The 138,902-nt window shown below is 38.3% G+C and overlaps 17 protein-coding genes, 2 long non-coding RNA genes and 6 pseudogenes across 22 annotated transcripts; 14 read left to right on the top strand and 11 right to left on the bottom strand.

The window, feature by feature from the left end:
- Nucleotides 1-3,696: 3,696 nt before the first annotated feature.
- LOC112173506 (patatin-like protein 2) lies at nucleotides 3,697-6,353 on the top strand. The gene is made up of 7 exons (XM_024311139.2): nucleotides 3,697-3,972; nucleotides 4,404-4,585; nucleotides 4,706-4,895; nucleotides 5,022-5,183; nucleotides 5,277-5,579; nucleotides 5,690-5,862; nucleotides 6,035-6,353. The coding sequence occupies exons 1-7, from the start codon at nucleotides 3,838-3,840 to the stop codon at nucleotides 6,123-6,125; spliced, it is 1,236 nt and encodes a 411-aa protein (XP_024166907.1). The 5' UTR covers nucleotides 3,697-3,837; the 3' UTR covers nucleotides 6,126-6,353.
- Nucleotides 6,354-8,473: 2,120 nt separating this feature from the next.
- Nucleotides 8,474-10,874, top strand: LOC112170479 (patatin-like protein 2). Its single transcript, XM_024307787.2, has 6 exons — nucleotides 8,474-8,955; nucleotides 9,073-9,260; nucleotides 9,364-9,553; nucleotides 9,657-9,818; nucleotides 9,917-10,219; nucleotides 10,427-10,874. The coding sequence occupies exons 1-6, from the start codon at nucleotides 8,821-8,823 to the stop codon at nucleotides 10,706-10,708; spliced, it is 1,260 nt and encodes a 419-aa protein (XP_024163555.1). The 5' UTR covers nucleotides 8,474-8,820; the 3' UTR covers nucleotides 10,709-10,874.
- Nucleotides 10,875-18,864: 7,990 nt separating this feature from the next.
- LOC112170478 (patatin-like protein 2) lies at nucleotides 18,865-21,700 on the bottom strand. Its single transcript, XM_024307785.2, has 7 exons — nucleotides 21,401-21,700; nucleotides 21,042-21,247; nucleotides 20,705-20,891; nucleotides 20,419-20,583; nucleotides 19,708-20,010; nucleotides 19,243-19,415; nucleotides 18,865-19,091 (listed from the first exon to the last, which is right to left on the bottom strand). Exons 1-7 carry the CDS (start codon nucleotides 21,575-21,577, stop codon nucleotides 18,977-18,979), a joined length of 1,326 nt encoding a protein of 441 aa, XP_024163553.1. The 5' UTR covers nucleotides 21,578-21,700; the 3' UTR covers nucleotides 18,865-18,976.
- Nucleotides 21,701-22,700: 1,000 nt separating this feature from the next.
- Nucleotides 22,701-25,627, bottom strand: LOC112174510 (patatin-like protein 2). Its single transcript, XM_024312293.2, has 6 exons — nucleotides 25,358-25,627; nucleotides 24,430-24,611; nucleotides 24,142-24,331; nucleotides 23,852-24,016; nucleotides 23,237-23,712; nucleotides 22,701-22,986 (listed from the first exon to the last, which is right to left on the bottom strand). The coding sequence occupies exons 1-6, from the start codon at nucleotides 25,487-25,489 to the stop codon at nucleotides 22,896-22,898; spliced, it is 1,236 nt and encodes a 411-aa protein (XP_024168061.1). The 5' UTR covers nucleotides 25,490-25,627; the 3' UTR covers nucleotides 22,701-22,895.
- A 4,932-nt stretch (nucleotides 25,628-30,559) lies between these two features.
- On the bottom strand, nucleotides 30,560-33,589 carry LOC112171787 (annotated as a pseudogene).
- Nucleotides 33,590-36,057: 2,468 nt separating this feature from the next.
- On the top strand, nucleotides 36,058-39,140 carry LOC112174181 (26S proteasome non-ATPase regulatory subunit 14 homolog). The gene is made up of 6 exons (XM_024311913.2): nucleotides 36,058-36,260; nucleotides 36,502-36,679; nucleotides 37,145-37,226; nucleotides 37,642-37,818; nucleotides 37,898-38,065; nucleotides 38,733-39,140. Exons 1-6 carry the CDS (start codon nucleotides 36,119-36,121, stop codon nucleotides 38,922-38,924), a joined length of 939 nt encoding a protein of 312 aa, XP_024167681.1. The 5' UTR covers nucleotides 36,058-36,118; the 3' UTR covers nucleotides 38,925-39,140.
- A 126-nt stretch (nucleotides 39,141-39,266) lies between these two features.
- LOC112174180 (probable carboxylesterase 2) lies at nucleotides 39,267-40,586 on the bottom strand. Its single transcript, XM_024311912.2, has one exon. The coding sequence runs from the start codon at nucleotides 40,442-40,444 to the stop codon at nucleotides 39,500-39,502; it is 945 nt and encodes a 314-aa protein (XP_024167680.1). The 5' UTR covers nucleotides 40,445-40,586; the 3' UTR covers nucleotides 39,267-39,499.
- A 2,330-nt stretch (nucleotides 40,587-42,916) lies between these two features.
- Nucleotides 42,917-44,482, top strand: LOC112174182 (succinate dehydrogenase subunit 5, mitochondrial). Its single transcript, XM_024311914.2, has 4 exons — nucleotides 42,917-43,171; nucleotides 43,374-43,687; nucleotides 43,782-43,967; nucleotides 44,231-44,482. The coding sequence occupies exons 1-4, from the start codon at nucleotides 43,000-43,002 to the stop codon at nucleotides 44,285-44,287; spliced, it is 729 nt and encodes a 242-aa protein (XP_024167682.1). The 5' UTR covers nucleotides 42,917-42,999; the 3' UTR covers nucleotides 44,288-44,482.
- Nucleotides 44,483-44,724: 242 nt separating this feature from the next.
- LOC112174183 lies at nucleotides 44,725-45,882 on the bottom strand. The gene is made up of 2 exons (XM_024311915.2): nucleotides 45,534-45,882; nucleotides 44,725-45,434 (listed from the first exon to the last, which is right to left on the bottom strand). Exons 1-2 carry the CDS (start codon nucleotides 45,708-45,710, stop codon nucleotides 44,940-44,942), a joined length of 672 nt encoding a protein of 223 aa, XP_024167683.1. The 5' UTR covers nucleotides 45,711-45,882; the 3' UTR covers nucleotides 44,725-44,939.
- Nucleotides 45,883-46,775: 893 nt separating this feature from the next.
- Nucleotides 46,776-47,814, bottom strand: LOC121050266. The gene is made up of 2 exons (XR_005802512.1): nucleotides 47,643-47,814; nucleotides 46,776-47,541 (listed from the first exon to the last, which is right to left on the bottom strand). It is a non-coding gene; the product is annotated as an uncharacterized LOC121050266 (long non-coding RNA).
- A 580-nt stretch (nucleotides 47,815-48,394) lies between these two features.
- On the bottom strand, nucleotides 48,395-49,881 carry LOC112174233 (DPH4 homolog). The gene is made up of 2 exons (XM_024311972.2): nucleotides 49,741-49,881; nucleotides 48,395-49,101 (listed from the first exon to the last, which is right to left on the bottom strand). The coding sequence occupies exon 2, from the start codon at nucleotides 49,062-49,064 to the stop codon at nucleotides 48,537-48,539; it is 528 nt and encodes a 175-aa protein (XP_024167740.1). The 5' UTR covers nucleotides 49,065-49,101; nucleotides 49,741-49,881; the 3' UTR covers nucleotides 48,395-48,536.
- Nucleotides 49,882-55,047: 5,166 nt separating this feature from the next.
- Nucleotides 55,048-56,142, bottom strand: LOC112172971 (annotated as a pseudogene).
- Nucleotides 56,143-58,014: 1,872 nt separating this feature from the next.
- Nucleotides 58,015-60,199, top strand: LOC112173994 (patatin-like protein 2). Its single transcript, XM_024311679.2, has 7 exons — nucleotides 58,015-58,203; nucleotides 58,307-58,488; nucleotides 58,617-58,806; nucleotides 58,949-59,110; nucleotides 59,194-59,496; nucleotides 59,592-59,764; nucleotides 59,880-60,199. The coding sequence occupies exons 1-7, from the start codon at nucleotides 58,069-58,071 to the stop codon at nucleotides 59,956-59,958; spliced, it is 1,224 nt and encodes a 407-aa protein (XP_024167447.1). The 5' UTR covers nucleotides 58,015-58,068; the 3' UTR covers nucleotides 59,959-60,199.
- A 774-nt stretch (nucleotides 60,200-60,973) lies between these two features.
- Nucleotides 60,974-63,330, bottom strand: LOC112173369 (annotated as a pseudogene).
- Nucleotides 63,331-66,954: 3,624 nt separating this feature from the next.
- On the bottom strand, nucleotides 66,955-67,541 carry LOC112171788 (annotated as a pseudogene).
- A 5,296-nt stretch (nucleotides 67,542-72,837) lies between these two features.
- On the bottom strand, nucleotides 72,838-76,442 carry LOC112172724 (annotated as a pseudogene).
- A 1,313-nt stretch (nucleotides 76,443-77,755) lies between these two features.
- On the top strand, nucleotides 77,756-80,352 carry LOC112171789 (annotated as a pseudogene).
- A 1,329-nt stretch (nucleotides 80,353-81,681) lies between these two features.
- On the top strand, nucleotides 81,682-85,505 carry LOC112173837. The gene is made up of 7 exons (XM_024311525.2): nucleotides 81,682-82,129; nucleotides 83,008-83,065; nucleotides 83,323-83,403; nucleotides 83,521-83,556; nucleotides 83,860-84,099; nucleotides 84,185-84,326; nucleotides 84,801-85,505. The coding sequence occupies exons 1-7, from the start codon at nucleotides 81,948-81,950 to the stop codon at nucleotides 85,301-85,303; spliced, it is 1,242 nt and encodes a 413-aa protein (XP_024167293.1). The 5' UTR covers nucleotides 81,682-81,947; the 3' UTR covers nucleotides 85,304-85,505.
- Nucleotides 85,506-87,795: 2,290 nt separating this feature from the next.
- On the top strand, nucleotides 87,796-89,306 carry LOC112174457 (putative dihydroflavonol 4-reductase). The gene is made up of 4 exons (XM_024312234.2): nucleotides 87,796-88,185; nucleotides 88,264-88,395; nucleotides 88,477-88,950; nucleotides 89,040-89,306. The coding sequence occupies exons 1-4, from the start codon at nucleotides 87,916-87,918 to the stop codon at nucleotides 89,178-89,180; spliced, it is 1,017 nt and encodes a 338-aa protein (XP_024168002.1). The 5' UTR covers nucleotides 87,796-87,915; the 3' UTR covers nucleotides 89,181-89,306.
- Nucleotides 89,307-89,555: 249 nt separating this feature from the next.
- LOC112174458 (B3 domain-containing protein Os06g0194400) lies at nucleotides 89,556-92,229 on the top strand. 2 transcript variants are annotated; one of them, XM_024312237.2, is made up of 5 exons: nucleotides 89,567-90,211; nucleotides 90,277-90,372; nucleotides 90,455-90,649; nucleotides 91,088-91,294; nucleotides 91,668-92,229. In XM_024312237.2, the coding sequence occupies exons 1-5, from the start codon at nucleotides 90,077-90,079 to the stop codon at nucleotides 91,695-91,697; spliced, it is 663 nt and encodes a 220-aa protein (XP_024168005.1). In that variant the 5' UTR covers nucleotides 89,567-90,076; the 3' UTR covers nucleotides 91,698-92,229. The 2 variants fall into 2 exon arrangements, with proteins under 2 accessions (XP_040363433.1, XP_024168005.1); XM_040507499.1 differs by lacking the exon at nucleotides 91,668-92,229 and having other exon boundaries at nucleotides 89,556-90,211; nucleotides 91,088-91,623.
- Nucleotides 92,230-93,806: 1,577 nt separating this feature from the next.
- Nucleotides 93,807-96,833, top strand: LOC112174209 (B3 domain-containing protein At5g42700). Of its 3 annotated transcripts, none has more exons than XM_040509608.1 (6): nucleotides 93,807-94,125; nucleotides 94,220-94,321; nucleotides 94,422-94,628; nucleotides 95,058-95,264; nucleotides 95,648-95,719; nucleotides 96,812-96,833. In XM_040509608.1, the coding sequence occupies exons 1-5, from the start codon at nucleotides 93,988-93,990 to the stop codon at nucleotides 95,678-95,680; spliced, it is 687 nt and encodes a 228-aa protein (XP_040365542.1). In that variant the 5' UTR covers nucleotides 93,807-93,987; the 3' UTR covers nucleotides 95,681-95,719; nucleotides 96,812-96,833. The 3 variants fall into 3 exon arrangements, with proteins under 3 accessions (XP_040365542.1, XP_040365541.1, XP_024167713.1); XM_040509607.1 differs by lacking the exon at nucleotides 96,812-96,833 and adding an exon at nucleotides 96,566-96,780; XM_024311945.2 differs by lacking the exon at nucleotides 96,812-96,833 and adding an exon at nucleotides 96,495-96,780 and having other exon boundaries at nucleotides 93,809-94,125.
- A 1,713-nt stretch (nucleotides 96,834-98,546) lies between these two features.
- LOC112173081 (probable protein phosphatase 2C 12) lies at nucleotides 98,547-102,736 on the top strand. Its single transcript, XM_024310628.2, has 10 exons — nucleotides 98,547-98,765; nucleotides 99,018-99,299; nucleotides 99,843-100,014; nucleotides 100,262-100,415; nucleotides 100,523-100,586; nucleotides 100,710-100,817; nucleotides 101,015-101,140; nucleotides 101,306-101,541; nucleotides 101,769-101,974; nucleotides 102,102-102,736. The coding sequence occupies exons 2-10, from the start codon at nucleotides 99,099-99,101 to the stop codon at nucleotides 102,125-102,127; spliced, it is 1,293 nt and encodes a 430-aa protein (XP_024166396.1). The 5' UTR covers nucleotides 98,547-98,765; nucleotides 99,018-99,098; the 3' UTR covers nucleotides 102,128-102,736.
- Nucleotides 102,737-104,984: 2,248 nt separating this feature from the next.
- LOC112172937 (BRI1 kinase inhibitor 1) lies at nucleotides 104,985-105,815 on the top strand. Its single transcript, XM_024310447.2, has one exon. The coding sequence runs from the start codon at nucleotides 105,137-105,139 to the stop codon at nucleotides 105,731-105,733; it is 597 nt and encodes a 198-aa protein (XP_024166215.1). The 5' UTR covers nucleotides 104,985-105,136; the 3' UTR covers nucleotides 105,734-105,815.
- A 7,989-nt stretch (nucleotides 105,816-113,804) lies between these two features.
- Nucleotides 113,805-120,773, top strand: LOC112169640 (phosphatidate phosphatase PAH2-like). The gene is given in 13 exon segments (XM_040508635.1): nucleotides 113,805-114,268; nucleotides 114,271-115,487; nucleotides 115,716-116,016; nucleotides 116,067-116,618; nucleotides 117,895-118,202; nucleotides 118,326-118,399; nucleotides 118,643-118,727; nucleotides 118,850-118,936; nucleotides 119,027-119,099; nucleotides 119,439-119,482; nucleotides 119,777-119,905; nucleotides 120,006-120,107; nucleotides 120,227-120,773. Coding segments are annotated over 13 exon segments (3,069 nt in total). The 5' UTR covers nucleotides 113,805-114,225; the 3' UTR covers nucleotides 120,281-120,773.
- A 6,589-nt stretch (nucleotides 120,774-127,362) lies between these two features.
- On the top strand, nucleotides 127,363-127,883 carry LOC112171922. Its single transcript, XR_002925171.2, has 3 exons — nucleotides 127,363-127,477; nucleotides 127,617-127,679; nucleotides 127,774-127,883. It is a non-coding gene; the product is annotated as an uncharacterized LOC112171922 (long non-coding RNA).
- The last annotated feature ends 11,019 nt before the right edge of the window (nucleotides 127,884-138,902 follow it).

Genomic DNA, 138,902 nt, shown 5'->3' on the forward strand with positions numbered 1-138,902 from the left:
GCCACAGTGAGTCACTTGACCTTGTTAAGATGAAGACCACTTACGTGTCAAGCATCCGGAGACTCCAGAGACTTGGTGAAATCTGTTACAGTAGCTGTTTAGTATAAAAAGCCTTAGTTTTCTTCATTTGATACAAGTTAGCAATTGTACAATTACATAGAGAAAAATACCACAATACCAGTAGCCTCTCTTTTATCTCTCTGTTCTTCGTCTTCTTCCTCTAGCTTAGGGTTTCGTTCACCATTGTTGCTTTACCTTCAAGCTTTCATCATCATGACCTTGATTTTTAGCAGACCTACCGTAGTACTATAGCAATTTTTTTTTTCTTTTCATTATTCTACTTTTTTTTTTTTTTGGCAAAGTTTTTCTTCACTATGCTAACCAGAAAACAGGTTTTGTCTTTACTATTTTGAGCATACAGGCATGCCACTCGTGCTTCTCATGGGTTTTGGTCAATCTGGATGCGCTTTCACAACTTTCTTTTTTAGGTTCAAACTCACTGAGAAGTTTAGGAAGGGAAAGTTTCTTTACTATATATAGACCACGGCAGAGAGTCACAGACCACTAAGTCTATGAGAAAATAGAACTTTATTCATTTCAGTGAAAAGCTAGCTGGTGCTTAAGTACTAATCTGAAGTCATGAATCTGCTCAAGTACTAATCTGAAGTCGGAATCTGCTAAAGTACTAATTATATTAAATAATACCACTGGCCACTTCCTTAGGGCAAAGCTTAATTTCTTGGAAATTAATATTCCGTCAAAAGAAAATTTTGAGTAAATAATTAATGATGCTGATGGTGTCTTTAACACGCCAATCCTTTAATTCAAAGTAATAGGGCAAAGCTACTTATTGTTTATCAGGTGAACATCGATGGATTGAAACCTATCGATTTGCACTTTATTTTTAACAGATACCATGTTTCTGCTACAACATGTTCGCAACTTATGAAATCTTGAGACAACTAATTTGCAGGACATATATGCACGAATATATGGAAACTAGGTTGCAATATAGGGCTGCAACCTTTTCAATTTCTACATCCTCAGTTTGCCGGACATGCATGTAAGAGAACAGATCTGTAGTGCTAGCAAACTTCATCGATCAATAATATTTTCGACAAGTCATTTCCCAATCTTTCTCAAAGTACTCTTTCTTGTTCAACAAGGTTTTCACCTACCCTGGTTTACCATAATAAATTAATGGGAATTTTGAGCTAAAACTGGTATGAAATTAAAATTGAAAATTTTGAAAAATCGATTTGGATTTGTAGATATCATGCACGTAATGGAATATGTCACCGTCATGTGATTCATCGGGTGCTACCGATTCAAATGCTTTTTATCACTTGACAAAGAATAAGAAGGATATTTAATCACTAAAACTAATTGACAAACATTTAATAACAACTAGGTTTGTGGAGTGGCCCAAACCCTTATAAACATATAGGTAAGGTCCTATTTTTCCCATGTGAGATGTATATACTCTCAACACACCCCTGCATGTGTGGCGAATTTTCAAGCCATACACGTGGACAACTTTGGGTGACGTGGAACTTGTGTGGCAGCGAGGCTTGCACACGTGGGATAGCCCGCTATGATACCATGATAAAGTAATATGCGGTTCACATCCAAAACCAATTGGTAATTGATGGAGTGGCCCAAACCCTTATAAGCCCACTAGCAAGGTCTCATTTTTCCCCTGTGGGATGTATATACTTTCAACAGTTTAAACTATTATTCCATTTTCATAAAAATTCTAAAATCCCTTTCCAGTTTTTGATTTCTTAACTATAATTCCTTACAGCAAAATAATTCTATTAGATCTAATGTACATATTAGATCAAATAAGTACATTGTGTCAGAATTGAGAAATTTTATGGCTCGAATCTTTAGTATTCTCTTATTTATTACCTATGTCTAGTTACTATTTAGGCAGAATACCGTTATCCATTGTTACTAAAAAACTGAAAACTCAGAAATGGAAGAAAGGGGGGAAAGTGAGGAAGAAACAGAATATAAATTTCATCATTGTTAGGCTCTCGATCCCTATGATTCGATGAAGAATGAGAAAATACTGGGTTTTTGTCTATAAACGGGAAATGAAAAAAATGCTTGGGGTGGAAATGAGGCTTCACTTAAACGTAAACTCTAACTTGTAGAAATTATATTTTTAACTCCTCTTATTACAAATTCGGGCTACGCCACTATTCGATCATTTGGAATAAACCCAAAATTTTCATGGATGCATATGCATCTTTTCTAGGCAGAAGAATATATATATATATAGAACGTACAGTAGTATACTTGCAAAATTGCAAAAAGAACTCAACACATATCTAATAAAAACCTTTTAGATCGACTCATGTCCGGTGACCTTTTTGCGTCTTTGCATATCATTTTCCCCATAAAAAAAATTTAAAAAAAAATCCCCTTTATGGAGCATGGAGGATGAGTAATCAGCAAACTCAGCAAAGTATGACAAGGACAAAAGCTTGAATATATTTTGAGAGTTGGGGAGAAAGAACAGTTGTCATTAGGCATAACAGAAGGACATTGATATATTATTAATTAATGTTAACACTCAAGAGCTGATCGAGCTGGAAGATTAGTTTCAGCTTGCTGATTAAGCCTCTGTCGTATCTGTTCTTCGATACTTGTGACGTCCTGTGGTTGATTTTGATTACAGCTGAGCTTTCTGAGTTATTCATTTTCTTACAAAATCAATGGATGGTCAATTTCAGTTTATCTTCTGTAACTCTGAAGATAATGTCTTGATGATATCCAAAATGATTATAGTGTATTTGAAGTTTACGGTAACAAATAGACGACGAATTCAACACTAAATCAAGGAACAGGAGAAACATGTGGCAATAGAATATGATTAAATCATGAACATTTCCTGGATCTACCGTCTCACCATCTCTGTCATGATCAATTCAGATTAGAGTACACAGGCATATTACTGGAATGGTAGACCAACAATTTTTTTCAGTTTCGTGCAAGTCCTTGTATTTTTATGTCTTGATCAATTACTTTGGCAAGTTATCCTATATATTGACCTTTCCAAGCCTCTATGCCATCGTTGATCGATCATCCTCGCCGCCTTATATGAATCAAATTAATTTATTCCGCGTTAAACTTGATGATTTAGTATGATCTCCTTGAATTAGTGCAGCATCAATCTCACCATTATTGCCTTCACTGTATGTTGGCTACAAAAAGATAACTTGAAACTAATTAACAATCCAAGGCATTCGCTTCTTGGTAAAGGTTTCACTTTAGATTTAGGCAAATTTAAGAGCAGAGATTAGGCCTAACTCAATTGTCTCGTCCTTGCTAGCCTTCGGTGCTTCAGCTAATCAGTCTTACCTACAATTCTCATAGAGTCTCACCTACTATTCTGCAATTCTCACGAATGCATATGTGGTCCATAACGTAGGGGAACAATGTACGTTTTTGCTGTAGCAAAGAGGGCATGATGGACTAGATATGAACTTTCTAATAATTATATGCGAATACGTGCATGCGGTCCAACTTGAACCATATCCAAGAAGTTGTACAAAACCGGGTCAATCTTTTGAATCGCGTTCATCTATTGACATTCCAGTTATTCAAACACTTTGGGGGCAACTTGATTCAATGACTTGGTTGATTCTAGGTATATGAGTTTAGTAGGAGTCTATAAATACCGTACTTGATCTCTCAAATAGGAATTCACCAAGGAACTCGAGCTATTTTCCTAAAGCCTCTTCTCCAAAAGTTCATCAGATCAACCATCTCGTTATCTTTTGATCTCTCACATATATAGCTGCAGCACAGACTTTCTCAATCAGTCTCATGGAAAGAACCAAAAGCATCCCACTACAGCCACCAACTTATGGAAACCTAATCACTGTTCTAAGCATCGATGGAGGTGGAATAAGAGGGCTTATCCCAGGAACAATCCTTGCTTTTCTTGAATCTGAGCTTCAGGTAGCATATGAACGCTAGATCAATTTTGTACCAAACTAGGGTTATGCATTTGCATTTGCAAGTTATAGATTTGTCGTATGCATTGTCCATCATGTACGTACATGTCCGATATGAGTAATGCTAGAGTCATCACACTGGGGCACAATACAGATATATTAATTGATATATATGTAGTAGTTGAGTGCTATTAGTACATATCAACTGTCAAATACAAAGTGATCAAAATGCGTGGTCCGACTCGTGCATTTCTCCTAGGTTGATCAAACAATAAATCTAACATTTTGATCATGTTGCATAAACTACGCCAGTGCTTGTAGAGCAAATTAATTATAGAAATATTGTATTTTCTTGTAATGGCCGTCTTATATATGTCATTTCTATTGGTTAATATATTATACCATCTAGTAATAAAGTCATTAATCAACTTGCAGAAGCTGGATGGGGAAGATGTGAGACTCGCCGACTACTTTGATGTGATTTCAGGGACAAGCACAGGAGGTCTTGTGACTGCCATGCTTACAACCCCAGATGAGAATAACAGACCGATGTTTGCTGCTAAAGATATAAAGGACTTCTACCTTACTCATAGCCCCAAAATCTTCCCCCAGAAGACGTACGTAATGCTTACATATTAGTTAACTAAATTTGCTTTTAACCTAGCTATTCTTTACTACCTTTGGATGCTTCCAAGTAACTACTTAATTAATCTCTGAATCTCTTAAACCCTCGACAGATGGTGGCTGCTTCCTCGTCTTATAAACATCATCAAATCTCTAGTAGGACCAAAATACGATGGGAAGTATCTACATAGCTTGATTAGGGAAAAACTTGGTGACAAGAAACTGCATCAGACATTGACTAATGTTGTCATTCCTGCGTTTGATATAAAGAATCTCCAGCCAACAATCTTTTCCAGCTTTGAGGTGCACATTTATTATTTCTTCTGTGTAAAATTATTAATCCACTTATAGCATGCGATGGTATATATAGTTATAGCTGCAGTAAAAAGATCTAACATATATGGTTTGCTTTTATTGGGATATCATCAGGTGAAAAAGAAGCCATCCTTTGATGCTTTGCTTTCAGACATAAGCATCGCAACCTCAGCAGCACCAACTTATCTTCCAGCTTATTATTTTGAAACCAAGGACGCGGAAGGGAAAGTAAGAGAATTCAACCTTATAGATGGTGGTGTAGCTGCAAATAATCCGGTAAGTACTAGAAATAAATTATATATGTAATCCATATCAAAGATTGATAATCAAGAATATAACCCTAAATTCATACTTTTGCTTTTGTTTCAGACTCTAGTTGCTATTGGTGAAGTTACAAAGGAAATAATCAAGGGGAGCTCCGACTTTTTCCCTATAAAACCTATGGACTATGGAAGGTTTTTGGTTATATCATTAGGAACTGGCTCACCAAAAATTGAATTGAAGTACAATGCGCCGAGCGCAGCTAAATGGGGTATCTTGAATTGGTTAACCAGCGGTGGTTCCACTCCAATCATCAACGTTTTTAGTCATGCAAGTGCCGATATGGTCGATCTTCACCTTTCTGTAGTTTTCCAAGCCCTTCACTCAGAGAAAAATTATCTTCGAATTCAGGTACTTAAAATTATTACTATGTAACTTTATTCTTCCAGATAGGCATGAATTAATCTTACAAATTTTTTGACAGATACAAATTTAATGGATTAATGGAAATGAAAATGCAGGATGACACGCTAAGTGGAAAAGTATCTTCGGTGGATGTAGCCACAAAGAAAAATTTGAACGATCTCCTAGGAGTTGGAGAAGGCCTATTGAAGAAACCAGTGTCTAGGGTTAATTTGGAGAATGGCAGATTTGAGGCTTCCAATCATGAGACCAACGAAGAGGCTCTTATAAGGTATGCAACTACATATGTTACCAATATATATTGGCAGTTTCTCCGATATCGATATCGAATTTACTGTTTACAGTAAATACCATAGATATCTATGGTATTATATTCTTTGATAATCCATTAAATAATATGTATAACAATATATTGACAGAAAGTTTTGACTATTAATTTGCAGGTTTGCAAAACTACTCTCTGAAGAGAAGTGGCTTCGCCTTGCAAGGTCGCCCCACGGAAAATGTGACATGCCCATGCCGAACTCCCATTGATACATATTATATATATCCAAAAATTCTGAATGCCTCTATACATATATGTTACACAAACATACTTTTCTATTCTTTCATTTGCATTAACTGTTTAAGTAACAGTTTCTTGTAGTTCAAGGTATGGGGACAAATGATCCAACATACTTGATCATTCTTTAATTCTTTGTATTGAAATAAAACCCTAATAGGCCGGGAAATAATTGTTGTGTATATTGTAACACGTCGATATCGATAATTCTCCTATTCCATGCCAGAATAAAGGAAAATTAGCTAGCAAGCAAGAATTCTTTTGGTTTAGCTTCTATGTATGTAATCACCAAACTTATAAATTATACATTAATGTATGAACCGCTTTAGTGTAAATAAATCAATTAATCAACTTAAAATTTGCATCAATATGGAATTATAAGCTGTTTATAAAAGTATGAACCTGTTATATATTTTTTAGATGCACACCATTCAACTTTAAGAAAAGAAAAGAAAAAACTCAGTTTGTTTGTGATCTAGTTGTTCGTTGTTTAACTTAGAGCTTTTTCTATATATAAAGTGAAATTGCATATATTGCATTATAGTATTCTGAAGATTCACTGATAAGCACATCTATCTTTCTGGAAATTCCACTGTTCTTGTCATGAATTTGACCATTTGGTCAGTTAGGTTGGAGAATATATAATTCTTTAATTAACCGTCATAGATAGAATATGACTATTACCAACAAGTCAACGAACTACAAAAGCAACGACGAACTTCGCGCGAACCTAAAGCAAAATTAAATTAAAAGGGGAAGGTTAATTTAAAACCAAGGCCGCCATGATTAATCTATCTATCTTAGCCTCCTGCACCATTACTAGATCGAGCAACAGACAGTACGAAGTTATATAATCAATCCATGCACATGGGTGGTTGTTCATTGTTCCTTAGATTCTCGAATCCTTGAGTCCCTGAGTCCTTGTTAATTGATTGTTAAGAGTGGCATGTGATCGATATGAACTAAGTTAATATTGTACTTTCAATAAGCTAGGGTTTGGGCCCAGATTGAACGACATACTGACTAGTTTTTAAGTATTATTGCCAAACCACACAAGTTGGGAAGATGCCGCCTCATACTTTTATAATATTCTTGATTGACCTTAATACGTATACCAGCTTATTATCCTGGTTTTCTGGGTACTCAATTAGGGTTTGTTCCACTTGCATTCTTTTTTTTTTTAATTTTTTTTTTTTTATCATCGAATAAGAACTCTGGTTTTCCTCAGTAAACACACAGATAGAAACAGCAAACTGAAGGAATAGTACTCAACAATATATACTAAATTTCTAAAAGACAAGAACAAACTTAATTCATTTACTGCATATTAATTTTAGCAGCTAACCATATATTGGAAATACATATACTATTACAGCTAGACTCATTGATCTTATCGCATATTTTTGCATCTATCTTTATCTCCTTGAACAAATATCTCCTCATAAAATTATGGTGGTGATTCACTGCCTACTGTACTTATGCAAGTTACTGTTTAAATTAGGAATTGAGATATACCTAGCCTTGGCAAAAATCCAGATTCCAGTATTTATATTAGTAAGTTCATAGATAGTACTTGTGTGTATGCATGTGTGTGTTTTTGTATAGATGCTGTTAAGAACCATTGAGTTTGTTGAGGGACTTGAAGCAACTTTTAGGAAGTTCTGCTACCAATAGAACAAGTACTAATAAATTTATTACAGTGATCTGTACATATGCATTACCAATGGACAGTGAATATGTAATTCACTTTTCACTTTAGATTGCAGCGGGCTAGTTAGGTTAGCAAATCGATAGTTCTAATTCCTTTTGAACTTGATAAATTCAAAGTCCATGAAAAACATATGACCATAGAAACTTCTTCAAATTACGCAAGATCAAGTTAAAGTTGATATAGATAGATATCAGCTGGCAAAATTGAATGGATCCTTCAATTTTTAATTTCCTTACAAGTACATTCTGCAATTAACAATCAAACGGGCTGCTTTCTGCTATGGTTCCTCGCAGCCTTTCACGAATCAAACTCTAGCGCGTGAAGAAGAAATTAATCCTTGGAAACTAGGAAATCTTACCATGCGCGCATGTGCATTCATTGTATGAAACCATACAAAGGAACTTTGCATATTAATAACCTAAAAGTATTGTCTGCATTAATTCTTATTGATAGCTAGAGCCTGCTGCCTATACATGAGGGCAACTTGGTTTTGGCCTAACTATGTATGGTCTCACATTGTTTACCTACAAGTCTGATGGAGAGTCTCACCTAAAGTTCTACAATTCTCACTTATTATGATTTGTCCATGGCCTAGGGGAACAAATAATGAGCCTTCTTCCTGTAGAGAAGATCCAAGGGGTGTATATAGTTTGACTGGATAAGGAAATTCTCCATTCTTAGTAGACAGGCCAGTCCAATTTGAACAATATTATTGTCCATAGAACAGACAAACCATTGAAAATTCGATTATCTAATCTCTTTCTGGGTTGTTTCTTGGGACAGGAGTAGTGCAGGAGGAGTACTCTATAAGTACCATACTTGATCTGTCAATGGAAACAAAGTGAATTAAGAACTCTATCTATCTGTCCAAAAGCCTCTTCTAAAGCTCAAAGACTCTCCTTTTCTCTTCTGCTTTCTCTTTTATAGCTGCAACTAGAACTCTTAGTTGTCTGATCATGGAAAGAACCAAGAGTATACCTCTACAGCCCCCAACCTACGGAAACCTAGTAACTGTTTTAAGCATTGATGGGGGTGGAATAAGAGGCCTTATCCCAGCAGCCATCCTTGATTACCTTGAATCCGAGCTTCAGGTATAATTTTGCTGCAGAATTAGTAGATTCGATTTGATCATCTAGCATTTTTGCTAAAAGATAGACATTGATCATATATCAAGTACAAATTTAATTGTATGTTTATGCATGTTGCAGAAGCTAGATGGCAAGGATGCAAGACTAGCAGATTATTTTGATGTGATTGCCGGGACTAGCACAGGTGGTCTCGTAACTGCCATGATTGCAACCCCAGACGAGAACAACAACAACCGCCCTGTGTTTGCCGCAAAAGATATTAAGGATTTCTATCTTACACACTGCCCTAAAATCTTCCCCCAGAGGCAGTAAGTGATGTTTCTTGCTAATTAAATGGCAATTGATTTAAAATTTCAATTAATATTTCATTAGCTTGGTTACTAATATTTTCTTTAATGTTGCAAACAACAGCTGTCCAGTGTTTCCTCTTACAGTAAAGATTATCAAAGCTTTAGCAGGACCAAAATATGATGGAAAATATCTCCACCACTTGGTTGGGGAAAAATTAGGTGACAAAAAACTGCACAAGACATTGACTAATGTGGTCATTCCCACTTTTGACATAAAACAACTCCAGCCAACTATCTTTTCCAGCTTTGAGGTTCGGTCTCTTAATATTTTTCATTTTTAGAGTTCAAAACTTGTTACTTTACAGTTTTATCGACAATATATGTAAATACTATGTGCTTTCTTAATTTGGCTAGGTGAAAAGCAAGCCATGCTCCGATGCCCTACTCAGAGATATATGCATTGCAACCTCAGCTGCACCTACTTATCTCCCAGCTCATTATTTTGAAACCCAAGACTTCCAAGGCAACGTTAAGGAATTTAACCTTATTGATGGCGGCGTTTGTGCAAATAACCCGGTAAGTACATAGCATGCATGAAATAGTCCAATAGTGTATATATAGTACTGTCTTAAAATGTGCCTTGAATATGTGGTTTTTTTGTCTCTTATTTCCAGACTTTAGTTGCGATTGGTGAAGTGACAAAGACAATACTCAAGGGCAGTTCAGACTTCTTTCCTATTAAACCCATGGACTATGGTCGATTTCTAGTCATATCAATAGGAACTGGCTCACCCAAGATAGAACTGAAATATCATGCCCATGCTGCTGCAAAATGGGGTTTGTTGGATTGGTTAACCAGCGGTGGACATACCCCATTAATTGATGTTTTCAGTCAGTCAAGTTCTGATATGGTCGATTTTAACCTGTCGGTTGTTTTCCAAGCCCTACACTCGGAGGAAAACTATCTTCGAATTCAGGTATTTCACGCGGCTGCTATTAATATACATTCTAAATTTATCATCTAGCACTACAAAATTAATATTTGATTACTGTAATTATTCACGACAATAATGCAGCATGACAAAGTGAAAATAAGAATAATATCATGCAGATTTAACAAAGCACCAAATGAATTAACTGGCCAAACCAAGCTAGGTTAACTAATTAATATTTAACAATTGCAGGATGACACGCTAACTGGGCAAGTATCTTCAGTGGATATAGCAGTAGAGAAGAATTTGAATGATCTTTTGAAAGTTGGTGAAGGCCTATTGAAAAAACCAGTCTCTAGAGTTAATTTAGAGACCGGTAATTATGAGGCTTTTACCGAAGAGACTAATGCAGAGGCTCTTACAAGGTTTGCAAAACTACTGTCTGAAGAGAAGTGGCTTCGCCTTGCTAGGTCCCCCCAGGGACATGCTATACCTAAATCTAGTCATGATGGCTCTCTTAGTATTAAAGTTTGAGTTATAATTTGTTCTAAGAAATAAGGGCAAATAATCCACTTGATTCTAATCATTCTATACTATTCTTTCTTGTATTGATGTTTCAATAAATCCTGGCCTTGGGATAGAGTCAAGCTAATCGATGTAATCATTCCCTGGTCTTAATTTATCTTTTGGATATTTGATCCATAGAAGTTTTAACTTTTCAAATTTCGGATATGATCCAAATCATCACAAGTTATTAAGATCCAAGTTATTATCCAACCCGGAAATATATATATAGGAAAATTCTACAATGTGTTAACGTATGACATGCATGGGTAAAGCTATGGTATGTTAACATTTCTCATACATCAACTATTTTTACCCCTCTAAGGACTCATGTTATCACTTTGAGGACTAATATTACTATTTTGAGGACTCATGTGGTAACTAAGAAAATGTACCACTTTAAGGACTCATGTTACTACTTTGAGGATTAATATTACTATTTTGAGGACTCATTTTATCACTTTTAAGGCAATTGTATGCATGTCAGGAAAATTCTACAATGTGTTAACGTATGACATGCATACAATTACCTTAAAAGTGGTAAAATGAGTCCTCAAAATAGTAATATTAGTCCTCAAAGTAGTAACATGAGTCCTTAAAGTGGTAAATTTTCTTAGTTACCACATGAGTCCTCAAAATAGTAATATTAGTCCTTAAAGTGGTAACATGAATCCTTTAAGTGGTAAATTTTCTTAGTTTACCATATGAGTCCTAAAAATAGTAATATTAGTCCTTAAAGTGATAACATGAGTTCTTAGAGGGGTAAAAATAGTTGATGTATGAGAAATGTTAACATACCATAACTTAATACCATGAAACTGAAGTTTTCCCTAGACACACACACGGAATTGGGAAAAACCTCATCAACATAAGCAATTAACTATAAAAAAACAACGAAACCTAAGAAAAAAACCCCGATAAGAACCATGCATGCTTCTCCACTAATTACTAAACAAGGGGAGAAAGAAAATCAACGAGGACACGCCACAACCAAACACATACCAAAATTCTGTGCACATTGCAGGAACTAGTCCTCACAGGAAATTAAACCACTGAAGCTCAAGCCGATTCACCCAGAAACTGACTAGAACAGCAAAGCACACCCTAACAAAACAAGACAAAAGAACAATGGCGGCCATATCTAGTTCGCATGACCTTGTACGTGCTCTGGGTTTCTGGCAAGAGAAACATTACAGTACTTATAGTAAGTTTAATCAATGGTATCCACGTTTTGTCAATATGATCGCAGCTTGAAGCTGCTTTCTACATATAAATTTGGACGCGCGTATTTGATAAAGTAATCTGGGGTTTGTTGAGAATATATACATCCCACATGGGAAAAATGAGACCTTACCTATGGGTTTATAAGGATTTGGGCCACTCCATCCATTGCCAATTGGTTTTGGATGTGAACTCCAAATTACTTAATCATGGTATCAAAGCCAGATTATCCATGTGTGCATGTCAAACGGCCACACGGGCTCCACGTCACCCAAAAGTTGTCCACGTGTATGGCTTGAAAATTCACCACACGTGCGGGGGCGTGTTGAGAATATATACATCCCACATGGGACAAATGGGACCTTGCCTATGGGTTTATAAGGGTTTGGGCCACTCCATTCATTGCCAATTAGTTTTGGATGTGAACCCTAATAAATTTTTCCCATGTGGGATGTATATATTCTCAACACGTCCCCGCACGTGTGGCGAATTTTCAAACCATACACGTGGACAACTTTTGAGTGACGTGGAGCCCGTGTGGCCGTTAGGCATGCACACGTGGGTAACCCGCTCTGATACCATGATAAAGTAATCTAGGGTTCACATCCAAAACCAATTGTCAATGGATGGAGTGACCCAAACCCTTATAAACTCATAGGCAAAGTCTCATTTTTCCCATGTGGGATGTATATATTCTCAACAGTATTAACGCTATATTATTCTGATACTTCTGTGAAAGCAAGGTTAAAATTATTTTAAGATCGAACTAGCTCTAGACGTAGAAAGGAATATGCAGTGATAATATATGGTTTATTCTCTCACCAATAAAATCCTATAAATAAAGTTTGAAATTTCTTAAGAAGAGCGCGACTCGTGAAAATGTATGGTTGTCGCATAATGTTTGACGATTGGATCGTCGGATAGTCAACTAGATTGTGACTGATACCAGCAAGTCACTAGAACTCGAAGACGACACGCAGCCACCAAGTACCAACGACTACTTGACTAGCTACTTCGTAAAGTAATATTTGTCGAACGTCATTGGCATATAGAAAAGGCATTCCACTGAAGTTTTAGCAACGATTTCCTTATATATATATATATATATAGACTTGTCAAGAGTGCTATAATTCTTTCTAACCAGCTTTACAAAAACTAGGACGAGCCAAATTACAAAGAAGCAAAAGCACAAAAGCACAAAAAGAAAAGAAAGAGAAGCTTTTCCTTGGTCGCAAGACTCGGAACAAACCAATAGACAACGGTTTGGGCTTTAGCAACCACTGAAGTTTTAGTGACGATTTTTCGTCACATTGTTCTGTCGGCAATGGGAGGTTCTAGTGGTCCTAATAATCAAGATGGTAAATGGTATTTATTGAGAGAGACGTACATGTAAACAATTCCAGACTCAGTTACAAGACGTACTATTATGCATGAAATTTAATTTCATCTATCTGATGAGGGGGTTGTCTAGGGTACCTTGATGTATGTCATACCCTTATTTTTTAATTTTTTAATTTTTAATAAATTAATGTAGTGAAAACCTACAGAACTGGTTAACAAGTTATCCACTTAAATGTTGACATGTGTCATTTTAAAAAATAAAATTTACTATATTAACAACACATTCTATTTTTAATTCTTTATATGTAATACTGTTCAGAAACATGTAACATGTATTGTCAATTTCTGCTTAAAAATTGTCCACTTGCTCCACTAACTGTTTTTTAACCCAGTTTACCCAAAACACTCTAAGGGATTATCTCCCTAATACCCAATTAATTCTTTTTTATTAATTTTTGGGACTTTTTTGCCCTCTCCTTCTTTCTCACTTAGAGGGAGAAATCATCCTCCACCTTGCCCGACTCCGGTGACCAGTGGCCGGCCGCCGACCGGTGATCGGAATCCAGCGACCGATGACCGGAATTCAGCTACCGGACTGGTGTCGGGATTCCGGCGTATGAATTTATTGTCCCCCAATAGACAGATTATTGCCCCCCAATAATCTATTGACTCTATATTATTATTTGTGGGAATTATATTTTTGATAGCTGATACGTTTATTTGTGTCTATAGTGTGGAATTGTAGTGTACTATGTTGGTCTATTGGGGGGCAATAGACATATTATTGCCCCCCGATAATCTATTGACTCTATGTTATTCCCCCAATAATATATTGACTCTATGTTATTATTTGTGAGAATTATGTTTTTGATAGCTGATACATTTATTTGTGTTTAAGTGTGGAAATGTAGTGTACTATGTTGGTCTATTGGGGGGCAATAGAAATATTATTGCCCCCCAGTAATGTGATTTTTAGAAGTCTATTGCCCCCAATAGACATTTAACTTCTCTCTATTGGCCTCCAATTGACATTCAAAACATTTTTTTTCTTTTTTCTTTCCTTCTGCCCCTTATTTTACTTAAAAAAAAAAACCTAATTTGGGCACCCAGAAAAATGATCTGGGCACCCACATCAAGACCGGACGCGTTTCTCGCCTACCAGGTGTTGGACTCCGGCGAGGTAGGCCGACCAAAGCTGCTTTGTCGTCTTCGGGAGTGGATGCTGCTTCTCCAATCGGCGCCGTAGACTGGAAAGCCCAGATCGCCGAAATCGACCAGAAGCCCGGTCGCCGAATCGACGGTGCTCGTCGCCGTCCGATCTCAACAGAGTCCTCGATCTGCAGCCTCTGAGGCGTCGTCTTCGCCCTATGCGGCGTCGTTTGGCCTCTGTGGCGTCATCTCCGGCCTATGCGGCGTCGTCCGACCTCTGTGGAGCACGGCAACGGGCACGGTGCGGGGAGAGAGAGAGAGAGAGAGAGAGAGAGAGAGAGAGAGAGAGAGAGAGAGAGAGAGAGAGAGAAGGGAGAAAACGCAGATCGGAGGGATGAGAGAGAGAGAGAGAGATAGATAGATATGAGTGTAATTTATAAATTAAAATGAGGGCAATACTGTCAAACACTGTTGGATTGGGTAAATGAGGTTAAAAAACTCTTAGTGGACTATTTTTAGGCTATTTTTAGCCTAAAATCGGGTAAGTGGTCACGACCCCAAAATAATAAATTACACCTAGTAGAACTAAAATTACGACTTATGACCACACTTATTGTGGTTATTGTAATTGAGTGGTCAAAGATGTAAATATCATAGTTGAACAACTTTTATCAAATAGAGAACATTAATTATCAAATGGAGAACCTTTTTACAATACAGAGTACTTATATATCTTTTGGTCTAATATTAATTTTACGATGTTCACAACACAATTGTTGTCACTTAAAAAAAAAAAAAAAGAACGCCGCTCTCTCTCTCTCTATTTTCTATGGTTAGGGTTTTGCGTTCTGTGCAATTTTCAACTGCCTCATCATGAGCTCCGTTGATGCTATGGTTGCCCGACTTACCTCCTCTCTCGCTCTGGCCGAGGGGAAGAAGAAGGTAGATCTCCGTCCGTCGCAAGGCAAGGGATTGTGACAATCTGAAGTTTTCATGGTTGGAAACTCCTTACTGCCAGGAAGTTCAAGGTCCGTTCCTTCCTAGGTATGTTTCGATCTACATGGAGGGTCAATGGAACGTTGCAAGTTGAAGAGGCTGAAGGGAGTAGGGTTTTGTTTACTTTTTCGGATCCTACAGACCTGGCTAGGGTTTGGAGGGGTGCGCCATGGGGTTTTAACAGTGCTCATGTGGCTTTGGCTGAGTATAATGGATCGGAGTTATGCCAATTGAGAAGGTACGGCTGGTGAAGTCCTCTTATTGGATCACGTTACAAGGTATTCCACCTACTTTCATATCTGAAAGGGTGATGACGATGATTGGGTACACCTTGGGGGACTTTCAGGAGATTGATAAGCAAGGAAAGAAGGTTGGTAAGTATCGTATTCAGGTTGAAATTCCTTTGATCTGACCAATATCTTTTCAAAGATGGTATTGGGTGGAGGATACGGTTGAGTTCTTGTGCAAATTTAAGTATGATAAGTTGTTTGGAAGATGTGGGGTGTGGCTTGGTCACACACGTTGGCTTGCCGTGCTCGGGGCCGCCGCTAAATGAGGAAGATGATGATGTGGAGAGTACGGTGTTGGGCACGTCGGCGGCGGTGCAAGCCGGCGTCATGCAGCTTAGGGTTGGCGACCTAGGTACGGGGTCGGGCTCTGAAGGTTGCAGCCATGATGTTGCTTTCACTCCTAGGGTTTCATTCAATGGGCATATCTTGATATTCAAAACTCAACTCCCAAGAATGATCCCGGAGTAGCTTTTGGGTAACCTACTTACTTGGTGCAGAAACCGCATCGTAAGGTAAGCATTAGAGAGATTGGAGATTCTGACAGTATGGTGGAGACTTTGGCAGGTAAGCGCCGATCTAGGGTTGAGGCTGAGCTCACCATCTCTCCAAAGAAACGCATATTGAGCTTGGCAGTGGGTAAAAAAACCCTTAAACCTGCAGATATGGGTTGCAATGCCACAGAATGATCAAGGCATAGGGAAGAAGAAGAGAGGGAGGCCGGTGGGGAGCAAAAATAAACTCCCACCTGGAACGGCTGAAAAGAAAAAAACTGTGAAGGTAGATGGTGCAGGGAAGCGCAAGTCTGCTAAGAAGAGTCTGTTGACCAATCTGAATGGTGCAGATGCTCCTACAAGCTCTAATCCGAAAGGAAAGGAGCTAGTTGCGGCATAGTCTCTTTTTTTTTCTTTCTTTTTTTTTTTTCTAGGTTTCAAGCCTGTGTGAGTTAGGGGAACTTTTTTAAGTTTTCTCAGACGTTTCTAGTTATTTGCTTGTACCACAATTGCGTGATTGGCAGGCATAGACTAGTTGAATGATTTCCTTTCCTTAGAAGACGAGGTAATCCTTTCTTGTGTAGGCTTGCATAAAGCGAGCGCTTCTTAGAACTTAATTGTTTGCAATTTCTTAGATAGGTTGTACCGGTTGTTACTTGCCGGGTTTCTTATTTGAGGGTTTGTAGACTCTGGCCTTATTTTGGCTATTGATTCTATTGATATCAATTTCTATTCAAAAAACACAATTGTTGTTAGAATTGTAAAATGGTTGATTATCTTGTAAATGATGCATTTTTGAAGTAATTACTACAAATAGAACAAAAGTGAGCACTTTTACATCCATTGTTGGGGGTCGTGGTAAAATGTGTAGTCATTGTAGTAATCATTTCACTAATGATAAAAACATAAAGATTTACTATGTACGAAGTCATGGGTTCTAGTCACCATGGGGGCAGGAGTGAAACCCTTTGATCCTCTTTTATAAAATAAAATAAAAATTGTCCATAAACTAGTACATTAGTTTAGGTGGAGTAATTACTACAAATAGAAAAAAAATTACCGCTTTTACATCAATTGACGTGAATTATGGTAAACTGCATGGTCATTGAAGTAATAATTTCATTAATGATAAAACATGAAGATTTACTGACAATAAATTTAGGGTTGTCACACTTGTTAAATTGTCCATAAACTAATACATAGGTTGTAGGTAGAGTAATTACTACAATTAGAACAAAAAGTATCGCTTTTATATCAATTGTTGTAGTTTTTGGTAAATTACGTCGATTGAAACTTTGAAAGTAATTATAACTTCAATGACGGAAATTACATAATATATTACTTTAATTACGCAAGGGAGAACTTTATTATACCAATGAGGACATATTAGTTTTGGTCAAAATATAATGGTTTACCTATATGATAACACATTGTGGTAACATTTGTAATTTAGTTTAAAAAGCAGTAATAACAAGTTGTACGTGAAGTAGTTACTACATCTATAACAAAGATTATCTATTTTTATATTAATGGTTGTGGTTGTCTTAAAATGCATGTAAAAAGAATTATATTTGGTCAAGGAAACTACTTATGATATAATTAATTAGTAATACTTATGATATAATTAATTAGTAATAAAGCCTATTTAACTAATACTAATTTCGTGAGCGTAGGTTAGATGGTGTTTGTTTCTTATAAGGAAAAAATGTAATTGTCAATTGATAATCAAGTATTAATCAAACAAGAAAAAATGTTTCCTATTTAACTAATACTAATTTCGTGAGCGTAGGTTGAAGAAGATTTTATCAAAGATTATATCTCCATGTCAGAGTGCTTTTATCCCTGGGAGATTAATTACAGATAATACTCTTGTGGCAAATGAGGTATCACATTTTATTCATAATTGTTACTCTAGCACTGAGGGGGTCTTCTCTTTGAAGCTTGATATGAGTAAGGCTTATGATCGCATGGAGTGGAGTTTTCTGGAAGCTGTTCTCCTGAGATTGGGCTTTGCAGAGTCGTGGGTGGGAGTGATTATGAAGTGTGTGACTACTGTGAAGTATGCCTTTCTGATAAACGGTCAGCCTAGGGGCCATTTGACTCCTACTAGGGGGCTTCGACAAGGTGATCCTCTATCACCTTACTTGTTTCTTCTGTGCACGGAAGTTTTTTCAACTTTGCTTGAGCGTAAAGTCGGGTATGGTGAGTTGCAGGGTATTAAAGTCTGTGAGGGTGCTCCTACTATCCATCACTTATTATTTGCGGACGATAGTTTGTTGTTTGGAAAAGCTACTTTGCATGAGTGTCTTCATATCCAGAATGTTCTGCATGATTACGAGTTAGCTTCTGGTCAGTAGATTAATTTTTCTAAGAGCAGTATTGTTTTTAGTAAGAGAGTTCCAGAGGTGGACAAGTGTGCTATGGCAGGTTTCTTGGGTGTCTCTATTGACGCTAAGCATGAGACGTATTTGGGACTGCCTACTTATTTGGGGAGGAATAGGACTGAGCCTTTTGCTTATATCAAGGAGAAATTGAGTAAAAAGTTAGCTGGTTGGCAGGGAAAACTACTGAGTAGTGCTGGTAAGGACCTACTTATAAGGGTGGTGGCACAGGCTTTGCCATCCTATGCTATGAGCTGTTTTTTGCTTCCAAAGAATCGATCATACTCATCATAGGGAATAATTACAAAGATTCTTTCTTTTGAATAACAATTAATGACTAATTAATTAAAGGAACAATGTTGGGGTTAATTAAACATTGATGAAGGAGAATGACAAGTTGGAGCTGGTTGTTGTTGTGGCCTTCTTTCCCTGTGGCGATCTCATTTCACGGACTCTCCTTTCCTTGGACAAAATTCCAGCTACCCTGCACATTACTAATGCAGGTTAAATAGGAACATAAGCGTGGTTACTGGTTAGTTAACTTCTATAGTGTTTCTTGTCCTTATATCATGAAAGCTAATCATATCATTGTGTAGCGGAGAGTTTAGCGACTACTTAATCTAATACAAACGTACCTTACTAGAGCCTCTTCGTTGGTAGAATGATGGGCAGGCTCATGGATACCGGTTTCCAAGTTTACTCGGGAAACTGGTTTCTTTAACAAATTTTCTCCAACTTTTACAAGATTTTGCAAGTTTTCTTCTGTAGCAATATCCACAGAACACAATGTCTTACCCAAATCATCATCCTGCGCCATATAACTTTAATTATATTTTTTCTGCTTATATTACTATTCACTATAAAAGAAAATCACAATTAAGGAAAAAGAAATCATCGACAAAAGGTCAAAAAGTTGTCGATATGATTGTTTTAGAAATCAGATAGAGACATTGTTTTATTATATTTTTTCTCCAATCAAAATCGTCACTTATTATGCTCCTTTTACTAATGTATGTGCGTTGTTATTAGACTATCAACTTCACCGCATATTCACAAAATAGTGAAAATACTGTAAATTTTAAGCATTGACGTATGTATACCTGGATTCTTAGGTAATTTTTCTCAGAGTGAAGGGCTTGGAACACTGTAGAAAGGTGGAAGTCAACCATATCACTACTTGCTTGAGTAAATATATCAACCAACGGACAGGAACCGCCTCCGATCAACCATCCCAAAATACCCCACTTAGCTGCATTTTGGGCATCGTACTTATCATCACATTTTGCTGAACCAGTACCCAATGATACAACTAGAAACCGGGCGTATTCAGTTGCCTTCATTGTAAAAAAGTCGGGATTTCCCTTGTAAATTTCTTTTGACACTTCACTTATAGCCACCAAAGCCTGAAAAAAAAAAGTAACAAAAAATTTAACAACTACCAAATCAATCATGTCTTCGATGTAAATTGTTGCCCCTGTTCTTAGGCTCCATTAGATGGGAGCGATATTATTCTCAATTTAACTACTTTATGCCCTGTTTTATCATAAAATGTTTAGGTGTAGTAGAGGAAAATATTATTCTTTATTACGAACACAAAGTTAGTCACTTAATTATTCTAAAAAAAATAAAAATTAGTCACTTATTACTTGATGGGGAACGATTATTGTGCAATTCCTAAAGTGTTATGAGTTGTGTGTGTGTGTGTGTGGGTATCCTGTATTTAATTAGGATATTCTATATTAATTAGGAGATGTTTGAAATTGCATGATACAGATTAGGTTATATATGATCACCACTACAGCACTACTTACTGGGTTATTAGCAGCAACACCACCATCAATGAGATCAAATTCTCTTATTTGACCAGTTGTGGAATTTTCGGTTTCAAAATGATGGGCTGGAAGAAAGGTTGGGGCTGCTGAAGTTGCAATGCATATATCCGAGAGTAAAGCATCTAGGCTACTGTTCTTTCTCACCTACATATAAATATCATCATGTCTGCAAAATCGAGAACTACTATATATAAAGAGTATCGTCACGTATAAGAAATCAGATGCATATAAGAGAGAGAGAGAGATATAGATGAACAAATTAAACCTCATAGCTGGAGAAGACGGTTGGTTGAAGCCTCTTTATATCAAACGTGGGAATTATGACGTTGGTCAATGTCTGATGCAATCTTATATCTCCTAACTTTTCCTTCACTATATTATGTAAATACTCCCCATCATACTTTGGCCCTCTGAAAGCTTTTACAGCTGCCACCGCATCAGTTATTGGAGTTCTGTTCAAGAACAAGAAAGAAATGAAAATATCTAGATTATTGGCTGGAGTGAAAATATCTAGATTATTGGCTGGAGTCAAAATACATATGGGCGAGGGAACCAGATAGAAGACTGGTAGCTAAGTTATTGACGGGGACTAGAATACGTACAATGGAAGACAATCAATTTTGCAACTATCTTGGGGAAATATCTTAGGGCAGTGTTCAAGGTAAAATTTGTTGATATCTTTAGCAGCAAATAATGGACGGCCGTTTTCATCCGGGGCGGTAAGCATGGCAGTCACAAGGCCACCAGTACTAGTTCCTGCTATGACATCAAAATAATCTGCCAGTCTTGCATCCTCACCATCCAGCTTCTGCATACACACGCACCCAACAACATTAATGCATTCGCTCGATATAAGTATGAAATTTGATCACACCGAAACAATCCTCGTATATTTGATTGTTGAAGTTAGACCAATATCTAACTCAAAGCTGGACGACAATAGGATAAGTGATAATTATACCTGAAGCTCAGACTCAAGGAAACTGAGAAGAGTACCGGGGATAATTCCTCTGATTCCACCTCCATCAATGCTAAGAACAGTGACGAGGTTTCCATAAGTGGGAGACTGAAGGAATGATCTTTCTCTCTTGATGAAATTATTTGGAAGAGAAGCGGATCCGTGGATAGGCATCTCCATGGAATTAGGCAGGAGACTTGACTAAAACTGAGAGGTGTGAAGTTTCTGCTGAGAAGGATCGAATAGGAGCTTTGAGTATTACTTACGCTTTATGTAGAGATACCCTGTGAAAAATTTGACTATACAAGTGGGTTGCTTGGTGCAAGCTAGGGGATAAGTTTAAGTTGCACCCACCTAATAATCCAGAATTTTCTAACAACTGCAATTATTATTAAATCGTCCCATCTTATTACTCATTATGATTATGAGTATAAGAGTCGGTCTAATCACTGGTGTGATAAAGTAATCTGAGGTTCACATCCAAAATCAATTGGCAATGGATAGAGTGACTCAAACCCTCATAAACTCATAAGCAAAGTTATATTTTTCCAATGTGGGAGTTATATTTTATCACATTCTCAACACGCCCCCGCACGTGTAGCGATTTTTCAAGCCATACATGTGGACAAGTTATATTGGGTGACGGTGAGCATGTTGCCATCGCTGAAACCAAACACGTGGGTAACCCGCTCTGATACCATGATAAATCCAAAACCAATTGACAATGGATAGAGTGGCCCAAACCGTTATAAACTCATAAGCAAAGTTATATGGAAAATGTGGGAGTTATATTTTATCACATTCTCAACATAGCGATCGAGTTGGTCAACAGTATTAGATCGAGCCGGTTTGTAACTGGCATTGTTGTCAGAAGGCGCGGAACGCTGTTATCAATTGGCAATTAGTTATTTTTGAAGAAATATATAGCTAAAAGTGCTTTAGTTATTGAAGGATTTTTTGGTATTTTTGTTGTTAATTTTTTCTCATCTCGGTCAATCATCAATTTTAATTCAGAAGAATTCAACATGCATAATTTCATTAATTAATGCTGTCCATGGGAAGTTGTTGAACAGCAAGTGAAGATGCACGGTGCTACTCAATAATATCAATATAATCAATGCATTGGTCCAAGCAGTTGGCTGAAGATTCGTACCTGAACTTCAACGACTTGTTAGATTTTCTGGTTAACTGATGACATGAACTTACTTCAGCTTAAATTAACAGAGGCCGCCGTTATATAAATAAAACACAGAACTAATTAAAAAGAGAAAACTCATGTCTGAGTTGTTCAGTAGTACATGTGTTGGTCGGAACAGACAAATTAATTAATGACGAATTATACAACCAATTAACTGGTGTTTATTGGGAAACACAATTATTCCAGTACTATAATATTACATGAGCAATAATTAATTACTTTAATCAAGAGTGAATACTCCTATAATCAAAATGAACTAATTAAAATTAATGGCCGGATCATCAGTTGGAGCTAGTAGTATTAGAAGTAACTGCGCCTGCAGCCTTCGGCCTTCCCATGTGGTGATCTCATTTCACGAACTCTCCTCTCTTTAGACAGAATTCCCGCTACCCTGCACATGTTATAAGACAAAAATTAGACTAATTTAGTAATGCTCATTTCACTATGAAATAAGCATTTATAAATATTTATTATCATACATTAATACACTATCATGCCAACTGTTTCTCATTCTACTTAAATGCGGTTACGTATTAAAATAAATGTACAACAATAAAAGATAAGAGTCTATGAGACTGTTAGATGGACAAGTGAGATATATAGGATCCAACAAATGATTTTTCCAATTATATTATACGTACCTTACGAGAGCCTCTTCATTTGTGGACTGATGGGCAGGCTCATATATACCAGTTTCCATATTCACCCTTGAAACCGGTTTCTTTAACAACTCCTCTCCAACTTTTACAAGGTTGTTCAAGTTCTCATGCGTAGCAATGTCCACTGAAGACACTGTTCCCTCCAGTGAATCGTCTTGAATCCGAAGGTAATTTTTCTCAGAATGAAGAGCTTGGAAAACGGTGGCTAGGTGGAAGTCGACCATGTCACTACTTGCTTGAGTAAATACGTCAACCAATGGACATGAACCACCTGCGGTTAGCCACCCCAAAACGCCCCACTTAGCAGCATTTGCGGCGGCATACTTCTCCTCGCATTTCCCCGAACCAGTACCCAGTGATATAACTAGGAATCGCCCATACTCAGTTGGCCTCATAGGAAAGAAGTCGGTGTTTCCTTGGTGGATTTCTTTTGTTACTTCGTTTATAGCGACCAAAGCCTGAGGACAGTTGAATAGAATTCTATATATAAGAGATCTACCACTAAATAAATGCTGTATCATCTATGAGTAAACGAAAGTCGTTGAGTTTCGATGATAGTTCCCAAACTTAATTAAGTTGCTCCAAATTAGTGTGTACCGGATTATTAGCAGCGACTGCACCGTCAATCAGATTGAATTCTCTTGCTTCTCCAGTTCTGGAATTTTGGGTTTCAAAATGATGCGCTGGGAGATAAGTTGGGGCTGCTGAAGTTCCGATGCATATGTCGGAGAGTAAAGCATCTAAGCTATCATTCTTCTTAACCTATCAAATTAATTACCAACATATACACAAAATCAAGGCCTGGCCTTTCATAACTTGATGAAGAACACCATATATAAAACAAAAGAAATTTAAAAAATATATCCTAGAGATACAAATATACAAACCTCATAGCTGGAGAAGATGACTGGCTGAAGCCTCTTTATATCAAAAGTTGGGATTACAACGTTAGTCAATGTCTCGTTCAATCGTATGTCTCCCAACTTTTCCCTGACTATCTTATGTAAATACTCCCCATCATATTTTGGCCCTCTCACAACTTTCAACTTTTCTACAGCTTCACCAATTATTGAGGTGCTGTTGTAGGAAGCAAGATACATAAGTGATAAGACTGTTAAGTACGATATTATCAACCACGATTTGCATATAAAAGTACTGTACATTTATCATTTTACCTGTCTTGGGGGAAGATTTTAGGACAGTGTTCAAGATAAAAATCGTTAATATCTTTAGCAGCAAATATTGGACGGTTATTTTCATCTGGGGCAGTAAGCATAGCAGTGACAAGACCACCAGTGCTGGTCCCTGCAATTACATCAAAATAATCTGCTAGTCTTGCATCTTCACCATCCAGCTTCTGCATGAACATATATATAACCAAAATATATGTTAATACACAGTTCGAGTAATGTTTGGACATTTTGTTGTCCATTCATACATGGAAAATAAATTGTTTGGGTTTGAATGTAAGGAGGCATGAGTATTGAAGTTATCCAAAATCATACATGCTATTGTATAAAAAGCTTAGAATTCACTTTGGGTCAATATTGTTGAGAATATATACACATCCCACATGAGAAAATTGGACCTTGCCTATGAGTTTATAAGGGTTTGGGCCACTTCATCCATTGCCAATTGGTTTTGGATATGAACCCCAAATTACTTTATCATGGTGTCAAAGGGGGTTACCCACGTGTGTATGCCTCACGGCCACACGAGCTCCACCGCCACCACGTCACCCAAAGTTGTCCACGTATATGGCTTGTTCGCCACACATGCGGGGGCGTGTTGAGAATATATACACATCCCACATGGGAAAATGAGACTTTGCCTATGGGTTTATAAGGGATTGGACCACTCCCTCCATTGCCAATTGTTTTTTAATGTGAACCCCAAATTACTTTATTACGTGCGAGGACGTGTTGAGAATATATACACATCCCACATGGGAAAATTGGACTTTACCTATGAGTTTATAAGGGTTTGGACCACTTCATCCATTGCCAATTGGTTTTGGATGTGAACCCTAAATTACTTTATCATATATGGATCTATATATATGAAGTATATATATATATTCTAAATACCGATCGATCAATTTACCTGAAGCTCGGACTCTAAGAAGCTGAGCATAGTTCCGGGGATAATCCCTCTTATTCCACCTCCATCAATGCTAAGAACAGTGACGAGGTTTCCATAAGTGGGAGACTGAAGGAATGATCTTGCTCTCTCCATGGCCACTAGAGATAAATGGACAGGACGGTACGTATATGTAAAACACAATGAATTAAGATAGGAATCAAGTAATGAATGAGTAGTTATTGAACTACAACTGAGAGATTCGAAGTTTCAGGTTATGTATCTATAGGTTGAGGAGGAATACTTGGTAGTTTACGCTTTATATAGAGATCTTTTCTCGTCCAAATCTGACCGCAAAGTTGTATGTTAATGCGATAACAAGTTTTTAAGTTGTACAAGTATCTAATCAAGAATTTTCTAAGTACTAGACTCTAGTATTTGCAATTGAATCTTCCACACCCACAAGTCACCATTCTAACATATTAACACGTACACCTTGAATGGTGGAGTAACATATCCTCGAATGTTCATATAAAAAAATCTTACTAGTGCATCAATGAAGCTTTCTTGTTACTATTTCATGACTATTTGAGATTATTTTCCAAGCAGAAAAAAAAAATCAAAAGGAAGATGCCAAGTGAAGCAGTCAAGTCAGGATTAGAAGTATTAGGTACGTGGCTAATTAAACAGCACACAACAGAGACTTAATCTCGCGTCAAAAAGTCGTGCCCTAGACTCCTAGAGGACAATCAGTAATTTTCCAAACACATAATTAAACGGACTAGCTTCAACTACCAGAAGAATTCAACACGATATATTTCAACAATGCAATGCATCGGCAAAGTAGTGCTTGACTAGTTGTGTCTATCAATACCCTAGCTAATAGAGGTCCGTACTTGAGTCTGAAACTAGATTATACCCTAATTCTGTAAAGGATTAAATAACTGATAAATAAGCAACTATTTTCCCTGTGTTATCTTTTTACACATCGATAAAGACAACCCAGAAAGCTGGATAACTTAAAAAATATGAAGTAAGGCAGAAGAGAAAGAAAAAACGAATGGTGCAATCTGATCGTATTTGATTCAGAGAAAGTTTACATATATATGTCGAAACTTTTGACCTAATTCTAATAGCACATGTAAATATGCAGTAATGAAATAATTCCCAGAAATCCTGAAGAGTAACCAAAGAAAAAGGAGCCGCTGAATATGTAATTGGTCCAAACTCCAAATCTTTAAGTCTAACCCCGACCAGCTAGAAGCCTAGAACCAACCATTTCTGATTACGTAATAGGTCTACTACACGAAAGGGTGTCCATCACTACGTCAAAGTCAAATTGGTGTGACGCATCCATGCATGCATGAATTTCACCACGCACTTCAATGCCGTGTCCAGAATTGTCAAAGCTAATTGAGACCCAGAAGATTTGCTTTCTGTTTACTTTATTTTGATAGGAAAGCTCACACATGTAGTTGGTATTGAACGTTCATCCCAGGTTAAACATTTTTAAGTGTTAAAGCCAAAGGTGATGTTGCAAGCTAAATTCAAAGAACTTATATAAAGTACCACAATTAAGTGGTATGCTCTTTCTAGTTCTTTTGTTAAAATCAATTTTGATGGCTCAGTTAGAAGAGATTCAGCTGCTAGTGGTTTCGTTACCAGAGATCATAATGGAAGACCAGTTATTGCAGCAACTAGGGGCCCTGCCCAGCCTAAAATTAATGGGCTCGGGCCGGGCCGAGCCAAAACATATTTTTTTTATTTTTCGGGCCGGGCAGGGCCGGGCCTCTCTTAAAAATCAAGGCCCAAGGCCGCCCAGGGGCCCAGGGCCTTACGGGCTTTTTAGAGCCGGGCCGGGCCGGGCCGGGCTTTTTTGGGTGGGCAGGGCCGAGCCCATTATATTTATATGTCATATTATTTTGTTAAAAAAATACAAAAACCTATGAAAAAATGATGATATGTTAATTATTGAACAAAATAAAATACAAAATTTAAAAAACATATGGCCTAATGCAATAATTAGTTCAATATAACTAAATAAAAATATATTATTACAAAAATTGAATGGGCTTTCGGGCGGGCTTTAATGGGCATATAACGGGCCGGGCCGCGGGCCGGGCCTGGGCTTTGAACCCTCCGCCCTAGCCCTGCCTCGTGCCCAATGGGCAGGGCTTAGATGGGCTTTTCTGGGGGCCGGGCCGGGCTTTTGCCCACTGGGCCGGGCGGGCGCCCATGGGCTTTTAGGCCCGCGGGCCAAATGATGACCCCTAGCTGCAACCAAGTGTGTTGGCAATTCTTCTACCCCTGTTGCTGAAGCTACTGCACTTAGGGATAGTCTAATTGCGGCCAAAGACAAAAGTTTTACGAGAGTTGAAGTTAAAGGAGACTCAAAGGTGGTTATTGATGCAGTTACTGGAATGGTGATTCCATCGTGGAGGCTACTCAAATTAGTTGAAGACATTACAACCATTGCAACTTCATTTTCTCAAATTACCTTTAAGCCTATATATAGGGAAGCAAACTTTGTGGCTGATGTTATTGCAAATTTAGGACATGATGCTGCTTCTCATATGTCTTGGAGTGATAGGGCCCCAAATGAGGCTTCTAGAGTCTTAATTTTTGACGTTGTAAACTTTGGTTGCCCAAGAGGCTTCCTTCTTTATATAGTTTTTCTTTTCTTATCCAAAAAAAAAAAAAACTTATATAAAGTGATATTGGCCGCCGGTTTGGATAAGTATGAGCTTGGTTACTGTTAGCATTAAAGCCACCCTCAAGTGCAAGAGGTACAAGTTATAGAATAGGGGATTAAGTAAGGATGTCGAACCCACGAGGATTGGTAAATCTTTTCCTAGCTAGGGAAAACCTAAGGAAAAACTAGAAGAATATGCAAATATACAATCACAAACAAAGGCTCACAAGTGAACCAAAGTTCATGGTGAGTATGTGCAAGATGGTGTGTAGAGATTTGATTTTGATTTTGAGATTGGTTTCTATTCAAATTGAAACAATGAAAGCAAGTAATATAAACTAAGCTAAACAAAACAAGTTGTTATCAAATGGATGGGAGTTAGGGCATCGGGTTTCACCTTTTGCCTCCCTTGCAAGCATTAAAGCAATTGAATATGAATGATGCAAAGCTAATTGTCCAACTACCCTCTTAGCATCCGGATAGGACTACTAAGGCTTAAACCCCTTTCATTTTATTAACTCTAACCGGATAAGTCTAGAGCTAACTACCTAGAGACAAATTCAATTACCGGATAGGTCTCAATCCTTTGCCCCTAAATGCATAAAGCTTAGAGTTTAGGTAACCAAGCAAGCAAACCAATCCTATCTCTAGGTGATTTTAGCTCACTACCCTCACATGCACACATGGTGTGTTTTCATGCTCCCTTTTTGCCTAAAGGTAATCAATCTCTAGGAAAAACTTCATGTCATGGCAAACACATAACTCAAATTGATTAGGTCTAAGTAATGCATTCAACTATTGACTTAGCATGTGAGAATGACAACATGAATTTGCATCAATTTATAAACAAAAGCATCAATCCAAGCAAGTTTGGCTAGGGCTTTCAACCCTAGCCCCAACTAGTTCACTACTCACACATAGCTAGATACACAAACTTCAACATTCTATTAAACATCAAATACATAAAGAGATAAGGAGTAAAGGGTGACTATTGATGATGCCGGAAGAGGTGGTGGAGATGGGTCTCCAAGAACATGATGTGGTGGTAGTCACCTCCTTCTCCTTGCTCCAAGCTCTTGATATTGGTGAGAATAGTGAAATTTGGGATCTAGAAGATGAGTTGTGGTGTTGAGTGGTGAAGGAAATGGAGGATGTAGTGGTGGAAATGGAGGTTTTAGAGGTGGAGATGGTGGTTTTTGTGGTGGAGATGGTGGTCTCTTCTCTAGAGAGAAAAATGGATCTTGGATAGGATGAAGATGATTGAATGGAGTCAAGAATTCTCAATAATTCCCCTTTGGCCTCTCCTTGATCAGCTATGTGTGTCCTCCTTGGTCCCAAAGTGTGCAAGAGATGCTCTTACACCTTGTCCCCCAAATGGTCCCAAATAGACAAGGTGACAAAAGGACAAGGTGTAGGGAGATGTTTGAATTTCAAGTGATGGGATATTTTCACAACCACGGTCCTCCTTTGCTGGAGAAAAGACCCTCCATGAGTGGCGGCTCGCCGGAAAAGTTTGCCGGAAAAATCGCCGGAAAAATCGCCGGAAAAGTCGATTTGCAATTTTCTTCCAATCTCCGTGTCTTCTTCTCCTAGCTTCAAATCTCCACATTTCAAGCCTCAAATGGTCATTTTATTCTCAATGCAAGGTTTCCTACAAATAAAAGGAAATTGATTAAAAAGGGTAAAATGGAGTGGAAGACAAATCAATTTTCATAATTATGGGGCACAATTGCATAAGTAATTTGTGACTCAACAGTTACACTACTACAATAACATGATTTAAGAACATTGAAAATGAGTCCTCTATTATATTTAAGGACACCAAAAAAATGTGTCCTCTATCCGGGTGTCATTATAAGTCACATATAAGGACACTAAAAATAGTGTCATCTTTTCCCTACAAGGACACTTAAACTGTGTTCTTAAAGACCAAAGTAATGTGTCTTTGTATCCAATAGAGGACACAAAAAATGTGTTCTCACATCAATAGAAATGTGTCCTCTTTTCCCTACTATGACACATAAACTGTGTCCTCAAAGGTGCAAAGAAAGTGTCCTTGTATCCATTAGAGGACAATAAAATATGTTCTCATATCAATAGAAATGTGTCCTCTTTTCCCTACTAGGAAACATGAAATGTGTCCTCAAAACAAAATGAAAGTGTCATCCTTTGCTTGTAATTAAGGACTCATAATCTGTGTCCTTAAAAGTTGAAAACTATCCCAAAAAAAAAATTATCCAAAGCATCAAAACCATCAAAGGGACTATATTACTCACTAAAAACATTAATATACATACAAAATAAGTCTGAAGTGACTACAAAATGAACTAGAAAAAATAACTTAATGAATACTCTACTAATCTTCTGATTGGATATCAACCATGAATAACTGCAGCACTACAATAACTCCACTGATATCTCCTTGCCAAATAATATCCTAAATAAACAACCTAGACAATATACAATTAGATAACTGCTAAAATGTGTTATGTACCTAGCAGCCGTATAATATTATCAACACAAGAATCCTCAAGTTATTCCTTACTAAGAACTGGGAACATAGAAGTAAATGAACTAGAAACACCTATACATAAAGAATTGGGAAAGCATAATTAATAACAATAGGTTATAGTGTTAAATTTCAAATCAAGTGCAGATTATAATGACAAGACTTGTGAGGAATAGGTTTACCTTGAATGATGAGTAACGTATCATTATCCTCAAAAAGATTTTGTAAGGGCTGCAATACGGAAAAACAAAGTTAAGCTAGCAGTAAATAATATAACTGACAGTGGATTTAGTCTCAGAAGACAGATCTAATGTAATGGCAAAAATATCCTTGGGCAAAATCAAACACACAACTAAATATACATTCTACATGCATATTTAGCTCTCATATGAAATAGTATGCATGAGCAAACAAAAATAATAAGCACTCTATCTGTTCAATAAAAAGTAAAACCTCAGCATAAAAAGTATTCTTGTAATCTTACCACAGTGGCCAACATTTTGAAATATGAGCAGGCACAAAGATTGTTTAAGTAAAAGTGCAAGATCAAGCCAAGTTCTTACCCCATATGCATGTAATGAGAAAGAAAAGGCTGACTGGGGAGCACATCGTATTTGTGAAAGAATCGCCTCATTTATGTCAAAACGCCTAAGTAGAGGCTCTGCTCCAACTATTAATATATGGGAAGGAGATAAGCAACAATGCCTAGTGAGTAAAATGAAGTCTATAGAAATATGGAATTTTCTTTCAGAGAAATATGGAAGAAAGTTACTATGTTTTTGTATAACATTAGATAGTAGCAATAGCAGCAAATTATAATAGAGGGGGCAACCTTACTTGATTTTCATCAAATACTACATCCTGTACATATGCACGAGTTGAAGTCCTTGAAATGCATTCAGAAGCAGGAATGTTCCAAACTGATAAACTCCGACCACTACCACAAGCCTATAAAAGAAAATGAGATTAATCAGGTCACAACACGGACCAACTTGAAGAGAAGAATAATTTGAAGACCAACCAGCTTGAAGAAAAATGAGACTAATCACTTGCAGTAGTAAAATATATGCTTACCAACCAGCTTTCACTTGCATCAAGACCAATGCAACTGACACACGACCCTTTCAATTTATTATTCTTTAATGGCTTAATCACTTGAACTGACTTTCCACTTTTGCAATCTACTTAAAAAAAAGGGACTGTACTACTGTAATAACTATAAAAGAACAAAAGGTTGTTAGAGAGAATTCAGTCCCTTAAACAATTTTCTGCCATATTCCTTGAAAATAGAAATGATATGTTCTTACCTCAAATACGTGCCGTCCCATCCTCTGAACCATTTATGATCTAAATTCAATTTTCACTTCTCAGAACAAATCATAAGTGAGAGTAACAACAAATCTGAGAAAGAAGCAGAATATAGCTTTACCTGATTTGTAGAGTTTCGGGCAACTATTGAATGTAAGTAATCTGAGTGCCCCTTAAAAATAATATTAACTTGACCTATTTCCTAGAAAAGTTCCAATATAAATCATGTTGAATCAGTTGGTGCAGCAACTAGATTAAATAAACAAGAATGTGACATCATGGAAGGTAATATAAGTAAATCTTTCTACACTTAAACTTCATAATATGAGTAAAGATTCACCTTCAACAAATACATACCACGTCCCAGCAATAGATCACAAGAATCACCAGCAACAGAGAAAATGGATCCTCCCTGTTGTAATAAATGAGGTATTAATACACATGGAAAACATACTTATTTCCACTGCTCATAAGTAGACTTTTACAAGAAAAATTCGCATACTTGATTGTTAACAGCAAGAGCATTGTTTTCCGGAATTGGAGGTAAAGCCCCCCAAGGACCCCTGAAAAAGATGGCAGTAATATACAAGATATGTTAAAGAGAGTAACTTAGTGAACAATCAAAGAGCACGTCATAAAGCATAATGAGCAAAGACGATATTTAATGTCTTTCTTCCAGTAGAGTTATACAAGTGTAAGATTTCTATATAAGTAGAGTTATACAAACATGATGTTGTCCTCTAAAGAAAAGAAAACTTCTCTATATGTTGTAGGTTCATATCAACCCATCTCATCTGATAACTCTACATAGTAAACATTGACGCAACTTGAACGAAAGAGTGGCTGGAAATCAGCTGGCTTTTCAATAACTTACTTACGTTGAGGATTCACCAGGTCAAGTACTGGCTTCACTTGGTCTCCTATACAAAGAAGAAGAAAAAAACAACTTAATTGAGATAAAGTACATAAAAAAGAATCAATTTCAATATCATATACCGAACCAACATATCAAATTCAAGCAAGAATGCAAAATAATATAAATTCGCAAAATGTGGTAACCCCTATATTACCTTGCAAATAAATAGGCATGTCAAACCGTACGCAATCCTTCCACCTCCATCCTCGAATTCGACCATCATCCCCATAGCTACATATAACAATCCCACAAAATCAACTACCTCAACTACATCAAAATTAAGAAATGCTTAAACGTAAATTACAATAGTACCAGCCTTGAAAATGAAAGTTTCAAGCTAAACTTCACTGTATTTCAAATAGTGTAACATTTTAAACTGGTTGTCATAATCAAGAGGTCTTAGAACTTCTCTTATAATGTGACCAACACTTTGAAGCGACTTCAAATCATCTTCAGTTTTCCCAAACTCCTTCTTAGCTCCTCGCAAGTTTTCTCGCATTGCAAAACCCGAAACAAGCAATTCAGACCCAAACAAAATTCCTCATACCATCTAAAATTCCCAATTCACACAGAAACCCACTGCCCAGAAACTACATCAACCAACATTAACACCTAGGGCACAAAATCGGCTGAATTGAAATCGAAATCGAAACTCTAGACTAAAAATTGAACAAATTGGGAATATTTGGAGTTGGATAGAAGAGGGTTTGGAGTGTGAATCTGACCTGCACAGACTCGAGAGTCGAGCTCCTTGTGTTGGAGTAACCTCTTGCTGTAATCGGTGATGGCGGTGCGACGTCGTACGGCGTCCTCCGTCTCGGTCAAAGTCATCACAGCGGTGCTGGGGTCTAAGAGGTTTTTGGGAGAAGAAGAGATGTGAGAGTTGTCGCTGCTTCCTCCGCTGAAGCAAATCAGATCGAAGTTGTTTTCAGATCGAGTTTCTTTTTCTTTGTTCTATTACAACTAAAAAATGTAAATAGAGTAAATGAAACAACATCTTTCCTCTTCTAGTGGGTTTCAATTGAAGACGGAAGTCAAAAATTTGGGGGAGGAGGGAACTGAAATTTGGGAGGGAAGTGAAATTTCGGGAGGGAGCGAGCTTGAGCAAGTTTAATTTGGAGCATTAAAGTGAAATTATATTATTTAGGACACAAAATTAAAGGGGTCGGCTATGTCCTCCAAATAGTCTCCACCCACTAAAAAATATCATTTACATGTTAAGTGTCCTTATAACCCTTCAAGGACTCCACATAAATTATGTGTCCTTGTTTGGTGTCCTTGTATCCCATAATTGTAGTAGTGTTAACTTTCATTCCAAAACCATATAACGTACATATATGTATATGCTAACGTAATATAGTATTACAAACAAAATTAATGCAATGGATGAAGTTAAATTTTTGTAAATTCATAGGTGAGAGGACACTGTGAGATTCATATTCTCAATATAATAACATGCTCTCACACGTGCTGACGAATTTTCAAGCCACAAACGTGAGTAACTTATGAAGAGTGATGTGGAGCCCATGTGACTGCAAGATATTGACAAGTGGGATAACCTAACTCTGATACCATGATAAAGTAATTTAGGCTTCACAACTAAAACTAATAGACAATGAGCGGAGTTTACCCAAATCCCTAAGAGCATCTCCAGCAGAGTTGTCTTTTGGTTTCTATCAAATTTAAATTTGACGGCTGACATGGCAATTTGACATTTACTAGAATTCTACTCCAATAGATTGGTCAAAAAAATATTATTATTTTATTTTATGTTTATCCTTTCTTCTCTCTTTTTTCCTCAACGAATCTTCATTCTCCTTCACTCTTTTCCTCTCTATCTTTCTGAATATCAGTTAATCTTGTAAATAAGGCAGACCAAAGTTGAGAAGATTCTTATCAAAGACATCAAAGACGGTGGAGGACCATCGACCATCTTTTTGGATCTCATCTCATCTGTTTGGACTGTTCCCTTTTTCCTTCTCTATATTCCTTTCTTCAGTTTCTTGTTTGGGTTGTTTCTCTAATCTCTCCATCATATTCATTTTTTTTTCAATTACTGATCAATCATCGCCAGCCATAGACGTACTATTTGGGCGTAGGTATTCTTGATCCATCTCTCTTGCAGAGACCTTTTGACCCAACAATCATCTTCTTCCTCTGAACCCAACCTGCTTTTCCCCTTCTTGATCTTCACATCTCTAAACAATCTGATGCTTTTGGTACACCAATCAAAATTTTGATTCGAGTAATAACCTTATTGGAATCAGATTTCTACTGATATACTCTTAAAATTTCAGGTAGTATTGCTTCTTTTATGTCAAAATTGAAGATCTACAGACTTTTGCTTTGGTTTGGGTAGGAAAGAGAGAGACGAGAATGAAAGAGCAAGAAGAGAGAGAAATAATAAAAAATTAAAAGACAGAAGACTCAGCCACTATCAAATTTGACAGATTGAAACAAAACTGTCATCCACGTGGCAAATGACATATGGGTTGGACTTGTTTTTTATTTGTCATTTATAGCTGTTGGGGCTCCACGTGGAAAATAACCACTCCGTTGGAGATGGTCTAATAACCTACACGCAATGTCTTTATTTTCCCATGTAGAATTTATATTTTCAACAGTAATTTGAGAAGCATGGGCCGGTTTTTCTTCAAACTAGTTAACAAAGAAAAGTTTTTAGTTCTATCTTCTCATTCTTTTGGTGTTAAGCTGCATTCAGACACAAAATTAGTAGAAACAATATTGAAAACTATATAATAAATAGTTGAAATGATTGACATATTCGAAGCCTTTCGTCTTGAACTCATATGGCCGATTAATTTGATAAACATTAGGTCCCTTTTTTTTTTTTTTTTTGGCAGTGGAAGGATAATTTTTATTAGATAAACAAAACTATACAAACACAAACACACTTACAAACAGAAAATAAACAAAACAAGTGGGAACAACCCATCTTTATCCATCCAAGTTCTTTTGAAATTCCACAGTAACATTTTTGAATCTCCAAAAACCAATCGCAAACACACCCTTCATTTATACACAGGTAGTCTCTACTAGAAAAGCTTGGGCCTTCTTATGTCCAGGCCAGTATTTGGGCTCAAACTTTAAGAGACTTTTGCCCTTCGGCCTGCTTATTGGTTTGCAACCTAAGAAGATTTAGGGCCCGTAACATTGCCCATTATCCTAATCCTGACTGGACTAGTGAAATGACCCGAAACTTTTTTTCACCGATATAAATAATTTTACTGCAGATATAGTTTTTATTTACCCAGCGATATAAAGCTTTAAGCTAGAGCTGTCTTGCTAGAAAAGAAAGCAGAGAGCTATTTAGAACCAAAAAAGAAAACAAGAGCCTTAATGTCAGGGATGGAGAGGCTACAGAGGATGTTCGCCGGCGCCGGAGGAGCATTGGGCCACCCACCGCCGGATTCGCCCACTCTCGATTCCTCCGAGCAGGTCTACATCTCCTCACTCGCGCTGTTGAAGATGCTCAAGCACGGTACGGTCTCGTCCCTCTTCTTCTGGACTCGCGTTAGCTCGAATCTGAATCCCTAATTAGGGTTTGGTTTTGTTGTTTCTTAGCTTTGAATTGATGTGTGGGCTTGGGAAAGCTGTCTAAGCTGCTGTGGTTATGAATAGTAGCGAAATTGTGCATTACGGATCTCAATTAGGGTTTTTGGTGGATTTTAAAGACTTTGATTCGAGTTTTGTTGGTCGTTTGAAATTTGATAATTTAATAGGAAGAGCGGGGGTTCCTATGGAGGTCATGGGCTTGATGCTGGGAGAGTTTGTGGATGAGTACACTGTTCGAGTTGTCGATGTCTTTGCTATGCCGCAGAGTGGTACTGGTGTTAGTGTCGAAGCAGTTGATCATGTGTTCCAGACTAACATGCTCGATATGCTTAAGCAGACTGGAAGGTATCTCCTCTTTAATTTTTATTAATGAGCTGCAGGGTAGTTGTTGTAATTGGGTTTTGAGTAATGAACTTGTGACTGCTACTTTTCTGTGTTCCCTGTGCAAATACTATGTGCAATTGATTGCGGCAGAAGCTTGCTAGATAATGAACCGTTAATGAGGAACAGTATGAAGCTGTTGGACCCTTTTCTGTAAGGGAGCTAATCATATTAGGGAACTCTATTTAGAACAAGGAGAATCTTGTATTTGGCTTTGGTTTTTATTTGTTTTCCCTGTGGGAAATCTTAATCCCAATGAACGATTCATTATCCATGAGAGATTATGAGTAAAAAAAGAAGTTTGTGTAAGAGATGGCCACCTACACTGGTTGCTTGAATAAATCTGTCATGGCTTGCTCTTCGCAGTCTGCAGTCTTGTTAGATATGCCCATAGATTTCACTTTTGTATTCTTTTTATTGGCAATGCAGACCGGAGATGGTTGTAGGGTGGTACCATTCGCATCCTGGATTTGGCTGTTGGCTATCTGGTGTGGACATTAATACGCAGCAGGTTGTACTCTTATTACTTTACCTCTTTCATTTCACACAAGTTTATTTCTTCTTGATATAATACAAGGTTGTAAGCATGCATCGGTTTTAATTGATTATTAGTTTCTCTTGATGTTGTACGTCATATATATTTCTGTATTGATGTCATTGTTATGAAGAAAATAATTGGAGTTTGTAGGTGCTGTGTCAGGCATTGCTCTCCATAAGCTTCAGCCTACTTTCTTATCATAGTTTTCCTCTTTGGCTTTCCAAGGATTAGAATAAGCTATGCTTGTGTACAACATTCCTCTGTGCCTGCATTTTTGGATTGGTTTAATATTCTTCCTTTATTGATGATAGCTTTGACTAGAGATTTAGCTGTTTATTGGTTATGTACTTACCCAAATGCGTTATCTTGTACGGTTAATCTTTTCTAGAGCTTTGAAGCTTTGAATCAACGTGCTGTTGCTGTGGTGGTGGATCCAATTCAGAGTGTGAAGGGGAAGGTGGTCATTGATGCCTTCCGCCTTATCAACCCACAGACTATGATGCTCGGTCAAGAACCTCGGCAGACCACATCCAATCTTGGCCATCTTAATAAACCATCTATTCAAGTAAGTTCCCAACGAGTCAGTTTGTACCCCATTGTTTGCAGTAGCAACTTTCTGATCTTTAATGCAATTTTCTCTTCAGGCTTTGATCCATGGGTTAAACCGGCATTATTACTCTATAGCAATCAATTACAGGAAGAATGAACTCGAGGAGAAGATGTTGCTTAACCTTCATAAGAAGAAATGGACTGATGGGCTGACCCTCAAGCGTTTTGATACTCATTCAAAAACAAATGAGCAAACTGTTCAGGTAAGTAAAGATTTGACCTACTGCAAAATTAGTGGTTTGTACCGTCATGGGTTTTTATATTCAATTCGGCATCTATAGCTAACAATATGTAGTTTAAGTTAACAACATGGAAGAGGTTACTCTGTTGGCATTGAGTATTCTAGGCATTCTTTCTTGATAAGTTTGAGTTTATTCATTGTTAATAGACTGACTGTTGCTTGTGAGGTGAGGAGTAGGTGGCACTGTCAGATGGTAAGGAAGGCAATTTTAGGGACACCATAGACCTGAAAATCTGTGATAAGAGCTTTCAAGTTGTAGGATGTATATGGGTTCAATTATGCAAATTTTAACTGTGGAGATGTCAGTAGGCTGACCTTCAGTCCATAAACACACTATGATTATAGTTTAAGAATAACCGGAAAAGGTTCATCTCCGGTTTTCTGGTTACAAATCCAAGTCCTGACCTAAAAAAACCTAGAACAAACTGGCAAAAAATATTTTATTTTATTTTTTCTTTAAATGGAGGTTGTTATGCCAACCATTTGGCTATAGATTCCACCTCTCTTGCTCTGTAAGTTGGACTTGTTTTTCAGCAAGTTCGAAAATTGTTGCTGATTTTGATCCGGTACAGACTATTTAGTGTACAAACTACAAAGTCATGGTTCTTTCTTTCATTTGGGTTTTGCAGGAGATGTTGAGCCTAGCTGTCAAATACAACAAGGCCGTGCAGGAGGAGGATGAGTTGTCACCAGAGAAGCTTGCAATTGCAAATGTGGGAAGACAAGATGCCAAGAAGCACCTTGAAGAACATGTCTCCAACTTAATGTCCTCAAACATAGTGCAGACCTTGGGAACAATGCTCGATACTGTTGTGTTCTAGACTTCAGCATGCAAGTGTGCAAAACTGAGTCTTCAGTACTGAACGTGTAAGACTTGTTTTAGACGAACTTAAGGTGTATGCACGAAAGTTTGTGTTTCCTGATTTTCATTCCCAGCTACCAGTTTTATCATGTTTCTTTAAATTTACGGTGTGAAATTGATTGAATTGCTTCACTCATCATTCAGTATCAACTAGAATAACTCATTTTCATGGCAATGCGAAACAGATTTTCATAACATATAGATCTAGATTTGAATATACTGGCATCATTTCTGTGTCTGACCATTAAGTTAAGTTGGATAATATAAGATCCGTGAAAAAAACTTAAATTTGGACTGGGTGTAGACTACTGAAATTGCAACTGTTTATTGCATATGCAAGGCCAATCAGCTTACGAGTTGAATACCACCAAAAACCTAGAAACAGTATGAACAAGTACATTGGAATATTAGCATATTCAAGAATGACAAGGAATCCAACCCCGGAAAATTTTCTTTCAATACATTATTTTTTCATAAAGATCACTTTGTCCAAAAAGCAACCTCCTTTCCACCTCTTCTTCCATTGAATTTGCACTAGTTTTGGTTTATGAAAGAACCCAAATGCTTGATTAAGCTCTTGGCCTTTTCACAATTGGGATTGAAGATATGGAACACATGGTCTTCCCCTTCTGTTTCAATCAACTCTTTGCTTCCTGCCCAGTTGCTCTTCACCATTTCATCATAATAAAGCCTCCCTCTGTCCCTCAATATGTCATTTCCTGCAACAAGAACAAGCACCTTACCACAAGCCAACCCCTCCAGACCCGGGGCTCCGTCAAGAAACGGGTTGATAAGCGGGTCATCGCCCCCTTTCTCGGATGGGCAGACGAAATTCCACCACGTGTCCACCATTGACTTCCTGAACGAGTCCGCGACCTCCCGGCCAATCGGATCTTTCCCCCAGAAATAAGGATGGATCAGCCCAATCCCAGCAATCTTCAGCTTCGGATCCGGGTCGGACTTCTTGACCCGCAAGGCCAAGTGGTGCGCAATATTAGCCCCAGCACTATCTCCCACCAAGAACACTCGCTCAAAATCGACCTGATCCTTAACCCAATCGTCACGATCTTCACCACCAAAAACCCATTGAAGCACTGCCCAAGAATCCTCATAGGCAATCGGCAGTGGATGCTCAGGGGCTAATCTGTAATTAACAGAAACAGCAATGGCTCTGGCCTCAGCAACAAGCATGTTAAGGCAGTTGTGGTAGAGTGGGTCGGCAGCTGAAGCTATGCAAAAAGCTCCGCCATGATAGTAAACGATCAGAGGACGCTTTTGGTCGGTAGCGGTGATATTTGGTCGGTAAAGTCTAGCTGAGACACCGGTTTGTGGGAAAATCACGATGTCTTTGGACAAAACTCCGGTTTGAGGGTCTAACCCGGCCGGAACAACTTGGGTTCCGGCAAGTCTCTCAATTGTTCCATCTTTGAGTACTCGCGCGTATGGAGGAACTTCAAGAGAGACTTCACTGGAACCCATCAAGAAGGAGATGAGGAAGAGAGACACCTATGAGTTTTGACGAACACAGACACCTATGAGTTGAATTATATAGAGAAGAGGTTTTGTACACCTGTGCTAAAAGGATGAGGGGGAAAAGAAGCTTTTGTCGCCATGTTTTTGCGTGATCAGACTCTTGCATAGTTGCATTATTTCCATTCCAAGTTGTAGGTGTATTTTGGCTGTCTTCTTCTGGTGGGTACCAATAATTTATAATAAACCGGAAGCTAAAGATTAAACAAAGCGGGAAACAAATAGTTGAAACTGAGTATAACATGTTTGTAAGCACCTACCAACAAAATTCTTGATTGAATATTAGTTGGTTTGTGACTTTGAGTAAAGCGAACGAGCGCCGGTTTGTGACTTTAAGTGATCGAGCTTCATTAAATAATGTGCAACGAGATGAAAATGTGGCTTGTAGAGGTGGCAATACTAGTCCAATAAGTGATTAATGACCATCAATGTTTTTTTTGAAAGTCTGAACTTTAAAGTCTTTCTTTATTAAAAAGAATAAAAGATTTGCTTGAGATATATTATTATGGTCGGTGAATACTATATCCTACAATTATGACTAAGTTTATGATCTGATGTGAGTTTTTCATAGGGCTGGCAAATTCAACCGATCCAAACCAGCCAACCGGGTCCGTCCCGAATTAAGGTTGTCGGTTATCGAATTTGTGGTACCCTATAACCGAACCGATAGGGTGTAGTTGGTACGGTAGCGGTATTGAATCTTAAAAAATACGGTATATCATACCGTACCACATATTTAATATAATATTTAATTATTTTAAATATTTCTTATATAATTAATCATAGCCGTTGATTTCTTCAGTTTTATTCCATATTAACTAACAACGTTAGATTAAAACTTTCCAAACCCTAATCCCTAATCCCTCAGTCTCTCTCTCTCTCTCTCTCTCTCTCTCTCTCTCTCTCTCTCTCTCTCTCTCTCTCTCTCTCTCTCTCTCTCCTCTCTCTCTCTCTCTCTCTCTCTCTCTCTCACCCATGCGAGGTTCTGAGCCTCTCAAACTCTTCGAAGAATTGAATCTTTCGACCCATTCGATTTCATCTCACTTCAAATAGATTCGATTCACATCAGTCGAACAATTGCTGCAGTACTGCTGGTGAGTACGAACTTCAATTGTTTTGGATTAGAAGCTTTGGATTGTTGAGTTGAGGTTCGATCTACCCAATTTTTATGGTGACCCAATTTTTGTTCCAATTTGTTATCATTTTAAGTCATCTCATTATAATTTTCAGGTGTTCCAATCTCAACAATTCAATAAATCTTACAATCAAGGCCGGCTTAGAACTGGAGCAACATAGGAGCACTACCAGCATTCTTATTCTTTTCAACTAAAATGGATTTGTAGAAACTTCAAGTCTTTGAGTGAGTCAGGCAGCACAACAAGCAAATATGAATGACGATGAGATGAAATTTGAGTCTTTAAGTACTTTGTTTTCAACTATTGTCCACTTAGTTATTGTATCATTTGTGTGAACTATAAGTGATGATATCAAGTGATGATGATTTGCTTGTTTTTCATTTGCTTATGGTATGGGCCTTTAAATTCATATGATTATATGAGTTTTTCAGTTGCTGATAGGTTTGGGCTTTAAAATTTTCATTTGGGCCGTAGCTGAAAGCTGGCCCAGTCTTAAACTCGTTTGGAGGCCTAACCAACCGATACTCTCAATATACCGAGAAGTTGGTATAATGACTTTTGTGGTCGGTAATGGTAGCTCATTTTGTGTACCAATAAGCTCCGGTACGGTATGTGGTTTTGGGCTTGAAGGTCTGGTATTGTACCGAACCCAGCCCTAATACTTTTTCATTATTTTACTTTGCCGCTGTCTGTGAGCTGTGACATGTTGGTTTGTGACTATGAGGAAAGTGATTGAGCGTCATTAAACAATGTTCAACAATGTGGAACACGTGCCTTGTATAGGCGGTGATACTAGTCCAATAATTGATTAGTGACTACTATAACTGCTTGAAGTCTTTGATTATTAAAAGAAAAAAAGAGTTGTGTGAAATGCAGAATTATGGCCGATGAATCCTGTGTCCTACGATTTTGATTTAGTTCACAATTTGAGATGAGTTTTTCATTGTTTCATTTTGCCGCTGCTTGTCCTTTAATTTTGACTAAGTTCATATTTTTCAATATGATGTAACTTTTTGTAGTTTCACTCTGCCGTGACTCGTGAGCCGTGACATGTTTGGATAATTGACTTAACTAAGACTATAGAAGCCACGGGTTCAAATCTTACCGGCATTAGGAAAGGACCGGGTGATACTATCATACTAAGAACTCCGCATTCAATCTTAAACTCTTTCGAAGAAACACTCAGTTGGGCTTACAGTGAGCCCAAATTTATCCAAACCTTCAGTAGCCCAACCCAATCCAAAAGCCCATACTCTATTTCACCTGAACTGCCATTGTCAAAGAGTGTCACCTTCACATTCCAGTGCTGCCTCCTCTCTCCGCTTTTCCCCGTCGATTGTTTTTGGTGGCAAAACCGTCAATCAAATAATGGAGAAGATGATAGCTCTCAGATCGCTCTGCCGTTCACTCTCTTCCAGATCTTACCGAACAGCCGCCGCCACCCAGCAGCTGCCACGTCACCAACATCACCACCACTCCGCCGGCGCTGCTCGAACCCTCTTCAGTTTCGCTTCCCCAAACTCCAAGAACCAGTCTTCCGGTACTTCCCCTTATCCGTTCCACCTCAATTTTCTTTATTACAAATCAAGACCCAATTTTTATTGATCGCATATAAGATATGATGTAAAAGTAAAAAAAAACCCAATTGGGTTTCAATATGTATCTGAATTTGTGTGAGGGATGCAGAAGATTAGGGCGTTATTTCATGTTAAAGTTTGGTTCTTGATTAATATTATGTACAGATGAACATAGGTCTCCTCTTTCAACGAGTTTGGGGAGTAGGCGGTTTTCCAGCAACGATGTGGGTCATTTTCCTGAGATTAAAGACCCTGTGCTGCTTAATGCTTTTAAGGACTTGATGGCTGCAAGTTGGGATGAGCTCCCTAAGCTTGTGGTCCGTGAAGTTAAGGCAGCATTGTCTAAGAACACTGATGATCAGACTGGCAAAGAGCATCTCATGAATGTGTTGCGTGCGGCCGAAGCTGTGGAGGAGTTTGGAGGGATGGTTATGCAGTTGAAGATGGATATGGATGACAGTGTCGGTCTGAGTGGAGAGGTATTGAAGCAGGGTTGGTTAGGGGATTTGCTGTTTTGTTTTTCTTGGGTGTGTGAAATTGTTTTGATGTGTTTGTTTTGAAATGTTTGTGTAGGATGTGAAGCCGTTGTCAGATGAGTATGTGAATGCTCTGAAGACGATTTACAGTCGCTACGCTGCCTATTTGGATTCATTTGGGCCTGACGAGACCTATTTGAGGAAGAAGGTGGAGACTGAGCTGGGAACCAGGCTGATATACTTGAAGATGAGGTGTAGTGGCATTGGTTCTGAGTGGGGAAAGGTACTGATATAAATCTTGGAAATGCTTACTTTACCGGCAATATAGGCACTGTTATTTAGCACATTCACATGCAGTGTGTGATCGAATGCAAATCTGTTTTCTACTACCTCATGATTTTGTATCCTAATTTTGAAGAAAGGCATGTAGTAGTTTGTTTAGTCCTGCATTTTAGGGACTGCTATTTTGCACATTCACATGTGGCCTGTGAATCAGAGCATATATATTTGTTTACTAATTAATATGATTTTGTGTATTGATTGCAGGTCAGTGTTCTTGGAACTTCTGGACTGTCAGGGTCATATGTTGAGCAAAGAGCTTAGCCACAGAGTTTCAGATTATTTACTGTAACTGGAAGATTTCCCGTGTTTCCCAATCATGTTTGTAATTGAAATCAGGCCAATCGAACTCTCGTAGAAAACCTTGATGTTTAGGTTTTGATGGCAATTAATAAGAGCATGTTTGTGTTGTTGATCTATGAATGGAATAATGCAATCATGCTATTGCTTTTCTGATATGTTTTTGATCAGTTTCTTTTGCTTCTGTTGAGTTTTGCTTACCAAATGATGGAGCACCAGGTCAACAAATGCACATTATTGATTATATATATTTGAAAAAACAGAATGAAGAAAACCCCTCGTGTAGTTCATCTCATCTGCAATGCGACAGTTATTGTGAAACGTAACAAGCGAATCCATTCTTTAGATCTTGTTTTATCTGACAGTTTCAGCTAGATGATTAGTACACATTGCAACCAATGCTATTATCTGCTTGTAGAATTCCATATTTGATAAATATCTTATCAAAGAGTACTACAGTGTCAGTACTACATTAACTAGTAGAATTTCCAGTGATCACAATGAAATGGATCATATGGTATTACAGGGAAACTTTATTGTAATTGTAATTGTAATTGTAATTGCATTCTTATTCAGCATACGCATGCGTTTCTAAGTAGGCACTAGATTTGGTGTTTCAGCTTGTGTGTGATTTGGAGGGTAAGCTCTTCGATTTTGTTGCAATCCCTTTGCGCCATGTCCACGACTCAGATGGAGACTTGGGCAGAGGTGGAAGCAACACAGCCTTTCGGCAGAGACCAAACGGCCAACCCTCACAATGGCACAGCTGTTGAATTATGGACTGCCTCTTCTGAAAATCGTTGAAGTTGAACTCAAAACCATCAAGGCTCGAACATCTTGAAAGGCTTGTCTTGACAGAGAGAAACACATCCTTACTTGCAGCAGCACTTGATGAGCAGCAAGAGAAGCAACTTGCCACTGTTAAAAACTCTTCAGTCTCATCAGCTTCTTCATCTTCACACTCCTCTTTTTTTTGCACTCCATTCTGAGTTATGAATAATTCTCCAGTTTTCGTAGAGTAGACCCAGGAGAAGCTATCTGTCAAACTCAAACCGCTCGGCTTGCGCTTCAGCTTTTCCATTGCACGGCTCCGAATTGTAGATACAATTAGCTGACACAAAAAATATCTATGGGTTAGGCAAGAGAATAAAAACTAAAAACTTCCATGTAAATATAATCTTCAATTCTTCATTCAGGTTTGAGTGACTACTTCCTGTTCATCATCAAAGTCATCACTTGCTGGGTGACCCTCTGCTTCTGGGCTCGCAGTTTGAAGCCGTCGGGACATATTGCAGTTGGAAAACGCATCCATCAGACATGTAGCAAGAAATTTGCACCTTTTTGAAGGGTTTGGTACCTCTTCCTCCTCATGATAAAAGATGCTCATGGTTGGAGTTAATGGCGCTTTTTCCTTTTCAGATAGGAGTTAATGGTGCTTTTTTGAGTTGCAAAGCGCAAAGATTTCAGCAAAACTAGTGATGTTTAATGCTCTATTCTTACTCGTCTTGATGTACAACTTGACCTTTGCTTGCCTGATAGTGGCGTTGGAGCTTATTCGAAGGGGAATATATTGCATTTTTTCTATCCTTTGAGGTAAAGACTAAGCTAAAAAAGTAGTAGACGTTTTAACAAATCACCACCATCGATAGTGTAAACTTCCTTTTCAGGTTCAAAACGCCCCTATCCTCATAAGATCCATTAAAGACAAAAACAAATTAATTCATCGGTTTCTTGATTTTCCTGTATTTAGTGCTTCTTCTGTGGCTTGCATCTTTTCACTTTAGCCTGAAGTCATGGGGAACTAGGACGCATTACCAAACCCCAAATTGCTCTTTGTCAAATTTGCCATCAGTGATTCCCTTGTCCCTTTTAAAGCTATCTTGCTGGAAAACGACGTAATTAACAAAAGAAATTTAGCTTCCGTGCCTAAACTGTTTCATTTTCATGAAGAACAGAAAAACTTCTTGGTGTTTAATCCGATTATCAAGGATCGGCATTGTTTTCTCACACAAATAACATGAGATTTGCAGGCAGTAAAACATCTCAAACAAGAATCCTTTTTTTTTTTTTTTTGAAATAAACAAGAATCCCTTTTGAGGCTAGAAAAGACTACAGAGCCGAAGTATTACATTTCCAGACTCATCTAACATTCTAACCTCAGGATATCGAAGGAAATTACCACAGAGAACCGTCATGAGTAAATTAATCTAACACCAATGATTTCCTGGGCATTAAATTCTAGTAACTAAAGAAACATCAGGCCTATACTACTGGTTAATCAGCCGTTGAACTCTTTAAAAGCCCTATTAATGCAGAAATGACACTAAACAGAACTGTTGTCAGGTAACATGGCAGCTTCATATCAATATCATGATCTGTATTATGTATCCACATGATTAAGCCTCTGCTTTCCTCCATTTTCAATCTAACAACAGTAATGCAAATTTATTTCTTAATGACACATCATAACAGAAACCATATCATCTCAAATATAAAAAAAAATCAAACACGTCTTTGATCTTAGAGAGTGATCAACCACCTACATTGAGCTGTAATGCTCACAACCACATGAAAGCCATCACCTTCCTATCTACTTAGATTCATTTAATAGCTCCACATTCCTATTTCCAAAAGTCCAAAACCACACACCAACTTTTGTCACCAAAAGGTGCATTGCCATTATAACATTATGACTTCAAACTAGTGTTAAAACTCTACACAGTATACAATAAGCTGATCCAACAGTTCTCTGGAGCACTGATACAACAGCTGAAAAGCTGCACCAATAAATTCAGTTGGTGGGTTTGTACAGCTGCTGAGATGTGAGAGAGATAAGCGAATGAAGCTTCGCAACGGCAGAGGTCTGATCAGGTGGGCATTTCGAAAGCGAAACATTCAATGACAGAAGAGCCTCATCGAGCTTCCCAGCAGCCAAGGCAGCACAGCCTGCCTTGTAAGCCTGATCCGCTTTCCGGGCATCAAACTGAGGTTGAGCAGAGCTCTCATTCTTGGAGATTGAAGAAGAGGAAGAAGAAGGGGACGTAGATTCGAGAAGAACAGAGGCGCGTGCGTATTCAAGATTGCAAATTGCAGTGTTGATCTCGGCCATTAGAGCTTCTGGCACTGATGGGATGGTCTTGAGTTTCACGCCATCGAAGACGCTCCTCCATTGGGAGCTTTTCTGGGAAGAACCCATTTCCGGGAGTTGGGATCAGAACCTGTTTCCAATTCAGGATTGCTCAAAAACACAATCTTTAATAAAAAAAAATTGAATCTTTCTACCTTACACGAATTTGATAACCCTATGAAGAACTCTTACCCGGTAAGAGGGAAGTAGGCGTTCAAATTTCTTGAATTAGTGAAAACTTGATCGGATGGAGAATTGTTAGACCCAATTTGGAGATTTGAGACGCAAAGATGCAAAGATCATGCTTATTATTGAAGTATAAGATAACAAAATTTTCTGACCTCAATTACTTCGGCATGGGTTTTATTAATTAAATTGATAAATGACTTGTGCCGACAACTTGTTTGTGGGAAAAAGTTATCTTAGACTCTTAGGCCTTGTTTGGTTCACGGAAGGAAAATCGATTCCCTTGTCTTTCCCGTGGGGAAGGAAAACTAAAGTTCCTGTCAGATTTCCTTTCCTGTGTTTACTAAAGTAGGGAAAACATTCAGGAAACATCATTTGATTTCCCTTCCGATGTTTGGTTGGTGCAGGAAAGGAAAGTAAAAATATATCAATGTTTCAATAATACCCTTCTATTTTAAAATAAAAACAACCTGGAATGAATTTTCAACACTACCAAGGATACTCAAGCAATTAATGCTAGGATACTATTGTCTAAAATTATTGCAATTAATGCTGGGAAATAGAATGAGAAACTCAATCCCATGAAGTTTGAGTGGAATGAGTTTACCCCTAACTTTCCCCTATGTCAAGAAAACATTTCCGGACTTTGTGGTTACTAAACAAAGGAAATGAATAACTTTACTTTCCCAAGTCCTCAAATCCGCGAAACAAACGAGGCCTTAGGGTACCTTCAGATACTCTTTCTCAACTCCAAGCTCTCAGTTCAATTAATCAAAACTCAATAGCTATTGCTTATTTGCGTATAGTCACATCCACATGCCATTGACAATATAACCATTCGAAATTTTGTGCTGGCTTTTGTATTTAAAGTCTTTCAAACTAGATATTTCATCACCACATTCAGTGATGATGATCAATAGAAACAAAATCGTCTGGATTGATCAATATACGAACTTTCAAAGAACAAGACCCACAAGGAAGGACTAGTGATGCTGGCAAAGCATTTTGTGCCTCAAAAGATAGCTTGCTACCATCTCTTAACAAAGCATACCCCATTTTCTCCAACTCCAGAGAATCAACAAAGTAATAATCACCACATCGACACTGGTAAAATAGCTGAATGACGTCTCCTGCATCTTCAGCCATCACGTCTTCTAAGCTGATATCATCGGCTACAAAAGTGTCATGCCTAGAAGCTATTAGCATGTTGTCATATAGTGCACGAGACCTCGAATCACTGAGGATTTCCCAAGCCTTTTGCACCTTCAAGAATCTATCTCCCGACTCAGATGTAGCTTGTAATTTATCAGGATGACTATTAAGTATGGCAGATCTGTAGCTTGTTCGGATATCTTCGTAGCTAGCATCTTCCTTCGCAGATAGTATGTCATAGTGAGTTTCACGAATGGACTGATTGCCAAGCACCATGGTGGGGAGCTCTACTTGCTATCAGATTAACTTTCCACTGCATATGAAATGAAATTTTCTGAGTAACTTCTTTATAGAAATCTAAATCACCACCGTAACTGTATAAAATGATGGCCGGCACATTCATCTCAAAGCTTGGATTCAAATTGCCACACCACACAACTATACCTATCCTAACAATGAAACAACTGCCAAAAAAACCTAGATCAAGCATTAAAAAGAGTTGCTAAGCTAACAAGACTGCTACTAATAACAAGGATATCGACATCCAGCACGAAAATTCGAAATTTCCAGTTATACATTTGGTCCACACAAACCTAGCCCCATTTCAACACACTCCATGTTAAACCGCAGATAGGACGCATTTACGGCAAAATATATAAAAGGTTTGAGCTTGATTCATTTTGGTTTCTTTTTGAATTTCAGTAAAATTTGTGGAACAACAAATCTTACTCATTTGTGAACACACATTCGGAGGTTTTCACCTGAATCAGTGGTTAAAGCAAAGCTATAGGACAGACGAATTCATATTAATAAGAACATAATTCCAGAATTAGTAAACAGAACAGTGGATTAAAAAAAGCACCGAACTTCAGAACCAGATTCAACCAAATTACAAACGAGTTATGCAGAAATTCAAGTAAAACAGAAAGGATGAAAGAGAAGCAAACTAAACCTTCAGGTTCATCTCACGGCGACGTGCTCGATTTTCCGATCTGGAGACATTGCCACCGGTGAAATAGACGGGCCGGAATCGTGGAATACCAAATTCTCTCTGTGCTTTCGGCGGACGGGGGAGACTCGGAATAAAGTTAACAAATATGAGAGCGGAATTTTTGGGCTGGATTTTATTAGGTTTGGAGTAAAAAAAACGGTCGGGTCGGGTCGGGTCGGGTCATGCCCTTTTGACTGATGTGGGCGTCAGGGTTTTGAGAAATTCGAACCCCCCGTCGTAGGCAAACTAGAGGGAAGGTGTTGTGCTGGCGCGTAGGCCTAGCAACGTGTCGGTATAGTGTGGATACTGTGCGGGTTCTTAATGGGCCGATCCGGTAAGAACTCGTTAGCTTAACAGGTTTCACGGGCTAAACCCAATGGGTTTTGCGGGTTATCAGTTGGAACCCGTTAAAACCCATAAACAGATTTTTTTTTTTTTTTTCACTTTTTATCAAAACAACTAGAACGAGTTAAGACTTACTTATATAATTTTTTCGACAACAACATTACTATATCACAAGGCACTGCAAGTAGCTTTTTTGACATTGAGAAGCAATCAAGTTGCCTATAAGAACGAAACAAGAATATACAATTAATTATCATTCAAATAGAAAAGGGAGATTCCAACATTCAAAAGGTAACTATTGGCTCTGCAATAACTATTTGTCATAGTCAAAGTAGTATTAGATCTGAAGCCATAGTCATAAGGTGCTGTATATAAAGCAGACTAAGCAGTCCTCCAAGGACGATTTTAAGAAATCCCAAACAATTGTTCTGAACAAAGAAAAACAGTAATATTAATACGCTAAAAACAATTGTTTACAGATCTGTGAGTACAACAAACTGTTTACAGATCCATCACCAAGTTTAAAGAATCAGTCACCAAAACCAAACATTCCTCTGTAATATCAAAACCCATAAAATTCCTATATCTCTAAGACTAAACCCACATCTCAAAAGCAATCAAAGTTCCAATACCTTGAGAAATTGGGAGCACAGCAAAATCCCAAAACTGTAAGAAAGTGAATAGCTTTGGAGAGAGAAAGCAAAACAGAGAGAGAGAGAGAGAGAGAGAGAGAGAGAGAGAGAGAGAATCAGGTTTTGGGTGACGGAAAAGAAAAGGGTTGTTTGTGGAGGCTGTTGTGCTTGCGTATTTTGTGGTTGCCGAAAGACAAAAAGAGTCTAAATGGATTTTTGGGAAGGGTTTTGAATTAACGGGTTTCAACGGGTTTAGCACACAGGGCCAGTTAATTTGCGGGTTTTTTACGTGCAGACTTTTCTTAGCCTGGATTAATAAACGGCCGGGTTTGTGCTGGTTTTTAGCGTGCGGGTTTGCTGGTTACGGGTTTAAATGCCAGGCCTACTGGTGCGTCAGCAGAGGCAAGGACAAGTGCTGTGATTTTAGTTTGGCTACTAGGGTAACCTCTCATTGGGCTTGGGCTCTGATTTGTTTTTTCAGATATGGGCTTGGGCCTTTTTGGGTGGTTTAGGGCAAATTTGGGTTGAATGGTATAAGTCATTTTTTTTTTGTCTTTTTAAATAGACTCAGCAAAAATCTAAACACACCCAGCATTCACTTTTTATCCATACTTCTTCAAGTCTACCCCTATATTTCAACGCACCTCTCTAACTCCGCATCAGATTTCGCCATCGAACTTATTGTACGAAAGTCCCGTATGGAGGAAAAATAGGGGACTTTTCAAAAGACGCTCTTTGCTGCTTTGTTCTCAGGCCTGTACTTCATTAGCATCTGGAACAAGCTTGTAGCAAGGGCTTTGTCAAGGGTCTTGGTTAACTGATTCAAAGTTGGATGATCATTTTCTTCCTCTGAATCTAAATAGCCTTACAATTTAATAAATCGGGTCAAATCTCTCTTGGGAGGTAACTCCCTTCTGATCCCAAATTGCTTCGGCCGCTTCTCAAATAGTGGATTCATTGATTAACTATGCTATTGTTTGAATCTTAGCCTCCATATATGTACATTCTAGCTTATCCTTTCTTCTGAACTAGTTGAAAATATTATCCAATTAGGTTTCATTTGGAGTTTGCCCACTAACTAAAATGTATGATTGGAACTATTAAATGAACTGAAAACATGAATCACAGACCTGCAAGATATGATTGCATCATTTGCATGCATAAGACAAGAAAGTTGATTGGTTCTGGTGCAGCATTGCTACCTAACATGGGTTTGCTCCTCATATCCCTCAGATTTCATATTTCAATATCAATCTACTATCGCTAATGTTGAAGATTGCAAATAGGGTAGGAGTGGAAGCAGAAAGCCACATCAATGCTGGGTGAGTAGGGTATAATTGGAAAGTCCAGGATAATGTTATAAATGCTGGGTGTATTTAGATATTTGCTGGGTACATTTAGAAAGACTTTTTTTTTTTCTTTTCTAGTTTAATTAGGTTTAGTAATGGTTCCTAGTTTTCTAATTTGATCAGGTTCGTAGCCCTAGTTTGATGTCTTGACCTAATTTGGTTATTGTTCATTAAGTCTTTAAAATACATGCAGTAGGTATTCGGAGATGGAGATCGGAATAAGGTTAATTAAGGAGGTGCAGGGATAAACAAAGTACAAGAAGTACGATCGAGGAGGCTAGGGGAAGGGATAGACACTCTTACTAGCTGCTCTTATGCTGATACTGAAAACGAGGTATTGTACATGTCATAAAAGAATAAAGAGCAGACACTACCATCCTAGCCCTCTGCTGCCAAAGTGTAGATGATCGATCATGCATACGGTACGTAATGTAGTTCTTCATTAATATGATTATGACTAGAATTTTGAAATTTACAATAGCTATAGTTGCTGAATGCATGTTAATTATTACTTGATACAGTAGTACATGTCTCAATGACATGCTATGGAACTCTGAATCAAAGAACGCTTCTTTTGACTGATGAAAGTGATTCTTATTCGATTTTAAAATATGAATGTGATTGGATTAGTTAATAAGTATGAAGAAGGAGGAAGCTTTCCCAAAAGGAAAGATGAAATCAAGGTGAGTGCTCACTTTGGTTGATAGCTAGGAACCATATGACCAGGTCAGCTCCTCTTACAGTAGCAAATGTCAACCCCCTTTGTAACCAATAACTGAGTAACATATCTTCCACCTGCATCCAACCCCATCTTACATCATCATCATCATCATCATTAATTAGGAAAACCCAGAAACTCCCAGTTTTTGTTTTGATGCCTTAGTCAACAACTAAGTATCGATGTACATATACGCTTACCTCTTTATCTGAGCACCACGGCCTCCATGCAGCCTCAATGGGTAAGCTTACGTTGTGTAATGAGTATATCTAGATGGTATCACTGGTACTCTTCCATCAGTGTCTCCGCTGCAGGGTGAAATTTAACATAAAAAGACTAAGCCATTTATGAATGCACTTTTATTTAACGTCTGAAGGAAAATACTGCTGCATCATAAAATCTCAATCTATTCGAGGGTAGTACATCTCACCTATATATCCACGCAGTTATCCCACTTTCTAGGAGACACTTTGTCACTTTGTGGGCTGTCTGTCCATCCAATAGCACTATATATTAGAAAAAGAAAAAGAGAAGTAAAGTGAATAATATAAGAAATGAGGAAAAGAAATTGATTAAAATGTCTATTTAATTTTGTATTAATTATCTGCAAGCCGACCAATGTGTAGGTTTTACATGAACCTTGGACCTCCTTAAGATTTAGGGAGGCATCGACATAATAGTCTGAGCATGGATCAAATCCATTAACCTGCGTTCATGATGACATTCAATCATTTATACACATATATAGTTACTGGTGTTGAGAATATATATATCCCACATGAGAAAAATGAGACCTTGCTTATGGGTTTATAAGAGTTTGGGCCACTCCATCTATTGCTAATTGGTTTTGGATGTGAACCCCAGATTACTTTATCATGGTATCAGAGCCAGGTTATCCACATGGGCATGCCTAACGGCCACACGGACTCCACGTCACCCAAAGTTGTCCACATGTATGGCTTGAAAATTTGCTACACGTGCGGAAGCGTGTTGAGAATATATACATCCCACATGGGAAAAATGGGTCATTGCCTATGGGTTTCATCCATTGCCAATTGGTTTTGGATGTGAACTCCAGATTACTTTATCAACTGGTTTGTTTATCAGAATTATCCATGTTTTAGAGAGACTTACCATAGAACCAATTGAGATGTATGTGGTATTTGATGAGGATGATATTTTGCAAAGTGGAGCGTAGATGTTGTAAATATCAACGTCTCCAGGCTCATCACTTGCTTGAATTTGATATTTTGTGCACTTGCTCGAGAAAATATCAGATACAAAGTCACAATATTTGTAAATGCCTTCATAGGTTTCATCAGAGTTCAAAGCATGTTTCCACAAATATTCATAAATACCCATTTCACCATGATTATCATCGATCCAAGCATTTCCGATCTGCACATTGCTTCCAAAATAAGTAGCATATATACGTGCATACATAGGGTATGGAGTGGTTCTAGTCCATCATTTATAAGCTCGCCGCAATGCCTTTGAGATTGATTTTTTTTGGGTTTGTGAATTTGTTCTTTGTCACTATGGTGTAAGCAAGTTGAGGTACATAGTGACCAGCATAGCTTTCTCCTGCAATGAAGAAATCCCTGGTTTTGTATTGGGGAAATCTCTCTAGCCAGTTCACAAGAAAAGTGTACGAGTCTAGGGCTGTTCTCTACTTGATTCTCTTGTCAACCGGCCACATTTTCGTAGTCCGACTTTGTGTTTGAGTATGAGAACCCCACTCCTGCCGGAGACTCCAAAAACAGTAATATTTGTCACCCTATCCACACATAAAAACAACAATATTCCTTGCAGCATTATTAGTCCAAAGTACTGTATTATATTCATGTTAATCAAGTATTATCTACCGTTGTTCCATCCGTAGTCATTAGGAAACAGTGTCTTTCCATCATTAATGACTAAAAGGTCCCAATTCTTCCATGGCTCCATATCCAAAAGATGAGCATCCTGGTCCTGCATGTCCAAAAAATTAAAGAGAAACATTCAGCTACCGTCCCCAAATTATGTTGCCAAGGCCAATTTGATACCCGAACTCTCAAAAGTATCAATGTGATACCCAAAGACATATTTTGACACCAACGTGATACTTCCGTCCAAAATTTCTGACGGCGCCGTTTCTTTGCTGACGTGGCAAGCACGTGGAGACAAATTTTTTTTTATCAAGGGCAAAATAGTCTTTTACAACTAACTAATTAAAAAAAAAAAAAAAAAAGGAACCATGAACAGAGCTCTCTCTCCCAACTCCGATTCTTCTTCTTCTTCCCAACACTACCTTTTTTTTATATTTTTTATTGAACACACATTTGGATTACACAGACAACGCTGATACTAATTACATGAAACAAGCTACCACTATAGACATCGAAACCAGAGACTAACACAAACCCGAAAACAGAAACTATTGATATAACAATAAGCAATAACAATCGAAAAGCAAAGGACTAATGCAGATCATGGCCAATCGAGAAACATATTAGCAGAAGAAGCGGTGATCGACTGAGTCGAGTAAGGAAGCTGCCACGGATTGAGCAGAGAGTCATGCATCTCAGCCATGTCGTTAATGTCCTTATCGAAGACGCCGCTGAACTCCACAAAAGTCTGTTCAATCGACTCCAAGTAGCGAAGTCGATCAGTCAGCTCCTTCTCCTGAGCCCTCATGACATTGTTCCAGGCCTCCACCTCGCTGTAGGCTTTGTCCTTGGAGTCGATGCTCTGCCGGATTTGGCTGTTCGATCTGGAGCCGGCTGATCTCCGCCGTCAGCTCCTCCACACGCTTCTGCATCTTCATCCGCGATCGCTAGGCCGATTCGCGATTAGACTGCATCTTCTTCCTCTTCTTGTCATCCACCACAGATCCGTCGGAGCCGGAGCTCGATTGGCGCTGAACCGATGACATTTTAAGGAGAATCAATTCAAGAAATTAACAAATTAGAAATTAACATAGCGGTGATCGGAGATGACGGAGGCGGTTCCTGTTGCGAGGGTCGTCCTCCAATTCTTGCAATTCGAAGACTCCGATCAAGACTCTCTCTGGGAATTCATCGACCTCTCCGACGCCGACAACCACCGCCCCAATTCCGACAACCCCTGCCCCAATTTCGATAACAACCACCCCCACCCCAACTCCGACTCTGAACCACCACAAAACTCCGAGCCCATTGGGCTCAACACTTCATTCGACTCCCTAGTCGCTTCGCCGGTCGCTGACCAGATCCGAGCCCACGCCCACCGTCGTCAGACCTGTCTCGTTCGACTCTCCTGATGATGATGATGTCAAGTTTTATGAGAAAGTCCCCAGATCATCAGAGAAGAAGAAGGAAAAAGAAAAAGAAAAAAAATAATTAACCAAAGAAAAGGGTAAATTGGTCTTTATCTTTGTTTTTTGTCTCCACGTGCTTGCCACGTCAGCAAAGAAACGGCGCCGTCACAAATTTTGGACGGAAGTATCACGTTGATGTCAAAATATGTCTTTGGGTATCACATTGATACTTTTGAGAGTTTGGGTATCAAATTGGCCTTGGCAGCATAGTTTGGGGACGGTGACTTAATTTTTCTCAAAATTAAATTGGGAGTACTCGATTGAGACAAATTGTGGAACGTATTGAACTGAGAATAGGATCAAATCCAGCTAGTAAATAAATAAAGCCAATTCCACGGGAGCCAAATTCTAGGATGCTGCAGATGAAATAGAATTGCACTCACTAGAAAGTGGGTAATGATCACACATTAACAGATATAATGGCTGAAAAGTGAAAACGTTTTCACCACTTATTTTCAACCCTGTATTATAGCTTCTAGCTGGATATAACGTCTTTAGAAGTGTTGGTCCTTCAACTCTTTTTTAATCCTAGCCAATTTGTATAACATTCGATGATTCAGCTTAAAAATTATGAGCACCCAATATGTAAACCTGGGCTGCCCACATAATTGGCAGGGATGTACTTTTAGGACTAATTTTGTGTTTACACCACTTTAAACATCAAATTAATTCGGCCCTTATTTGTTCTGTCCGGCTTAATCATTATAATAAAATGCATGTTAATCAAAAACAAAACAAGCAGAAATCCTCATCTCATTCGTCATAAACTTTGTTTTCTGGGCCTTTAACGTTCACGATAGCTAACCAATTAACAGAGGTGCAAATCGAATATCTTTGTTTATCTTCGAGGAAAGAAAGGTCCCCTACATAATACAAATCTGGCTGTTTTCCAATGTTCTATTTTTCCCTTTATATCTCTAAGTGCATGGTGTCATTGTAGAACAAAGAAAATGACTACTGCAACAAATTACTGAAATTAATGATGCTATGATTTATTTATTTGTTTTTCTCGGAAACTAACTGATGATTAGATTTTAATCCGTAGGTTTTGAGTAATAGAGGACAAAACCTAACTTTTGGGGAGTTCTAATTTTATTTATTTTGTCTTGAATGGTTCTCTAAATAGATGCTCATAATCGCCGAAATCAATGCGTGGAAATCATTTGAGCAATAAGTCGACGGCCGGCATGACGAACATGATTTAATTTAATTCCAATGATCAGGGGTCTTACGTACGGGACTCCGAACTGGTAATTCTAATTAATTGTACGTGACTAATCTACACACTGACGCAGATACAAAATATTCCGCACATGAAGCCCAAAAACAAAAGTAATAGATGATGATTTTGGCAGCCTTCCATATTAATCATTATCCTTAATATTTTGATTATGTTTCTATCACATGTTCAAATTGATTTTTATTCATGGTTTACACATTTTGCTTCTATATCTCCAAGTCACTGCAGGACACATAATTAATTAAACTTAATTGGTTAAGGAATAGCTCATGGATGAACTGGAGGATTAACTTCAGCTACTATTTTATAGACTTATAGTGCTGATGTCTGTTAAGTGATGGTAATGTTTACTTATATACAAGGCCATGCCATGCTCAATTAAAACGTTTAATTGATTGACCATTTCAAATTAACCTTGCATCAATTCCAATTTTTAAATATGGTCATGCACGCATGAGGATCCGGCCATTGATTGGTATGGTGTACGTCTACTTTTCCAGGAAAATGATGAGTAGTCGATCTGTCCATACGGGCTATCTAGCTAGCTGCTAGGAGCTTTAAGTATAAATACCCCTCTACTTCTTTCAGATGGAAACTCATTCACCAAGTTAAAAAAAACTTGTTCTAGCTATTTGCGAGCTAGCTCAAAGTTCAAACTGATCGTAGCTATGGAAAGAACTGGTAGTATCGCTTTACAGCCCCCAACCTTTGGAAACCTAATCACTGTTCTGAGCATCGACGGCGGTGGAATAAGAGGGCTTATCCCAGGAACCATCCTTGCTTTCCTTGAGTCTGAACTTCAGGTAGAACATATGTCAAAATGGTGAAGATACATACAAAAATTATAAATTGTATGCTCCTACTCGTTTAATTAATCAGTTTATTAATGTTTCAACGATGTTGCAGAAGCTGGACGGTGAAGATGCAAGACTCGCCGACTATTTCGATGTGATTTCAGGGACAAGCACAGGTGGTCTCGTAACTGCCATGCTCACAGCCCCAAATGAGAATGACCGTCCACTATTTGCTGCCAAAGATATCAAGGACTTCTACTTGACCCACTCCCCCAAAATCTTCCCCCAGAAGACGTACGTTAATGTTAATCTTAGTTCAATTCTGAACTATTATTTCATTGCTACGCACACTCGATTAAATATTAATTTGGATGACTAATTTCTTCTAAGCTCTATAACATTTTAACCATTGTCGTCTACAGTGGTTGGCTGTTTCCTCGTGCTAGAAAGATCATCAGAGCTCTAGCAGGACCGAAATACGATGGGAAGTATCTACATGGCTTGGTTAGGGAAAAGCTTGGTGACAAAAAACTGAATCAAACATTGACTAATGTTGTCATTCCAGCATTTGACATAAAGAATCTCCAGCCAGCTATATTTTCCAGCTTCAAGGTTTGATCTACAGTTCTATTTCATTTTTACATCTTACAGGTATTTACTTACCATGTCGAAACTAGTTAACAAGAAAATTAACTGCAATGATATATTCAAGTGAATTGTGACGTGCATGTGCTTAAATTTATTTGATGGACAGGTGAAAAATAAGCCTTCCTTTGATGCCCTACTTTCGGACATATGTATTGCAACCTCAGCGGCGCCAACTTACCTCCCAGCTCATTATTTTAAAACCAACGGCCTCGAAGGAAAAGTTAGAGAATTTCACCTGATAGATGGTGGATTGGCAGCAAATAATCCGGTATATTCAATACTCATATTATCACATAGCCAATATCAACCATTAAGAAAAATAAACCAATAATTTTATTTTTGCCCTCTCAGACTTTGATTGCAATTGGTGAAGTGACAAAGGAATTAATTAAGGGGAGTTCAGACTTCTTTCCTATAAAACCAATGGACTATGGAAGATTTCTGGTGATATCCTTAGGAACTGGCTCATCGAAAGCTGAACTGAAATACAATGCTCATGTTGCCTCCAAGTGGGGTGTGTTGAATTGGTTAACGAGCGGTGGTTCCACCCCATTAATCAATGCTTTCAGTCAAGCAAGTGCCGATATGGTCGATTTGCATCTTTCTGTGGTTTTCAAAGCCCTTCACTCGGAGAAAAACTATCTTCGAATTCAGGTATATGCTTCTATATAGCATAAATTTGAGTTGAGTTCATGTATAATTGAGATACACATACACGTACTAAATTGGATGGAATTGAACAAACGCAGGATGACACGCTAAGCGGCGAAGTATCTTCCGTAGATATAGCAACACAGAAGAATCTGGACCATCTTCTCAGAGTTGGTGATGGACTATTGAACCAACCAGTTTCCAGGGTTAATTTAGAGACAGGCAAATTCGAAGCTTGTAATCATGAGACTAATAAAGAGGCTCTTATAAGGTAACTACGTACATAAAATGTTTGAAAACCCTACTTGCTCAACAGGTTTCAATATATAGAATGGTAAAATATGTAACCTAGCTAAGAGAAATTTGTAACTGATATTAATATGTAGGTTTGCAAAATTGCTGTCCGAAGAGAAGTGGCTTCGCCTTGCAAGGACTCCCCATGGACATATTGCAAAGTCTCACTGATATGTATGTTACAAAGTTCTACGAGAAAGTCTTGGCATATGGTTCTTTATTTTAGCACACATTGTTTGAAGTAATAAAACAATTTGCATGTTGTAATCTCATCGTATGGGGGCACATGATCATCAACCACCATACTTGATTCTTTTTATAATGTTATTTATGATCGAATAAAACCCAGGTGGCTGGATATCATCAATGTAACAGATCAAGCTTTCTATTAATTCTGGTTTGTATCCGTCAATAAAACCTGTTAGCTTTTCTCCGGCATTTGAGCGATCAATAAACACAATAATTGAGATGATTCATATATAAGAAAGTAAGATGAACTCGTTATAGAATTCATAAACATGAAGTAGATGAATTATGTTGAGAGTATGAATCCTACCGGGGAAGGTTGAGACATTGCCTATGGGTTTATATGAATTCGAGTTAACTTCCTCCATTATCAATTGGTTGTGGTTGGTAAGCCTAGATTACTACTAGAGCGGGTTATTCCAGATTCTTTCCCACATATGCCTTGTGGTCTCACTAGCTTCACGTCGCCCGATATATGAAATTTGTCGGGGGGTGGTTTTGAGAGTATGACTCCCACATGACAATATAGGGACCTTATCTATAAGTTTACAAGAATTTAGATCAACTTCATCCATCGATAATTGATTTTAGTTGTGAAACCCATATAATCATGAAAGACAATTTACAAATCAAACTTAAAAGAAAAAAAGAAAAGAAATACCGAGGAACTCTTAAATTAACTAAGCCTTCCAGCCAACCCACTGAATGAACCTCCAGATCTATGACACGTGGTGCTTTAGCTGATGAAGAAGGTTGGAGAATAGGAGATGTTAAATTTGAAAATACTTCGACTCTCAACAGCGATTAAGCTAGCTTTTATGTTAAGTCACGTACCATTAATTCTTTTACTGATAGATGTGATGTTTTGTTTCTAATTAAACTCATGAGACTTAAAGCTTCGAAATGAAGAAAAGGAAAATTATAGTGCAGAACAAGCTGATTCCATCACAAATAACATAGGTAGTAGATTGGTATTTATTGAGAACATAATCTCAGAACGCACGTACTGAGTTACAAGATAGTCGAAACTCTAGTATTAAGCATCAATATTCCACCATCACTATATATGATGGGCATTTATTTTTCTTCAATAGATCGAGTATCAAGCTTATCGATCAGCTGGCAGATGCTGGGTTTGCTTGTGGTGCTGCTGATCTGATTGCACGTTCCTTCTTCTCTTTGGAGAGAACTGCCGCTACCCTGCATATGCAGATTGATTAAGAAAACAAATAACTAATTAATAATAATAGTAATGAATATATGTTTATGATGCTTTGATACAAATCCCAGTACGTACAGAGAGTAATTTGTAATCAATAAGTACCTTCTGAGAGCCTCTTCATTAGTAATATGACGTTCATCAGGCTCATGGAGCCCGGTAACTATATTCAACTTTGAAGCTTGTTTCTTTAACAGTGCCTCTCCCACTTTTACAAGTTTTTTCAAGTTTTCGGGCGTAGCATTATCCATAGAATTCAAGTCGGTGCTCAATTGGTCATCCTGCCCACGTTAGAGAGTATAAGCGTATTACACTGGATGCCATGGAGCACTTGTACGCGATCACATTAGTTAAGCAAATAATCAAAATAATCAGATTGTTTGTTCCCTTATCAATTGTTTAAAACATGATTCAATTTAAAAGGTCATATATTTATATTGATTAGATCGATGTATATAATATATATATGTACCTGAATTCGAAGGTAGTTATCGTCAGACCAAAGAGCTTGGAAAAGGGTAGAAAGGTGGCAATCTACCATGTCACTACTTGCTTCAGTGAGTACATCTAACAATGGACATTGAAAGTTGGCTTGCATCAACCATGCCATAATACCCCACTTAGCTGCTACTCTGGCATCGTACTTGGATTTTGCTGATGAACCAGTACCCAAAGATATGAGGAGGAACCTATTACCCTGATCAGCTGCCTCAACCGGAGAGAAGTCAGTATTTCCCTTCTTGATTTCTTTTGTCACTTCGGTTATAGCAGTCAAACCCTGAGAAGTATAATTAACACATGTGACTTTTTATTTTTGATGATAAATTTTATTGCTTGGAAAGTGATCAACGATATGATCAATTAGTTAATACCGGGTTATTAGCAGCCACACCGCCATCAACGAGATGGAATTCTCTTGTTGCGGTTTTGAAATAATGCGAGGGAAGATAAGTTGGTGCTGCTGAAGTTCCGATGCATATATCCGACAGTAGAGCCGGATCTAATTTCTTGTTCCTTTTCAACTACAATAAACCAACATATAATAATTTTTTCTCATTATTAAGAATTATATATTAGTAACAGCACCAAAAATATACATTATATACACTAGAAATTTTTAAGGATCAGACCGAAACAAACCTCGTAGGTGGAGAAGATAGCTGGTTGGAGGCAACTTATATCAAAAGTTGGGATCACAACATTGGTCAATGTCTGGTTCAATCGTCTATCTCCTAATTTTTCCTTGATAAGTTTGTGTAAATACTTGCCATCATATTTTGGAGCGTATACACCCTTTGCATTTTCTAAGGCGTCACCAAACAGTGGAATACTGTGGACAGATATACAACATATATGCACAAGGAAATTAGTTAAATAGATCATGGTTAATCGTTAAGCGTAATAGTAATTACTAATTAAATTTCAATTAATTATTAGTGTTGGAGATTATTATTGTTGGAGATATAATTACTTGATTTGAGGGAATATTTTAGGGCAGTGCTCAAGGTAAAAATCGACAATCTGGTTAGCCGCAAACAAGGGACGGTTGTTTTGATCCGGGGCGGCAAGCATGGCAGTGACAAGGCCACCTGTGCTAGTCCCTGCAATAACATCGAAATAATCTGCCAACCTTGCAGCCTCACCATCCAGCTTCTGCATATATACAACATAATTGTTGAGAGTATACATCCCACGTGGGAAAAATGAGACATTGCCTATGAGTTTATAAGAGTTTGGGCCACACCATCCATTGCCAATTGGTTTTAGTGTGAACCCCAGATTACTTTATCAATAATAACCAATAATTAATATTAAATACGTGTTCAGTATATATAAATTAACATTTTTTTTTTTTGTTAATTACCTGGAGCTCGGACTCTAGGAAGCTGAGTAGAGTCCGGGGATAATCCCTTTGATTCCACCTCCATCAATGCTGAGAACAGTGATGAGCTTTCCATGTGAGGGAGGGGGATGGCAAAGGAATGCACCTGCTTTCTCCATCTCGACTAGCTAGCTAGTACTGTTTACTTAGTTAGCTAGAAGCTAATAAAACTGAGATAACTTGAAGAACTTATAAGCTAGGATGATGAGTGAAGATTACAGAGCTTGTATAGGCTTTATATAGAGGTCTCCTAACCTCCCTTACTCTGTTTGCACTTGAAATTCAATGCACGTGGAAATGATGAAGGGTGAAAACTATACTCTCACAATTATATCTCTAACATTTTACAGACACGTACCTATGTCATAGCCTGTAGGCATTAAGGGTAAAGGAGACTTCTGATATGATTTAAATTTTTGGCATGATATATATTTTTGATAACTTCACAACTTAAAGAAAGAATGGATCCTAAAAATTATGTAATCAGCTTGATCACAGTAACGTGTTGTGGTTTACCCCCTAGAAATCATTCAAATGTGGATGTTCCCATTGCAAACCGAGAAAAAAAAAAAAAAACTAGCTCTATGCATAGCATATAGACATTTAGTGCATTTTTCATCAGTCCACACCTGAACCAACTCATATTTATAATTTTCCAGTATTTTTTTTTTAATAGAGAACGGGATTACTTGGAGATTAAAGTTATGTTATAAATTTTATGATTTTTTTTTTTTACCCATTATCAATGCATTTTAGGTTATATGCGTGGAATTCGTCCACGAGTTTGATCAAGAGAATTAATTTGGGGTTTCTTTTGGTTGTTTCTAATAATGGAAATTACTTTACCTAACTTGCCAAAACAAAAATAGTAATGGTTCTTTCTTTAAAAATAAATTTTATTAAAAAAAATAAAAAATTAATGGTCCCGGATCGAGTAGATGATGACGTTTTCTTTGTTTTTGGTGTTATGGAGAACAAAGGCCCAAACGAAAGATGTTATCTCCAAACTGACATTTCTTCTTTTTTTGTTCAATTTGAGTGGACGAAAAAAATAAGTCCATTCAGATTTCTTCTGGGTACAGTTAACATCAACGTTTGAGCATCCCAACCAAGATGGGGCGCATTGCTTCAGTTCTTGACTCCCGTTCTTGTCTCTTTTCTTTTTGTGAAACACGATTTCTTTGTCTTTTTATTTGCAGGTCTTTGCATGCATGCATGCTTAAATCGTGTGTTTATTTTGCTGTGAATAATTGATCGAGATAATGGTCTTGCATGCAGAACTGGATCTGGTGTGAATACCTGATTGATCAGAGTAATGGTCCCTTGCTCGATCTGGATGCTGCTGTGTAAATGTTCTTTCCATTCAATCGTGAAAGTCTTGATGCTCAAAAAGACAAGAACAATAATGACAAACAGTTCATGTGATGCACGCAGATAACATATGATATTTGGGAATTAATATACAGTTCATAAAATTAAGTTTATAACTCCATATGCATGGAGGATCCATATAGTTTCTAGCTAGCTTCAAGAATACGCGTGGCTTATTTTTCCTCCATTCAAAATATTGCTGTATTTTTCAAACATTATCCTCGATCTGTTGAAGACACGGAGTCGGAAATTGTTATATATGGACCAATAATTAGGAGGAAATTTCCAAGCATGCATGGAACAGATAAATCAATCTAGCTGAGCTGGGTACGTATGACCTGAAATCGTCATGCCAATTTACACGAGTAATAACAGTGTATATATTGAATATCAGACACGTACGAGTAACTAGATTTTAACCTAAAACCCCATTTAAGTGTTTAACTGGTATATATGAAGAAATTTACTAAACTTTCGAGTTCTTGATGTTTTAGGATTGTTAAACAGTCGTCATAATCAAAATTAAAGTATAACATTGGTTTATATATGAAGGCTAGGGGGACTTAATAGTCTTGTTATTAGTTGGGTTAATTCATCAGTTACTTACAGTAATTAGTATCAGACATGAACAAATGACCCTATGTCCATTGCATGGAATCTATATGAGTTCCTTTAGTTTTTCATTTTTCTTTTGGTGTGTGGCAAATTCAGTCTTTTACGGTTTTTATTTTTTATTTTTATTGTACGTTTTTCTATATTCCGCAATGAGCAGAGCACCTATTGGCAAATTGCAGAAAATAATTGCACATTTGTGAATCATGCATGTATGGCCACAGTGAGTCACTTGACCTACCGTAGTACTATAGCAATTTTTGTTGTTGTCATTATTCTACTTTTTTTGGCAAAGTTTTCCTTCACCTGGTTAGCATAAAAACAGGTTTTGTCTTTACTATTTTGAGCATACAGGCATGCCACTCGTGCTTCTCATGGGTTTTGGTCAATCTGGATGTCGTTTCACAACTTTCTTTTTTAGGTTCAAACTCACTGAGAAGTTTAGGCTATCTCAAATCCAAAGGGCTAAAAATAGTCGTGGGGCTAAATTTTAGCCCTAAATTCTATACTATTCATTGATCTGACATCAACCGTCTTCAACCCGTCAAGGCTAAATTATCGCCCTAAAATATATTTTAACATTTTGGATTGGTTATATATATGTGGTTATTTTTTAAAGTCAATTGACTTATAGTAATTGAAATAATTTTTATGATAAAAAATATTTTTCGGTTGTATTTTTTTTAAAGATAATTAAAAATATCTTTAGCTAATTTTGAAATGGAATTTTTCTTTGGAATCATATTTTTAATATTTATTTTATTCATGACATAAGCAATTAAAAGTTACACAACAAAGTAAGAAATGCAAACACTTGTCAGTGACAACCCTGACAATTATTAAAATCAGAAATTGAAAGCTTTGAAAAATCAATCACATTGCAGTTGTGGATGGAGTTGGTTATTTGCCAACCAAGTAGCTGCCGTCGTCATAATTAACTTGTGTTGCATGCATTTCCATCTCTTCATCTTCTTCATTGTCTTCTTCATCCTCTTCCTCTTCTGCATGTAACCTTTCTTGCCACTTATTGAACCAATTAGAACTCATTTCGAAAGTGTTTAAACAAAAAGAAAATGAAAGTAAATAAATGAGAGATTAAGAATAGGGAGAAAATGAAAGATTTAGATTAGGGAGATATATATATAGAAGGAAGATGTGAAAAAAATGTTGAAGTCATATGTATTTATAGTATATATATATATATATATATACACACACACACACACACACAAACCAACGGCTAAAAAATTATATATATATATATATAAACCAACGGCTATTAAAAAATTTAAAAAAAATAAAAATCACATTACTAACGGCTATAAAAAAAAAAATTTAACCAACGTCTAGCTTACGTCAGCAACTAATTGTTGCTGACATCATGCTGTTGTCACCCTCCACTACCCGAGTGGTCCAGCTTTATTCTGATCCAGTTTTTTGAAGGGCCAAAGGGCTCCTCCAAGGGCTAAAAATACCCCTTTAACCTCACATCTGACCATAAAAAATGGCACTTTACCCCTTAGCCTCATGGGTTGGAGAATGAAAGGGCTTTTTTGGGGCCCTTTGGCACTTTAAACAATTGGGTTGGAGAAGGCCTTAGGAAGGGAAAGTTTCTTTACTATAGACCACGGCAGAGAGTCACAGACCACTAAGTCTATGAGAAAATAGAACTTTATTCATTTCAGTGAAAAGCTAGCTGATGCTTAAGTACTAATCTGAAGTCGGAATCTGCATGCTCACCACCATACTTGATTCTTTTTATAATGTTATTTATGCTTGAATAACAGATCGAGCTTTCTATTAATTTTGGTTTGTGTCCGTCAATATATAAAACCTTTTAGCTTTCTCCACCTCCCGGCCAATCGGAACTTTCCCCCATAAATAAGGATGGGTCGGACTTCTTGACCCGCAAGGCCGAGTGGTGTGCAATATTAGGCCCAACACTATCTCCCACCAAGAACATTGCTTGCTCAAATTCAACATGATCCTTAACCCAATCGTCACGATCTTCACCACCAAAAACCCATTGAAGTACTGCCCAAGAATCCTCATAGGCAATCGATAATGGATGCTTAGGGGCTAATCTGTAATTAATAGAAACAGCAATAGCTCTGGCCTCAGCAACAAGCATGTTAAGGCAGTTGTGGTAGAGTACGTGGCTCGGGAGCTGAAGCTATGCAAAAAGCTCCACCATGATAGTAAATGATCAAAGGAAGCTTTTGGTCGGTACCAGTGATATTGGGTCGGTAAAGTCTAGCTGAGACACCGGTTTGTGGGAAAATCACTATGTCTTTGGAACAAAACTCCCGTTTGAAGGTCCAACCAGGCCGGAACAACTTGGGTTCCGGCAAGTCTCTCAATTGTTCCATCTTTGAGTACTCGCGCGGATGGAGGAACTTCAAGCGAGACTTCACTGGAACCCATTAAGAAGAAGATGGAGGAGAGAGAGGATGGGAGAGGTTTTCAAGTCAACAGACACAGATGAGTTGAATTATAGAGAAGTGATTTTGTACACCTGTGCTAAAAGAGAAGTTTTAAATACACACCCTTAATTACTTAATACACACTCCATACTTAATACACTACTCATTTAATTTTTCATTTTAATATTTTACTAAATACACAACCCAAAGTATCTAAAATATCCTTAATCTCAAAAATCATGAAATGTCCTATTATTTGACTATATTAAGGCTACTATTTAATATGATTAGTATATTCTAGTATATTAATTGATGTTTTGTAAATGACCATATTGATTACTTGTGTTAGTTATTGAGAAATCTATAAAGATTTATTATTGTTCACTTTAAATAGATGCATATAAATAAGTTTTGTATTATTTGAGTTCTCATCAACCAAATACCATGTTAATCAAGTATAAAATTATGAGCTGAACATTTAACCAAAACTATATCAGTAGTTTCTTCACAATGGCAGAACTACAAATTGTCATTAGAGGGGCCAAACAAATTAACAATTACAAAGTTTTTTCACCCATGATGTTTTATATTAGAAAATAAATGGATTAATCATATCTCTTAGAAAAAAGAGAGGAAATTAACTAAAAATGGATCCGTTTTAAAAACATTTAATGTCATTGCTTTTGAAATTCTAAATATTATGGTTTCTAATCTCATTTAATTACAATTTATATAAGGAAAAATTAAATTAATTAGATAATTTCTATCTTTATTCTTGTATTAAATTAGGAGGCCATGTATATAATTTGTTGTGTTTATCTAACAATTTATACATAAATAGTTTAATATAATGAAAATATGACTATTTCTTTTTCTTCTAATGCATAGATGTCTGTTTTGGTCATTTAACCTACCTACAAATTTAATTTGAAATATAAATAATAGGGATGTGTATTAAGTGATTAGGAGTGTGTATTTAGAATTTCTCGTGCTAAAAGGATGAAGGGGGAAAAGAAGCTTTTGTCGCATGTTTTGCGTGATCACACTCTTGCATTATTTCCATTCCAAGTCATAGGTGTATTTTGGCTTTCTACTTTTGGTGGGTACCAACAATTTATAATAAACTGGAGGGAAAAAAACTTACCTAAACTATGCCCCGTTCTAAATTTTCATACCTGAGTTTTAGAAACTATATTTTGGTATCCAGGTTAGCCAGTCCGACCTAAATTTCGTACATGTCGTCCATGATAACGTTAACTATCATGCTAGGTGGCAAACTTTGAGGGGTAGATCCGTCTCCTCTGTCTTTACCTCCAATGTCAACTAACAGGTCAATTGGTGGGGCTATTCCTACAAGAAACAGAGGTTGATTCAAAAACAGGTCAATCCGTCTCCTCCAATTACCCCTGTCAATGGCTTCTAATTACCATTTGGCCATCTGTGAATCCAAACGCAGAGGAGACAAAGGCTAATCGGCAAGCATCTTTAAGGGTTAGGGAAAGAACATAGGCTCAAATCACAGAAAGTAGCTCAAATCCATTTTCCAATCACAACTCAGCAAAACCCAGATGAATTCACAAAAACAAAATGGACCCAAGAGCTCAGCAAAGCCAAAGGGCGAGGTCTTTGCAATACCATCAAGCCGATGCTGAATTCTTGGTATTGATGTCGAAGAGGATACCCTAGTAGAGAATTTCATACTTAGAGGTGAGGCTAATTAGGTTACCGATGTAGGAATCTGCAGGCCCATTTGACAAAGATCTGGATGGCTGAGTTTCTATAGTTGCAGAAGAATCGGAGACGAAAGTGGCGATGAGGGGAGAAAGAAGGGATCTGTGTCTCTGCTTCAGTGGAGGAGACAAATAAGGTTGGGTAAGGAAATGACCCAAATACCTATCCAAAATTAGCGCGTGGCTTGATAGTTAACTCCGTCATGGACAGCGTGTGTGCAAGTTGGGTCAGGTTGGAAACTCTTGGCACTAATGTGAAAGTTTCTAAAAATCAGGTATGAAAGTTTAGAATAAAGGGGCCGTGACCACTTACCCAATTTCAGCATAAATATTGTCCACTTACTCCACTAAGAGTTTTTTTAACCCATTTACCCAAATCTAACATCTTTTGACAATTGTGCCCCTATTATTAAATTAAAACCCATCCATCTCCTATCAGTCTCTCTCTCCTTCCCAAACTCTCTCTCTCTCTCCCCGATCTCCACCTCCACTCTCTCTCTCTCTCTCTCTCTCTCTCTCTCTCTCTCTCTCTCTCTCTCTCTCTCTCTCTCTCTCTCTCTCTCTCTCTCTCTCTCTCTCTCTCTCTCTCTCCTCCCCATGATCTCCACCTCCGGTCTGTCTCTCTCTCTCTGATCGCCACGCCGGAGATGCAGTCCAAACCTGAAGACGACGATGAAGCTCCAGTCGGCGATCCAACGTTCTCGTCGTCGTTCGAATGATCGGCGATCCAGCCACTCCAACGTCCTTGTCGCCGTTCGATTGATCGGCGATCCCGACCATCGCCACTCCTTGTCACTCCTTGCCTCGGCTTTCTTCATCTTCCCGACCACTTTGCCTTCCAAATCTTCAGCTTCTTCGTACCAAACTCCAATGTTGGTGGCTGAAATCAACGGCAGCTTCGGAAGATTCTCAAAGGTCTTTGCTTTTTCACTGTTGCTGGTGACATCAGGGAGTGAAGGAAAATGGGGTTTCGAAAGATTGGGCCTTTCATTGGGTTTGAAGTTCTGGGTGGTGTTTCGATTTTGGGGTTTGGAATTCTGGGTGTTTCGGTTCTGGGGTTTTGAGGGTTTAGGCCTCTATCGTTCCGGCAATCGTTGTTCCAGTCCCGAGGATTTTCGAGGAGTTGCCCACCACCACCATCATCTCCGTCTCTCGCCCCGACACTGACGATATCAACCCATGCTTCTCTCGTACACAATCGAGTTCAAATACAACCAAGCACAATCACCTATCTCTCTCTTACACCAGCACCGGCGAGAAATCACGATCAGCTTTAGACGTGGGTGCCCAGAGCACTTTTTTTTTTTTTTTTTTTTGGTATCCTGAGATTGCAATGTAACTGTGGGGTTTGTTTGATGGTCTACTGGGGGGCAGTAGACACATTATTGGCCCCAGTAGACCTTGATACGAGGGACATGGATCACTATAATATGGTGTTTTGATAAGTTACTTGTTGTTTTCTGTGTATTAAGGTCAAATTATCAGTGAATCCTACAAAATGGTACATTTTGGTGGTCTATTGGGAGGCAGTAGAGACATTGGACTTTGTATTGGGGGGCAATAATATGATTACTGGGGAGCAGTAATATGATTATAAATTGATCATTGTTCCTGTAGTGTATTCATTTTGGTTTTGGGAGTTCATACAATTCACTGGACGTCAATAATATGATTTTTGGGAGGCAATAATATGATTACTGGGGGGCAGTAATATGATTACTGGGGGGCAATAATAGCTGGATTCTGGAATCCGGTCACCGGTCGTCGGAATCCGGTCACCGTTCGCCGGAGTCCGGTCACCGGTCGCCGGAATCCGGTCACCGTTCGCCGGAGTCCTGTCACCGGTCGCCGGAGTCCCGTCACCGGTCGCCGGAGTCTGGTCGCAGGAGACCGCGCCGGCCACTGGTCACCGTAGCACAACAAGGTGGAAGGTGACTTCTCTCTCTAAGTGAGAAAGAAGGAGAGGGCAAAAAGTCTCAAAAAAAAGAAAAAAAATTAATTGGGTAAAGGGGAAATAATCCCTTAGAGTGTTTTGGGTAAATGGGGTTAAAAAACAGTTGGTGGAGCAAGTGGGTAATTTTTAGCCTAAAATCGGGTAAATGATCATTTTCCCTTAGAATAAAGGCTTAGTTTGACTAAATTCATATATATATATATATTATATATATATATTCCTAAACCAGAAGCTAAAGATTAAACAAAGGGGGAAACAAATAGATGAATTCATTGAAACTGAGTGTGTGTGTGTATATATATATATAACATGTATGTAAGCCCCTACCAACAAATTCTTGATTGAATATGAGTTGGTTTGTGACCAACAAATTCTTGATTGAATATTAGTTGGTTTTCACGTCCAAAAAAAAAAAAAAAATATTAGTTGGTTTGTGACTTCGAGTAAAGTGATCGAGCGCCATTAAACAATGTTCAATGGTGTGAAAGATGTGCCTTGTAGAGGTGGCAATAATGGTCCACTAAGTGATTATTGACTACCATTACTGGTTGTCTGCCCAAAAGTGAGACTCTGCAAATCAAAGACAGCCTAAAATGCAATATGAGGTGAAGTCGGATTCTAACGCAGAAATGAGTTGGGTTTCAACGAAATTACAAACGAGTTGGGCAGAAATTCAAACAAAAGAAAAGTAAAACAGAAAGGATGAAAGAGAAGCAAGTTCACATTTAGGTTCATCTCACGGCGACGAGCTCGATTGTCGGAGCTGGAGACATTGCCACCGGTGAAATAGATGGGCCGGAATATGGATCTCTCTGTGCTTTCGGCGGACAAGTCTCAAAGTTCGACGACTGGGAGACTGTGAATAAAGTATAACAAATAAGAAGGCGGAATTTTTGGGCCGGGGTTTATTAGGTTTGGAAAACGGTCGGGTCGGGTCTGGTCGTGCCCCATTTTGGTTTTTAGCGCTCTGCCGAAAAATGAAATTCTGCAAACCAAACAGAACCAAAAAAGTAATAGATGGGAAGTCGGATTCTATGTTTCTAACGCAGAAATGAGTCGGGATATCAAACTCGTTCTTTGATTCATGCATTCTAAACCAAAACTCTTTCAATTAAGTGTTTAAGAGCATTTATCATTCAATCCATCTGAATAATAAAAATAACAAATTTCAAATCAGCTTCAGTTCTGTAATCACTTTCAACCTTACTTTGAATCAGGCAGAAAGGAACGAGCCTCTACCCTCTACATGGATTATTATCTTCCTCAAGATACAAACCAACCGATGAGTACAAAAAAGAAGAAAACTTGGACCAAAAGATACTCTAGTCTCTAGAAACAAGAAATTAAGTATCTGCTTGTACAAAAGGAGCATTACAAAGTGTTCAGAAACAGAAACTCACATTTCCCATTAATTAATACTTCACAGGAAAATTTTCCATATCTAACAGAACTCACTTTGCCTCTAACCAAGACTTCTTTATCTTGAATTATCAGCACCAAGACCATGACAATCCGTGTTACAAAAATGACTTGTGAAACAACAACAGCATGGAGCATACCCTATTTTACCCGGGCCTTGAGTCTCCTAAAAAAATTCTCCCTATTTCTCCTTCTTTTTCTCACAAAACAATTAGTAAGGAACAAAAATATAACAAACACAGGGAGACAATGATTACAGATTCCGGCAGAGCTACTTCATGCATTTTGCAATTTCCAGAACATGGAAACCTATGCAGGTCACCTGACAATGACGAGAGTTTGTCGTTTTTGTGGGACAATGCTCTTATGCGGCACCAACAATGCCAGAGGCCCAAGGAACAATAATCGGTGCAGATGGGTGTGACCTTCTGTATGACTCCGGATACTTGTTCTTGAAATTAAGCTTAGGTGTTCTGCCTGCATTTTATTAATTGAAACAAGAAATATTAGACCAGAGCGAATCTACATAATGACAAATAATCTGCTGGGGAGATAATAATGAAAGTTGTTTGATTCTTACAAATTTCAGCCAGCACTCTCCAAGTCTATGCTCATAGATATCGGGAGAATGGCAACCATCTTCTGCAGGACAGTAAACCCATACATTACATTTCTTTTCATTAGGCTTGGCACGTTTTGCTTGAACCAAGCAAGCCTGACAACAGTCAGCTGCACTTTCTTTGTGGTAGTTAAGGCCCCATCTTACAGCAGCACCATCATAATCTGTATGAAGTTCAGCGTGGCATTCAGGTGGAAGAGGCCTGCCGGGTAAAACTTCATCTTCAAGAGGAAAAGATTACACACATTAATACTATAATAAGTTTGTGGCAGCAAAGGAACAAATATCTCAAAATTGGCAGATAATTATCATGACCTATACTTCTGTGAATGTACGTAAAAGGGCGGGGGCAGGGGAAGAAAAGGAACTGATGAAATACCTAAGTCATCCGGTTCACCCTCAGGTTTATCGTCGTGTTCATTGTTAACAATTTCAGAAGGTATCCAAAGGCCAATATCTTCCAACAGCTGTGTCCTATCAGACTCCAAAGCTTTTACAAGTATTACTACAGACAATGAAGCTCAGAATAGTAAACACTACTGATAATTTTACTAAAACACTTGCTTCATACACAGATAAGATTAAAGTACCCCAAAAAAGAACAAAACGTTCAGAATACCTGCTTCCTCCAGCAAAGTTGTTGAATTTAAAGTCCCTTTCTCACGGATCAACTGTTTAGCTTGTTCAAGTTTTTCATTACACCATCTTTCAGCAAAGTCTGTTTGTTTAAGCAAACACCATAGACATGATGAGTTAATAACAGACAGAACTAAATCACAATATCATGCATCACTCAGCTCATTACAGTCATATTTGGCAACTTTAATTATTACCAGTGGATAAGAGCTTTGCAAAAGATCTTATAATAACATGGCGTTTATACTTTTCAAGGTTATAGATACGCAAAGGTCAAATTTTTACAAGTAGAATAGAATGTATATGGGATTACCAGGTTTGAAAATTTCATTATTGAGCAGAATATGTGTACTAAACAAGTGAAAGAATCCCTTTACACTTACATGGAACTCAAAAGTAAAACACAAGATGCATACATCTAAAAACCATAAACAACCCTACTACAAAACACAAATACATAAGAAGCTCTAAAACAGCACCAGCAATACAGTAATTCCTAAGTCGACAAAAACAAAATAATTCCCAAGTTGCTTGAGTAACATAGTAATTCGTAAGCTATTGTAGTAAGAATTATCCAGGCCACCATCCACCAAAACAGAAAAATGGCAGCAAAAAGTGCTGCATTTTTAGGGAGTTTCTGCTCTACTCTGTCACAATCATTCATACAGTTCTAGAGAGGTGCAAGTATGCTTAAAATTAACCCCTTGCACTTGGGTCACATCCTTATTGTATCTGGTTGTCATAAAAAAGGGAGAAAAATTACAAGTTATGATACTATCAGGATAGCAGGTTGTTCCTTGAGGGAAAAAAAAAACACAAACAAGGAAAAATAACATAACAGAACAGAAAGAACGAAAAAGACTATCTTCCCTTAAATCCCTTTCATATACGCTGCCTCATAGCTTTTTTGTATATATAAACCTTATTTTACTTCTTGTCAGTTCCTTCATCCTAAATTTCTACTTTTCTAGTTCTATTGCTGAAAAAAAAAAATGGACAACCTGGTATGCCATCCCATAGCTTGTTTCTACATATAAACCTCAGTTCAATTGTTTTCTTTCAATAGATTCTAGTCCTATTACTCGAAATTGGAAGCAGGGAGCATACCATATGATGCTATTGCTACATGATCATGTGTTTCCATAAGAGATACAATTAACAAGAAAGCATGCCCAATAGAAAATTAAGTCATACTATTAGAATTACTTAAAAGGTATAATGATTAGGGATTTAACAGTGATAAGAATATTTGGATTTCTATTGCACCCATATATCTTGACTGTGCTCAGGAGAACATGGTCTTGATTCCATCATGACAAATGATACGAAAACAACCACTTGCTATGAGTTTCTCATCAACACTTAGATCTAGTTTGATATAAGAGTGTAAAACCCGACAAATATGAAAATGTAAATTCATACTCATATTGATGGGCAGTGTGCTGCATAGGTAGAATTTGCATGAATCTCAAAAGAAAGCGAGGCAGGGTAAAAGAACTCGCGGCGCACTAACCTCTTTGCTCACTGACATTTGCTTGAGAGGCAAACTCTTCAACTCGGCAATTATCTCATTGGTTAGCTTCAGTTTCAAAGACTCCGGCAATTCAAACCCCAGTGAAGGCTCAGCGGAAAGCTCCTTCTTAAATTGCTTCACCTAAAAGTCATAACAAACACTCCCTTCATCAAAATCAACATTCCAGCAAATCCCTCTACAGCTTCAATCAAAACAGATCAGACTCGGATCCTTTTTTTTTGCTTACCAATCTAATAAGCTCTACAGGTTCGGCTGACTTTCGAATCCGAACTGATTCCTCCATTTTCCTAATCTGATCCGGAGTGTACTCACAGCTGAACCAAATTAATTAAACAAAACAGTTTCCCTTAATTAAACATGGAATTAGCAACTGGGTTTCTCCCGAAACAGCCAAAAAATAAAATAGTTGAGATAAAAAAAAAAGAGAATCCTACTGAGACGTGAATCTCTGTCGGAATAGATGTAGAGAGAAGCGTAGAGAGAGCGAAGAACATAGAGAGCAACGACAATGTTAATGCAGCAAACGATGAGAGTGGTCTTCTTGTAAGAACAAGCCCATTTCCCTCTAACCACTTTATGAATTGCCCATTCTCCTCCTCCACGAGCCATTCCTTTCTCTCTCCTTCATCCCACCATAGCCTCTTCCCACAGATCGATCAGATAGAGAGAGAGACAGACAGACCCAGATCAAATCCAACGGCCCAGAAACCACGCCCGGATTTTGGGATTGCGTGCTGTGGGTATGGGGATGCACGAGTAGTGAAATGAGTTGGGGGGGCGCTTTTGATTTGGGTTTCCGATGTAATTAGCGGTAAGCTGTCGTATTAGGAGACAGTTAAAGAGGGTTTTGGGGTGGGGAAGTAGAATAATGAGAGGGGATTAAAGAGAGGTGTTACCGAATTAGGAAGGAAGATGGGGGTAGTGATTGTGATTGTGTGTGTTCTGGAGACGATTCCGTGATTGTTGGTGTTGCTCTGGGTTGTGGTGGAAGCTAATCAACCTGTTTGCTTGTGTCATGTGCCCCTGGCTATTCCTGCGCAGGGGTCAGAGCTCAGGGTCCCCGTGTTCCTTTTATTTCTTTATTATTATTATTCTCTTTTCTTTTTATTGACATTATAAAAAATTACGATGATATAATGGGATAGCTACAGTGAAAATCAAAACTCTTTACGATTATTATTCATTAATTTAATACAATCGAATTAATAAATAATTTTTATTTATGATTAATTTTTGCATATATGATCTTTCTCTTAATAATGATATAACTTTTGAATGATTAAATGACTTAAATCATAGATTTAGATTGCTGAGTGAAAGTAATAAAAGAGGTTTGAATGCTCACATACATATTAATTCAGATGCAAGTATTTTCCGTAATATTGATTTGTTAAATAGATTTAATTTGATATTTAAGTATCAAAACAAGTTATAGAAGCAGATCAGCTGTCCTCAAGCTAGTTAGCTCTATTAATGTATAGAGCTAGTTTATGCATAAATCGCACGGTTTTCAAATGATTCCTAAGCCCAGAGACTAATCCATGTCCAGGGATCATTCCCCCCTCCTCCGGCCATTAAAGAATATATTGGGATTTAACTCCAATAAGTATCGACTGGATTCGAACCTGGTGTAGGGGTTCCACACCTAGAGCTCTTACCAACTCGACAACATGTGGTGCGTGGTGATTAAGCATCTATTATCTTATTCTTTATTTATTTTGGATCCAACACATATAGAGACTTGAAATGGAGACCTAAATGTCGAACTCATAATGTCACTTCATTTAAAACTTGGGCTTCATGTAAAGATGTTTATTTCAATTTAATTGAGATGTTGGTTTAAGTCTATTCAAATTATTAATACGTTAAGTATTATCATAAATGAATAGCGTAATTTGTAGATTTCAACGAAAATAAATTGAAAGTCAGTTTATACACAGGGACAAAGTGCCTTTTTAATCTACTTTGCAAAAATCAGAAAGCATCTTAAACAGTTATTGGTACCGATCAAGTCGTCACTAATAGTAATAAATGCCTGGTGTTATGCCATTATTAGTTACAACTGACCATAATTACAAAGTTTCAGTTGTCACGTCATTAATACCAGTTGTACACCCTTTTTTCTAGCGTCGACAACAACCAAAGATGCCCAATGAAAATGGGCCACGCTTTGCCTTTCAGAAAGGCCCAATTCTCAGCCCAACCCTTTTTCCCTCGGGCAGCGTAAAACCGCGGGAAAATCAGCACCTACAGAACTGGTGCCCTAGTTATTCTTCTACTCTGAGTAGCGTTGGGGCTGTGGTCAACTCAAAATCGAAGGGCAATGGAGAATGAACGATGCCGACGACGAAGAGTTTGGTTCTCTAGAAACTACTTTCTGGCGAAGGAGCTCGGTGGCTCCGCCGTGAAATCCCACTCTAAGCTCTCCGATATCAATATCGTCGACGAACAGGTAATGCTCGCTTTCATTCCTTCAAAATCTTTCATCAATTTCATGCTTTTGCTAAGTTTGAAACTTTTTGGAATCTATTTCTGAAATGGGCAGGAACTGAGGGCAGCTGTATCTAATATTGAACCAAACATGAGAAGAGATCAAGGATTTGATTAGCAGTTATAAGAGGTTGTACCCCAGATGGGCTTTTGATCTTAGGTATGACATTGCTTTATACATTGATCACTGATATGCTAAATGCTATTCTTTTTTAAATTGGAACTGTGTAGACTTGGGGTATATGCATAAATTTTCAGGTATGTATCTAATGTTGGTGGTAACAACTATTTGGTTTCTAGAGTTAGGATTCTACTGTTCAAAGATGCCATTAGCTAATTAACCTCCCTGGTCATTGGCCTTGAACTCAGTGTTGGATGTCTGCTGACATTAAAGGTTGTTTCTTGAAGTTATTCCTAGTCATCTTTCTGGCTACATTTTAGAAATTATAGTGCTTTTTAATTGATATACTTATTCGATTGCTGATTTTACCACATTCTGGTTCATCATTTGTAGGCAGTTGCTTAACATTTTCCAATCTCAAGGAATTGCATTCTATTCTTTTAGCCATTGAGTTTTCTGGACTTTATCCCCGTTTATTATGTTAAGTCCTTTGACATGGATTGGAGTTTAAAGTTTTGAGATTTGCCTTTTGTATTTCTCTTTAATTTAATAACTTTTGTAACTGGTTTGTGTATTGCTGTTTGTACTTATCTCCTTGTTTATACTTTACTGTTATCCAAAAACTCGTTGACATGTTGGTACTCACCTTATTTCATGTTCTTAGGTGTGGTCTTGTCTTCTATGTATGGATTTGGATCGAAGAAGACTTTGCTTGAAGATTTTGCTTCAACATCCTTGACCGAGTATTCTGCGTTTGTTATCAATGGATATCTTCCAACAATAAATATAAAGCAGGTTCTGTTTTGTTGGCATATGGTTCCCGAGCAATATATGATTGTTCTGCATGTGCCATTTCCTAGAACTAAGTTCTGATAGGCAAAATTCAACATTACCATCTCTGTTAATGTACGGGTTGATGTTGAAATTGTAGGTTTTGACATCCTAGCTGAAGTTCTATGGGATCAATTGAAAATCAAACGCAGGACTCCTTCTAAGAGCTTGTCCCAAAGATCAACAACCTTTAGTTCTCGATCTGTGGAGGATCTTCTTGCATTTTTGGATGGAAGAGGATAGGACAAGTGAATTTCTTGTATGTGTAATCATTCACAACATTGATGGGCCTGGATTAAGGACTCTGAATCCAGCAGTATCTTGCAAGAGTTGCTTCTTGTCCCAATATTCGTATTGTGGCCTCTATCGATCATGTGAATGCACCTCTTTGTAAGTCTACTCTCTTTAGAGTTTGTTATATTTTAGATAGTACTTTAGCTGGTAGTGTCAGGCTATGACTGTTTCTTGTTTCTGTGTTTGTTCAGTTTTATTATGCCATCTACTTTTTCAGTAATTCCATATCTGGGGAACTAAATTTCCTTGTTATGTTTATTTCTAGATGTTTCTAGCTTTACAAAGTTATGGACCTCATTTTGGGTTCAACTTTAAACCTTGTTTTGGGTCTCTTTATTAAGCTAAGGAAGGTCTACACTTAAAAATAGGAGGTTCACTCAGGCATCTTTGCTTCTGGAGAAATAATGTCTCCCTTCTGAGTTGTGACTAATGTATATCCGAAGCATCACCTGCATGTCTTTATAAAGATGGGCTTAAAAAGAGTAATTTCTTGTGACTCTACAGTTATGCTGACCTCAAATATCTAATAAATTGTCTGCATGAAAGAAATGTTGCATTGAAAAATTGCTTGTAATCAAGTTTAGTCACACCTTTTTTCACTTGATAGTGTGGGACAAGAAGATGGTTCACACTCAATTCAACTGGTGCTGGTATCATGTTCCTACCTTTGCGCCATACAAGATCGAAGGAACGTTCTTTCCCTTGATTCTAGCTCATGGCAATACCACCCAAACTGCCAAAAATGCTGTTATAGTTTTACAGAGTTTGACACCCAATGCCCAGGGCGTGTTCAAAATTCTTGCAGAATATCAACTGTCTCACTCTGAAGAAGAAGGTAGGCAGCTACAACCCTATATGAACTCTTGGAGCTTTAACCTTTTTTCTAATCCATGTCAATAATATCTGTTGTTTCAGGGATGCCAATTGATAATCTGTTTGCAACCTGTCGCGAACGCTTCCTTGTGGGCAGCCGGCCTATGCTCAACTCCCATTTGACCGAATTCAAAGATCATGAGTTGGTCAAAACAAGAAGGCATTCTGATGGCCAGGATTGCTTGTACATTCCTCTAACAAGTGAGGCACTTGAAAAACTACTAGTGGAGATGACTCAGTAACTACTTAAAATCCTCATTCCTCCGAATTTGGCAAAATTTGAGTTCTAACAGAAGTGTCGAGTATCTAAATTTCTTACTTCCTACGTAAACATTTTATTCTATTTCATTTCTTTGGCACGGGGAGGTTCATTGCATTAGCTGCAGGGAATTGAAGCTGGGTGCAGGCCAGAAAAGTGTAAATAACTAAAAACCTAGACAAAGAAAAGAGGAGGGTTTTCTGAGGAGCGGTTTTGATCAAGGATGGACAATTGGACAAATATGAAAACTAAAACTGTCATGTTCACCGTGTGTGAGCATCTGTGTGCTGTACACAGTTTAGTATATATGATCAGTTTGTGAGGTGTGGGATGCCTGAAGACAAATCTGGCCTTATCAGCTGAAACCAAGGTATATACTGGCTTTATCTGCCTACTAGCCTCGATGAACATCTTGCCAAGATAAGGTTACTTTAAATAGCTTGTCATATTCTTAGGATAAAAGCCATAATAGTCAACTTGCTCCATCTTCTTTGAATTTGTACTGTGATTTTCAAAAATTTTCAATTTCCCTTTGTCAACTTTCCATGAATTTTGAGAGTTATCGAATTTCACCAATTCATGGAAAGTTGACAAAGGGAAATTGAAAATTAGATTAATAGTGTTCTTTTTCATAGCCCCTAAGCTCACATTATGTACGTAACACATTAGATTAATAGTGTTCTTTTTCATAGCCCCTAAGCTCAAAACATGAGGAGACACGCCGTGTTGGGTGTGTTTACATAAAACAATTTGTTTTTCAATGTTTTAGGATTTACGGTAAAAATTGATAAAAATTATTGAAAATTGACTGTTGGAAGAATAGTTCGAAGACTTTTACGGAAGTGAAAGTTTGAAACAGAATTTGTTTCGTGTGGGAGTAACTGACAATTGTGCCGAAAGTTAGATAACAAATAGATCATTCAAGGAAAATAAAGCTCTTTGTCAAAAAAGAAAAGAAAAAAAAAAAAAACTAACAGAACCAAAAAATAGAATCAAGCTCATTTCTTTTTGTGTGTGTGAGGAAGAAAGCTCCCTTCTTTTTGTGGTGTGAAGAATAAAGCCAACATATGAAAGTGAACGCGAATGCTTAGCATGCATTAACGTGGAACATAATAATAGTGCATCAAGTTCATAGCTTTAGTAACGATGACGGAGACTACGAACATCAACACAAGCTAGCTATTAGCTAATGCTTGAAAAGTCTAAAACAGATTACGTCGATCGCTAATTTTGGTACAGGTCTTAGGTCTATCTTTCCATCCCCGAGCCATAAGATAGACCTCACCCAATCCAGACTCGACACGCTAGAGTGAATAGGGATATTCACGTAATTTCCATAGCGGGTACCAGAGTTCGGATGGTATTTACGTTTGTAAAAACTGGTTTCAATGGATGTGGCACGCTTTTTGTGGCGAAGTGTAGGAGAGAAAGACATCAGAAAAACAGAAGTCCAAAGAGGCTCCAGGTTGGCCATTCCCATATACAAACCCTCCAAATTTTACTTGGGAGGTTAACCAGGAAGCCTCAAGCTTCAATCTTTCTCAGTGTCTCTGATTCTCATATTGGATAAGTCAAGTTTTGCTGAAGGCTCAATTTCAGAGGGATTGTGCATAAAGGATCGTGTTCTTTCTTTGTTGGTTGAGGAGGATGTGGGGATTTGGGGGTCGGTATTATTGGGGGAGAAAAGAGAGGAGGAGTGATGGAACTGAAGGGATAGTGGTTGTGTTTGCATGGATGTCCAGCGAAGAGAAGCATTTGAAGAGCTATGTGCAGCTCTACTCCTCTCTGGGATGGAACTCACTCGTCTGCCACTCTCAATTTCTCAATATGTGAGTTCCCAATTTTTGCTTATGTTTCAAGATTTCTACTTTGACTTCAGCTTAAGCTGTTTATATTTCTGGGTTTATTGGGTTTGACTGTTTCTGATGATTGGCTCTGAGCTTTTGCTTTTGGGCTGGTGGAGGAACTTGGTAGCTCTAGGTAGTTTGTGATTTGACTGAGACTGTAATCAGTGGTATTTCTGGATTTGGAGATTTTGATTTTATAGGCGCTTCGTTTTATTCTTAGTCTCCTTACTGCCAAACCTCCGCTAAAGTCATTCCCTGTAAGTTGTTTCTTAAAGGAGCATATACGTTTTTGACATAGACAAATGTTAGGTTTGCTTGTGGATGATGTCCCATATGGCCATATGCTTGCGATGGCCCCTTTCTTTCGAGATTGTGGGTGGGTGCCAGTCACCCCAAATCGGCTGTCGGAGAGGAACTAATATCGCCTAATCCTCTATTTAATTATAAAAAAAAAAATAAAAAAAAAAAAAAAGATGTCCCATATGCTACTCTAAATCAAGATAATGCCCAGAGAAATGGAATTTATTTTTTTTCCTTATATGAAAAATAAGGAAAAATGTTGGGTTTTGGTAGGGACATCTTTTGTGCCTGAATGTTTCTTGCATTATGCAATCATTGCTCCATGCTGACAGTAGTTTAATAAGGGGGTGGATATTCTACGCCGAATACTAGTAATTTTAACTTTGATTCCGTAAATACGTACTTGATGCTTATGAGATGAGTTATTTTGTGTGGACCAGCCCTTGGAATGGCTGCAGTTATTTTAAAAAACAAATGTATTGCTGCCTCTAAAATGGAAAGTGGCATTTTTGCGCATCCTTTGATGTTGGACTTGTGTTTGATAGACATAATTTGTGCAGGTTCTTTCCTGAGAAGGCCACAGCTCTAGCAACTGACATTATAAATGAACTGGTTCAGGTCAGTTCTGTTGTCTCATCAACTATAATACCAAACTAAGACTGTTTTTATTGATTAACCTATCTGAATAACTTATGATCCAAATCCAAATCTCTGGATTTGAATGGAAGCCCCATAATTCACATGAGACTATAGTTGTATTGTCTGTTGACCTCACAAAATAAAAATTAGAGAACAAACGTCTTTACCTTTTCTGTTTGGAATTGGTTTTACTTGTTAAGGTGTAATAACTGTGTTCTTTTACATACTAAATCTAGGAGCTGAAGGTCAAGCCTTGTCCTGTGGTCTTTGCTTCTTTCTCTGGTGGTCCAAAAGCTTGTATGTACCAAGTTCTTCAGGTAAACTTCTTTCAGTATTGGTGTTTCATATTTTATGCTAAAGAATTTCTCAGGTTCATGTAATGTAATATCTATTGAATGGAGCAACTGTTATTGACTGCAATTTCCTTTGTGCAGATAATCGAGGGAATTTGTGAATCAAAACTGAATCTGGTAAACATTCTTTTTCCCTTTTCCTTGGCTTTTCATTGAATGATAATTTAACAATAACACACTGTTGTATTAGTTACAACTTTAAAAGACATTGGTGTACCACATAAGGGAACCAAAAGAAATTACTGCACATAGATCTTCATTGGGGCCTACTTCGTCTAGTAGGTCCCCAATGGTGTTGTCGTTTCTACTCAGTGGATACAGTATAAACTCGTATTCCATTTTGATTAGTGCTTTTATGTTTTGCAAGTTGCAAACATTTTTTGGGTACATTTTTGCTGATTTCTTTATTTGGCTGTGAAGGATGATTGCCGACTGGTTAGAGACTGTATATCAGGCCATATATATGATTCCAGCCCAGTGGATTTTACTAGTGATCTGGGTACTAAATTTGTTCTTCACCCAACTGTCCTGAAAATGTCCCATCCACCAAGAGTAGCATCATGGGTGGCACATGGCATTGCTTCTGGTCTTGATGCCCTCTTCCTCAACAGGTTTGAGTCACAGCGTGCCGAGTATTGGCAGACTCTCTACTCCACTGTTGTAAGTAATTTAGTACACAGTAGCTGTCTATGTGACTATGTGCTTTAGAATTACATTGTTATTTATTACATATCATTCTTATCAGGGTATGAAGGCCCCGTACCTCATTTTATGCTCAGAGAATGATGATCTTGCTCCCTATCAAGTTATCTGTAATTTTGCTGAACGGTTACGAGAACTTGGGGCTGATGTAAAACTAGTAAAATGGAATGGCTCTCCGCACGTAGGTGTGCTTCAAAACTTAAACTCAGAGCTAATGATAGTAAATGCTATGCTTTACAACTTTCTGGCAACTAATGATAATAAGTTTACAGTTCGTTTCCAACAGCACTCTTTTTTTTTATTCTTTTGGTCAGAACACCCAAGCACAGTTCTTGGCTGGTTTGTTTAATTTGCTTCTGTATCAGGAGGAGAATTAACGACAGTTTCTTAACTTTAAGTTGGAAACAAGTAACCTAAAATCATTGCCTTCATTTCAACTTTGTGTAGTAACTATATAAGCATGCATCATAGCATGGCTATGAAGTAGAAATTTTTGTGCACGATACTGGAAGTTCTCATCACCAGTATTGTCTTAGCATTCTCTTCCCACTTCATATATTTACTTGCTTCGCTATCTAGTGGGGTGAAATATACTTTTCTAGAGCATCATGTAAATATATAGGAATCATCTAACTGGATTTAAGTACTGGCACTCCCAGGTCATTATAGGCATTATCCAGTTGATTATAAGGCTGCTGTAACTGAGCTCCTTGGTAAAGCTGCTGGAGTCTATTCCCAGAGAATTAGACAAAGGGAAGGAGAAAGCTTGTGTGTGCAGGCAGGGCATGACGACGTTGTTGAGCCAATCAATAGCCTTAGGAAAGCTGCAGGAGCCTCAAATGGGTTCCGAGGAGTGATGTTGGCATCCAGTGATGACTTGTTGCCCACCTCAACAGAATATTACGGAGTTGGGTCTGTGCAAGATGAAGGTTTAATTCACCTGTCTGATGCACCAACGCCAACCATGAATGCCCATGGAGTTCTCGGTCAGGTTCTTTTCGACATCTGTGTTCCAAAAAACATCGAGAATTGGGATATAAAGTCATCGAGTTCTTTGAATGGGAATGGCCGCTCTTTTAGTTTTAGAAGAAGGCAAGCCCCTTTTAAACCCAATCAAGTGCATACGTCGCTCCAGACTATAATAAGGAGGATCATTATCTAAAGTTTTTGGGTTTCTTTGTTTTTGTTTCTTGCAATAAGGAGGATAGAGACCAAAATGAATCATTGTAATGAAAACTAGAGGAAGTTGTATAGTGTAAAAGGAATTTCTGTATATAGTAATGAGCACATATATCAGGACTTAGCAGTGAGAACTTCTAGTATCCTTCACTTGGCAGAATAATGAATTAGAATCAGTTTCAATATCTCTGTATCATTTTTCAAAATATGGGTGCTCTCGAATCTAATGTTTTAAGTATCGGTTTCTAACTTTCTATAGTACATATTCTATATCTATGTAAAATTGAAGAAAGTTTTGAAGATAATATTCAAATCGCCAAACTTTTGGTGGCTCGGAAGTAATTTCACACCCTACATTGTATTTTTATGTCATAAACTACTAATTTTGCCCCTTATGACAATTAAGAATGAGAACAGAAAAATCATAATAAGAAATATAAAAAAATCAGAAACAAATGAACTGTTCTGACTACCTTTCAAATATGCACCGCCGTTGTCATTTGTTTTCCAGCAGGCCTCACCCAAATCTTCATCTTTCTTCCTTCATCATCTAGCCTCCGTTATTTCTCTTCATCGACTAGATAAACTAAGAGAACATGTACAACTAGACGAAGCCGTCGATGGTCTTCAAATCTCATATTATAAAGGAAAAATCGTCCGTACAGTACTTGACCTTTGCCCTATTCTAAACTTTAGTACCTCACGTTCAGAAAATATCAGAACGGTACCTGACGTTCTAACTCCGACCGAAGATTGGTACCTGGAGCCGTTAGCTGCGTTACAAAAATTGACAGCTACCATATTTTGATCATTAAATGACTAATTTACCCTCTCTTTTTTTCCCTTTTTCTCATATAATAAAAAAAAAAACAAAAAAAAATTGTTTTATGAAAATGCCAAAATGAAAGGGTGAGGAGGGCCGTAGGTGGGAAGGGGTCAGGCGGCGACGACGGGAAAGCTCAAGTCATGATCTGCCCCAGCAATTTCAAGGCGGCGGCGCAGCACAACAGCACTCCAACAAAGTCGGTGAGCAATCATCCATCAGCTACAACCACCATCACCATTACCACAACAGCACTCCAACAGAGTCGATCAAGAGGCGAGATTGGCTGGCTTCGTTAGAAGGTAGCGGAGAAATTGGAAAGTCATCATCCATCAGCCACCATCACCACCACCACAGCCAAAACCACAACCACACGACCCCGTCCCTAAACTTTTTGATTCAAACAACACCCATAGCAAATTTCAACCCAAAATACCACCAAAGTGGTTAAAGGAAAACAACTTGAGAAGATTTTCCATCTTGATCACTTTGATTTCCTGAAACCCAGACAAAGCCAAGTCCTTGAGCAAGTCATTGGGTTTACTTCTAGATTCTGAAAAATTGTTTCTGGGTTTGACCCAAAGACCCCAAAATCTCCATCAGCTCCGTCCAGCTCCCGTCCTTCTCCATCCTCAACTCCACCATCAACTTCACCTTCTCCCAATACGTCGTCGTCCGCAACCTCAGCAGCTCGCCACCTTCTGCCGCTACCACAGCACCAAATTGGCTTCATGTTCATCCCTCCCAGCAAAATCGAGCTCGGTCAGACCCAGTACATAACCGCCACTTTCGCCGTCAACTCCTTCCCCATTTCGGATCCCAATCTTTCCGGGGCGGTCCATGGCCCGATGGTCTCTCCCGAGTTCGGCGACGGTTTGAGCGGATTTAACTGCGGCAGAAGAGGCGGGTCCACGATGGAGATAGAGTCGAGGCTGCAGACGAGAGAGAGAGAGAGAGAGAGAGAGAGAGAGAGAGAGAGAGAGAGAGAGAGAGAGAGAGAGAGAGAGAGAGAGAGAGAGAGAGAGAGAGAGAAAAAATGAACAGTAGGGAAGAGAAAAAAAATGAATTAGATAAAACAAAATGGATTAAAATATGAAAGGACGAAAATATCCTTTAACTCTTACTTTTTGTAACGAAGCTAACGGCTCCAGGTACCAATTTTCGGTCGGGGTTAGAACGTCAGGTACCGTTCTGATATTTTCTGAACGTGAGGTACTAAAGTTTAGAATGGGGCAAAGGTCAGGTACTGTACGGACGATTTTCCCTATTAAATAGATAAATTGACTTTTGAAAAATATTAAATGTAAATATGAAACCAATTGACCATTTAGAGCAAGTTCACATGTTGGGTCACCAGGTCACTCACTATTCACTACTTTTTAATGTTAATTTCACCTTACGGGTCACGAGCACGGTGTATTTCGTGCCCTGGGTCACCCTGTACAGTGTTCTGGGTCACCATGATGACCTGCACAGTGTATTTTGTGTCCTGAGTCACAGGCACAGTGTATTTCGTGACCCAGAGAATAAAATATACACTAAAAAACAATGAATAGTAAGTGACCCAACGGGTGAACTTGCTCTTAATGGCCGGAAGCTAATGAAAACCAATTGACCATTTAAGTGACTATTTGTATTTGATATGATAGGGGTGGCAAATAGGGTGAGAATACCATTTGACCAAAAGTCTGGTTGAAGCCAAGTACTGTGTTTCTTCACGAAATACAAAACGGTTTGTTGAATCGGAGTCAGCTCGTCTTGCTGAAGGAGACATGAAGGTAATTGTGACCGGCGCCTCCGGTTACTTAGGAGGAAGACTATGCCACAAGCTACTGGAACGGGGCCACTCCGTTCGGGCCTTGGTCCGGCCCAGCAGCGACCTCTCCTCCCTTCCTCCACCCTCCTCCGGTTCCCTTGAACTCGTTTACGGCGACGTCACTGACTACCACTCCCTCCTCTCCGCCATCTCCGGCTGCCACGTCGTTTTCCACGCCGCCGCCTTAGTCGAGCCCTGGCTTCCCGATCCCTCCGACTTCTTCTCCGTAAGAATCTCTAATCATTTCAACTTCCAATTGATTAATCACGCACTTCATTTTCAATTCCGATTCTTGTTGTTTTAGGTCAACGTGGGGGGATTGAAGAACGTGCTGAGAGCAATCAGGGAGACGAATACCGTAGAGAAACTCATCTACACGTCGTCGTCGTTTTTCGCTCTCGGACCCACCGACGGCGACGTCGCCGACGAGACTCAGGTGCGTCCATCCATCTTAAAGCTTCGGACTTTTTGATCTTCACTGCTGATTAAAAATAATTTCTCTGCTTATATATCACAGTTCCATCACGAGAAATTCTTCTGCACGGAGTACGAGAAATCCAAAGCGGCCGCCGATAAGATCGCGTTACAAGCTGCGCAGCAAGAGGGTTTGCCGGTGCTTTTACTTTATCCGGGAGTAATTTACGGTCCCGGGAAACTCACCGCCGGCAATGTGGTTGCTCGGATGATCATCGAAAGGTTTAATGGACGATTGCCTGGGTATATAGGCGCCGGGACTGATAGGTATTCCTTTAGCCATGTCGATGATGTGGTAGATGGCCACATTGGAGCTTTGTATAAGGGGAGAATTGGGGAGAGATATCTGCTTACTGGCGAAAACGCATCGTTTAAGCATGTGTTTGATGTAGCTGCTGTACTGACTCATACGCAGAGGCCTAAGTTTAACATCCCATTGTGGTTGATTGAGGTCTATGGATGGGTGTCGATTCTCGGCTCTCGGGTTACAGGGAAGCTTCCTCTGATCAGCCCGCCGGTATGTGATTTTTTTTCTTTTTCAACTTGGTTTTTGATGCAATGTTTGTTTGTGAACAAAGTTTGGGGTATGCTTCATTTTGGGTGCAGACTGTTTATGTTCTAAGGCATCAATGGGCGTATTCGTGTGAGAAGGCCAAGCAGGAGCTGGATTATAGTCCTAGAAGCTTGAAGGAAGGATTAGAGGAGGTGCTGCCCTGGCTCAAGAATTTGGGTTTGATCAAATACTAATCACAAAGACTTTGATTAGCAGTGCTGCTGCTTCTGTGTCTTGTAAAACACTGTATTTGTATCAATGTGCAATTTTCCTTTAATTCATACACGAACAAAAATAATCAATCTACCTTTGCTCTCTCATATGCCTGTTCCAAAAGAAAATGCTTGGCACAATCATTCGCAATTGCTTATGTGTGCACGAACGATTTTGAACTGTCAATTAAAAGCAAACGTGAATCGTCAGTTGCTTATCTGTTGATCGATCGCTTTAGAGTCTTGCTGGCTGTGTATCTGACTGGTATGTGTTTCACCAGGTTTTACAAGTTTGATGCGTGACCAAGTTCAGATTATACGAAACAAGCTTATATCCCACTATCAAGTGACACATGATTAAGCGTTTCTGGATTCTGTATGCAATAAATAAGCTTATATTCATTTCTTTCGACATCATGAGACTTGATCAATGAATTAACTTGGGTCTTTGAATGACTCGTGTACCAAGGATAGTTTACGTTCCGGAGGTAAATCATTAACCGATCCATTTTCCGAGATTGTGTGCAGAATGAGACAGTATACTAGTTTAAGCTCTCAACCTTGAGTGATGCCGATATTCAATTTCGGGTTCACTACTGCCAAGTTCCAACTGATGAGTCTTGTGATTTCTATCTATCTATGGCAACAATGGTAAAATTCCAAAGTTTTTGAATTTGAACCCTTGGATCATCGGATTTGACGCCTATTATTATAAAACTAATTGATCAAAATCAAAAGTATACACAGAGAGTCCTTTAAGATTTTCAATTTCCCATCCCATCCTAGTAGTCCTAGCACAGAAAGAACCAGCACGGCACCCTAAAAGTTGAGAACTTTAGAGAGACGACCTTTGTGTTTGGTTCTCTGGAAAAATAGCCATGGCCAAGCCAAAAACATCCTACGAGGAGACCCGAAAGCAGAGAATGGAAGAAAACAGGAAGAGAATGGAAGCCCTCAATCTGCCTCAGCTGGCTCAGGCTTTTCAAACCTCTTCGTCTCCCAAACCTTCTCCGGTAAGCCTAAACCCTTTATTTCCTCATTGTCTCTGTAAAGACAGCTCATTCTCTGAATTTCTCAGATGAAGCGCCAGAAGCCTCGTAAAGTGGAGAAGCAGATTGTTGAGGTGAGGAGATCGGCTCGCGTCGCAAGCCAGCCTACCCCTGTTTACAGAGAAGTGAGTCCATTTTTCAGCTCATAATTTGTTTCTGTGCAAAAAAAGGTGCAATCTTTGAGGAGTTTTATGTGATCTCTGACAGGTTGAGGTGAAGGTACCAAGAAGCTATGGGAGGATTTCTAAGCATAGGGATTTGTCCAACCGGGTATATGCTAGTGAGTACGCCAGAGCCGAGGCAACGGAGAAAGCTGAGGAATTGGAGTCGGGCTTGGGATCCGATTACCCGACCTTTGTGAAACCAATGCTCCAATCCCATGTCACTGGTGGATTCTGGCTGGTAAAAGATTTGCTTTATATGAGAACTATTTAACTTGTCCATTGTTTGTTTGTGCTGTATTGTTCTGGTATCGCATTGCTAGTATAAAAACGCACATGTTTTGAACACCATAATCCATCCATAAGTACTCCAAGACCATTTTATTCTTGCTAGAATATATGTGTTTCTAGCTGTCAGAATTGAAATTGAGAACTTTGTGTTTCTAGAGGAATGACCATCACATATTTTTCTTCCGGTCATAGTTACTGCAAAGTTATGGCATAGAATCTGTGATTTGGGACCAACTATTGTCTTAGACCGGTGACTAATGAGACTTAAAATCCTGTGTGTGACCCTCCTCTGGCCATTATACTGTTTCGAATTGTGTATACAGCAACAATCAATTTGATTCACCACTAGAGGAATGCTTCTAAGTATTCTGTCCGATTTCTGAAACAGGGTCTTCCACTCCCTTTCTGCAGGAAGTACCTCCCCAAACGCGATGCAGCTGTGATGCTGGTAGATGAAGAAGGTGAGGAGTACCCGACTGTATACTTGGGGAACAAAAATGGACTTAGCGGTGGATGGAGAGGATTTTCGATTGCCCATGAGTTGGTGGACGGTGATGCATTGGTATTTCAGTTAATCAGGCCTACGACATTCAAGGTATTTCAGTTAATCAGGCCTACGACTTTTGAACTCTGTTTTGAGCACTCAGGGAATACATGAGAAACTCTTAAAACCCCAGACTCGAGAACTGGTATATTAGATTATTAGAATAGACTCAATAGAGTCAATAGACCAGGTAGTAGTACTTACTTGACTATAATTAAGGACTACTTACAAGTTTCTTGATTTAGTTCAAATGTAAGAGGGTTCTCTTTTTAAGCAATAACATGCTGTGGAAGGGAATGGTGAAAACAAATATAGTCTCTTCTGTAGATACAGATGATTCCAACTAGATAAGTGCCTTATTCTTCTTTCTTGTCCAGCCTAAATGTTTTGTCTTTAATATACTGTTTTTCCATTACCATTTCAGGTGTACATCATAAGGGTAGAAAGCTCTTAAAGAGTTCAACAAGCTCTTAACTCATGAGTTAGGTCAGTTGAGGTAATTGTAGAGGTTAAATTTACTTAATGATCGCATCTATTTTGTAATTTTCAGTATGTTCATTGATAATAAAATCTCAATCTTTGATTCTAATTCTGTCACTACTCATACTAATGATTTTTCCTACTATTTGTACTGCAATTTTTACCCACTTACTAACTTAGTCGTGCATTCAACTCTTCTCTTATGCATTCCAAATTCCATATGAGATGTTGTTACAGACTCTATTGATATTCTGTCAGTCTCTTGGTTTGCTCTGCTGTGAGAGTTAGATAGGTTTATGGGGGATTATGGCAGTTGATCACAATTAGTAAGAATGAAAATTCATAGAAGAGTAGTAAAACTTTTATGATATATCTAGAAGTTATAAAGATGATTCAGAGTATGTGCTCAATGAGGGATGGTAACTCTTTTAAGGAAGATCATTTTTAAAGTAACATGGGATATATCAAATTCAACTTTTATCATGATTTGATGAAGATCTACTTATCACATCTGCTGTACGTATTTGTATGAAGTATGAACATAGATATTCTGACAAAGAAACAGTTTACTTTTACATACAAAAGACTAGGAATGTGCCTGTGTTTTATATAGAAATATCTGTGTTCCAAAATGCTTGAGTTGCCTTCACCCGAGTGAATGAATTCATGGTTAATGTCTTTCGTTAATCCAAAAGTAGCCAATTTTGGCTTGAAATTCTTCTTCATTGCCTGCCTATGCGACTTGGTAGCTTTTCCGAGTTCAAATTCTTAGCAAGTCTCACTCGAGCTTTTTGCTTGTTGCAGGTTTAAAATGTTTTGGAATGGACTATCCAAGTGCAATAGATCTTCATTTGCCCCTAGACAATATTTTTTGTATATTAGAGATCACCAAATGTTCTTCTGGCTCTCTGTAATTTTTCTGATGAGGTGATCATATTCGGATGTCCATGGTGTCTAGAGAAATGAACACAGAACTTAATTTGGATGCACTGTTAGTTATTAATGAGAAGATCATCTATAGATATCAATTTAAATGTGTTTTGAGTTCATTTTCTTTGAATTTTAATCTATCGGGAATGAATGAATTGTTTTTATATCAATGTTAAGTCGTCATCTCCTTAATTATATATAAGATTTATTAAAATAAAATATTTATATTTATGACACAATTACTTATATAAAATGAAGATGAGATAGATATAAATGAGCTCTCGTTCACGGAGTGGAAGAACCTAGTGACATTTGATAACTTTTTTTATTTTTGGAATAAAGGGTTGGTGCGGCTGCCCTCAAGTTTTGATTAATGAAACTATCGAATACAGAGGGGGGGACATTGAGTCTAAACCCCTGATTACAATAAGCATCTAGAGTATTTTCTGAAATAATATCAGAAAGCTCTACAGGAGACTTGTATTCTAACAAGCACCAACTAGCAAAGAGTGCACAAGTAGCTACTCCATTTGCTTTAACATAGCAGTGACATACCGGAAAGATAACTCGATATGTAACCCGATTACAACATAGCATAATTACCAGGTTTAGCACAGCTTTCCTCCTATGTTGCCGCCGAAGATTAAATCCGACAACACTTAGTCTCATCCTGCCACTAGGCGACAACGTCCATTTGACGAAGTAAATAACTCGCCACCAACCTAGAGCAGACAAGGCACATAGAGTGTGCATACCGGGACAAAGCCCACGTCGCCCCACCCAATAGTGGTAGGGACTTATTGCCTGCATAGAGCCACATTTTATTAAAAGCAAATAACAATAAAACAAAGCAGAAAAACAAGTAACTTTTTTTGTGATAACTATTTGCATTCCGATTCACTTTGTATTAGTTGATGTTATTATCATTTCCAAATTCATTCATAGTAAACATGAACTAATCCAATCCCTCCTTCCTAAACCAAACGCTTTAATCTCGTTCTAAATTACTTCATTACTGACGAGATTAAAGCAATGGGCGGTAAAATTTGAATTTAAACCCTTGATTTAACGCTGATTTGATGGAAGTCCATTCCCCCAACTCACAAACAATTAATAAATCACCAGTGAGCAATCAGCTTCCGAGCTGTGACCCAACCGCGGGTGATGCGCCACTTACTCTATGAGGTGGGAACCCAACGGTCGACTGGCCTAGGGTCTTCTCTATTAAACCCTCCACCTTGTACCCACTGAGAGAGAGTCACCGTCGATCATCTTCATTTGTTCCCCAATCGCAAAAACCAAACCCTAAATTTCAAAAACTGTGAGAATCGTCCATGGCTAAACCCAAGACAGTATCATACGAGGAGAGTCGCAAGCAGAGGTTGGAGGAAAACAGGAAGAGAATGGAGGCACTCAATCTGCCTCAGCTTTCTCTCGCTCTTAAAACCTCTTCCTCTCCCAAATCCTCCCCTGTAAAACCCTAAACCCTAATTTCCTCTGCGCATTTTTTGTTTGTTTGTTTGGGTGTGTGAAATGAGCTCACTTTGAGTTCTGTTTGATTGTCAGATGAAGCGAACCCCCAAGCCCAAGGCCGAGAAGCAGATGGTTGTGGTGAGGAGGTCCTCTCGAGTCGCAAATCTACCTTCGCCTCCTGTCTACAAAGAAATGGTCTTCATCATTTTACCTCGACTCTGTTTATACTTCCCCTTTTCTTTTCTTTTATGGTGGATTTTTGTTCAAAAAGAGTTTCAATGTTTTGTGATTACAGGAAGTTGTTGAGCGAGTTATGATACCGAGAAGGTATTCTGGTTCTACTTCTAAGCATAGGGATCTGTCGAATCGGGTGTATGCTTCTTATGAAGATAGAATGGATGCTATGGCGAAAGCTGAAAAATTGGAGTCGGATTTGGGGTCTGATTACCCGACTCTTGTGAAAACAATGCTCCAATCACATGTCACTGGTGGATTTTGGCTGGTAAGGATCAAGGAATGTGCTTACTGTGTCATCTTTTAATTGAATGTTTCTTCTGTTTTTTTTTTTTTTTATCAAAATAATTGTTTTATGTTTAGATAACCATGATGACCAATTTACTATATAGTCGATGTTATTTGGGTTTTGAAAGTTCATACTGTGTTTCTAGGGGAATGGTTTTTGTTATATTTTTGATGATTAACCCTGTGGTAGTTGTCAGTTAACTGGAAGTTATGGCACAGAATTTGTGTTCTGAAGAATGATTCTACCTAAAATAGACCCTATCATCGGGTCTTAGAATAAGTTGGCTTTAACTTGTCATCATCTATGCAATATGCTGCTTCATGTTGTGTATGAGGGAACAACCAACTGGATTCACCAGTAGCCTGATGCTTGTAAATGTTGTATCTAAATTTCTCTTTTTGGCAACAGGGTCTTCAAGTCCAGTTCTGCAAGGATTATCTTTCAAAGAAAGATGAAATTATGACATTGGTAGACGAAGATGGTAATGAGTACGAGACTATTTACTTGGCCCGGAAGACAGGACTAAGTGGTGGATGGAAAGGATTTGCAGTTGCTCATGATTTGGTGGATGGGGATGCAGTGGTCTTTCAATTAATCAAGCCTACAACAATGAAGGTGATTTATTATCACATTTTGATGATAGAGGATACACTAAAACCCTTTAAAGTACAAGACAGATATAGTATACTGGTGGATTATGATAAGGAGTCGTTTTGAGTTTATAATATCATTTCCATGATGAATAGTCTGTTGACCCAAAACAAAGTTAAGTTTCTTGACAAATCTACATAAAACTCTAGTAATTTTCCCTTCATATAGTCAAATGAAGGCATAAAATAGTGTCTGCGGCAATCATTTATTGTATCTGTAGATACCATTTATTCCAACTATTTAAGTAACCCACAAAGTATTTGCTGCATCTATTTTGACCATTCTGTTCTTTGTTTACAGATTTGAATTTTAATATCTCATTTGATGTACTTTTATTATATTTTCAGGTGTACATTATAAGGGTGGAAAGAAAGGCCTGAACAGTATTATGCTAACTCTAACGCAGTCCGATCGATTAGGTATTCTTTTCTTCCAGGAGTTCAATTTTCTTATTTCTTCTCATAGCCATTGCTTTTTCAACATATACATTGTTAATGAATTAGCAATTTTCTGATTTGATTTATTCTATTCCTCATCAAATTCAGCAATGACATTTTCTATGAATTGACCTATACAAAAGACAGTGTATCACATTCTATTAGAATTCTGTCAAGCACATGGTTTGCTCAGCTTTACGATTCATATAGGTTAGTTAATCAAATCAAACAGAAAGTAACTAGTAACTCATAAATCTCAATACAGAAACTTTCTTTCCTTTTTTTGTTAAATAAATAGCATATCAGCTGCTTGGGGACCAGATTTGGTCTCAGAAGTACTCAGCCATGAAGATCTGCATATGCCATGATCATAATAAAAAACAAATGTCTTTATATGAAACACATATGTAAGGGGTGATTACGTACTGTACACATATATAAATCAAGCAAGTTGTATATACAAAACACCACAAATGAGGGCACAGGGGTATGCATCTATCTGTTTGTATACAAACCATGTGGCTCCTAATGTCTTGGCTGACATACTGGCATGCAAGTGTACGAAGTCACTTCCCCTTCATGTAAATGAACAATTCATGGCCTTCATAATCCAAAATTGGCTTATTTTGTCTTCGACTGGCAGCTTTCTAAGCAATTTTTATCCCAAAGACATTTAAGTCATTACATTAATCTAAAATCTTGAATTCTCTGAATCGAATCCTTCCTCACACAACACCCCCCTTTCTCACTTTTGCAGGTTAATTAAAAACTTTTGGAATAGCTTTTATATCCATTTTGATGCAGTGAAGGACCCTTTATTTGCTGCAAGAGAAGTAGCAAGTTTTACCATTCATGTTCTGTGAAGATTTCTAGTTTTAGGAGACACATAGAGCAATCATCTCCAATCAACATCCGATCACATTGAGATGTCTATTGTTTCTTTTTTGGAGAAAGATGTCTATTGTTTCTTAAAGAGATATATATGTATGAACCTTTGAGCAAATTTGAATGGATGGCAGCTCTTCTTATCTCTCGCCCTCTTTGATTTTATATATAAAATTGCTATTTATGCAGATATTGATGGAGAAAGACAGCTACATTGCATGTTGTTTGGGATGTAAGTGTAAAAATAGATTGAATATATCCATCTGTTATGGGCATGTGCGTCTCATAGCCTCAAACTAGCCATGACAAATGGCTTTCAATATGAAGCAATTGACTAACATTCGAGATTTTTATCATTTTTCTTCTTCTCTTTCACCATTTTTTTTTTTTTTTGTAATTTTCTTTTTTAACATGGGGAAGCAAGTGAGCTGTTTTGGTTGTGGTTGAAGGTGTTGGTGGTTTATTTAATATCAAATCCTGTGGTACAAATAGACTGTTGCTTGGCAAGGTTGAGCTTTTCCAGCTTGCAAAAGCGATTTATTAGAACATGCTTCTGCGTCTGGCTTTTCGCCCTGGAACACGTTTGCATGAGCTTCGATCCTCTGCGGCGCTGAGTATCATAAGCCAGTGAGCCGGTCGATCGATCTAGGAGCCGATCGAGCCGTTCCATGACTTATTTCACGCGGAATAGTCTTTCAACCATTTACACAGACGCGCCTTTTCCGTTTCTATGACTACACGCTCCTAATCTAATTAGGCAATAATTGACGCGCATTTGCTGCACAAGAAAATAGCTCGCTGGATTGGAGATAACTGGCGCCGAGAATTCCGGACACTCCAGGTGGAGGTCAAGGGGTTAGGTTGGAAGCAAGAAATTGGGCCCCTGGGTCCAGGCCCAAGATCCCACACTTAATTTTAATCATAGTCTGCATAATCCAACTAGGCGACATAAAAGGAAGCAATTATTGAACATCATAATCCTGATCTCTTTAGAGAAATCAGGAAGTCCTAACCAGCATTTGGATTAGTGGGAAGACAGACAAACAGTGTAGCAAATTAAGGGAGTATCAGTACACTGATGTGCACTTACACTAATAAGAAATTATAATAATTTAAAAGTATACATTTATTTTTAATTATTAAATTCACTTGTCTCTTACCGTCTTTCAGGAATTATATTTAGGTGAGCAATTCTTAGTTGTAAGGTTTTTTTTTTTTTCCTAAATAAAATATTGATGGAGGTTTTGAGTTCAAATTTACGTCGCTTTCGTTAAAGGATCAAAATTTCTTCGTTATCCAATACAAGTAAATTAACTTATGTTTAACATCATCATCTGTCGCTTCCATGGTTGTCTTTTCTAAAAATGAATTTTCTCTAAAAACAGACAAGTTACAACTAAAAAACAACCATTTATGACAATAAACGCTAAACTAAGTGTTACTAACATGAATTGAAAGGTAAGGCAAAAAAGAAAAACTATATATCTTCATATTTTGGATTTGTTGTTGCATGTCTATCGTGTGTGGAGGGGTTTATGTGGTGACAGATTCTCTACATCGTGGCCTCCTCGTTGCTTCCCTCAAATATTTAGATTCCCAATTAAAAACCGGATTCTCGATCAATTCATCTTAATTAGTTTTAACCCTGATTTGTCTTAATTTGGTCGCCCACATCAGATTCCTTATCAATCAAAGACGTCTAGTGGGACCCATCCTCCTCCCCCTTCTTGTGGCCCGCCAGAGAATTTGAGATCCACCAAGTCATCACTTGACTCTTGCGCGCATCACACAAGTCAAACGGCTCGGAAAACCGCGTTAAACGGCTCTAGTCGGGGTAGCGCCGAATAATGGCCCCAAAAAAAACGGTGCATTTCTCTTCCACGTCAGCGCCAGTGAGTTTATTTCCTTCAATTTTAGTAATTTTAGAAAGAAAGGAAGGAAAAGGAGAAGAACAGCTTCATTTGCGCTCCTTCTTCTCTCATATTCTTCTTCCGCTCCTTTTTCTCTCTTTGGCTTTGTAGAGAATGGAATTTTCGCATCGGCGCTCTCGATCGGACCAATCAACCGTCGTATTCGCCGTGCCGCTCTTTCGCGCCTAAACCGCCATTGCTCTTCTGCTGTCGTTCTCTCTCTATCTCTAACAGTAATTTCTCGGATTCGTGTTCAGTATCCGCATTGCGATTCGTTATTCCTGTTCCTTTTTTTCTTTTTTTTTTGCTGCTGCATCTTTTTCGTTGTTAATAATATCACTCATTTTCGTAAGCCCTCCGTTTCCGTCAAAGATCTCTTCAATTGTGGCCGTCCTAGCGTTTTTTTTTTTTTATGCGTAGGAATGAGATTTGGGAGAGAGGAAACGGTGCGTTTTGTTGAGGTTGTTATTGTTTTTGTTTTGCAGGATTTGGATTTGGTTTGAGAATCGGGCATGGAGGATTAGAGTTGGGAGGAGAGGCTGTGTTATTAGGGGTGAGATAGAACAATGTCCAACAGGAGTGATAATCATCAGACGGTCCCGCTTTCGGTGTTGCTAAAGCGAGAATTGGCCAATGAGAAGATTGAGAGGCCCGAGATTATATACGGTCAGGCCAGTCAGAGCAAGAAAGGGGAGGATTTCACTATGGTAAAGACGGATTGTCAAAGAGTTGTGGGAGATGGAGTTTCTACCTATTCAGTTTTCGCGGTATATTTTTCTTTGTTTCCTCTCTCATTTGTGTGTTTTGGTTGCATTGACAAAATGTAGAATGGGCTATCTAGGAGATAAAAGCTTAGAGTCACCTAGTTTTGGCTGATGTTTTTGACATGCTCTTTCGCTATTTGCATAATTTCACAAGCATTGGACTATTTAATTGATAGCCATGGTGGTGGGACTATAAGCATCGAACTATGTTGTTGATAGCCGTGGTGGTTAGAGTAGCCACGAGTGCAGGGCTGGGAATTTCAGACTTGTGATCGTCTTTATTAAATAACCAAGTACTTCTAAGCCATTTTAAGCGTTATGCTTGTCAGGTCTGCCAACCCAATAATATTTTGCTAGATCTTGTAACTTGCTAAATTTTATTGCTTATTTCTCCATTTTATCCAACGCTTGGAGCTCTTATGTATTTCTATTTTCAATTTTTACCTGCTTATGGAAACCATTATTGAAGCATTTTTAAATATATGGGATTCTATTTTCTGCTCAAGTAATTATTTTAGATAATTCTTACTGGACTATGTCTTGCAGCTATTTGACGGGCATAACGGGTCTGCAGCCGCTTTATACTCCAAGGAAGCTCTTCTAAACAATATTTTAGCTGCTATCCCCACAGATCTTAACAGAGATGAATGGATTGCAGCTTTGCCAAGGTCGTTGGTAGCAGGCTTTGTCAAGACAGACAAAGATTTCCAAGAGAGAGGTATTTATCACACTACTGATCTTGATAAGAATAAAAGATATGCCTCATTGTACCTTAAGCTTGTCCAAGTCGTCATGTTTTTTCTTGTAATACAATTCTGCCAAAACATCTGTATAGGGTTTGTTCGGAGAGTTGAGAAACTGGGTTGTTATTTTAACCCATGTATGCCATTATAAGAGCCAAGAGTTATTGATTCTGGTTCCTGTTGCGTGCATGATATTTATACATTGTTACTGCCATCTTTCAGCTCAAACGTCAGGAACCACCGTCACCTTTGTAATTATAGAGGGATGGGTAATATCTGTTGCATCGGTTGGCGATTCTCGTTGCATAGTTGAACCTGCTGAAGGTGGAGTTTATTATTTATCAGCAGATCATAGGCTTGAATGCAGCGAAGACGAGTAAGCTTTTCTTAGAATGTGTTTTTATGACTCAGTTACCGATTGATATCTTTTATTAACGCCGTTCTGTTTTTTTTTTTTTTTTTTTTTTAACTCAACTTGAACAGGAGGATGCGTATCACTTCAAGTGGTGGTGAGGTTGGTCGGCTGAATACTGGCGGTGGGGCAGAGGTAAATTTTCTCTGTCTTAAGATTATTATTTTCACATTGTGGTGCATTTTTCAAATAGAAGGTTTTGTGTAAATAACTAAATATAAACGAATTAACTTACATGATTATGTTTATTTCATGCAGATTGGTCCCTTGAGGTGTTGGCCTGGTGGTTTGTGTCTTTCAAGATCCATTGGGGATATGGACGTAGGCGAGTTCATTGTTCCTGTTCCTTATGTAAAGCAAATGAAGGTGTTTTTCTATCTCCTGCCAGTTCTAATATTCAGTGTCTATAATTTAGATTCCATATTCATGTTTTCTTTTTTGATTTCCAGACGTTTTAACATTTATTAATCCCTTTATTATGATTATTGGAAATAATTACCGCGCAGTGCGAAATTATTTTAAGGGACAATTTGTATTTATTTTATTCATTTCTTTTGTTGCAGTTGTCTACTGCAGGTGGTAGGGTAATCATATCAAGTGATGGTGTATGGGATGCTCTGTCCGCAGAAGAAGCTCTTGACTGTTGTCGTGGGATGCCACCGGATGCTGCAGCTGCCCAAGTAGTCAAGGTACGGTAATATTTGTAAATTTCAGTTTGCTCTTTGTTATGTTATGTGTTATATAGTATGTAGGTTTTGTCCCTTGACCTAAACATATATAGATGCTTTTTGCCCGCATGCTCTTGCATAGATATGATAGAACTATGTCTTACACATTTTATTTTCTAATTCCAGGATGCTGTTGGGGCAAAGGGACTTCGGGATGATACAACCTGTATTGTGATTGACATTTTACCACAGGAGAAGCCAGCGGCTCCGTTGCCGCCACCAAAGAGGCAAGGAAAAGGAGTTTTTAAGTCCATGTTTAAGAAAAAACCTAATGAATCATCTTCTACCGTTGAAAAAGAATATCTTGAGCCAGACACAGTGGAGGAAATATTTGAGGAAGGTTCTGCTTCACTTTCCGAAAGGTTTGTGTTAAAAAACCCATCTTTGTTGCAGTACTTTCTTTTTGTATTCCTGGACTAGGCATCATGTGGCGAGTTTTTTATTTGCTTTTCTTTACCCCATTTGCATGTTATTTATTTGGTAGCTGTGGATCTGTGTTTATTGGATTGTTTCGTTACGCGTGGAACTTTCTATAGCGAGAGTTTCTGCAGGTTTGGTGGATTTTGACTAGATCATTTTGTGAATTCAGGTTAGATTCAAAGTACCCACTCTGCAACATGTTTAAGCTCTTTATGTGTGCTGTTTGTCAAGTTGAAATCAAACCAGGGGAGGGTATTTCTATACACTCCGGGTCATCCTCTAACCCAGAAAAAGTGCGACCTTGGGATGGCCCCTTCCTTTGTACTAGTTGCCAAGAGAAGAAAGAGGCTATGGAAGGGAAAAGACCATCAGGAAGTATGAAAACCTTCCCATATCTTACGTTTTTATTTTTTTCATGGTTGTTTGTTCTTATTATTTTTGTTTTCTTATCTTAATTAAAAGGAAAGTGTCCTTCAATTCATCTGTGTTATGTTTCTTGCAGGTCGGCGTGACAGCGATAGTGATTAGCCAATCCTCTTCACCTTTTATTTGCAGTTTGAGAGCACTAACAATTACTTGGAAGTTGTTCATGAGTGGGAACGTGGTGCTTCTCTCGATACTAGTTCCCTTCAACTTCTCATGGGAATTTACACAACACGATCCATTTGGGCACCCAACTTAGGAACCTATGTGGATCTCTCTCATTTTTTTATGTTTCAAGTCAGAAGATTCCAGTTAGAGCTTTCATTAAGATCTGTTTTCTGACTTCAGAGTGACGTAAACAGTGACTGCTTCTCTTAAAATGGGTTGTGAAGGGGCTGGATGAATTTGCTTGTGCATGACAATGCATCGGAGGTAATTTTTTCTCTGGATTCATACCGTTCTATTTTACAGAGCTAACAATGAATGACAGCACGCTTCAATGTAATATTATAATATAGGTGAAATTGATGAGACCAAAGACAGATTCATCACACATTAGGAAAAAATCCCCTCTTGTCAGCTTTTCTGTATGAATTTGTTCTAGTAGTTATCCTTCCTGGACAATTAGGGAAGGTAACTCTAATAGAAAGATTGACATTTATTTTTTTATTTTTCTTTTCTTTAATTTAAGAAATTTGTCTATCCTTTCTTTCATTTGGATGTCTTTTTTCTTTTATGTGAGAATTTAGGACTTCAGTTCCATTACTGCATAGTTGTCTGATTATCTATTTACTACTTCAACTATTCATGCCACTTATTATCCAATTGCTAAAACGGTTGCTGTAATTGTATGTTATAAATGAAAGAAAAGGGCGTCATTTGCCATTATTTGACTTGGCTGTGTGCTATTGAATCTATGTTGTACCATTATCTATATTTTTTGCTTCTAAAGGTTTCACTAATTTGTTATCATATGATTAAGGCCGGCTTTAAATATGACTTTGAAGGAGTATACATCTGAGCTTTGCTAGTTTGCTGACTGTACTCTCTCTTTTACTATAGCAACTCCTTTTTTTAGAGCTATAGTCCCTCACAAGTAGATTCGATTTTAGGTTGGTTCCTGTTAAATTGCTTTTATAGTATAGGTGGGTCTTTCACCTGGTAATAGCTTTAATGTTTTGAAAATTCTGTTGGGGATAGGAGAAACCCCAAAACCTGAAGACTGAAGTGTTTGGTGATGGCATCTTGAGCTTTTAGTTGATTGTAGCGAAAGAAAGCTCTTATGTATTGTTTAGGACTGATCAAACAGAAACCATTCACAAACCCTCACAAGCTGGCTTCTGTTTGTTACCTCCTCATCTTTCTTTGCTTGTGTTCCTATTAGTCTTGGAAGATCAAATAAGAATACTAGTGGCTACTGGCAAAAGCATGAAGTGGGAAACTTTCATAAGATCTGCATATGGTCTCTGAGTGCGAAATCTTTGTTTTATGCCATGTTTCCTTGTTGCTGTTTCTTCTATTCTTATCCTTCTGAGAAATTAGAATAAGATTTTTGAATGGTTTAAGTGATGAGAATGAGTCAGTCGCAGCCACAATAATGCTTGCATGATTGAGATGTCGACCTTAACTATACGAACAAAATTCCTCTACTATGCATGTTGATCAAGGACCACTGTGCGCACGTGTGTACGGGTCTACCATCCTGCACCTAACTTTAAAATTTTGTTTATCACTATTATTTCGTTCGTTGTCATCGTGTTTTGTGTGTTCTGTGTTCATCCCCTATATGATCTATTAGGACTCCTCTGTTAGGACCTGTGATTTTCTCTCGCTTCACTTACAGTTCTCTCAAGAGTGATTGATGGGTTGAACCATATATTGGTCCCCAGGTCTCATGGTTAATGATCCTTTTTGACGGAATATCAATATAGGTCCCCCACCTCCTCTCTGACATTTAACAATCAATCATTTGCATTTAATTTTGGACAATATGTGTACATGGGAAGCTCTAACATATAAGTATTGTATACCGCGTTCCTCTCACCACTTTCGCAGTTAGCAATATGTGCGTGTATCAGTGTCCCGTGGAGAATCGACTTTTTTAAATTGTTCTGTAGGGATTTAGAATAAAAATCTCCAGTGGAAATAGACAACTAAGATAACGATATGAGCCCGTGATAGTGGTCAAGAAGAAGAAATATATACACATCGTTGAATTGTTGCTGCTTGGTTTGAAATCTTATCTCCTCGATCAAAACTATACTTGTTCATCCTCAACTTCCACAAGTGACGTCTGATCTCGTATGCCACGTTACAGGTTTTCCCCAGTCACCATAGATAAACTAAAACCATAAACATGCACAAAAAAAAAAATACACTAAAACCATAAACATTGTCCGCTGTGGTTTGGGAGCGCATAGAAATAATATACATAACCAAGAGAGTAGGAGGAGCAAAAAATAAGTGGCTGCTGGTTATGGGTTATAATACAATTCAAAGATTCCTTCTTTGATTTGATTTATGGGTTCAATGTGTACGTGAACATGACCTAGCTTGGTCTTTGGGGACCTTTCCCTCCTGGCAAAGAATCAAATACAAAGACACATACCCAAAACCAAGTCCTTGCCTCGCCAATCCCATCTACCTTTTGCCCCAAAAATTTGGATCTTTGTGGCCTCATTTCCCAAATGGCCAAATCTCTCCTCTCCTCTCCTCTCCTCTCCTCTCCTCTCCCAGTAGCAGTAGCTGTTAGATTTTGACAAGGACCCACCACCCTATATCATCAATACAGCTAAATTTTTCATTTCATTCCAAATTTCCACAGTGTCATTGGCCACCACAACCGTCCTCTATCATCCATCTTCTTTATCTAATATTAATAATGCATGGCAATAAAGCTTTGTTGCTTGCACTAGTGTCATGTGGCAATTTCTCATAACAAGACATTTGAAACCCAACTGCAGCTAGTACTCTCTTCTCCACTGCTTCCTCATCCCCTTATCTCTCTCTCTCTCTCTCTCTCTCTCTCTGCCCAACCCCAAAAGCCAAAGACCTCAGATTATAGTAAGTGAGTGAGAAAGAATCAGAAACTGGGTTCTGATCCTTGATTGAGTTATGGACACCCATCTGCTTGAAAAGACCAGAGAAAAAGCTGCAGGCAACAACATGCTTCAAGAAAAGCCACAGTCACCGGTTACAGCCTCACCACCCTCAGCTTCCTCTTCTCCTTCTCATGAATTCTCCTTCACAGTCTCTCTTCATCACTCTTCTTCCACATCAATCCCTGATCATAGTAAGAACAACAACAAAGCCAAAACTCCGCCTTCTTTCGCTATTGACTTGTCTCCTGCAGATGACATTTTCTTCCATGGCCATTTGCTTCCTTTGCAGTTCCTCTCTCACCTTCCTATCTCTCCTCGCTCCTCTACTAACTCCTTAGATAGCTTCACTCTTCCCATTAGAGACTTAGTAGACGATCAAGAACCAACCAAGGAAAGCAACAACTGTAGCACAGCATTGGGAGCAACAACATCATCAACAAGAAGAAGAGCAACAGCAGCAGCAATATCCAAGAGAGCAAGAGCCGCAATGGCGAGACGAGGGGAGAACCAAGTCCAAGTCCTTTTCGATTTTCGGGTTACCAAAAAGGCGAAAAGATTGCGAAGAGAGGGAGGACAAGGAGGGGAAGCACAAGAGGAAGATGAGGTTTGATGTGAGTAATATACTAAAGAGGTATGTGAGGATGGTCAGGCCCTTATTGTTCTTTAGGGGAAGAAAGAGAATGTCCATTTTAGTAGGCAGCCTTATTCGTTTTCGGGTAATTTGAGCCCCAGAAATAAGCATCACTTGAGAGGAAGGAGAGGAGAGTTCTCAGCACCAGCATCAATGAGGACATCTCCAACAAATAGTGGCTTCTTCTAGCAACTTCAGGAGCAACTACTCCTACTAATACCAGTGATAGTACCATGGAAGAGTTGCAAGCAGCAATTCAAGCCGCAATTGCTCATTGCAAGAATTCCATTGCCACAGAAGAGAAGATTAAATGCGTAGAGTAGTAGATACCGGAAAGAACCTGGGGTAAATTATGTTGTAATTTTTAACTATTGTTCATTTGCATATAAATTGGATTTCATATATATAGAATGGTATATATGAGGATGTCTCAATGAGTTCGATCCAAAGCATTTTTCAATAGATTACTGCATTCAAAATGAGTTTTGATAGTGTGCATCTTATGACTATCGAATGTTATATTTCAGAAAGGCGATGAACAAGTAGGAATGATGATATACAAATACAAGAGAGTCAAATAATGATGACTCGTTCATAACCTAGGACGAAAGTCAGATCATCCGGATCTATCAATAACATGAGCTCACTAGTCTCCGATTGGGACTCCTATTTAGTACCTTCTTTTATTGTTTGAGCTTCGAGTGTTGCTCTTTCTTTTTACTTTAGTATCTCCCTCCGTCATAGTGGGAGTCTTCCGCCTTTTGTTCTTGATGCCCGAGGCGGCGGCGGTACCTAGTGGGCCCCGCCAATTTACCATATTACATCCTCAGTCCCGTGAATCTGTGATATACTAGAGAAGATCCAATGCATCAAGTAACTTGATCATTATTAACAATCAGTAAAGCTAGGCAGCTGTTAGGGACAGCTTCATGTGGCAAGTTTTTCTTTTTCAGTACCAAATGATATTCTGTTTACAATTCCCATCAAGATTTTTCATCTTCCAAAGTTTTGGAAAAACCATACAATCATCAACCATACATGCATATGAGTATAAAATCATCGCACGATAAAGTAAATACACGAGGGAAAGAAAAGAAACAATGAACTTTAGCACCAGCAGTAGCTAGTCCCCACAAAAAGAGGATAGCATGAGAAAGAGCACGAACCCTTTTTCTAACAAAAGTGTGTGAAACATGAAGTGTAGGGGATGATGATATGAAAAATGGGATGGCGCCAATTGGACTGAAGCCAATGGTTTTTGTGGATCTAAAGAGATTGATGTCCTCAGAATCAAAATAAGAAAGTGACCAAGTACAATAATCATAAAAAGATTAGTTAGATAAGTTCAATAATGCAGAAGGTACTTGGTCTAGTTTGACACATCAAAGACATGATGAAGTCTATCAGGTGTTATAGTCTGTAATTGGAACGGTTAAGATGCAGTGGGCGAGTTACTAAATGATGACTAACTGTTTTTAAGGATTGTCTTTATGAATTTATGACTATTCTTTTTCTTTGTAATCTTATAGCTAGGTTTAGAGGATCTAAATAACATTATTTAAAGGGCTAAATATTGTTTAGTACCCTGTAGTTTAGGTCTGAAATCAATTCAGTCCCTCGACTTTCAATTTCATCAAAAACATCCATGCGTTATCAAATCTTGTCCAATAAGTCCATCCGTCGAGATTCCGTCAATTGGAGCCGTTAACTCACTGACGAGGCGTTCCAACTCAGCAAAAGTGGGGCCCACATGAAAGTCAAATTCCCAAAATTGCCCCTGCCTCTCCCAAATCATGTGGAGCTCATATCCTCCTCCGTCTCCAGATCCACTACATCCTCACTCTCCCTTGCATTCCCAACATCTCTTCCCACCTTGTGCTCCAGAAGATGCTATTATCACAATGTAATAAGAACATAGTGCTTCTCAACTTTGTGAGCTTTTGTTTGTCATTTAACACTTTGAATTGCCGAAAATCTGAAATGATATTACTTTCATTGATCAACATCGAGAATCTCACATTACATGCAAATACAGCAACTTGAAAATTTCTAATCCAATTCAAATTGAGAAAACAACAACAAACAATGTCTTAAATCTGGGGTGCCTGCCGGAGCCGGCGAAGCCAAACGATCCAGTTCTCTTCAGGATCGATCTGCCCAATCCGGTGCCACTCCATCAAACAAAATCCCTCTCATCACCTCATAACCATCGTCACATCTCCGGCGTCAACAGCTCGTGCTGGGACTCTCGTCTCTCTGATCGCCTCGCGATCGCCAAATCAGAACCCCTCCGATCTCTTCTTCTCTATTCACTGTTGCTGCCATTATCACCTCGACGTCATCGTTTAATCTGAGCGCGACACTCCCCTCTGCGCCTGGTTCACAACCGCGTCGTTTTGGAGACGGTGATTCTCCTCTGTGGCACGTTTGGAGACGGTAGTACTCGGCGTCATCGTCGTTGTCGATGTTGGTATTCGATCGCTTTGCTGTGGGTTTCTACGCTGCATAACACATATCATAATCCAATCAAATGAACACAGAAGGAATGAAATGAAGGAAGAACTAATATTTCCATCTTTTCTTCCAAATTTTCATGTAAAGATTCGAAATTTGCAGGACCCAATTGATAAACAGCTCAAAGATTCCGACCTGTCGGGTTCTTTGGTTTTCAATTGCAGATCAACTAGCCTCAATTGCCGACGAGGTCCTTGACCGAGGGTCCGCCGTCGTCGTCCTCCGCTGCTTCTCGATTGGGTTTGGGGATAGGCCGGACTGGTTCTCTGCCACCTAACGAGATCGTGGAGTAGAACGCAGCCAATGGGATTTGGGGCTGTGATCTGAGTAGAATAGTAGCAAGGGCATTTTGGAAATTTGACTTTCATGTGGGCCCACTTTGTTGAGTTGGACGCCTCGTCAGCTAGTAACGGCTCAATTGAGGAATTCCGACGGAGGGACTATGGACGAGATTTGTAATGCAGGGGTGTTTTTGATGAAATTGAAAGTCGAGGGACTGAATTGATTTCGGACCTGAACTACAGGGTACTAAACATATTAGCCCTAATTTAAAATTTCTAACGTAATTTCATATTTTTCGTTTGTAATTCGATGAATAATTATGTCCTTTATTTTGTAATTTAGTTTAGATGCTGTTAAAAAATGAGTCAAAACATAAATTATTCAGCTATTTGCATTTATCATTCTCATTCTAATTTTATTTTTCAATCAGATTGAATTTGCTTGATAAGTACGAGTGCAAAAATCCAAGTTGAGTATTTGATACATTGTCTGGTTATAATGCTTTGACGACATTCACTATTCACAATCCCACAAAATCAAGATCCACATGATAGTGCTTTCGTTTTGTTCCTTTTCAGTCATTTAGGTATACCAAAATAAAAAATAAAAATGGAGAGAGAGAGAGAGAGAGAGAGAGAGAGACAGAGAGGACAACAACAAAATTCTTTGTTCTTCCAATTGGAAGATACATATAACACTATGGTGAGTGCACACTAGGACTCAAGCTCGCTGGTTTTGTGCTATCTCAAGATTAGTGGCTTAGTGCTATTCTGATATAGGTTTCCAAAAGCGTTGGAATTGACCATTACAAATCTACATGATTCGTTTTCCCAATCACCAAGGAAGACAACATAAAAGCTCATGTGTTGTTGGGCTCAAGGAGAGCTAAGGTATACTTTCATCTTAATCATGATTAAGCCTCCATGTAAAACACAAATGCCAAAGAGGCTTTTTGTTTCTTTTGATATAAATTACAAAAAGTAAAAATTTTTCTATACACTGGCAGTGTAAGTAACTCAACATCTATTAAGTGATCTCAGTTCTTGATATTTGTTATCAATATTTTTTTTAATAACAAAAATGAGCACTGAATGTTATCCAACCGTCCATTTTTGTTGGTACTTTGAATCTAATCTTTGTATTTTCTAGTTTGAAGATTTCTTGAACTTCTATGTTCTTGGATTAACCAATTCGGTTTCTGTCAAGTTTTAGAGTAAAGCACTAGCGCGATCATTTACGAAATTAAGTACATGAATGAAATTGGTTAAAAAGGTTAAAACACATTTAGGATTTAGCTAGAAGGGCTCGCGTGCGTATATAGCATTAACTAATGGAAATGACTAAACAAGCTAAATGAATATGAGATTATGTTGGCTAAACTGAGAATACATGGACTGAAATACTAGATTTAATTAAAAGGGAGGGCAAAACATGATAACTGTGGTAACCTCAAAAAAAAATTGATAACTGTGGTACTAAAGTTGGGCCTGTAGTGCAAAATCAAAACAGGCCTGAACACGTATAGGGCTGTCTGACGAAACCCATTTCTTCCTTTTGATTATGTCAAGATATTTTTCAAGGGGACAGGCCTGGGCTTATCGCCCCAAAATCAGTGAGCCCAACAAAATTTAATATGAAAATAGACAAACTTTTGTTGATGCATTGTTCGTTGACAAAAACTTCATATAAAAAAATATTAGTTTTTCTCCACACATACTTTGTATGTGCAAGTTATTATTATCTTTTTCAGAAAATCAAAAAGAAAAGATCTGAATTAGTTATTGTAGAGAAAAGATAAAAGGAGAGAAAAGTGGGTTGTGGATACTTTTTTCATTTATTTTTTAATAAAAATATATTTTGTAAATGTCTTAATTATCCTTCTGATTTAATTAATTCTCAAAATTTATTAATCTTTTAAGGTCATTTCTGTCAAAATCCTAGATTTTGGCTAACAAACTCTCTTCTCTTAATAATAGTATAGATAATAAGATGAACCCACTTTTATCATTGATATTATCATAAAATATAATAAAAGAGAAAAGAGATAAATTCTCATTGGTTGAGGTGCAACACTTACACACACAACAACAAAAAAAAGTGGGATGGTGATAAAATAAAATAAAATTTCATGAAGTAATATTCCTCTTTTTTTTTTTTTTTTGAAAAGGGAGGTAATCTTCTTTTGGATTTTGAAGTGTATTTTAAAAGGGTAAAGTTATGGTACGTTAACATTTCTCATATTTATCATTTTGAGGGCTCATGTTACCACTTTAAGGACTCATGAATTTAGAGTAAAATATATAACTAGAAAAAAAGTCTTCATTAAAGTAAATATGGTTCTCGTTAGAGTAAACTAGGTTCTCATTTGAGTAGTTAGGTCCTAAAAGTGGTAATTGTTGTAACTTCTCATTTAAATCAAAGCTGATAGCCCACTTCATAATGGTATGTTGGTGAACTACTGTTGTTTTACTATGCTAATGAAGTTTTCATTTTTTGATTGGGGGATATTATATAGTTAGTTGGTTTGGATTGATCAAACATGCTGTACTGCAGAGTATATAGCAACTCGATCCAAAACACTTCTTTTCGCAATTGGGTTTTCAATTTCAGTATCTGCTTCTGATCATTCAAATTTAGAGATATTTGGACTTTGGGGATGTTAAAGTTTTTAGTTTGAATTGAGAATTGGCACCAGAGTTTACAGCAGCTCTGAGTATTTGTTTCTTGTTTTACTATACACGCTTTTGAACATTGGTGTTTTGTTGGCCTGCTTCTTTTGCATTTGATTGTTAAATGCATTTGAATGCTTGCATCTTTGCTTTCTAATTTCTTAAATGGGCTTTAATAATGCAGCTCGGTATACATGTACTTTCATGGCCTTTCTTACTTATGAGAGTAGGAGCATCCAATGTCCATTAATTGTATGCAACTCATTTTCGTCATTAGTCCTATCAAGATTATTGTGATCCTCTTGAATTTACTAATTTAATGATCAACTATTATTTACATATCAAGTGCATGACTTGTGTATACATATTGGCAAAAAAATAAACAAGATGGCTCTTCTGTTCTTAATGTTGTTGTGTTGGTTTATGGACAGGTATGCTTAAAAGCGAGGGTTCTCTAATAGGGTTCATGTATCAACTGAGCCTACTCTTTCGAGTCATCACGGCGCCTTCCAGGCAGGACAAATCAAGTTGGAGCTTTGATTGATGCCGCAAAGGCAACTGAGGAGTAGCTGATTGATGCAACTCTGTGGGTACGTAGGTGCTTGGAATGTTACATGAGTTGCAGTAGTCTTGACAATGCAGTATATTTGTTTAGCTTAGTAGATTTTGTCATTAGTACAAAGGTCAATGTTGCATTGATTATCAAAATATTATGTAACACACTCTCAAAGCACAATGTACAGTGCTGTATTATCCTTGTAGTTTCATTTCATTTTACTGCATATGATTGCAATTTCTTCTTGGGTGATTACTGGATAGAATCATAGAAAGCTTAGCTAGAAAGGAATTTGAATATACAGTGTGAAAAAGAAAAAAGAATTTCAACAGCTTTAAATTGATATTTTTAATTTCAAAATGTTGAAAGATACAATTATCATGAGATGTAAAGACAACTTGGGGTCCCCCTGGAACTGCGAAACCAAATATTGATGGTGCTCGATGTAGTGCTAATGCATGGTCGCATTGCTTCTAGTGGAGTCTTAATAATTATAATGGGATTGAATTTGCTGTTTTCAAGCCAACTAAGGAATTGGTCGAGTTTTAAATGCAGGTTTGGGGTCTTGTTCTTGGCCTCAAGATGGCATATAATTGCAACATCTCTAAGTTAAGAGATTGAATCAAACTCTGCAATCTTAGTTAACTTAATTCTTCACGAGGACATTGAATCCCACCCGCTTGGTGCTATTATTAAGAGCGGTAGACACTTGCCTTCTCAATTTGATTATGTAAACCTAGCTTATGCATATTTTCAGAGAAAAAAGGGCACTACGGATTCTCTTGCTAAATCAGGCCTTAATTATGACCATGATGTTGTCGTGTTGGATTCCCAAGCTACTACCGCTTTTCTTGATGATTTTTGTGAACATTGTGGACATCAAATTTAAATTTCACTAGCACTACAGATAAGTGGGATTGTGATAAAATAAATAAAATAAAAGTTATGAGGTTATCTTGCTTTGGATTTTGAAGTGTATCCTAAGAAGGTTGACATCCAAGTAACTAAAATAGCATAGAGTTGTAACAAAACATTGACTTTTCTTGTTCTGGTCAACAATGCAACATGCAGCAACTGCCACTTGGATAGTTGGATTAGTTCCAATAAATTTGATCCGAGAGCATCATAGTATGATCAGTATCGGAAGGAGCACAACTCAAATATCCGGTCAAATTGTGTAGCATACCTTACCGTGATTGCTTACCACTTTGTCTCAACTAGATTAACTACCAATACAAGTTACACAATACTTATCCATCAAATTTATAATATTTTTGTATTAATTACATATTATTTTATTTTCACAATTAGAAGTCTCTCACATGCGTATAAATGGTTACTCCAGCATATAATTTTAATTTTAAAACGATAAACAATGTTAAGGTAATTCAATCCATCTAATCAAACAGGGTATGAATCAGTCGCTTAAAACTTGGCATGGCATGTTCATGTAGTTCCCTTCTTTCCATATGGTCGTGGGCATGTGGATGCCTCATCCTCTATACAGCTCCTTTGGTTCTATAATAATTCAGAAGGATCTATGCTGCTGAGTCGACCCACATGGCGGCAAAACAAAAATGACGTAATAAAGAAAAAAGGCTCGATGGACCCCAGTGAGTTCAAACCTCCACCCAACAATATTGCCACTTCGAAACAGAGCACTGCTAACGTGTTCCTATTTTGAGATTTTCAAGAAAACAAACCAAGTTACGATCTTTATGTATCTCTGTAGGCCCTCCAAGGCCGTTTCTTCCTTTCTTCTCGTACCTCCCTCCTCTGTTTCAATTCAGGTCAGTTCCATATCTCAGAACCCTAATTATTGTTGTTTACGTTACTCTTTGTTTCATCACGTACTGTAAAATAGAGAAAAAAAAGAAAAGAAAAAAATGAAAATGATGGTTGGGATTTTAATGACGAATGGTTTGACGGCACATTCGAATAATTAAGACCGAATATGCTCCAACCGCTAATGTCTTCCTCTTGCGTCTTGGTTTTCTGCTCATCAACTACTTTCTTTAATTGGGTTTGTCTTTCATACTCTCTGTGCGTGTGTGTGTGTGTGTGAGGCTTTGGTCTTGGTATCTATATCTAGATTGAAGCTTGCTTTCTTGGTTGTTTGTTAATTTTGAATAACGGGTTTAATTCCTTGAGCGGGATATTGGTAGTTTCTGATTCATGCAATGATTGTTTTGAGCTAAAGACGATTGATTTATGTGTTTTGGTCATTTGGGTTCTTGAATTATAATGTAGAGTCTGGCGGATTGGTCATCTGGGTGGTCTCAAAGATTGAATTTTGAGGTAGTTTTGGTGGTTGATTGAATTAAAGTCTGGTGCTTTGAGCTATTTAGCCTGAAGATTAGATTTCTTGAGGAATTCAACAGGCTTTGTAAATTATGATTGAGTTTCGAGATTTTGGGAATTGGGTGGTTTGAGAAATCAAAGAGGGGAGGATGTACGCGGTTGGGAGGTTAGGGAGCTACATCTCGAGGGGGTATACACCGTCTCGGGGCCCTTTCACCCTTTTGGTGGAGCTGTGGATATTATTGTAGTTCAACAAGAAGATGGGAGCTTCAAGTCTTCGGCATGGAATGTCAGGTTTGGCAAGTTTCAAGGAGTTTTGAAGTCCAAGGAGAAGGTGGTGAACATTTGTGTAAATGGAGAGGAGGCTAGTTTCCACATGTATTTGGATAATAAAGGGGAGGCCTACTTCCTTAGGGAGGTTGATGCAAAAGAAGGGGAATCTGTGTTGTTTCCTTCCACGTCTTCCAGTGATGAGACGGATGAGCAATCTCGAGAAAAGAGGCAGCCAGTGAAGTCCAAAAGTTGCAAGTATGATGCTGAAAGTTTGATTGTTGATCACAATAATAAGTGCAATGGGAAGGTATTATCCAGGACAAATTCCCGGAAGTCGCGGATATTTGGGATATTTGGAAGCAGGTCAATGAAGGAGAGAATGACGGTCAACGAGGAGGCAGAGGGTGACAATAGCACGATTGGAAGGGTGGATTCTTTGGAGCGTGCAGAGTTTGCGGCCAACCTTTTGGAGGTGAAATGGTCCACTAGTCTTGCCACCAAGAAAAACAGGAAAGAGGGTGGTTCTCGTCTCTCTTGTCCTGATATTTTGGAGAGTGGAGTTGATGAAGATATGCAGATTAGTTCTGAGCACCGCCGGGTTTGCTCATCTCTACCTGATTGTGCTTTGCAGGAGGCGACTGCCTTCTGCAATTCCCAAATAGGCAATGATCCTCTGTCTCGCTTTGACAAAACACCTAGTTATGCGGAGGAAGCTAGTCTAATTTCATGTTTAAACACCCCGAATATAGTGTCTAGAGTATGCATAGAATTGGATGAGTCTGGGGCAACTGAAAATGATGGAAATGTAAAGGCACTCGTACCCAATATCACAGGTTCGGATCCTACAATTCCACACTCACTAGAGGTGGAAGCATTTCCATTTCCTGGAAAGCGTTTTGTTGGACAGGTTTTTGATGACAAAGGTGTTGTACTAGCTGGCTGTGGCATTTCCGAGAAGGGCGGTGGAATAGATAGAGTTGAATCCTTTATTTACTGTCAATCATCAGAGAGTGCAGTAGTGGGAACATATGGTTCCAGCGAACAAACTCATGAAAAACTTTACATTGCTAGAGGAGATTGTGGAAAAGTTCATGTTCATGCCGAAGCAGTACATGCCAGAACTGAACTGCTATCTAAGGTAATCTTTCTTAGAATCTCTTGCAATGGTACAGAAGAGTTTTAAAACTATTTAAGAATGTGTGGATGTCATTTTTATTACGGCTTTTTAGCGACAAATATGTGTAGACAAATGAGGAAATAGAATGTAATTAGAAATTACCCCTTGACTAATATTGTTCTTATATCAATATACACTTGGATTTTAATTTTCATTGACTTGAGACCAAGTATGTGTGTTCTTGATCAGGAAGCAGTTACTGAGCAGTTTGTTGAAGATATTGCCTTAAAGGTGCAACCATTGGAGGCTCCTGAAACTTATTCTCACGAAACAGCTCATCATTCTTGCATAGGTAACCATAATGGGGACCTTGGAGGGCCAGCAAAAGATCCAGAGCACTGTAGTCAAATGGTCCATATTAATGCATTGCCTGATTCAGTTGAGATTGAATCACGTATCCTACCTAGGTTAAGCAATTCTGACCATCAAGTTCAAGATGAGAAAGAATTTAAAGGCGAAGATATCACATGTGATGTCCAAACCTCTCCGGGTACATTAGTGGTTCTGAAATCACTCAAGCCACAAGTGTGGTGCCACCAGGGAGATTAGAAGAAGAATTCCTTTTCAGTGACTCTGACGAACTCAACACCACTAAGGTTCAATGCACGGAGTCAAGTTCTTCACAATGTGTAGATGGAGAAATTAGTGTCTTGTATGGTCCAGATGGCAGTAAAGAATTTAATGGGTCAGCAGTCAGTACAAATTATGAATCATACTCATCTCCAGAAAAGTTTGCTCAAGAAATCCCCTCAACTGGTTTTGAGAAAGTTATAGGTAAACTGAAGGCAACATCAACTACAGTCGACATCCCCAGAAATCAAAAGGCTGCTGATAAGGAAGTTGGGATGCTGGTGGGATCATTGCCCAGTATGTGGCATCAGACTGACAATTTGAGTGCATTGGATCTTGATGCTCCTTTAAGCCATTCGCTGGACTCAAAAGCCAAAACCTTGAAGTGGATACAGCAAAATAGAGATGATTTGAGCTGTATAAAGTTGGACATAGAGCAACAGTTACCTCTGGTGAAGCTAGACGCTGAGAATGCTGAGGGTACAGAGGAGCTCAAAGATGTTCCCGGCAGTCCTGCACTAGGTAAGAAACTTGGATTTATGCTTGTATGATATGCTTATTTTCAGGATTTTCATGTTCTGAAATGATATAGTGAGTGCGCACATGTGTGTGTGTTTTACGTCAAAATAGACTATATATTTATCTTTTTCCACTAGTGTGTACAGAAGGGAAATTTTATTCGCACATCCCTAAATACTTAATACACCACTCATTTGATTTATTATTCTATCATTTTATTAAATACACCACTCAAAGTACCTAAATTATCCTCAAATCTCAAAATTCTATATAAATCACTATATATAAATCAATATTAAAATCATCATGCTAAACTTTATCATAATCACAACATTCTATATATATATATATATATATATATATCATAATGAATTTAAATGTGTTTAGTCAAGATTGTTGAAAAATAATCATGAACAAATGAAGAGGATCCCAACTAGGTTTATAACTACATTGTTGTTATTTTCTCTCCGTTACTTATCATGAAACAACATATACAATCATAAAGATTTTGTAATGCAAAATTGCTAGTAGTCAAGCTTGTAGAAGAAGATTCCAATTAGGGTTTATATATCTCATACTAGGTTTTATTTTCTTTCTATTAATTACCAAGAAACAATATGAACAATCATAAGAATTTTGTAATTAATTGCTAATAATCAAGCTTGTCATGAACTCATGACAAAGATTTCAACTTGAATTTATAACAATATTAAAAGCTATTAAACATATTCCAACTATAGTTCCTTTTCTAATATGGATGTCTTTTTAGTCATTTCATTTACCCATATAATCTGATTTTAAATGTAGAAAAATTAGAATATGTATTAAGTATCTAGGGATGTGTTAATAAAATTTATGATATATTCCATGACTGTCCATGGAATCTGGTTGGTAAAAACTGATTAATAGTCCACTTTCTTCGTAGTTAGACTTATTGCCTGAATTGCAATATTATGCAAATTGGAAAGATCTCATTTCTTTTTGGTGCAAAAATGTACAAGTTTCTTTATGCAAAGCTATCCATATGCAAACACTTGCTATATGAAGTATGGGATGGGATCTAATACTGCTTCGCAATCGTTTGATGCCCAAATCTGGATTTTAATAAATGTACCTCTCTAGGCCTGTCTTAGCTGCTTGTTGTCAGAAATAATGGCCAATATTTTTCCTAGGATGTAGTTGCTTCTATTGTTTTATAGATGTTTCATTTGGAAGAGACAAATATTTGAGTGCCTAGGGGAATGATAGCTGTTGACCAAGTTGAGAAAAACCATTACAGGAGATCCATCAAAAGCTAGTGTTACCCCTAGTGGAAGCTGGAAACTCTGGCCTTTCCGTTTCAGGAGAACAAATTCCCAGAAGGCTATGCAACCAAATCTGAATGATTGTGGAAGTCCTGAAGTTGAGAATGCTTCAGAGAGCGTGGTTGGTGTGGATAGTAGTAACATTGTGCTTACACCAAAGGGGATGAAGAAAACAGAAAGGGCAACCTCTCCAACATCTGAGCAGTTGGCATCCTTAAATCTAAATGAAGGGAGAAATACAGTAACTTTCACATTTTCTACTGCAATGCTAGGAAAGCAGCAGGTAATATATTCCTGGGTTGTCAGTCTTGATGACAGTTAATTACTTTTGAATTTGATTTCTTTGTCATCTTATGTGTTCCAGATGTACTTGCTCTGCTTTCTTATAATTTTTGGTTCATTACAGGTTGATGCCAGAATTTATCTTTGGAAATGGAATACTCGTATAGTGATCTCAGATGTGGATGGGACAATCACAAAGTAAGGCTGTTATTTAAATATTATACCTAACTTTAATCCTTTGTATTCGAGAATTCCTCAAGTTCATGTTTTGTCCTACATCTTGCAAAAAGTAAGAAGTAAGCTAGATATATCCATTTGTCAAGGATATATTTTAACATGGTTAACAAGATAAGATAATAGTATGAAAACAAGAGGTTTTCTTGAACCAAAACTGGGACTTACCTGATTTGCCTGATCCACTTGATTTGCATCATTTTACAGATCAGATGTTCTAGGTCAGTTCATGCCCTTGGTTGGTGTAGATTGGTCACAAACAGGTGTCACACATTTGTTTTCAGCCATTAAGGTTTGCTTTGTCTCATCGCATTGTGCCATTGCCTCTGATGGAAATATTATATGTTTTTATATTTTAATTCTCATGGGGCCTAATCTTTCCAGAGAGCTAATTATAATTTTAATATGATGCAGGAAAATGGATATGAATTACTTTTTTTGAGTGCACGTGCCATTTCTCAGTCCTCTCAGACGCGACAATTTCTGTTTAACCTTAAGCAGGTCGGTACTTGGTTCATGCTAAATATTTCGTGTATTTGAACAAACCAAATAAAATAAAATAAAGAAAAATCTTTCTTTCCATATTTACAGGATGGGAAGGCTTTACCTGATGGGCCTGTTGTTATTTCTCCAGATGGACTTTTTCCTTCTCTTTTTCGGGAAGGTAAGTTTTATGTATGCACTCTGTTTTCCTAGAACTTAACTGCCATTAATTAGGCGTGTTTTGTGCTTGTTCGGATGGCCATTTTTACATCTACTCTCATGATAGAACAGAAGTGGTCAACTGCTTTATGTATTGTGCTGGAGCATGTTCTTTTCTTGTTCAATAATGTGTTACTTATAAAAAATTAAAAATACAAACAATTAAATGCCTACTCAAACAAAATATATGTTTCGTATGCTAAGAAGTAATTTTAAAGGACATACGCCACATCAGAGTCTCGTCACTGAATCCCACCTAATTTTATAATGCATGAACTGACTCTTGCTCTGTTTTTCACAGTTATCCGGAGGGCTCCTCATGAATTCAAGATTGCATGCTTAGAGGTTCCTTGCTTTCTACCTGTCGATTTGGGATATTCACTTGTCTTTTCTACATCATTTTTTTACCATATTCCTGATGGTGTAATTTGTTCCATCAGATTTGTCTTGCTTGTATATCTTTGCACTGTGGTCTGTAGATAAAAATCTTGCCGATTAATAATACTGATGTAGTATGATTGTTAGCTGATATTTGTTCATTAACTGACCAGTCTGTGAGTTTTTAGACTGTTTGTTGGTAATATTTCAGTTGCACCATTCGTTTCGTTTGAATATCTTACATTTTCCTTTTTTTTGCAGGATATCAAATCACTGTTCCCTTCTGATTGCAACCCGTTCTATGCTGGTTTTGGAAACAGAGATACTGATGAATTCAGCTACCTTAAGGTTGGAATCCCCTTGGGTAAAATCTTCATCATTAATCCCAAGGTAATTAAGACCTTCATGACAACTTAGCAGTTATATTGAAATCTGTAATATATCTACGTCAAATGCCAACTTTTCTTTTTCTGATGATTTGGGTATGCAGGGTGAGATTGTTGTGAACCGCCGTGTTGATGCAAAGACATATACCTCCCTTCATGCTCTCGTAAATGGCATGTTCCCCCCCACAACCTCCTCACACGAGCAGGTATTGGTTCTGCAATAATTCTGTTCTAAATTTGTTGCTCTTGGCCATTTTAATAACTTTTAAATATCCAAGTCAGGAGGAACCCTCTGACCATGCTTTCCTTCCCATGTTGATTACAGGAGGATTTTAATTCGTGGAATTTCTGGAAACTCCCACCACCTGATGTCAGTTGAGGTGTAAAACAGTCTTTGGCCTTCTTTGGTCCTCTCTAGATATGTAAATAGATGAGTTTTGCGACGCTTGTTTCAGAATTGTCAAGGTAAATTCCAACTTCACATTTGCTTAATCTGTCAGAAACTCAGTGTGGAGTTTTGGTTGTAGAATGACAGTGCAGCATCCAATGAACTTTCAGAATATGATCGCTGAAGTTCTGCTTTGCTTCATTTTTGCTGAGCTGGCTGATATAGTGGCGACTCGAAGCAATATATGGAAGACATACAGAAAAACAGTTGGACGGAGGGATCCTGCTCCAGTTGGTCTCGTTGTTTTTCTCTGTTAAATCCAATTTTGTCTAGTTCACGTATTTTAGTCCCATGAACACTTCGATTTGTAAGTATTATTGGACACCGACATGGGTAATAGGCTGTTGCACATATTTCATGTACAGAAATTATTTATAAATGTAAATTCATTTTTCATATCCTATACAATCGTTCTGATCCTTTCGTGAAGGTCTACTTTTTACTTCTTTTAGTTTTTACTGCAAGACCCGTAAGAACAGCATCAGTTTTCTGTTTCCAACTGAGAACTAATCAATACAAACTTTGATTTCTAATTCTATCACAATCAGTTATACGAATAAGATGTACATGGATTAAGGAGGGAATACTAAGCAATCCATAGCACCCCACCATGCCGAAGCATGTGCATGACCTTGGTGGTGCTACAGTTGCATTTATTCTGCCTCTGAAGGTCACTCATTCCATAGAGAATACAACACAAATCTATATAAATAGGGAGCTGATGATCAAAAGTGTATGATCCTGACACCCAAATACTTCTGTGCAAACTCTACAAGGTTGTCGAGTTCTTCTTCACCTATGTATCCGTCTTGATTGACATCTGCAGATCGTAACCCACGCCTGCTCTTGAACGTGGCAAAGCGTCCGCCGGTGGAGCGGATAGCCTGGCGGAGTTCCTCTTTGCTTATACGGCCATCTTTGTCAGTATCAAATTTCTTCAGCCATTTCTTCAACTCCTCGGTGGTCATAACACGTTTGCCATCACTAGCGACACACTTGCTCTTAATCGCCATTGAGAGAAGTATATAATTTAGCTTGTAGTAGTCGGATACTTGTATTAGCAAGTTTGTGCTGTAAAAGCCTTGGATCATCCTCTTTATAATCTGTTGGTGACGGAGCTCTCTCTCTCTCCCCGCTTAGATTCGATTCAACTTTCCCCGACAATAATTTATCGAATGAGGTTCTACTGAAATGATCCAAACGTGAAAGAATTGGATTGCTGAGGATTCTTTTTATACCACCAGTACCACAGAGTCTAGTGGAGAATGAGTCAAAGAAGTGAAGAACTTGGGAATACATTTTAGAAAATTACACACAAGTGTCATTTTGAAACTTTAATTAACCCTAATTTATACATACGTCCTTCACCATAGGGGTGAATAAATTATTTTATTTCTTCTAGCAAAAACAAAAAGAAAAAAGAAAAGGTTCCTTTCAAAAAAAAAAAAAAGAGGTTTATTAACTATTTAAGCCATTCTATTATGTTGAGAATATGACAAGTGGAACCTTACCTGTGGGTTTATAAGGGTTTGAGTCACTTCATCCATTGCCAATTTGGTTTTAGATGTGAACCCTAAATTACTTTATCATGGTATCAGAGCGGGTTACCCACGTGTGCATGCCTAATGGCCACACGGGCTCCACATCAACCAAAGTTGTCCACTTGTTTGGCTTGAAAATTTCACATGAGAAAAATGGAACCTTGCCTAAAAGTTGTCCACTTGTATGGCTTGAAAATTCCACATGGGAAAAATGGAACCTTGAAAATTTACGGGCTCCACGTCACCAAAAGTTGCCTATGGGTTTATAAGAGTTTGCCACTCCATCCATTGCCAATTGGTTTTGGATGTGAAACTCAAATTACTTTATCATATTATTGGGTAAATTATAAGGGTTTGGACCACTCTATCCATTGCCAATTAGTTTTGGATGTAAACCCCAAATTATTTTATCATATTGTTGGATGAAATTTCATGCCCACATTTTGAAGGCTAATAGGCTATGATAAGGAGTTGAGGACATATTAAAAATTACTTTGAATTAAAATTTATAGTTTTAAATTAAATGCATGTTACTTGTTCAAATGAAATCAGAAGATGACAAATTGTTTTATTATAAGCGAAAAACTTAATGACTAATAATTATATTCTCAAATTTAATAGTTTTTGTGTGCAAGTTGTTACATACATAATACATATATAATTAGAATTAGATGAGTTGGTGTAAAAATTTGTGGTTGAATTCAATAACTGTACGATACACACACAGAGAACATCTACAATTCTTAGGTTCACCCATTAAGTGATTAAGTGAATGAACATATTCACACTTTCTTGCGATTAACGTAGAATAACTTTATAATTTTCTAGTCAAACCATTCATGTTGTATAACGTAATACAAAGACTAGCTCTGTAAAAAATCAATCAAATTAAAGACATTTTAGTTATTTATTTATACGAAATACATGGACGGTTCATAATAATAGTAGTAAGAGTTGTTAGAACCATCCATTTGTTTGATTCAATTAGATAAACTAATGATTTCTGATTCGATTTATTTTTTACGGAGATGATCTTTAAAGGCTAATTTAATATATGGACCGTTGGATTATAAATTTATTAAATAAAAGAATGTTATTGACAATGGGGTGAATATGTTCGTTTACTCTAAGGATGAACCTAAAAATTATCCATCTTATTTTAACTTGGTAATTAGAAATACATGAGAAGAGGGACAACGTACGTATAGGTCACCTCCTTCCTTCACTTAGTTGGTCGCAGCTATACATTTATTACTGCTTACACACCAGGACGCTCATGCGTCTACACATACATACACACGTACACATATAAGACGTACCGAATCTAAAATACGTAGAGCAGTTAAGCTCATGTGTGAACCTGAAGCTGGTTTAATTACTGCGCGGTGTATACTTGAGTTCCAGGGTATAGGTGACTAGTTCATTGAGCTCCGTCTCGAGAGAGATGAAGCCATCCTTGTCGGCATCGGCACACCTTCGTCCTCGCCAAGCTCTGTAGTCGGGCAAAAGCGCCCCGAGTTTAGCGAACGCAGCCTTCACCTCATCCCAGGAGAGCTTGCCGTCTCCGTTCTTGTCATAACCTTTGAAAATATCTATGATCTGCTGCCTAGTGTACGGAACACCCTTTTGCATAATCTCAGGCTTCTGAGGCTTCGTCTGGTCTTTCCGCCCCATAATATATGCAAGAAAATTTAGGGATTGTTGGGTGAGATATGACTTTCACTACTATGAATTTGTATATGATGGATTAGTGGGTTGAGCAAAACATCTATATATAGGGCTCTGGCTGGTCCCTGCATATATTCCAATTCTAGGAGTCAGTAAAATATTTAGTGTATAAGCTAAATATATACGGGCATGATTAAGAAAAGATTGATATAATTGGTTATTGACAGTCAGTTTTATTTTCGTGGGTACAATGAACTTTAAGCAACTTATACTGTGACACTCCACTTATGTCCAGAAATATTATGCATATAAAATGTAATTTGTGGTTGCCTTTTTTTTTTTTTTTTTTTTTAATATCCAAATTGTAGTCTAGTTTACTAAAACTTGAAAGTTAAAACTTTTAATTAGGATAGGGTTGGACCCAAATAAATAGATTACTTGGGACCCCTCATGTGCGTTGTCACCATGGAACCTCTTAAAGTCGAAGAAAAGCATCTTAGGGATTCTGGTACCTAGCCCTAGCTCTTCTGCATCCATAATTTTAGTTCAAAGGTCTGGAATAACTGGAATCAAAATCGAATGGCTTGAGACAATCACTCCTCTTCTTTTGTATGGGTGCAAAATGCCCGTGGATTAATATTTATGTGATGCTTAGGGCCGGGATTGGCTAGCTTATTCAGGATAAGAACCGAAATTATATGTCAAGGCAAACACAGCATAAAACTTTTAGAAATTCGAAGATGATATTGACTCCGAAGCTTCATTTGAATCGAATCAATAAGTTACGGACTTGTTCATTTCCAAATGGGGTCTCAGCTTAGTTACAGTTGATATTCTTGAAACATTCAAGCAGTAACCAACCTCGTGTGGCACGTGTACTGCTTTTATAAGAGTAAAAGCGAAAGGCTGATGGATCTATTATTCCATACGAATAAAAGCAAAGAAATATTGTACCAATGGGAGAGAATATGTTGTCTATCTCACATCGAATAAAAGCCACTTGTTCTTCCTTACTTGGGTCCAAATAGTATAAAAGTTAAGATTGATGTAACATACGATCTACGTCCAGGTGTCCACCAGAGCACGTACAGTTGGTTCAGTATCATCTCTATCCGACCAGTTTCTCTCTTCTTCTTCATTTTTTTTTTCCTTTCTGTTAATCTAGTTTGGTACTTTAGTCTCATGAACACTTCGACTTGTAAGTATTATTAAGAACAAATAACAATACCTAAGTTCACCCTCATTGTCAATTATCATATTTTTACTTAATAAATTTATAATCCAACGGTCTATATCTTAAATTATCCTTTAAAGATCATCTCTGTAAAAAATCAATCGATTCGGAAATCGTTTAATTATCTAATTGAATCAAACAAATGGATGGTTCTAACAACACTTACTACTACTATGATGAACCGTCCATGCATTTCATAGAAATGAATAACTAAAAGGTCTTTAATTTGATTAATTTTTTACAGAGCTAATCTTTATATTACGTTATATAACATGAATGGTTGGATTAGAAAATTATAAAGCTATTATGTGTTAATCGCAAGAGATGGTGAATTTACTCATTCACCCTAAGGGTAAACCTAAGAATTGTTCTTATTGGAAACCAACATGGGTATTTAATGGCATTCCCGCATAGTTGTTCGTAAGTTAGGAGTTATTGGGGAGTTTTCTAATAGTGCATCTAACTTATAATTGAAGATGATGTTGCAATCGGGTGCTAGAATGCTTCACTCGTAGTCAGACGCCTGTTGTGTGTTTTGATATTTGATTCATTTGGCTCTGCTTAATCTTACTTATGTTTTTGTTTTGTTGTTTCGTCTAATTGGTTCTGACTTCATGTTCCCTCCTTTAGGTGCTATTTTTTCTATTAATATATTTCTTCAATTGCCAAAGAAAAAAAATTAATATACATGCCTTCCGATTTGATCAGTTTTGGGGCGATTGTAGCCGTGACTTTTGTTTAGTCTTGTGTTTTGTTTATTTTTAATTTCCTGATAAAAGAAAAAATAAAAATCTCTAAAGGGCAATTCTTAAATTCACCCCTAGGCTGAATGAGCATATTCACCCCATTGTCGATTAACATACTTTTACTTCATAAATTCGGTCAATATCTTAAATTAGCATTTAAAGATCATCTCTGTAAAAAATCAATCAAGTCGGAAATCGTTTAATTATCTAATTGAATCAAATAAATGGATGGTTCTAACAACACTTACTACTGTTATGATGAACCGTCCATGTATTTCGTAGAAATAAATAACTAAAAAGTCTTCAATTTGATTGATTTTTTACAAACTAATCTTTGTATTACGTTATACAACATAGATGGTTGGATTAAAAATTTATTATGTGTTAATTGCAAGAGATGGTGAATATGCTCATTCACCCAGGGGATAAACCTAAGAATTGTTCATCTCTAAATGACATCTGCGACCATGCATGCAACTTCACAAACAAGAACATCAGGGCAGCTCATTAGTCGGAAAAATAAAGCACCATGAAAATCAATATGATGAAGGTCTTGATCTAAACACAGTCTTTGCCTCATTCATATGTTCACATAAGTGTCAATGGTTTTTTTTAGGGTGGGCACAAAACCGAAACTGGGCAACAAACCGCCCGACCCGATCCTAAGAAACGGTCCGGTTAACTGACCCGATCAAAAACAGCGGAAAAATTCAAAGGACCGAGCCGATCCGAATTGATGCGGTGCAGGTTCGGTGTCGGGTCTCAGACCGACCGAACAAAACCGAACCGACCGAATTTAATTAATATAATATTTTTATTTATTTTTATTAGTTGTCCATATATGCTTATGATATACCTTACCTCAGAGAATCCCTATGGCCATATAAAACTGAAAAGAGGAGCCCTAGCTCTCATTTGCATCTGGATGTCTCCACACAGCCGCTCGGGCTCACGGCCTCTCTCTACTCTCCAGCCCAGACCAAAACTTAGAGTCCCAGACGAAAACTTTCCACATTAGCTCGCTCTCTCACTCTCTTACTCTCTACTTCATTCGATTGATTTCTTTGGTGAGTTTTCGGAAAATAAATCTCTTCGATCTTAGGTTCACAGTTTATACTTTATACTGGGTGTTGGCTTTATACTTTGTTTTGACTATGTTGTTGTGGCTTTATACTGTATTGATGTGTGTTGATGTGTTTTGAGTGTTGAATTGTTGACTATGAGACTGGGTTTATGCTTTATACTGTGTTATTGTGTGTTGCTAATGAGCTTGTATTGTTGCTGATACTCAGTTCAATGTTCTCGATTGATTGCGGTTGTGTTGGATTCTACATACAAGATGTTGTATCTAGAGTACTTTTTTCCAAAGCTGCAGCAAGACAAAACTTTGGTGGCTGAGATGGTTGATGAAGTGAAATCCATGTTTCTGCAACTCTTTAATGAGTATGCAAATTCTAATCCCGAGGCTGCACAAGCAAGTATGGATATCACATTGCCTAAAGTTGATTCCAGCAGTTCTGCTCAAGGTGAGGACGATAGCCACGCAACCAATATCCATGAATTTATGATGTTGAGGCAAGAGAAAGATGTGGTGGAGATTAAAATGAGGTTGATAAGTATCTTTTGGAGGCTGCTGAAGACCCTTCTAATCCTAAGTTCCAGATCTTAGAGTGGTGGAAAGAAAATGCTCCTCGATATCCAATCTTGTCTCAAATTGCACGAGATGTGTTTGTTATTCCTGCATCCACAGTGGCTTCAGAGAGTGCTTTTAGTCTTGGCAGCCGAGTGGTGGATCCTTTTAGGGCCAGCTTGACTCCTAGAATGGTTGAGTGCCTCGTGTGTTGCTCGGATTGGTTGAAGGCTGCTGGAAAGTCTCTATTCAAAGAGCCAACCAAAACTGAACTTGAGGTCTACGGTGAATTGGAGAAACTTGAGCAAGGTAAACTTTTGTTCTAAGTTTTCGAGGAAATGAAATTCCTTCTTTTAAGTGTTAACTTTTGTTCAAATCTTTAAACTTTTCACTTTTGCTCAAATCTGTTAGTTTTTTTCTCACATTGTTTTCATGATTGTTCTACTAGATGTTGGAATTGCCAATCTTTCGGATATTGACGAGTGATTCTGCAGATGTGCTTGAGTGCTTGGTACAAAATACAAAGTTAATTAGATTAGTTTATTGTTAGATTATTACTGTAGCTATGCCTATCTCTTACAGTTGATAATATACTTCGTTTACAGATTATGGTTGATGGAAGGGAATTGGGGAAGAAGCCAAGCTGAAGAATGAACAGGAGAAATCCACTTGTTGCTTATGTTCTTAACCTCTCTTTTTTTTTCTTTTCTTTTCAACTCTGGAACTCTCTTCTTCTTGTTTGGAACTCCTGAATTTTAATTGGTCTGTAAACTTAAGTGGTTCGGAATTGTTTTGGATTTGTATTGCTTGGTTGCTTCACTTACTTCAATTGCTTGCTTTTTGGTTTTTGTGAGTTGGTAAACTATTAGGTTGATAGATCATATATTGATAATTTGATCAGTGACTTGTTTGTGTTAGAACTTAATTTGTTGCTCATTTTCTTATTTGGAAAATGGGCCATTGAAAGTTGTAGTCACTGAAACATGTTGAAAAATATGGAAATCTTCAATATTGGGCCTTAGAAAATTTGTAACCTCTGAAAACTGGGCTAGTATTTAAAAAGCCCATAACCGAACCGACTCGACCCGAAAATCCTGGTCAACCGAAAAACCGGCCCACAAAAAAATTCGGTTGCGGTTTGAGTTTGGCCCAACCGAAGGATCCGAGTCAGAAACGGTTTGGGCCCTAACCCGACCCGACCCGACATGTGCCGCCCCCTAATTTTTTTCTTTTTGTTTTTGGTAAATTTTTGATAGACCAAACGTTACTATATTAGTATATTAGAGTAGGATTCTTCAAGTCCTTGACCCACCTCTAGGCCATGTGGCCAACTGATGGTATTCTCTGTGTTTTCATCTTTAGTCCTCTTTATAGGACTCAATATCCCAAATATATGGTTATCTTTAGTGTACAGAATGTCAGAAACAATGGGAGAACCATTAATGGCCAGTTGACTAGATTCCATATATATAGATAAGATGGAATGATTGAACAGTATGTCGATATACATGAAAGATCGAGGGTTCTTCAGAGGCATACTGAAGGCGCGCTCCATAACCGAGCTTCTGGGTTTATATTCTCCATCGTTAGAGTCTTTCACTTTATGTCTCGGAAAGAAATTAGTCTCTGGTTTTCATAGTTTGAAACCTGTGTCTTGGAAAGAAATAGATTTCTGGTTTTAAGAACACTACTGGTTAGAAATATATTTACATAGATGATTACAGAAACAGGGTATTACTTCATCCACCCTGGCAAAGAAGAGCAACGTAAAAGAGGCACCTCCTACCTTCGCTTCCGTTAAACATGCGTATATATAACAACAAGCTAGCAAACTAGGACGTACGCTTACATAAAACCAGACATGTATATATAACCCCTATAATATAAGATAAACTGAGGGCTATATATAACTAGCGAATTAAGTAACACATTCTAGGCATAATTGACGAGATCATTGAACTCCTCTTTGAAATCTGGCCGTCGTCGTTGAATCTACATAGCGTAATGCTCTCCTACCTGAAAGAGCTCCACCACATCCAAGTTTTCTAAAGGCTGCCTTGAGCTCTTCCTTGGAGAGCTTTGCCGTCTCCGTCCTTGTCGAAGCTTTTGAAAAGTTCGCGGACCTGCTCTTGCTCCACGGAAGTGGGACCAACTTCGACTTCTGCTCCGGCCAATCGACATGCCTAGTCATTTCTTCTTGTTTATAGATGCTTCTCCTGAACTTGGGTGACTTGAAATATGAGATGATTATGAGAGGTTTAGAGCCCGACATCAATTTATATAGTGAGCTCTAGCTTGGCAACTAGCTCCATCTCCACTTCGTTTGCATAAATAGTATTATCTTAATGCATCTTCTGAGTGAGTCACGTGATCAGGGATCTCACCTTTTTTTTTTTTTGGTTGAAATCGTTGTATGCCTATAAATGAAACTTTGGACTCTTATTTTAAGTCGTACAGATTTTGTGTTTATGTCCAAAATATGTTGGGAATTTGAAACATTTTGAATTTTGATACGTTATACAAGAATATATCCAACTAGAGGTCTAAAATGACATATTTTAAATATAGTTCACATAAATTTAAAATTAACAAAGAATTTGAAATTCTTATTAGACTATAGATTTCTTTCTTATTTAAGTATAGTCCATTCAAACTTAGTAGCCAGCGTGAGATGAATGAAATAAGAGCCTTTTGTCCTTAATTCAAAAAAAAAAAAAAAAAAACTTAGTTACCTGCCTTAATGGACCAGATATTTGCGTGCAACAAAGCATAATAGATGATTGCATGTTTTGAACTTTTCACTGTATTAGTCTTTACAGCGATTAAAAGGAATTTGTTCAACCTACTTTTGTGGGTTTTAGTTTAGTCACTTAGATGATCATTTGCCAGGGGACAATATAACGGTAACAAATGACTAATAATCTTTTCCACTCACAAGTCAAATCCATGTGGATAACATTATGTATTTTTATCAAATTTGAATTACCAAAGTTACCTGTCTTTTTTTTATTTTTTATTTATCATTATTTCTCTTTCTCTACTCTCCCCCCCCCCCCAAAACAGGGTTCTCTCTTTCTTTTTCTGGTGCTGATCTTCTCAGGCAATCGATGGTATCGATCTCCATCAATTGAACTGGAATATTAATGCCCTAGAAAATGGAATGATTATCACATCTCATCTCCAAACCCAGAACTCAATCTAGAAAAATGAGCTAAAACCTCCACCCAATTGAGATCAAGCACAATGAACTACCCAAGTCTCAATTCCCACAAAACGAAATCCCTCATATATGTGGAATAGTCATAGCAGTGTTGTTTGGCTTTTGCCTTTAGATGAACAGAATAGATGACTATGAGTCTACGATGAGTGAAGAACTTGAGATCTCCAATTCCAACTCTAGCCCCAATCTAAATTACTGAACAATAAATAAGCAACAGTCCATAAAGTTTAAAGATTTCGCAACAGATCCACAATTCCAACAACATCCTCTTCCTAATTTCTTGGTTTTCCAAGAACAACAAGAAAAACAGAGAGAACAAGATTGAAGACAACTGAACCACGAACAAGAAATAAGTAGAAAGAGAAGAGCTATTTAAAAAAAAATAAATAATATTCTGAAAAATATTAAATAATGAAAATTTGTCAAAAATAACAATTGATGCATTAGCATTCAAATATATATATATATATATTTTTGGTACAATGGGGCCAGAGGCCCTGGCAAAGAGACAAAGAAGAAACTAGCACATAGTGCTAGTGGTCACTCTAGAGCGAGCAACACCAGCAATGTCATCAAGGAGAATATTAACCACAAAGGTTGGGGGACTTTGAAGGATGCAAATTTGAATTTGACACAAGCATTTTGAATACTCCATTAGAGATATGATGCTATTAGTGCTCTTTAAAGCTTAATATATATACTTGCATGCATATCTACTTTTCAGAGCTATCAACTTAGGTAGCTAGTATGCTAGTCTGGTACTGGCGACTCCGCCTTTGCTGGAGATTATATTTATATATGTTTCTATCTTTGAGTAAATTAATCTCAGACAATTACCGATGGAGAATATATGTTGGATTGGTGCGAATAAGAATCCACCATGGGTCCGTCCGTCCGTGTGGCCTTTAAAAAGCATCTTGATTAGTTTACTGGATTCTTGTAGCTGCATGTGGGTGCTAGAATGTTTCACTTCACTTAATTAGTTTTAAGGGTTAAATTCAGTTTACCTCTCTGATGTTTGGGGGTAATTTCATATTAGTCATTGTCCTCTCAATTTAATCAGTTTACCCCTCGAGTTTTTCAATTCTCTTCAACCGTGTCCATTCCGTTTAATTTGAACGTTAAGTCTGAAAAAAAAGAGAAAAAAAAAAAAAAAACCACTCTGAAGGCTAAAATTGTCATTTCAAGAAAAAAAAAACACTATGACAAAAAAAAATCTTCCTTTTTTTTGGTCAGGTTTTTTTTTTTTTTTTTTTTTTTTAAATTCTCTCTCATTGAAGAAGAAGAAGAAGAAGAATAAATTTTTTAATTGTCATTTCAAGGAAAAAAACACCATGACAAATTTTTTTTTTTTTTTTTTTTTGTCATGGCGTGTTTTTTTCCTTGAAATGACAATTTTTTTAAAAAAATTATTCTTTTCTTCTTCAATGAGAAAGCATTTAGAAAAAAAAATCATGACAAAAAAAAAATTCTTCTTCTTCTTTTAGAATAAAAAAATTCTTGAAATGACATTTTACTCCTTAAAGTGAGATTTTTTGTCAACTTAACGTCCGAATTGGCAGAATAGACATGGTTGAGGAAATTGGAAAGCTCGAGGGTAAACTGATTAAATGAGAGAACAGAGACAACATGAAATTACCCCAAACCTCAGGGAGGTAACTGAATTTAATCCTAGTTTTAATCTGTTCAATTCCCATTTGCCATTAACAATATATATGTGCGCGCGGCTACGCATACTAACAAGTTCTTCTTTAATTTGTCTTAGCTTGTTAGATATTAGATATATGTAGCTACATAAACAGGTTCGATGATCGAGCTAGTTCATCCACCTGACAAAGGGCAACAAGAGGTCACCTCCGTCCTTCGCTACCAAAACATGCAAATTAAGACACTCAATATACACAGACACTATATATCCCAGATACTTCCATATATATTCAACATGGATGGCCGGAGCCCGGAGGGCTATTACTTAACTAGAAGATAAAGTAGTCAAGCACAAACAGTACCACATATATTATATGTATGGCGTTATAGCTTATAACCACTTCTAGGGCATAGTTGATAAGGTCGTTGAGCTCTTCATTAGATATGATGCCGTCGCCGTTGGCATCTACATGGCTAATGCCTCTAGCTCTGTAAGAGCTCCAACGCGATCCAAGATTCTAAAGGCTGCCTTGAGCTCATCTTTGGGGGAAGTCTAAGGTGTGTTGATGTTTCATACATCAACTTTTTAATAATATATTAAATTAAATTAGTTGGTATGTCAACATTTCCACTTATATTGACATGTGTACTTAAAAAAAAATACTATACTAAGTATTCATTTATTGTTTATATGTAAATCGTTCAAAAACTTGTAATGAAAATGTAAATGTAGGAATTACTTTGATTACAACTATAATATTACTAAACGTCCAATGTGGTTGTTTGTTGTAAACTGTCTCATCAATGATATAATTTACAAAAGAAAGAACTCTAGTTATAAAAAAACATTGGATCAAATAAGGACTGAAAATTTTAGGTCTAATATGATTATTTACCATATAAACAAAACATTGTTGTAGTGTGGTAAATGATCTTTTTAATTTTTTTTAAATAGAATTAATTTCAAGTAATTATCATAAAACAACCATAATTAAACATTATACCTTCAAGTGTTGTAATTTATAGTAAAATGCATTGGCAAATGAGTAATTATCTCATGGATGATGAGATTTACACAAGAAAAGTATTAAATTACAAATATAGAACTTTAATACACAAGTAAGGACTCGCACCTCATTTACAACATATACATAAGTTTTACCACTTTGACAGCAATTCGTTGTCACATTAATAAATGGATTCAGATTGTAATATAAAAATTACCACAAATAAGAGCTTGATTACTACTTCTAGAACAATTCGTTTGTCTCATCGGTCAAATGTTCTCAAACTGTAATATTAAAGAATTACCTAAATCAACCTTAGTTACTATTTGGACCTCAATTGTCGTAAAATCAGGAAAAACATCGTTAAATAAGTAAATAACTCATAAGGACAGTAGTTACAAGATAGACAACCTTATTACACCATAAAGGCTCACCGCAAATTACTTAAATATATGAAGTTTTACTATTATAGCAACACATTCGTTGTTTTATTAGTAAAGGGTTCTGAACTTGTAATAATGAGTATTAACACTTATTATAACTAAATTACCACTTTTTACCACAATTCGTTGTTTTATTGGTAAACGGTTCTCAAACTTGTTATTGAATATTAACACTAATTACAACTTGACTACCACTTTTTACAATAATTCGCCTATCATCATTTTATGACACAAGGTTGGAATATCGAGCATTATCAAAATTACAACTTAATTACTAATATTGACCTCTATTATCGTAAATCAAAGAGAACATGGTTAACCAAGTTGTTTTTTATTATTATTATTATTTTTTTTCGAACTGAGGATTGGGTCTCTATTTGCTTTCTCTTCCTTCTTCCTTCTTCCTTCTTTCTTCTTGGTCATAGTTGAAATTCTACCGTGTCAGATCCATGGCTGCCTGAACATCGCTCCGCTATCACTTCTCCGCTGCAATCTCTCCATCCTTAGTTTCTCTTCTCCTGAATTTATAGAAATCTAATCGAAGAAGCCCAAACGCCCAAATCAATTCCAAAACCCTAAAATTTTCATCTCTCTTAGTCATCCTCGGAGCTAGAAGCGACTAATTCGAACTCCAATTCCAGTAATTCCAGTCCATTGGGTTTTGTTCCCTCCCTGACTCATTATTCACCAATATTCCTTTCTGGTTTTTCTCTTCACGCATCACATTCTCCTCATCATAAGGATTGGTTTTTCTCAAGGTTACTTCACCACTAGTTTTTTCTTTATCTTCAGAGGGCGACTCGTGGCAGCGGATGTGGAGATGTCAAGTCTGGAGAGGAGGGACTGGAATTTAGGGCTTTCAATGGTGGAAACTCAGAGTAGGAGGGTCTTCTTTCGGGTTCGCAACGCAACTACCGGCTCAGGTGTGAAATCTTGAGGTTGGATTTGTACCAGGAGTTATGCTAGCTAGAAACTGGATTTGCACATCTTTAATCTTTTTGGTTTGGCTAGCTAGCTGTTCTGTGCAATGATAAATTTTCAGCTACTTTTAGTTTATTAGTTTCTCATTACTTGCGTATTGAATCCTCTTTCTTTGACTACTTTTCAAGAAGATGCAGTACTTTAAGAATCTCTCTCTAGATATGTTCTTTGACTGCTTTTTGGTTTGCCTAGGAACAAGTGTTCTGTCAGTTAGTTAATATCTGTTAATGTTAAAAGTCTAGCGGTAGCTGGACTTTAGTCAACGCAGATCGGCAGGCGGATCGATACCTTTGTTGTGAATGGTTCCCGTTACCTGTCAAATAAAATACAATGGGCGTCAGGGAGACCGCGCCGGGCGGTCTTCACTCTCCGATGCTAAGTTAGTCATGTATTTATGTTGACAAAGTAACAGTAGGTAAGTATTGAATGCGTATAAATGAGGAGAGAGGAGAGGACTTTTATAGGTGAGGAAGGATGATCTTCTCCTTGTTTTCGATGTGGGACTGATGGTGCTTCAGTTCCCAGTTTCAGTAGCTTCTGATGCCATCTTGACACGGCGCGTGGCGGCGCGTCGGCGGTGCTTTGGGGTTGATCCGGGGCTCAGGCGTAACCGGCTAACTGTCTTTACGTCAGTCACTCATATGGTGGCGTTGGTACCCCCGGTGGTACCATGAGCGTGGCTCATTGTAGCTAATTATGCTTGCAAATGGACATGCATGTACAAGTCCCCCAAATCCCCAGTCAAGGAGGGCATTTGGTTGGGAGTTGATCGGCGGTTTGAAGCGTTTCTCCGCTAGACTTTGCAGAAGCATAATTAGCGTCAGTGCGTGTCAACCATGATTTACTGAGCAAACGCTTTGTGCCCTTTCGGGTGGGCCCCTGCTAGGCCCCCAGGGAGTCCCCCACTCCGGCTAAGATGGACTCCGGATGGTCGTTGTTATTGTTTGTTGAGGGGGAGCTGCACGGAGCAGCGCTGCACGGAGCAGAGGGTGTTGGGTTGCGAGCCCATCTTAGCACCCAGGTGAGGGGTCAACGTACCTGATCAGGCTGTCGTAGACTGTGACTAGTCCCCGTGTCCCGCAGGGACATTCGACGTAACTCGCGTGGCGCGTTGTCGAGAGGCGTGGCCTCGGGATCCGCCGCTGGCGGAAGTCCCCCGTAGATGTAGCAGGAAGCAGCGTCAAGTAGACGTGCTTGGTATTTTATTGAGCGGTGTTGCGCTGAATAAAGTACGCAGCTTGTCAGATGAGAAATGGGGTCAGCCGGCGGTGCGCTGTGTAGCGGAGGACGCCCCGTTTACCCAAATGAGGAGAGAAGCTCCGCCGGCGGGGTTTCGCTCAGCGGAGACTCCGTTACTTGGGAGATGACAAGTGAGGATCCGCTGGCGGGGTTTCGCTCAGCGGAGACTCCGTCACTTGGGAGATGACAAGTGAGGATCCGCTGGCGGGGTTTCGCTCAGCGGAGACTCCGTCACTTGGGAGATGCAAGTGAGGATCCGCTGGCGGGGTTTCGCTCAGCGGAGACTCCGTCACTTGGGAGATGACAAGTGGGATCCGCTGGCGGGGTTTCGCTCAGCGGAGACTCCGTCACTTGGGAGATGCAAGTGAGGATCCGCTGGCGGGGTTTCGCTCAGCGGAGACTCCGTCACTTGGGAGATGACAAGTGGGGATCCGCTGGCGGGGTTTCGCTCAGCGGAGACTCCGTCACTTGGGAGATGCAAGTGAGGATCCGCTGGCGGGGTTTCGCTCAGCGGAGACTCCGTCACTTGGGAGATGACAAGTGAGGATCCGCTGGCGGGTTTCGCTCAGCGGAGACTCCGTCACTTGGGAGATGCAAGTGAGGATCCGCTGGCGGGGTTTCGCTCAGCGGAGACTCCGTCACTTGGGAGATGACAAGTGAGGATCCGCTGGCGGGGTTTCGCTCAGCGGAGACTCCGTCACTTGGGATGCAAGTGAGGATCCGCTGGCGGGGTTTCGCTCAGCGGAGACTCCGTCACTTGGGAGATGACAAGTGAGGATCCGCTGGCGGGGTTTCGCTCAGCGGAGACTCCGTCACTTGGGAGATGCAAGTGAGGATCCGCTGGCGGGGTTTCGCTCAGCGGAGACTCCGTCACTTGGGAGATGACAAGTGAGGATCCGCTGGCGGGGTTTCGCTCAGCGGAGACTCCGTCACTTGGGAGATGCAAGTGAGGATCCGCTGGCGGGGTTTCGCTCAGCGGAGACTCCGTCACTTGGGAGATGACAAGTGAGGATCCGCTGGCGGGGTTTCGCTCAGCGGAGACTCCGTCACTTGGGAGATGCAAGTGAGGATCCGCTGGCGGGGTTTCGCTCAGCGGAGACTCCGTCACTTGGGAGATGACAAGTGAGGATCCGCTGGCGGGGTTTCGCTCAGCGGAGACTCCGTCACTTGGGAGATGCAAGTGAGGATCCGCTGGCGGGGTTTCGCTCAGCGGAGACTCCGTCACTTGGGAGATGACAAGTGAGGATCCGCTGGCGGGGTTTCGCTCAGCGGAGACTCCGTCACTTGGGAGATGCAAGTGAGCTCCGCTGCGGGGTTTCGCTCAGCGGAGACTCCGTCACTTGGGAGATGACAAGTGAGGATCCGCTGGCGGGGGTTTCGCTCAGCGGAGACTTGCCATGGTGGGGGTTTACTTGTCAGGTGGTGACTTCCTTGGAAGCCAAAGAATGATGACGGTGGACACGTGGCTAACTCTGAGAGGTTAGCGTCTGGAGGCTTGCCTCCTAAGCCTAGCCGTCTTCTCGTCATTAATGCGAGTAATGATGGATCTCGTAACCGAGGCGACGCCTCGGTTAATCCAGGGAGTTAATGAAGACGTGGGACACGTGTACGGTGGTACGTGATGTAGTTTTGTAGCGGACGGCTCAGGATTATTTGATGTTGACATAAAAAGGGGAACTGAGCGAGTTTCGACATTTCTGGAAAATCTTCAAATCTGAGTTGCCTGCTTCGAGCCTTGTTCGCCTGCGAATTGCGAAGGAGATCTCCGGGCTTGCGTGGAGTAGTCGGACTGGAGAGGACGAAAACTGTTAGTGAAGACGAACTGCACTCCAAAGTCTTCGACGTGAGGTTGGTATTTCGGATCCTCTTCCTGTTTCATTAAATCTGCAATGGTGGTTTCTGGGTTTTGGTATTTCTGTTAATGGTATGATATTGCCTCTGTGCTGTTTTCGGAGGTGTAGGGAGAGATAGGGAGGTTATGGTGTTGACAGAAGTTGGGGTTTTGGGTTTTGCTAGACGGTCTAATCTGGGTTGAGCGTGCGGTTGTTTTTGTTTTGGTATTTTTGGGTAGTGTTCTTGCATCTTGGCTGTATCTGATGTGAGAGTAGGTTAGATCTGTATTTGTGCTAACTGATGTGGGTTTAGGGTTTGGGATGGCCAACGTCATAGATATTCGAGCAGTGAGGATTCCGGGTCTGACGTGTCGTTCAGCGTGGCGGATATGACTTTATTGACTCGTTGCGTCCGTCTGCCCATGCAGGAACCTCACTGCCAGAACCGCTTGAGTTGAGCCACTTCGACCATTCCCTGGGAAATAGCTATGGATCGTGGATCGCGTCCAGAGAGCTCTAGGGCGGGTGAGTTGGCTAGGCGTGACGAGCGCTTGGCGAGCAATAGCGCTGCTAGCGGCTCCGCTGGCGAAGGGGAAGCGGCGGGCCAAATGTCGAGTCGGCGTGGTTACCTCTCAGATGGCACCGCGTCGACGAGGCAGGTGGGCGGATGGATGCCGCCGCTGTTAACCGGATGACGGACGTTCGGTTGCCGGGCTCGGTGAAGCTGCCCCCCGACAGCGGATGAGAAGGCCTCGATGCTCCCAGCGGATGTGCTGCCGTGCACGAGGCCATATTCCGCCAAGGAGTGACATTCCCGCTAGTGCCCAATCTCCAAATTCTTGTGTGCGAGTTGGGCTTGCTTTGGGCAGATCTGTCCCAACATGTGGCGGTTGCTGTTGGCGATGAACTCCCTGTGGCGCTTGTCGGGGTGCGAGGGCCTACCGTGGCGGAAGTGCTTCACTTCTACGAGCTAGTGTATGTGAAGCGCCGAGGTTGCAGAGGGTGCGTGAACCTAAGCCGCGCCAGGGAGCGCCCAAGTTGATTGAGAACTTAAGGACTCAATGTCCTACTGGCGGGGGACCTTCTGCGTCGCCACAGACGGCTGGAGTACCATACTAGGTCGAATGTGGAGGGGCCGACGTTTAAGACTAAGTCGGAATTCCAGCCCATCCGAGGTTGGCAACTGGTTTCCGCTAAAACTAACTGGCGGTTTCAAACTTTTGCAAACCTGCGGTTTTTGCTAATGATTATTGTGTTATGCAGCGGGACTAAGGTATATTCTGACGCGCGAAGAGGAGTGTCGCGTGGCGAGGATCCGCGGCTGCTGGCGGAACCGGAATTTGCTTGACTTCCGTCTTCTGACCG

This window comes from Rosa chinensis, chromosome 6, assembly GCF_002994745.2.
Source record: "Rosa chinensis cultivar Old Blush chromosome 6, RchiOBHm-V2, whole genome shotgun sequence".
Taxonomy (NCBI): Eukaryota; Viridiplantae; Streptophyta; class Magnoliopsida; order Rosales; family Rosaceae; genus Rosa; species Rosa chinensis.

Coding starts and splice junctions, on each gene's coding strand:
- LOC112173506 (XM_024311139.2), top strand. CDS start 3,838: ATGGAAAGAACCAAAAGCATCCCACTACAGCCACCAACTTATGGAAAC. Junction 5,184..5,276: donor GTGTAGCTGCAAATAATCCG/GTAAGTACTAGA, acceptor CTTTTGTTTCAG/ACTCTAGTTGCTATTGGTGA. Junction 5,863..6,034: donor AACGAAGAGGCTCTTATAAG/GTATGCAACTAC, acceptor ATTAATTTGCAG/GTTTGCAAAACTACTCTCTG.
- LOC112170479 (XM_024307787.2), top strand. CDS start 8,821: ATGGAAAGAACCAAGAGTATACCTCTACAGCCCCCAACCTACGGAAAC. Junction 9,261..9,363: donor AAAATCTTCCCCCAGAGGCA/GTAAGTGATGTT, acceptor TGCAAACAACAG/CTGTCCAGTGTTTCCTCTTA. Junction 9,554..9,656: donor CTATCTTTTCCAGCTTTGAG/GTTCGGTCTCTT, acceptor TAATTTGGCTAG/GTGAAAAGCAAGCCATGCTC.
- LOC112170478 (XM_024307785.2), bottom strand. CDS start 21,577: ATGGAGATGCCTATCCACGGATCCGCTTCTCTTCCAAATAATTTCATC. Junction 21,248..21,400: donor TCCTTGAGTCTGAGCTTCAG/GTATAATTATCA, acceptor GTGTGTATGCAG/AAGCTGGATGGTGAGGATGC. Junction 19,416..19,707: donor AAAATTACCTAAGAATCCAG/GTATACATACGT, acceptor TATATGGCGCAG/GATGATGATTTGGGTAAGAC.
- LOC112174510 (XM_024312293.2), bottom strand. CDS start 25,489: ATGGAGAGAGCAAGATCATTCCTTCAGTCTCCCACTTATGGAAACCTC. Junction 23,713..23,851: donor CAGTCGCTGCTAATAATCCG/GTACACACTAAT, acceptor AACTGTCCTCAG/GCTTTGGTCGCTATAAACGA. Junction 22,987..23,236: donor AATGAAGAGGCTCTCGTAAG/GTACGTATAATA, acceptor TAACATGTGCAG/GGTAGCGGGAATTCTGTCTA.
- LOC112174181 (XM_024311913.2), top strand. CDS start 36,119: ATGTCAGGGATGGAGAGGCTACAGAGGATGTTCGCCGGCGCCGGAGGA. Junction 36,680..37,144: donor ATGCTTAAGCAGACTGGAAG/GTATCTCCTCTT, acceptor TTGGCAATGCAG/ACCGGAGATGGTTGTAGGGT. Junction 37,819..37,897: donor TTAATAAACCATCTATTCAA/GTAAGTTCCCAA, acceptor TTTTCTCTTCAG/GCTTTGATCCATGGGTTAAA.
- LOC112174180 (XM_024311912.2), bottom strand. CDS start 40,444: ATGGGTTCCAGTGAAGTCTCTCTTGAAGTTCCTCCATACGCGCGAGTA.
- LOC112174182 (XM_024311914.2), top strand. CDS start 43,000: ATGGAGAAGATGATAGCTCTCAGATCGCTCTGCCGTTCACTCTCTTCC. Junction 43,172..43,373: donor CTCCAAGAACCAGTCTTCCG/GTACTTCCCCTT, acceptor TATTATGTACAG/ATGAACATAGGTCTCCTCTT. Junction 43,968..44,230: donor TTGGTTCTGAGTGGGGAAAG/GTACTGATATAA, acceptor TATTGATTGCAG/GTCAGTGTTCTTGGAACTTC.
- LOC112174183 (XM_024311915.2), bottom strand. CDS start 45,710: ATGAGCATCTTTTATCATGAGGAGGAAGAGGTACCAAACCCTTCAAAA. Junction 45,435..45,533: donor ACTTTGATGATGAACAGGAA/GTAGTCACTCAA, acceptor TTTTTGTGTCAG/CTAATTGTATCTACAATTCG.
- LOC112174233 (XM_024311972.2), bottom strand. CDS start 49,064: ATGGTGCTTGGCAATCAGTCCATTCGTGAAACTCACTATGACATACTA.
- LOC112173994 (XM_024311679.2), top strand. CDS start 58,069: ATGGAAAGAACTGGTAGTATCGCTTTACAGCCCCCAACCTTTGGAAAC. Junction 58,489..58,616: donor AAAATCTTCCCCCAGAAGAC/GTACGTTAATGT, acceptor TGTCGTCTACAG/TGGTTGGCTGTTTCCTCGTG. Junction 58,807..58,948: donor CTATATTTTCCAGCTTCAAG/GTTTGATCTACA, acceptor TTTGATGGACAG/GTGAAAAATAAGCCTTCCTT.
- LOC112173837 (XM_024311525.2), top strand. CDS start 81,948: ATGTGGGGATTTGGGGGTCGGTATTATTGGGGGAGAAAAGAGAGGAGG. Junction 82,130..83,007: donor CACTCTCAATTTCTCAATAT/GTGAGTTCCCAA, acceptor TAATTTGTGCAG/GTTCTTTCCTGAGAAGGCCA. Junction 83,557..83,859: donor GTGAATCAAAACTGAATCTG/GTAAACATTCTT, acceptor TTGGCTGTGAAG/GATGATTGCCGACTGGTTAG.
- LOC112174457 (XM_024312234.2), top strand. CDS start 87,916: ATGAAGGTAATTGTGACCGGCGCCTCCGGTTACTTAGGAGGAAGACTA. Junction 88,396..88,476: donor ACGTCGCCGACGAGACTCAG/GTGCGTCCATCC, acceptor TATATATCACAG/TTCCATCACGAGAAATTCTT. Junction 88,951..89,039: donor TTCCTCTGATCAGCCCGCCG/GTATGTGATTTT, acceptor TTTTGGGTGCAG/ACTGTTTATGTTCTAAGGCA.
- LOC112174458 (XM_040507499.1), top strand. CDS start 90,077: ATGGCCAAGCCAAAAACATCCTACGAGGAGACCCGAAAGCAGAGAATG. Junction 90,212..90,276: donor CGTCTCCCAAACCTTCTCCG/GTAAGCCTAAAC, acceptor TGAATTTCTCAG/ATGAAGCGCCAGAAGCCTCG. Junction 90,373..90,454: donor CTACCCCTGTTTACAGAGAA/GTGAGTCCATTT, acceptor GATCTCTGACAG/GTTGAGGTGAAGGTACCAAG.
- LOC112174209 (XM_040509608.1), top strand. CDS start 93,988: ATGGCTAAACCCAAGACAGTATCATACGAGGAGAGTCGCAAGCAGAGG. Junction 94,126..94,219: donor CCTCTCCCAAATCCTCCCCT/GTAAAACCCTAA, acceptor TTTGATTGTCAG/ATGAAGCGAACCCCCAAGCC. Junction 94,322..94,421: donor CTCCTGTCTACAAAGAAATG/GTCTTCATCATT, acceptor TTGTGATTACAG/GAAGTTGTTGAGCGAGTTAT.
- LOC112173081 (XM_024310628.2), top strand. CDS start 99,099: ATGTCCAACAGGAGTGATAATCATCAGACGGTCCCGCTTTCGGTGTTG. Junction 99,300..99,842: donor CTACCTATTCAGTTTTCGCG/GTATATTTTTCT, acceptor TATGTCTTGCAG/CTATTTGACGGGCATAACGG. Junction 101,975..102,101: donor AGGGAAAAGACCATCAGGAA/GTATGAAAACCT, acceptor TGTTTCTTGCAG/GTCGGCGTGACAGCGATAGT.
- LOC112172937 (XM_024310447.2), top strand. CDS start 105,137: ATGGACACCCATCTGCTTGAAAAGACCAGAGAAAAAGCTGCAGGCAAC.